The sequence below is a fragment of the Solanum lycopersicum genome, chromosome 2, assembly GCF_036512215.1.
Source record: "Solanum lycopersicum chromosome 2, SLM_r2.1".
Taxonomy (NCBI): Eukaryota; Viridiplantae; Streptophyta; class Magnoliopsida; order Solanales; family Solanaceae; genus Solanum; species Solanum lycopersicum.
Genome location: NC_090801.1, coordinates 63,564,118 through 63,707,180, shown reverse-complemented (window position 1 = coordinate 63,707,180; position 143,063 = coordinate 63,564,118). Strand labels below are relative to the sequence as shown.

Genomic DNA, 143,063 nt, shown 5'->3' with positions numbered 1-143,063 from the left:
TAACAAAATTAGAGGTTAGTCTCTCTCCAAGATCCAAAAATTAAAGTTGACAAACTAAAGTTATAGTCTAACATATACTATATGAAAATTCAAAAAAATATAGAGCATGTGGATCAAGGTAACTAAAAATAAATAAATAAAGTTACAATTATATTACCAATCTAAACATCACACCTAAAAAGTACTCTCGCTATGACTCTATTTCAATTTAATTAGGTGTTTTTTCTATTATGGAAATTTAAATAATATAATTTAATATTTAATAATAAAATAGTTTTCGTATCCGTTTTGTCAGAAAAAATAATTGTACTCTCAGTCATTTTTTTTATCATGATTCTAATTTTTAAAAAATAATTATTCAATAATAAAAAATATCACATAAATTAGGACGAACGAGAATTGATATAAGGTAGTGTAATACTAACTATACTAATTGTAATGTTGTTTAATTTAGGAAGGAAGAGGGTCAAATGATTCAACCCATAAGAGGTTAAAAAGTGCTGCCCCATTGGCCCCTTCTTTTGAAAAGTGTTCATTTTGCACATTCTCTACTTCCTCCCTCCTCACTCTTCTTCTCTGTGTCACTCTGTACAAAGTGAGGGGGCCTCTGCAATGGCCATTTTCACTCATCTTCTCTTTCTCCCCTTTATCATGCACTCCCTTTAACCTTCACTATAAACCAAGCCAAATCCTTTTTCTTCTTATTCTTCTTTCATGGCTGCTTATCTACTTCTGTTTCTTGTTTTTCTTTCCACATTATGCTCTGCTCAGAGAAACCCACAAACCCTTTCGGAAGTTCAAGCGCTTACGTCTTTTAAACTCAGTATTCGTGATCCACTTGGTGCACTCACCGACTGGGATTCATCTTCCTCTTTTGCTCCCTGTGATTGGCGCGGTGTTTTCTGCATCAATGGACGGGTCGGTGAACTTCGTCTACCTCATTTGCTACTTAGTGGACCACTCACTACACAAATTGGCAACCTGCGCATGCTGCGCAAGTTAAGCCTCCGGTCCAACTTCTTTAATGGCACTGTTCCAGCTTCATTATCCAAATGTACCCTTTTGCATTCTGTTTTTTTACAGGGTAATGCATTTTCCGGTAATCTTCCGCCGGAAATATTCAACCTTACTGATTTACAAATCTTTGAAGTTTCTGGAAATCAGCTGTCTGGTGAAATCCCCGGAGAGCTTCCTCAGAGTCTACGATACTTTGATCTTTCGTCTAACTTGTTTTCAGGAGACATTCCGAGTAAATTTTCTGACAGGTCTCAGTTACTTCTCATTAATCTTTCTTATAATCGCCTTTCCGGCGAAATTCCGGCGAGTCTCGGCCGGCTTCAGCAGCTTCAGTACCTTTGGCTTGCGTACAACAACTTGGTTGGAACTTTGCCCTCTGCAATTGCTAACTGTTCATCGTTGGTTCATTTGAGTGCTGAAGGAAATGCTATAGGGGGTCTTATTCCGTCGGCGATTGCTGCTTTACCGAAGCTTCAGGTGATATCTTTATCAAACAATAATCTCTCTGGTTCCTTACCAGCTTCATTGTTCTGCAATGTTTCCATTTATCCTCCCTCTCTTAGGGTTGTTCAGTTGGGTTTCAATGCATTCACGAATATAGTGAAGCAAGAGTCGTCTAAATGTTTTACTTCTTTGCAAATTTTGGATCTTCAACACAACCAAATACATGGTGAATTTCCTTTGATTTTGACGAACAATTCTGCATTGACATCGCTGGATGTGTCATGGAATTTGTTCACTGGAAAAATCCCAAGTGCCATCGGGAACTTGTGGAGATTGGAGGAACTGAGAATGACAAATAACTCATTTGAAGGTGCTCTTCCGTTTGAGATTACAAACTGCAGTGACTTGAAAGTTCTTGATCTTGAAGGGAATCGAATGTCGGGGGAACTTCCAATGTTTTTAGGTGATCTTAGAAGCTTGAAGACATTGTCACTGGGAAGAAATCAGTTTTCGGGTTCCATTCCTTCTAGTTTTAGAAATTTGAGTAATCTCGAAAATCTGAACTTGGCAGGAAATGGTCTCAACGGAAGCTTGCCCGAGGAGGTAATGGGTTTGAGCAATTTAAGTACACTGAATCTCAGTGAAAACAAGTTTTCTGGCAGTATGCCAGTTGATATTGGGAATCTTCAGCAGCTCTCGGTTCTGAATTTGAGTAGAAATGGCTTTTCAGGCACTATTCCTTCTAGCATTGGGACTTTGTATAAGCTAACGGTGGTTGATTTGAGTGGACAGAATTTCTCAGGTGAAATACCATTTGATCTTGCTGGTTTGCCTAATCTACAGTGTATAGCTTTGCAAGAAAACAAGTTGTCTGGTAATGTTCCTGAAGGTTTCAGTAGCTTATTAGGCATGCAATATTTGAATCTTTCTTCCAATTCCTTTTCTGGCCATATACCATCTACATTTGGGTTCTTGACTTCATTAGTTGTACTTTCTTTGTCTAACAACCGCATAAATGGTTCGATTCCTCCGGACTTGGGCAACTGCTCTGCTCTGGAGTATTTGAATCTTCACTCAAATTCATTGAGTGGCCAAATACCTGCTGATCTCGGACGTCTTTCCCACTTGAGTGTGCTAGATTTGGGTAGAAACAACTTAACTGGTGAAGTCCCGGTAGATATTTCCAATTGTTCATCCTTGACATCACTCGTGCTCGACTTGAACCATCTGTCAGGGAACATACCAGAGTCACTATCAAGGTTATCAAACCTAACTGTCCTTGACCTCTCTACTAACAACTTCACTGGAGAAATCCCAGCTAATCTTACCATGCTCTCTAGCTTGGTGAGTTTCAATGTGTCAAACAATAATTTGGGCGGCCAGATTCCGGAGATGTTGGGCTCCCGTTTTAACAACTCATTGGATTATGCTGACAACCAAGGTTTGTGTGGGGAGCCATTGGAAAGAAGATGTGAGACATCTGGTGATGGTGGGAATAAATTGATTATGTTCATTGCTGTGGCTGCCAGTGGAGCGCTTCTCCTTTTATCATGCTGCTGCTTATATACTTACAACTTCTTGAGGTGGCGCAGGAAGCTCAAAGAGAAAGCAGCTGGAGAAAAGAAGCATAGTCCTGCAAGGGCTAGTTCAAGGACCAGTGGTGGTCGTGGCAGTGGCGAGAATGGTGGACCCAAACTTGTTATGTTCAATAACAAAATCACACTTGCTGAAACAATTGAAGCAACTAGAGAATTTGACGAGGAACATGTGCTAAGTAGAACACATTATGGAGTGGTCTACAAGGCCTGTTACAATGATGGTATGGTGCTCTCAATTCGTAGACTTTCAAATGGATCACTAGGTGAGAACATGTTCAGAAAAGAGGCAGAATCACTTGGCAGGGTGAAGCACAGGAACCTCACAGTTCTACGTGGGTACTATGCTGGCCCACCTAACCTCAGACTACTTGTCCATGATTACATGCCTAACGGGAACCTTGCAACACTTCTCCAAGAAGCATCCCACCAAGATGGTCATGTCCTCAATTGGCCAATGCGCCACCTCATTGCACTTGGCATTGCTCGTGGCCTGGCTTTCCTTCACTCATCCTCCATGGTCCACGGAGATGTTAAGCCGCAGAATGTCCTATTTGATGCAGACTTTGAAGCCCATCTTTCAGAATTTGGCCTAAGCAAGCTTGTAGTAGCCAGACCAACCGAGCCCTCCACATCAACTTCAGTTGGTACACTAGGGTATATATCTCCAGAAGTAGCATTAACCGGAGAAACCACAAGAGAATCAGATGCTTATAGCTTTGGCATCGTGTTGCTTGAACTCCTAACAGGAAAAAGACCCTTAACGTTCACACAAGATGAGGACATAGTGAAATGGGTTAAGAGGCAATTGCAAAGAGGGCAAATTTCGGAACTATTAGAGCCAGGATTGCTGGAACTGGACCCTGAATCATCAGAATGGGAAGAGTTCTTGCTAGGAATTAAAGTAGGGTTGCTATGCACAGCACCTGACCCACTTGATCGCCCCACCATGGCGGACATTGTGTTCATGCTCGAAGGCTGTCGTGTGGGACCTGATATCGCATCTTCAGCTGATCCCACATGCCAACCTTCACCCGCCTGAATCCCCCCGAGCTTGTTACTTTTTATTATTAGCTCTGTATAAGTTATGAGAAGTAAATTTGCAGTGCAATGTAACGCAACAGTAGCTAGCTAGCAACTTAGTCCTTCAATTTCATGCATATTTTTGGTAAAAGAGAAACAATATTTCTGTTGTTTTATCCTATTATTATTATTATTCAAACACCTCACTCCCGGGATTTCTCTCTTTTGGCGTGGGGGACCAAAATGTAGTTCTTCTATCAATAAGTAAAAGAAAGCTAAAAAAGAAGTGTGTTTGTTGAGTTAATTGATTTGGACTGTTGTGCAAGTTGAATAAGATTATATGTGCCCACAACCAACAACAACAAAAAAAAAATCAGGAAATACCTGTCTGCTTCTATCACGTGATACTTAAAAGGTATATCTTGGGTTACTGAAAATGTAGCCGTTGAAAATACTACTACTATCTAATTTGCTCGGCCTATTTACTCCCACATGCAAGTGTGGAATCCATATCCCATCTGATCAATTGATTTTGGAACTTAATCAATAAATAAATTTCATTCAAATTCAATGATTTCTATAATTAAAACCGCTAGAATATCTTGTATATAGTAAATTTTCCATTTTATCTCCTTTTCTCCGAAAGTTTTCCATATAATATGGAGTATCAAAATTTAGGTTTTATAACTATTTTCCAAAAAAATAAGAACAGGTACTACTTCCAAGACTTACCTAAAAACGTGTGCATTCTATTTGACTCATTTTTCTCTCCAGTTGCATTAATGAAGTTTGAATACTACTACAACTTAGGTACTTGTTTTGTAATAATAATAAAGGAAGGAAGCTGACAAATAAATTCCTCAAACCTACCTACCATTTGGATGATGAGGGATTAAAAGGTTAGGGATCTGGGATTTTGTGGGGGATGATGGATCCTTTTGGCTATGGCCAGGCTGAAAGAGACTAAAGGAAGAAAATGATTGACATGGTGACCCACTAATCAATTCATTTCCAACATTTTGTGGGGTGTTTTGTTTTTACGTCTTTCGAGTGACATAGACAAGTTCATCATCTATTATATACGATATGAATTTGCGATGAAGGGGTCTAGTCTAGCTTCGCCATTTGAGTGAATAATTAGTAGGTAAATGTTTGATGTCCTTTACCCCCACAAGACTATGGTAGAGGTGGACATAAGAATGAATCATATTAAAATAAAGTAGCATGCTTGGCACGAGGTTGAGATCTGTGTTAATTATATTGTTATCACTAAATCAGCTGCAGTGACCGTTAAAGGCATCATCCTTTTTTTTTTTTAATTGTATTAATTTTCTGATACAGAAGAGAGCTACAGCACTAGCTTTTTCAATGCTACCTATTGCAATAATGTTTATAATTACATGTTTTAGCTGATTGATCCAAACTTGTCGAAATTCTGAATTTTAACATTGGGTTAAAAACTCAACCAGAGACAAAAAAGAATTTCCTTTTAAAAATCTGCTTAAGCTTTGATGAGCCAAGTTAGCTGATGCCTGTGGAAAGATAGATGAGGAAACTAAGGCACTCTATTATGTTGTTTACTGAAATGCAAGTAACAATTCACCCAAAATATTTCTAACAGGCCTTCTGAGAACATATCCCTGGTTTTCTTGGTTAAGTTCCATCAAAACAGCTATATGCAAAATTAACAAAATGAAGATGCCTCATGTCAATCATACATGTTGTGTCTGCCATTGCAAACATGCATCTTCACACTCACAAGTGAACCGAAATATAACTCATGCAATGCAGCAGATTTCATTAAATTATGAGCTCAACGTGTCGCAAAGATAATGTTAACACTGTGCTTAGCAGAGGTAGAGAAAACATGAAAGAGAATGTTTTCGAAGGAAGCAAAATAACATAAAAGCAATCCCAACTCGAGTTGTACAACGTCTATTCTAATGCTCTTCCCATTTTCCATCGCAGACCCACTTCACTGCATCAAAACTCTGTATGCAATATTTAAAGATTCTTTCACTTGCACAGCTCATTCTGCCATTCCTTTTATAGGTAAAAGTCAAATTCATACACAAGTAACGCAAAAAGGCATTGTGCTGCTCCGGCAGTTATAGCAATGATCAAGGTGGATTTCATATATTCAGGTGTACCATTACATTCCACCAATAATAATACAATCGTATCAGCATTCAAGCAACAAGATGCGACTCATTATTGGAAAATACAGTAAAGGTAAAATCGAGAGAACGTTCTCTTGGTCACACATACAGGGAAAAGGCAGCTCCCAAATCTACAAACACCGGGGGAACACACAATGTGTGAAGGAAAAGGAAAAGGAGAAGAAAAAGGAAAAGAGAAGATGCACCTAACGACTAGCATCGGTTATCAAGCTGCAAGCACAATGATGAAAAAGATTCCATCATAAACCTGAAAATACATTATTTTCATCTATTCTGCTCTAGATTGGCCAGCACGGGAAGAAAGGATGATGCCGACAATCAGTCCATACAAAGCCAACGCCTCAGCAAAAATAAGAATCAAGATCATACCAACAAAGAGTTTTGGTTGTTGTGCATTTGCTCTGTGCAAAATTAAAATAAGTTAGTTTATAAGACTTGGAGACATTAAATATTGCATATGAGAAAGCTTAAGAAAGATACAACTACTTTAAATCATCACTTCAGATCAAGTGATGACAGGTACGAGATCTAACAATCATATAAAAAGTCCTCCACGGCTAAGAACATTAATTATAGCAGCAATAGTGGAATTTACAAACAAAGAAGCATTTTGTTTTACAATGATACTAAACTGTTTAGAGTCGATGCTTTTCACCTTCCTAAACATTTCTGAATGACAATAATAGTTTGCTATGCCAAAACAGATTTCATGATGACAACATATTTATGTTGTAAACTAATTTCATGATAAGTGTCAGATATATACCTTGATTTCACATCAAAAAACAAGTACTAAAACTTTTATTTCCTGATAAAAATAGTATCTACTAATTCTAGAAAAAGTGGAAACAAAATCATTTGCAATTCCTTAATGGAAAGAGATCAGCCAGCATATGTGGGAAAATGGAGCGATATCTTACTAAAGGAACTGCTAACAGTAAATTAGGTTTTGTTATTCCGCTTAATATTTCATATGAAGGCAATAAAAGGGTCCTCCACTTCATATAAGTTAACGGCCTGCTTTTTGGTCTGCTACAATGTGATCTTAGAATCAATTTTATCTCAAATAGGCAGTACATTTATGCTAGTTGTAGGATTTCACACTTCAAAACATCCCAGTTATAGGGTTAATCCTTCTAATGTCACTGCCGCAGAAATTAGTATTAGGTTGCAAATTATAGATCAAATTTATTCAGTGAAGTCAAAACCACTTACCAAGAAAAGAAAAAAAAATCAGAGAACACAAAATTCTTTACTTGAAATGGAAGTTCCAACTAAATTCATTGGTGCAACAATGTGTAAAGTAGAACGATTATTATCGACTACATTCAGTATTTTTAATAGCACTTAGCAAAACCGACGTGACTTAGGAGGCTTTAAGCGAGACACGAGACGAAAGAAGGAGAAGGGAAGCGTTTACTTCTTAGAAGTAAAACACATGATTTATTCTACAAATAAAAAAAATTACCTAACATGTGAGGTCCTTACTTGAGAGATAATAGTAGAGTATGGCTATTCCATACGGATACAAAGTAAGCAAAAAAATTGATGCTTTCCGATTGCACCATCATGAAGTAAAAAGTTGACTCATAAATAGATACAGCTCTCGCACAACAAAGTCACTCTTTTTGAAATGCTAAAAAAATGTGTTTCTGTTCTTACAACAAAGTCACTAACTCAACAAGCACGGGGAAGAATCAGATATATTCAAAGTTCAGACCTTCCTATGAAAACCAACACTTTAAGAAGCAATCGCACAAAGAGAATCTAATGCAAAAGGTAGAGCGCCTTGACAAACATCCCTAAACAGAGTCAATTTACAACAGTCAAATAAGATGACATTCATGTAAGTTCAAAAATTCTTAGATGACATTGGAGGTAACAATTATTTCATTTAAGGAAAGATCCAAACCACTTCACGTCATTCAGGTAATATGTTATATATCAAAGAAGCAGGAGAATGAAAATATACCTAACACCAGCATCACCAACAATTCCAATAGCCATTCCAGCGGAAAGGCCAGCGAGACCACAAGCCAAACCGGAAGAAAGGTGGGCATATCCATCAAAAAGGTAATACGATTTGGTCTTGGGGTTAATCCCGGTACTGATAATGACTGCAATAATCAATCCATAAATACCTAACACACCAGCCATAACAACCGGCACAATTGACTTCATCACAAGCTCTGGCCTCATTACTCCCATGGACGCCACTCCCACACCGCTCTTCGCTGTTCCATAAGCAGCTCCCATACCTACAACGAATCCATTACTTCCAATTCATTGAATCGGAATAATATACGAATTTAGTTATGAAACTTACATGAGAAAACGAGCGCGGCAGCGGCGCCGAGGAAACCGAAGAAAGGCGCAGTTTCATCGCCACTGAAAGTTGACGCCATTGTTCACTCTCACACAGATTTCAGCGGTAACCGATCGGAATTTGGAAGAACAACTTTCTGATTGGCGAGAGAGAATTATTGTATTTGGATTGTCTGGTTCTTTGTAGTCGCTCTCGATCACACGTTCTAATTTCTCAATTCACTGGACACGTCGTGCTGGCAACTTCTTCGAAGCTTCCATATTATGGGCTTTATGTTCATGGGCCAGAACTATGAATTTGACTTTAATTGCTGAAATTTGGGCCTTGTTCTTCTGGGCTAAACTTCTTGTTTATAGCAGCTTGGGCTGTTAGTGGAATAAGCTTGTGAATAGTAGGCGAATTGTGAACAAAATACCGTTCTATATGTTATTTTTTGAAGAGAAAATTACGCAACTAAGCAAACTTATACTATTTAATTCTTCATCATAGCTATAGTTTGCTATAATTATCACTCTCCACTAATATTATACATTAATTACGTGGATTGACTTCGAGTTTGTATAATTAGTCACGTTTGTATATGTATAATTCGCTAGGATATTCAAATACATCTATATAATATACAATTATTTAACCTACATACATATACAATTCACCTCTCTTCCACTCTCTTCCCTCTGTCGCTCGCCTTTCTCCTCCCTCTCCCAATCTCGCAATATACAAATGCATATGTATAATATACAATTATATACATATACAATCCACCTCTCTACCACTCTATGCCCTCTCTTGTTCACCTCTCTCCTCCCTCTCCGAGACTCGCTCGCCTCTCTCCTCCCTCTTCCATTCTCTCTTTCCATATATACAAATACATATATATAATATATAATTATTTACCAATGTACATATACAATTCACCTTTCTCCCACTCTTTTCCCCCTCTCTCTCGCCTCTCTCCTCTCTCTCGCAATTTCGCTCGCCTCTCTCCTCCATATAATATGTAGTTAGAAATTGTAATTATCAAACTATAGCTATGGCGAGTAATTAATTGTTTTTAAGTAGCTATATGTGAGAGCTTCCCTTTTTTTTTAATAATTGAAACGTTTAAATTAGGAAAAAAAAAAACAAAAAACTAATCAGTTGGCAATGGGTACTGAAGACAGAGCGAATTAAAAGTGATAGAGAAAGAAAAGTGAACGTAAATAATCATTTAATTCGATAAAAGAATATGAAATTAACATAACATAACATTAAAGAAGATCGAAAGCTATCGTGAGGAAGACAAATGAATACTAATCTCTTTCCTAAAATTTATGTATACGCACTATCAGTATAATGACTTGCTTACATTATCAAGATATACATTCAATAGATATTTACAAACAAACTTTGTTATATATAATGTTGATGTGAATATTTAAAAATGAGACAGGTTATCCGCTATAACAAAGCAGTATATAATTATCATTCATTGGTGGTAAAATAATTAGTAGCAAGGAATGCATTGGTTGAAGAAACAATTGAAAACTAATCATCAACATAATTTGAATTTATACGCTCTTTTATATACGTGATTAAAACTATAATCGAGTGATAAACACTACATGGTTTAGTTTTAGTTTTTATCATTTTTGTAAATTATTATATACGTACATTACCACAATATATAGTTGGGCTTTTGAATAGAAAAGAGTTGAAGTTAGTGAATTAGACACTCGAGAGAATTTGCAACCTTTGCTTGACATGCAAAACAAGATTGCATTGCAGTAATTAATAAGTGGTGGATAAAAAAGGGATGCATATAATATCCCCACTTAATTATTTTTATCACTTTTCATCATTAATGTATTTATTACAAAAGCTCCACCCGCACGGCCAATATGAAAAGCTTCTATATTACTCACATTTTAATAACACCAAAGATTAATTGTAACAACCTGCACTTGAAGGTAATTGATGAATATTCTCATGCAACTTATATAACACAACATACAAAGTAGTTTAAAAATAATGCTAAGAATTTATAATAATAACAAGCTGAAATTATGAATTCTAAAGTTAAAAATAAATATTTTTAAATGATAATAACTAAGTTTGAAATTTAATTCATTAACATAAATATATTATTTAAATAAAGTCTACTGAATTCGATCGAATCAGTAGTCCTGTGATCAGTGACCTGTTTGACATAATAGTAGAAGTATACAGAAGAAGCATCACACCCACGTTCAACTGATATCATGAAGTGCTTCTCAAGCCATTTTGGGCTGATAAAATAAGGATATCTCAAAAGGACATTAATTCAGCATCGATAACAAATAATTTAATCATAAACTGCACAGTGGCATACACAAAAATATATGCATGTAGTATGTATCGGACAATCGGATCATTATATACACACAACATTAGGTCATGTTTTTTTTTTTTTTTTATAATCATGTACATATATAGACATTTAATTAAATTCCATGCAGATGACAATCTCGCCGTCTCCATCCCTATTGCCAAATTTTCAATTGGTTAAAAAATAAATTAGTTTTGGTGCAAGTAGAATATAAGAAGAAAAGTGAAATTGAACCAATAACAATAAATTTATAGTCATCGTTAAGATTTTTAATTTATAAACTCTGAATCGCAATACTATTTTTTATTTATTGGTTTAGAGTTTGAATCAAAGCTATAAATGGGCTCCGCCTCTAAAACGAGGAGTGACTATTACATTTTCTTTTAATTTAATAAAGTTGTTTTAGTTCCAACTTATTGTAACTAGAATTTCAATTATATAAAAAAATATAATTTCGTTGATATTAATTGAAGTTAGGTTTTCAAAAAATGGTCCATGAAAATGCCAGCCAAATCGTTCAAAAAAAAAATCATGGGTAATAATACTAAAGATAACTTATCTAGCAACCTATATATACTTGGCAAGTGTAAGTAAGTAAGATTAAGATAGAAAGCTAAGTAACCAAAAAAGAATCACAACTTTTGACAAAAAAAAAAAAAAGAAGAAGAGGAGAGAATAAAACATGGATTTGTTGAAGGTGCAAAAAGAGAAACGTATCTACAAACCAAAAAAACAATAAAGTAGTAATAGTAATAAAGAAAAAGAGAGAAACACATTTCTGTCTGATCAATGCAAGCAAAAGAAGAAAAAAAAATAGATGTAATTAGTCAATTGGGAAGTTGCTATCATTGAGAAACAATCATTTTTTGGTTTTGGTTTTTGGTTTTTTGGACCCCCCACTTAAATCTTGAAAGAAATTTTCATTAACACGGGGCAGTGTTCGAGCCATATAACCATACTGTAATCAACAATGCCATTTTATCATTATATTATGGTCAAATATATAAGCAGATCACTAAATTTGTTGAGGTTTTTTCCTCAGTTACTTCAATTACGTTATTTTTTTATTGAATCATTAAATCATTTATAATTTGTTCCTTTTAAACAAACACAGTTATTTAATGTGGAAGCAGATTTGTGAGGAGGATTGACAGAGGACACATTTGTTGTTTCAGAGCTCATTAGTCCAATTGATTGTGAAAATGTTTGAAAATAATTATGTTTTACTTAAGTCATTTGAACACATTAGAAAACAAATGAGACTAACACGGTTTGTCTCTATTCCTTCAATCAAAATCATTACAATTCGAACAAAATTAAAGGCATTTACAATATAAAACCCGATCAAAATCAATCAATGGTGTTTTTAAAGCAACAAATTATGGTTAGTTGAATAATTCAATAAGACAATGACGTATTTGAGGCATCTGAGAGAAAAAATCAACAAGTCAAAAATTTATTTATGTATTTGACCTTATATTATTTATGGGGATAACAAATAAATTTATGATTTGAACTTTATAAAATTTCAAATTAATTTAAATATAATTTATTGCATTTGATATAAATTATTTATATATAAGTATTACGTAGATTTTTAACACACTATCTAAATTAAAATTATTAAATTCAAGTGAATCCTTTAACGATGGAAGGAAGAAAAAAATAGCTCTGATGTGATCGTCAATGGTTTCTTTCAATTCTTTCTCATTCAAAATTGGCCCAATCACCAACACTTTGTGTCGGGACATTTCCCCTCAAAAAGAAAAAAATTAAAAATTACCATGTTTATTCTTTGAATATTTCTTTTTTATTAGTAATAAATCAAAAATATCACCCCACAAGTTTTCCAAATTGACAATATATATATTGTTCCATCAAAATAGGTAATATGGAACATTCCTTCTTGAAAGTGACAAGTGACAAAATCCAATTTTTTTAAAGGTTTTATCAAAATTTCCCTTTGTACTACTAGGTTGTACCTAGCTAGCTATATAATAATCACATTAGATTAGAATTAAAAAAAATAAAGGAAAAAGAAATAATTAAAATTTAAACAACCTCGATTTCTTTTTACAGAACAGGATTTACATCTTGTACTAAAGTTAATAGTATACCATTTCAACAATATCATACGTAAGGTAAAAAATTTTTTTATATGTTTTCTTCACTATTTGGCTATTTACCAAGGAAGTTTGGCTTGTGGTTTCTATATACAGTGATGATATACACATGACAACATCTATATGGTTATCAATCAATAAGTCACTAACAGTAACTTGGTAACTTTTAAATAATATTATGGTCCATTAATTAGGCACAGGATTTGTCCACTTTAATTTTTAACATGATGGTCAATCATCAACATCTCATTTCTAGAGGAGGCAAGTAACTCCAAAATATGAATTCAATATAGTACTATTTTATATCAAATTTAATCCTAGTGATGCTAAAAAGACTACTCTCTAACAATTACTACTAATTATAAGGTGGTAAAAAGTGCTTAACTATTTAATTATGAGTTTTATGGTAAGATGTTATAATCGCGAAAAGTGATATGTAACAATTCTTTTGTAAAATGACATATGTAGTATTGCTACCTAGAAAGAGTTATGTAATCATAATGCATATGCTCCCCCCTCCCCCCCTAACCCACCCACCCCAACAATGAAAAGAATCTTGTTTTTCACACATCTAAATATAATAATTTACAAGTATAGTGAAAAGGGAATGGTCGACCAACCTGAATTGTGGTACTGTGGTGGGACTATTCCATTCGTATTTTAATTAAAAGTTTTGAATTCGAGCCATGAGTATGAAGGTTGGGGCGCCATCCCTCGAACGAGATTTATAGTTTGCAATTCTGATTTAGAGCTTCAATGTAGACTCTGAACACCAAATAACAAACCAAAAAAAAGAAAGAGAAAAGGGAATGATCATGGAAATAATGGTGAAGTTTGTTAGGACCATTGATTTAGAGACAAATAGAGTTTTTAGGAGAGTGATTTTTCTTCTTCACCAACCACCATGTAACCATAAGTCAATAATTTCACTTAACTAAAGGGTAAGATGTTATGTTCTTAATTAGTACTACTTCATTAATTTATTAAATCCCATTATATTATCCAACGGGGTGGGAGTGGGGGTGGGGGGATTGTTTGGAGGAAAGTCAATGTCAAATGTATGTCTAAAATCTTGAGAGGACCCCTCTCAAGGATATTCCTTTTGCTCTTTACGCTAACCGGTATTTTTGCATTATAGTTACTTACTTTTTTATACAATTTTGTATTGTTATCGAACACATGTTTAAAAGAGAAATGTTAAATTATTTTATTTCATTTAAAAAGTTCAAAATTTTAGAAATAGTATTCTTTTAATTAATTAATTATATTAAAATAATTCAGATAAATTTAATTTTCTTTTCACGAGCCGAGTACGGTAATTTTCTATTTTTAAAAAGGTAATAACAAGATTTGAACCTTTGTTTACTTTGATAGTATTATATTAAATGTATGACCTTACACCTCGTCGAATAAAAAAATATGAAATTAGAGAAATTACATTTATTTACATAATTAACTATATTATAAAATAAAAAAAGAAAGAGAAATTTCAAGGTTCAATACATGTGAATAAATAATAATAAGAAGTCATTTGATGTGAAATATTAGATATAATATTCTCAAAATAAATATAAATATAAAATTATTTAATCATATATTCGATTAAAAATATTAAATTATTCTCAAATTAATTATTTCATCATTTTAACAATAATAATACGATAAGTGAACGAAGAAGAGGGACAAAAAGAATTGGGTTTTGAGGTTGTGGACCATGTAGTCGAATGGGGCGAATGATGAGGTCCGCCGAATGATGGGAGCTCACAGCCGACCGAACCCCTTTGACGTCAACAACCAATTAGTCTACATCACAATACTAGCCGCCCGATTACTTCTTTCTCCTCTACTATCCTAATTTCAAAAATTAATCGCTTATTTAAAAAAATATAATCACTAAATATATATTTATTAATTTTTAATATATAAATATATAAATTTTCTTATTTAACTTTTCTATTGATTTATCTGAATTCTTATATTAATTTTACAATAAATAATAAATATCAATCGATAATTTTATTTAAAAATCTTAAAGATTTAATTTATATTAATCAAATTCTGAATATATATATATATGTATATACATATATATGATTCTCAATAAAAGTAGAGGTGACAATATGTCTTTCTTTTTCAATCCGATCTTCAAAGTTTGATCGATTATATTCGGATCGCGCGCTATGAAATTTTATCGAATGTGATATCGTTAATCTTTGGTTAAGAGTAAAACAGTTTCAACATTGCACGACAAACCATATTTGTATAGAGGTGACATAATCATTCTTTACCTCAGACCTCTATAGCAACACCTAGCTAGCTAACGCCGCCGTCCTAATTAATGAAATTTGGTTAATTTTTAAAAGTGCGATTACTGATGTTTTAGCCACAAACTCTACGTTATTGGAAGCCAGTTCATATGATTTTTACCTCCTAATTGCTTCTGTACAAGTACCACAAAGCACCAACAATAGATAATAGTAGTATTAACAACCGGGAAAAAAGTATTTAATCTTTAATACTTTACTTGTTGACTTGTTACTTTCACTTTGGCCGACCATATATGTAGATTGATTGATAGATATTGCTTATCATCCTTTATCCTAACAGTAGCAATCTATTTTTATCTTTCTTTCATCAAAAAGCTCATGCTCTACTATTTAAAGATATTGATTTACAATTTCAAATCAGGCAGTATGTAAAATTATTATAATAAATAAAATTTTCTTTGTTTAAATTCATCACCGTATAACGGTGTTACATTTATTTTAATGAAAAAAATTACCCACTGTTAATATTAGCTACATAGCAAAAAATATAAGGCTTAGATAAGAACTATACAAGTCTAGCGTGATAAACAAAAATAGCTATAACATCTCAACCGAATCAAGTTTATACAAAATCATTTTTCCTTTGCTTATGTTTTAGGAATTCCATTTGGATGCGATCAAGTCCGTAAGGTACGATGACTATCAGAATTTTTGATCAAACTAAGTCATAATATAAAATAATTTATCAAAATAATATATTTTTCTAAAATTTTACAAAATTAGTATGAACGTATTTCACAGTAATATTTTAGCGTATATTTCGTTTTTAAAAAATTAATAGCGTTAGGTTGATATACGTAACTGTAAGTAACGCTTTACTTCTAAAAAGTCATTTTGAGTAACGTATATCAATCTAACGCCGTCAACTTTAAAAAAATAAAATATACTCTAAAACATTACTGTGAAATACGTATATACTAATTTTGCAAAATTTTTAAAAAAACATATTATTTTGATGAATTGCTTTATATTATGACCTAGTTTGGTCAAAACCTCAGGACTACCATCGATGGAATAATAAATAAAACTTAGTAGTAAAAGCTTATATTATTTCAAATCTAGAAAAGTGCTAAGGTTGATATATTATTTACTTCAACACTTTTTTTTGCGTTTCATTTGGTGTACCAGCTACGGTTGATATACTATTTACTTTTTAACACTTTTTCTAGCGTCTTATTTGGTAGGAATCCAAATTAGTTTAACAAAAAGTATAGAAACTAAAAGAAACAGTTGGTCTTTATCACACGAGTTTATCGATGGCAATGAGGTAGGGCGGATGCATGGTGGATTTAGGGCGGATGCACGGTGGATTTAGGGCTATGCGTCTGAGCAGGCGGATTGAAGTAAGTTATTTTTAAATCTAATGTGAGGCAGGGCGGATTTGCGAGTATACAAGTGATTTTATATTGATTTAAACTCAATTTTAAATTTTCTACATGTTATAAAAGTAAATAGATCATTATTTATTAAGATTATTTCTTTAAAGCTACTAAAATATTTAAGATTGTAAATGAAAATAATTCAATAAAAAATAATTTAAGTTTTTAAATATTTTTTAATTGACCTCTAAAAAATAAAATTTTAAGTTACTATCTTATTAAATTAATACAATGTAATGAGTTTTTTTATTTTTAATATCAAACTTAACTGAAAAAAGAAAATATTAAAAAATTATACAAACCAAATTCTTGCGAAGCAGGTGGAACCGGTTGAGAATTAAAAACATGTTATGCACGACGGACGAAATAAATTAAAATTTTTACAGATTAAGCTCAACCCGCCCCGCACCACTCATTGCCATCCCTACTCGAGTTTCCATCAAATTGTTCTAAGGAGCACCTTACTAAGAGTAGATTGAAAAAAAAGAAAAACAAGAAGTTTTTCAAACATCTCAAAGATATATTATCAGATTAATTATTTTTTGTATATGTATATAGACTGGAGTAGGGAGCTTGGTTATTTTCCTTGTATGTTCCTGGGAATCACCAAACAGTAAGCCTATATTAGCTATGCTGTTTAAGAAAGTCAAAAAGTTAATAAGCAGAGTAAATAGATTAAAAGTGGTCCACCAATATAATAAAAGAAAAGACTGAGTTGCTTGTAATTTTGGATTGTCAATCTCAAATCTGCTTTAACATATATATGGACGGTTAACGGCGATAATAACATATTCAACGTAATTTGTGAAAAAATTATTATATAAGTAGTTTTATACAATTTTTCATGTTTAAATAAAACATAATAAAATCACACGTGAGAAAGAAAATAATAGTAACACTATGTAACATGTGAATAATAATAACAGTGAGTAAATATCGCTCGACTATATCGATTTAATTGGTGTATAGTATAAATATTCTAATGTCAGTGCATTTATACAATGATACAATTATCTATTTTTGGAGTATTTATGTAAAGGGGTAATGGGCAGTGGAGTCCAACCTTTGAGTATATAAGTAAAGGGTGTTGCTGTGCATAATTTTTTTTTTTTTTTGAATATTATACACACATTATGATCCTATCGTATTCCTTTGTTTATCTTCTACGGAAAGCAGAACAACTTATACGCATTCTGACTAATGGGTGATAGCCACTTTGATTTTCTCCAAAAGCCTATTTCTCTGCTTTCCCTTTTTCCTTACAGTTCCTTCCTCAAAATACTTGTCCATTTTAATCATTTGGTGGAAAGAAAATGCCCCTTGATAGTGACACCAGCAGTCACGAGTTCAAATTTCGTTAAGAGTGTTCAAAATTTAATAATTAATTTATATATTTCGTATAATTTTTTGATAAAAAGTGTTTAATACGCCACACCACTCTTTGATCACCATTTTCATGAGAATATTTATGGAGCAATTCAGTGAACTCAACGCGGCTGCAAAAAGTCATAACACATTTCACTGACTATACCGTTTCTACGTACTTGAAGATTAATTGGTTGGTCGGTTAATTATTAATTGCATACCAAATTCTCCATCTCCTGAAAATGACCTCCCTTCTTTTATAATAAAAATTATGGTGCATGAATTAAAATGAATCGAATGATTTTTAACCAAGGGGTTTTGTGCCAACCAATTGCAATTATTATTAGAAAACATAAAATTAGATATACATTACATCGATAATCCTTAGCTATCACAAAAAGCTAATTATATTTTAAAATAATTTGTTGCTAAACGAAATTAGCATGATATTTTTACTTTTTTCAAAACTAATTGTATTCTTAAACAAGTTATACGCAGTTTTGTGACTATTTTCATTTGACAAAAAGACGAAGGATTATATATACTTTATTTTATTGACAATATAATGATCAAATATTACTCTATTGATTATAATCTCAAAATAATCGAACAAAATAAAGAGAAATTAAGGAGGTTTTTTTCTTCGTGGGAAGATAGGCAATGACGTCAACAATGGGGACAACTTTCAACCCATGCGCAATTAAGCGGTCCACCCCCTCCCTCTTCTCCTTCTCTTTTAATACTTGCTTTTATTTCAATCTGTGGAAACTTCACTTCTCTCTGTCTATAGCTCTCTCTTACAATATTCTTTCAGTTTTTTTCTGTGTCTTCTTCTCTACTTCCTTAACCCAATCATTACCTACTACCTTCGCACTGATCAAGCTAACAAAAATAAAAACACTGCAGGTATATATAAAAGCTTTTTACATATATATGCATTTCATGCAAATATTAAAATAGCGTCCGAATCAATTTCCGTATAAAAATTGAATCCCCCTATCTTGCATCATGATACTACTACATTTAGGATTGCACCATTTGTAACATGTTCATGTGTTGTGTGACTCTGTAAGTTTTGCTGTCACGATACATTGAGATTTTCGTTTCCACCAACGAAACAAATGAGTCAGAAAGGTGTCAAGTTCATTCTAGACAAACAGACAAGTGGTTCAGATTATTCCTTCTTTGGGATGATACGTTATTTTCTTCCTTCAAAGTTTTCACACACACTACCTATATAGCTAGTGGCTTTTTTTTTTCCCTTTCTTTACATACCCTTTTTTGGCAAGCTTGAATATATCCCATAATACCCACTATTCCCTTTGCCTCTTTACTTTTTTATTCTCCTTTCAAACCAAAGTGTGCCTAATATAAGTATTTATATCAAACGAAATAATAAATACTCCTTTCGTTTTGAAAAGAATAACCTAGTCTGACTTATAATGGAATTTAAAAAAGCAAGAAGACTTTTTGATTTTGTGATTCTAAAATTATGTCAAATGTATTAAAATGCCCTTTAATCTTGTAGCCTTAAACATGCCACGTGAAAAGTTAAAATTAAAATTTTGCCAAAAAAGAAAAAATGTCATTCTTTTCTGAACAAACTAAAAGAATAATGTCCTTTTTTTTAAACGAGGAGAGTACTTCGTATAAAAAGGAAATGAAAGAAGTACTGTTACATGTTTTTTTTTCTTCTAACGTAACAAAGAATTTAATTTTGACTTTTTTGTTTATCCTGTAATTGATGAGGACCATTTTGTAGGGTAAATGTGTTAATTATATTTTTATATATGTAGATTTCGTTTTTAATTTGATCCATCATTGAACTAGACAAGACAGCATGATTAGCTCAAACTTTCACTTGTCCCGTTTCCTTCAACTGTAATGAAACGTGAAATATACCAAGAGAAAAAAGAGTGACTCTTCATCTCTCTCGACAGCAAAGCTTCATCATTTCGTTTTCTTTTCTTTCCTTTTCCATCTCTTCTTCTATAACCCCACCATTAAATTAAAATCATATATCATCCTCACAAAATTACTTATTACACTAACACCAAAATTGTTTATATGGCGGTGGCTAGTACTATTACTATTTGTTTCATAGGTTATTATTATTTTGGTGTAATTATATAGATATGTTGAATGATCTTGTCTTTTGGTGCTGAATTTTATGCAGAGAAAGTTATAAATTAAATAAAAGAGTGATCAACAATGGATACAAACGAATCATGCGTTCCACCTGGATTTCGATTTCATCCAACAGATGAAGAACTTGTTGGATACTATCTTAGAAAAAAAATTGCATCACAAAAGATTGATCTTGATGTTATTAGAGATATTGATCTCTACAGAATTGAACCGTGGGATCTTCAAGGTATCTTCTTTTTTTTTTTTTTCATGTTAGATTGGCTTTTCACTTGAAGCTAGATCGATTTTGAAAGCAAGATATAGAGTTATATAACAGTTTAAACTTTTAGATAAATAAGTTCTCGTATACTACCTAAATAGTTAAAATGGAACTATGTTTTTGATTATGAACAGATAAATGCCGGATCGGATATGAAGAGCAGAATGAGTGGTATTTCTTCAGCCACAAAGATAAGAAGTATCCAACAGGGACCAGAACTAATAGGGCAACAATGGCTGGATTTTGGAAGGCAACAGGAAGAGACAAAGCTGTATACAATAAATCAAAACTTATAGGCATGAGAAAAACCCTTGTCTTCTATAAGGGTAGGGCACCTAATGGACAAAAATCTGATTGGATTATGCATGAATATCGTCTCGAATCTGAAGAAAATGGTCCTCCACAGGCAAGTTCTTCATCTAATATTCAATTTCAACTTCTCTTATTTTCAAGCTTACAAATACTCTACATATCTTTTGAACGACATATGTTCATGATCATAGAGTGAAAAGAATTTTATACTGACTATATATATATATATATATAACTTAAATTGTTTATTCATTAACCAAAAAGATCTCTTAATCAAGAAACAGCAAGAAGAATTAATCCTAAGTTGTTCTTCACATGCACACACTTTTATTTAGTAATCTAATGTAGAGCACATAGCAAAGATAATTTCCAACACCTTCAAAGTCAAAAGGCATAACTTTATGAAACAAATTACAAGTGTGCTTTCTTTATTAGTCCCTTTTTGTGAGGTCGTTGAGCTTTCACTCTTCCAAAAATATATATCTTCTTTACCTACAACCCTTTGACTAACTTCTTATATCTTTACCACACAATTGAGATGTAGACTCCACTAAAACAAAGAAAAAGGAAAAAAGAAGAAGAAGAAAGCTTTAGATATAAACTTTACGAACCTTCTTATAACCACCAAGTTAAAAGGAAATCACATAGATGAACTATCATATCAAATGCTAATTACTACTCCCTTCCTCCGTTTAAAAAAGAACGACTTAAAAAATAATTGTCTAACTTTACTTGTTCAGTTTGAAAAATCAAGAGATAACTAGGTATAATTAATAGGGATGAGGTGCAACATGGACAAGTTAAGATAGATGAAGTTAGTGTGCAAGTTATTAAATCGTATAATAATTAATTAATTTACTTTATTAAACTGTTGCAGGAAGAAGGATGGGTGGTTTGTAGAGCATTTAAGAAAAAAATTACAGGACAAACAAAGAGTAATAATATGGTTGAAGGATGGGAATCAAATTATTTCTATGATGAAGCAACAACTGCTACAATAAGCTCCATAGTGGATCCTCTTGAATACATCACAAGACAACCTCCAAATCTTTCAAATAATAATTTCAATAATCTACTATGCAAACAAGAAACATCAATGGATCAAGCAGCTGAAAACAATCTCAACTTTTCTTATACAAATTCAGATCAATTCATTCAGCTTCCACAGCTCGAAAGCCCTTCACTACCACTCCTAAAAAGGCCAATTAGCTCCATGTCTCTCGTCTCCGATAACAACAACAACAACAACAACAATAATCATGATGAAGATGGAAGCAAAAATGTAACGGCTGATTGGAGAGCACTTGACAAATTTGTTGCTTCTCAATTGAGTCATGAAGAGACAACGTTATACGAAGATGATCAGCATAATTGTTCCGATTTGGGAATGTTGCTATTGCTGAGTGATAGAGGAGAAGGACCTAAGCTGAATGAGATCTTGAGTTCGAGCTCTGAGGATAGTGATATTGGCATTTGTTTATTTGATAAATGAAGAAAATATGATCCATTTGAAACTATTACATATATATATATATATATATATTATGTAAGTAAAAGTTATTATTTGTGAAATTATTAATGAGTGAAGAGAATCCATCCATTGTACGTATTGGAGCTGATTATATATAGAATTGCGAGGATGTGGAAGGATATGAATTTATGAAGAAATTACTAGTAGCTAGGAATTAAGAAAGAACTAGTACAACTAATAAAAAAACTTAATACGTGCATGTGATATTTATGAATTTTGATCGTGTTTAACCATATATTTACTTGTTTTGTGTTGCATATTGGTATTCTACTTCTTTTTTTGTTTGCTTTTTTACATCATCGTGTCACATAAAAGATAATTATTTTGCAAAAAACTCTCATTTCCAACTTTCGTTTGATCCTCATTGGCCTGTTTTTCTTTTGCTGAGTTTTCAACCTCTTCAGTGTATTTATCACACCTTTCTAGTTTCGCAACTCAAGCTAGGTATCGTCAATCAATTGTATTGTATTAGGAGTAGAGCTAGAAGTCTGGATAATGGTTAGGTAATTAGGTTGCACGCAATAATTTTACTCAAATATCATTGTTTGTATGATGAAATTTCTCAAATATGTACAAACATCAAGTTTAGATTTTGATTATTAACAATTGAATCGTAGTTCTAAAATTTGAAACTCATAAAATTAAAATCATAGCTCTATCGCTCCGTATCTGATTTATATACCATATTGTAAATTTAGAATAAGTCCAAAGATTCCATCTTTGAAAAAGGAATTAGAGCACATAATAAAGTAGTATATATCGATCCTTGTTCTTTTTTTCTTGTTATTTGAGGAAACTATTTCATGCAAAAGAATGAAAAGAGAAAAGAATATTTGACAAGTTTATGAAGATGGTAGGACTATTGAAAATTGACCAATGGAGAAATGCTTTGTAATGGTTTAAAAGGGGATATTAGATTGATGATGAAAAAGAGAAAAGCATAATAATAAACATGGGATGTAGTAGAAAATATTAGCAAAGGCAAATATGAAGAAGAAAATATATGGTATAGTGGGCCAATGTGTTGGCTAGCATGCGTTGTATGCACCATCGCAATGGCTTCTATTTTGGCATGCTTTGTCTCTTCTCAAAAGTAACCATTTGGACAATAGTTGATTTGAAATACAAATACTATAAAATGCAGTAACCAAGTTCAAAGAAAAAAAAATTATGTACTTCTAATTTATGTTATAACGTTTGACTGCTTACGAAGTTCAAAAAGAAATTAAACTTTTAAAGTATATACTATTAAATGATAAAAATCATAAAATAATTATTTATCATTCCTTCTGATCGATCAAAAAGAAAAAAATTATCATATAAATTGAATTATTTTTTTGCGTTGGGCAAACTTTAAAAATTTGGCATTTACTAGTTTGATACCAATCAGTCTTCTTATCATGGAAATTGGTGTCCGACAATAAAGTTTAGAACAGAATTTTGTGTATGTAGAGATTTAACCAATTAGTTCAGGCCCTCAATTTCTTTCTTCTACTTTTTGTTTCGTTCTTTTTCTTTTTTTTTTTGTTTTGGAGGGGGAGAATTCAAACTCTCTCTCTATATAAAATGTTTCCTTTATTTAATCATATTGGCTTGATGATCATAAAAGTTACAAAAAATTCTTTTTTCCAGTTTCTCGAAACGTCACTTTAAAATATTATGTTTGTTATATTACTATTCATGAAAATATCAGACAAATAGTTAAGTTGTTTGACAATTAAATTCAACTAAAAACATCCACATAAAAAGCTAACTACGGTTAGAAATTGATTTATCCCACACAAATTAAATTCTTAATCAACTCTCCACGTCTTGTTGATCCGTTAGTTAGCTTCCTCTATATTTCAAGTAAATAATAATGAATGAATAAATAAACAAACAAATAAAATAAGAGTAACTACTAGTCTCAATCCAAATAAGTTAGATAGAACTTATATACTCCCTTCATTTCAAAAAGAATATCTCATTTTTTTTAATCTGTTTAAAAAAGAATGATCATTTTCCTTTTTTAGCAACATTTTAAGATCACAAGATTAAAGGATATTTTGGTATATTTAACATAACTTTAATTTAATACCACAAAGTAAAATTTATTTTTCTTCTTAAACTCTGTTTCAAGTCAAACTAGGCTATCGAGGAATCTCTCTCTATTCAAGTAGAGTAGTAACTAAAAGACAGAACATTCACCTTTCGTTTTTCCTTTTTGTTTCTTTTCAGACTGCTTTTAGTGTTTTTTAAATTTCTAATGGAAAAATCGTTTTGGCAAAAAAAAATTCTGCCAGAATGATAACTTTTTATATTTTTAAAAATATTTTTTATCCCTTTTAACTTAGTATATTTTAATTAAAAATAGAAACGAAAATTAATTTATTTTAAAATAAAAGAAAATATATTTTTTAAAAAAACTTACTAGCTAAATTCTGATCAAATTTTCAGGCCAATCAGTTTCACCCTTTTCTGATATCCTCATTAGAGTACAATTAATTTGAATTCAAACAATGTCAAACCCCCATTCAGAAAAGAACGCTCCCTATCAGAGATTTTTCATATTCAACATCGAATTCAAAATATCTGATTAAAGAAGGAACAAACTCATCCACTGCGCACATCTTTAATGATACTAATTTGAGAGTTACATTTCAGCTAGGTATACTTTTCTTGTACAAATTCTCACTTTGTGGGTTTTGTAGGGTGGGGTGGGGTAGGGGGTGGGGGTGAGGGAGGGGGGGGGGGGAGAGACCAGAAACAGTAACGTATGATAATGCCTCCTTCAACGGGGTACAAAAAGTTGTCACGCCACAGGTGGGATGGAGAGGTATGTTTTATGATATAGTACTAATGCTCCCTTAATTAATTAATTAATCAAATGCTTTTCTTTTTTTCACCTAGAAAACCCAATTGCAATCACGAGCTACCCTAATACTATATGACTAATTTTATTACTATATCTTTAAACTCCTATTACATATGTGGAACAATGGGTAAGAAAGCATGCCTTATTTAACAATTATATTTCGATACCTAAATTACTCAGACAGGTACCACTACTTTTTATCATTAATTATTTAGTAATCTCTCATTTTTTATGTGCATAATTATTTCACCATCTTCCACGCCATCCTCTACATACATACCTATCTTGCATCTCCAAAAAATGGTTAATAAACAATTGAGAATTTGTTTAACACATGTTGTGTGGTCCAAATAAAAAATGACTGATCACTAATGGTGACATAAGTTAGGCAATAATGCAAGCAATATTTTGACCTAAAACGGGAATTGCTTCAGTGGCGGAGTTACTATGCATTGCAATGTAAAAGCTATAATGACAATTAGTAATTGAGCCAGGATTTTCACTAAAGGGAACAACAACAAAAAAAAGAAGAGTAACAACACAAAGAAACCAAAGAAAAGCAACATACACAACAAAATAGTTTGATATAGGGAGTTTGGATAGCCCCTTTGTGCGCGCGCCCCTTTAGCTCCGACCCCTGATGGCATTCCTTAGCTATAACCATACATGTAGATAAAATTTTAAGTAGCAGCAAAGGAATAGTAATAAAATCAAAAACTTGAAGGGGAGAAAAGTCGAATAGCATGACAAATAGGGCATTAGAGTGCAAGGGTGATTGAAATGTACAGGTTCTAACGGGGTAAACAAGTATAGTGGCTATTCAATTAAAAGTTTAGCTCATTTAGCATTTTGAGTGCGTCATTAGCATAAATGAGTGCTCAGGATTAATGAACAAAGATCAAGAACCAGGAAAAGATGCAGCAAAATAATCCCATCTCAAGGAAAAGAACAGCCATCCAAACTCACCCTAAATCCATAGGGCCTACATATAATCAACTATTTCTGTATTTGTACAACTCAAACTTCATCACTGGAGGGCTGTAATGTTTCATAATTTTCAGTACAAAAACATGTCACACTACTATCAATATCAAAGGAAACATGCAGCAATCAATCTATGAATTGCAAATAAAACATGAAGGAAGTGGCACTTTGGAAAGTGACTGGGTACCAACCATACAAAGATGCAGGCATAGTGAGACTAATCAATGTAATCCCTTCAAGTGTACAATTACTGGAGAGGGGTTAACATTACAGCTTCAAACAAAACAAAACTCTATCAGGGAATACATGCCTGCAAAAATTTCCAAATTACTGAATCATCGCCTTCTGGCTCGAGCTCGCGTTGTGCAGGTTACCTCTCCTATGTGATTTGCGAGCTATTGCATAGGATCGGGGGTTTTACCCTATGCGCACCCAAAGGGTAGCGGCTGCAGGTTTCCCTTGTAATAAAAAAAATAGAAAAAGAATTGACACTTTTTCTTATTTAACAAATATTTAATAAAACTTTTAGCATTTTACGTATGTTGAATCCCAGTTACTTGGCAAAAAAGTCCACAAGAGTTCTCTTCTTTAAAAAAAATAATACATTTTAAAGAGCAGTTTTCAAACATTTGCAAAGTCTTCGCATATTTCTTCAACTTTGTTCCCTATCAAACTACATCACATTTATTGGGGCGGAGGGAGTAGTACTCAGCCACCAACAGCTTATTTGTAAAAAAAAAAGAGAACACTTCCATTCCAAAAATCTTAGAAACTTCACACCAAATTAGAATTAAATAGTTTAGGGAGTTGGTTGGAGTGTGGGGGTGTTTTTTCAGCATCGTTACAAGTCTTATCCCAATTATGGTCTGTCCCTAATTCACTAACCTTAACCATCAAGCTTCAGGTGAGCAACAAATAGATGGGGTTAGACCTCCATCCATATATGCAGTTGGACCACTAGTGTAGAGAGACCCCCCTTGCACTTGAGATGTTTGGCCAAGTCACCAGTAGCATGTAACTTCCACTAGTCCTCCGGAGTGCAGGAATAGAAAATAGAGAAGATCTCTTTAACGAGGCACCAAACTGTTAGTCCCGATTTATGTTAAATAAGAATACCTGCAGAGTACATCAGATTTTTCTCCACGGCTGAAAGAAGTACATCAATGGTAACAACAAACAAGATGAAAAGACAAAAAAATAATACACAAAATACAGAGAGAAACTAAAACACTCTGACAGCAACAACATAAATCCAACTTTTAAGCCCAAATAGATGATGTGACATTGTTAACAGACATGCTGAAAAGTAAATTACCATCACAAAAGGATTAATGAATGGTAAAATTCGTCTAGTTTTTATCCTAAAGAAAGACATTGATGATTATCGATGTTATTAGATTCCCAATAACCAAATTCATCTGTTATTCTAGTGATTTTTCATTTTTCTTTGTCATAGTACAGATTGATCTTTTCTTGTGATCTTGCAGCAAAGTTCCACACTTTCAAGTGTTTATTCTAAGAACTTTAATTTAGTAACAGTGAGCAACTACAGATAATATCTTCATTGTGTTCAGTTCAAGCAACTCAGATATTTCAACTAACACGAAAATATTATAAGTTCAGAAGACCTACAATCAAATGGAAGAAAGTTATGCCTACAATCTCATCAAAACCTTGCACATTTGGCTAAAAATTGATCCTGATAAAATAAGAAGATCCATATAGACAACAGAAATTAGTTGGGTCAATGCTTGATAATGTTTTTAAACTTACATTGGGCCCAACATTCATTAGGGGTCTTTATAATCATGTTACAAATCTCTATTAGTAGAAAATGTTGAGGACTTCTAATGCTAGAATCTAACTTATTGAACATTGGCATGCAACAGGTTCAGATGAAACGAAGTCCAAAGTGGGGATTCATATAATCAATACCAACCAGTTTGGGAGTTTGAGGTGTAGCCGTTGCTTATAAAGAAAAAGGGGAAACATCAAAGCAACTACGGAAACAAACCAGTCAAAGGCACAAGCGAATACCTTTCAAAAAGATCAACGGCACTAAAAGAAATCGAACATTCATATCAAAGCTAAAAACTGTACCACACATATGCACCACGTGCTTGATTCAGCTCCTGAGTTTTCAATATCAAGCATTATTTGATATATAAACATGAGAAAACTGAAGTCAACAATTTGATTTTTTCCCAGATGTATCAAGAATAGCATAGAACCCAACTCATCAAAGACAACCAGGATATCACCAAGGTTGCACTCTCAAACAGAACAAGTGAAGGCCTCTTTGTGACACTTGAATTGCATGAACCAATTAATGAGAAGCCTCAAGTCTACTAAAAGATGCAAATTGAAGAACTCCCTATTGCCATCAAACTTTAAAAATAGATCATAGGAAGCTGGATGACAATGGTGAATGCAATTAAGCAAATAAGTTAGAGAGGACTCACAGGCACGAACAAATAAGTTACCTTAAAGGGTTCCACAGACCAGGCACTAAAAGTCAGCCTGAGGATCAGAAGCTTAGTGCAACATTTGGAACTATTGGGTTTAATTTACTCCTTCTGACAGGTGAATGAGGAATCCATAACTATGATATCCAGATTCTTCCAGTGGTTGGTGCAGACTTCCTTACAGCCGCGTGAACCAACAGTGATTTCAAGATACAATATTAATCAGATCAAAAGCTAACAGCACAAACTCACAGCTCAAGTAATAAGCCAGCCACCTTAAAAACATTTTTTTTGCACATAACAAGTTCACGATTTCAGTTACACCAAGTATATTTGTGGCAAGATGAACACCAGCATACTTAATCTGACCTTGATCCCACAATAATCGCTCAGTATGATAATAGAACAGTGTGATCAAAATGAAATACATTTGGATTACATAAAGTGATTCATTATGGAAAAACTCAGCAGGAACTTCATTAATTTTTTCATCCATTTTATCGCCGAAAAGCATTGCCTTCTGAAGCTTCTGCTCTCTGTGAATAGTGTGTTCGGCGACGAACACTTTCCTCAATTGTGGAGCTTCCTCCCTTTCCAGCACCATAAACACTTCTTTGAGCAGCATCCAGAAAATTCCTACCACCAGACGAGCCAGCATGTACAGCTTCCTTAGCATCATTTTCATCTGCCTTCTTGAGTCTTTTCCATCTTTGCTCCTCATGGACCTCAGCATCTTTCTGCATCTCCCGTAGACGGGCAGCTCTCTCTTCTTCAGAGAGCCTAACAGGCTTGCGAGAGTTATGACGCGACTCGTGCCTTGAAGGATCAGATCTTGTCTGCTCACGAGAGTTACGATGGGATTCGTCCCTTGGTATATCAGATCTTGTCTGCTCATGAGAGTTACGATGGGATTCATGCCTTGGTATATCAGACCTTGTATGCTCACGAGAGTTACGATGGGATTCATGCCTTGGTATATCAGACCTTGTATGCTCACGAGAGTTACGATGGGATTCTTGCCTTGGCAGATCAGATCTTGCATGCCTCTCATGTTTTACAGCTTCATTATCATTCCTAATCTTAGTTTTTTCTTTGTAAAAATCATTGCCTCCTTGAGGATCTCGTACGATAGAAGCTTTCTGATCATTAATCTTCTTGTCCTTGCGAGACTCTCTCTTTCTCCTAGAATCATCTTCACTCAAGTATTCATCTGCATCAGAGGTTTGTCTAGGTGAATTCTTCAAATGCTTTGACTTCGAATGATGAGGCTTTGATTTCTTGTCTCGATGTTTATGTCTGCGTTCATCCTTCTCTTTCTCATCATGCATCTTATCCTTATTTTTCATTGTTTCAACAGATTTACGAATCATGGCCATCTGGACAGGGTTGTTCTTCACACGCGCAAGGGCTTCTTGCTCTCGCTGACGAATCATAAGCAAGGGATCAGAATGGAGTTTCCTCCAAGCATCATTGGAAGATTGTGACTTGTCCTCAAATAGAGCTCCTGGCACCGATGCTTGCGGTTTGGCAGAAGAACTGGAATCAGCAGCAGCTACAGCAGCTGTTACAGGTTCAGCCGGCTTGGACAAAGATTCAAACCCACTAGAACTTCCCTTTCCAACAGCTAATCCAGAATCATAAAGAAATTCCAGCCTCTCTTGCCTGGTAACCAAGCCAGCTTGTTCCTGGAGTTGGCGAAATTCACTGCGCTCACGCTCTTCCTGGATCTGCTTGCGGAGCTCCTCCAACTTCCTCTGTTCGGCGTCATGCTTCTGCTCTGCTTTCCATACATTTTCAATGTTTCGAAGACTCCCCGTGTGCCATCCCTTCTTATTCAGAAACTTCAGAGCCATCAAAAATCCACAAAACTTACACTGATTCCAACTCCCAAATAAGACACACTATCAGAGAACGGAAATTACTCTCTTGCTTACCCTTAATACCTACAAATAAAAGCAACCAAATGGGAGAGTAAGCCAGGAATGAAATTGAGTACAAACAAATTCCGATACCAACTTGTCTAAATCAACTAAAGAGGCAATCTGGAAGCTAAATAATAGTTTGGATTTCCGAGATAGATAGATAAGAGATTCGTCTTAAATTCTTAGTTGTTAGTTGAAGCACATCAGAAATCGAAATTGTTAACTTGAATAATTAAAAGGATTTGACAAATATTTAGATCTATGAATTCCCCAAAGTGCTGAAACTCCACAACCCCAAATGAAAAAACTCCACCTTTTAGCCTCTGATTTAGCTTTCTGTACTAAAAATCCGCTGAAAGTTCATTGGTAATACTTCAAGGGCAGATTAGTACCGTATCCACAAACCCACCCTTGAAGCAATTACAACATCGAAAGCATATAAGAACGCAAAATCAGTTGAATTTTTTTTAAAAAAAAAAACTGCAGAAAACGAATTGAAGGAATTCTATACAAACAAAGCATTAGAAACAATTCAAACCTAAATAACTTCGCCAATTAACACATGGAGTCTATTTGAATTAGGGTTCTGGAGGACATCTATAATAGGAGACCGAAAGACGCAAAGGGAGGTCAGTAAACTTACCGGTCGATTACGGCCGATAAAGAGATTCGTACGTCGCCGGTGGAGAGTATAATAGTCTACCGAATCAACCCGTTGGATATTTCCTTTTCCTAAACTATTTATTAAGAACTACTGTATTATTACTCCCTCCGTCAATTTATTATTAATTAAAATAATTTCTCAAATTATTTTTCGGGTTATTATAGCAAAATAGTATTACTTATATTTCTTTTATTTTTTAAGTATAATAAAAAAATTAGTAAAAAACAAACAAATAAATAATATGAAGCGGAGAGGATATTTATTATTATGTTAGATTACATATTAAGACTGTTGAATGTCTTGAATCGGACCCGTTACAAACATATAGACGCTATGACAAACCCTATTTCGTAATTCTGTTTTTGCCTCTCCATAATAAAACTGCTCCCTCTCTTCCCGTGGACGTAGCCAATTTATTGGTGAACCACGTAAATCTGTTGTCTTGTTTTTCGCGTTTATATATTTTCTCGTATTATCTCAAATTCCGCACAACAAAGACAAACTATTTCTTTAAAAAAAAATGGCCAAAGTTATATGCAGCTACTCAAATTTGTCCCGATTATTCATTTAGACACCTCATCATTCTGAATTTGAACCATTTGAACATTTTTTCGAGAATAAACAAAAAATAGAGGATGTGTGAAATACACTCGCGCTGACATGTCAATTTGACCAATTAAATAATGACATGTGTTATTTTTTAATCCAAAAAATTATTTAAACATTATATTATAAAGTAAAAAAAAATAAAAAATTATTTTAAAGTAAAAAAAAAGAAAAAAAAAGAGTAAAACTTAAACACCCACTGCCTTCAACGGGAAGAAAACATACATTTCCTCTAACTCCATTAATGGCGATCCTCCCCTCCCTGTACAGTTCCATCTTTAACCCGACAATTTTTTTTTCATCAGTTTTTTTATTAATTATAACTTTTTACTTCATCTTGTTTTTTAAGTAGAGAAAGATGGAGAAAAAAATCTCTCCAAAAAATTTATAAATGAAACAAAATGCTAAGAATTTTGAAACCATTAGAATGGTGGGTGAAGAAGATAACCACTGATACTAAGAATTTTGAAATCATTAGAATGGTGGGGGAAGAAGATAATCACTGGTGTATGTGTATGGGGGTTGGGGTGGGGTTGATAGAAATAGGGAAGAAGAACAACTGTTCTTCTTTTTTTTTGTTAATCTTTTTAAAAAAAATTAACTTAGGGGTATAAATTAAGAAAAAAAAATAAAAATATTATTTTTAATAAATTAACGTGCTTAAGGAAAGTGAATTACACGTTTTTTGTCATGTCAGCATTTTGTGTCTAATAGGAATGACTTTTGAACAAATAAAGGTTCAATTGACACAAGAATTAGTTGAGGTGTCTAAATGAATTATGCGGACAACTTTGAGTGCTCGAGATGACTTAGACAAAAAAAAAAAAATTTTACATAACCATTTAGATGTGCATAACAGGACTCTTCATATATTGAGCAAGACAATTAACTCCCTTGCATTCAAATCATCAACCAAAATATTTTGTAATTATTTCAAAAAGAAAAAATGATCCAAAACTATTAAAGCAGTTTGGACATAATTTCAACTTTGCCTGTGAAATTTAATTTGCTCAACTGATATTTTTAATTATAAAAAATATGAAAATTCTAAATTTTGTAAAAACCGTCGAAACTACCCCCAAGGTGATATAAATGACTAGGGGTGGCATAAATTCTGGTAAAGTGAATTGAATCGAAAATTTTTTATTCTTCCGTGTTATGATTTGGTATCGATTTTCTTTTTTCGAAACTTTGATTTTTCAATTTAGAGTTCGGTGTAAGGATCCCGAAACTATGGTGCACCGAAGAATCGAAGTTTTCTTTACTAAATTTAAAAATATTTAAATTATACACTTTTGAATTTTGACTCAAAATATTTAATTTTGACTCAAAATATTTATATGACCTATATTGACTCAAAATATTTACATGACCTATTTAAATTTTCAATTTTTAAATAACAACAAATATAATATCAATAAAGTATTGTGAGTCTTTATATTTTGGTTGTACGAAAGTTTCATCGTGACATTGTTCTTGCTAGGCTGCTTGCTCTCTTCTTTATTCATTCAACATTTTCTTCTTTATTCATTCAGCATTCTAGTATGCAAGAAAGTTTTTAGGCTTTAGCAAAATGACAACCATCTATGCTAAGAAACGGAAACAAATGCTTTGACATCTTTGCCAAAAAAATCATCTGTGCCCACTTTATTTTTTTAAATACATGATAAAACTCTTAACACTTTATCATATTTCCTCTTAATTTTTATTCACATATTTAAAAACACCGAACTAAACCGAACCGATCTAGTTTGGCATAAGTTATGGTGCACACTTTTCTAAAATCGAATACCGAAAAACCAAACCGAAATTTGATTAAACCGAACGCCCAGCCCCGACCTATTTTATGCGTTAAAAGTATACACATTATTATTTTATTTTAATTATAAAATTGAGATGCAGAAAAAAGAAATGTTTTTTTAAAAAGAAAAGAAACAAAAAAAGAAGTCTTATTATTAGAAATTCAGAAGTAGCTCAACTGTAAACATTCCATGGATATACTGGCTCCTCTCTGAAAAGAAGATAACAATTTAGATCAAACTTTGCAGGATTTGGGAACAAGCAATCCTCTTAAGATAATGTTCCATGTTTCCTGTTTAGTAGAAAATTCAATCCCATCTTCAAACCTGGTCCCGAGCAAAGCATCTGGTAGCAGAGGAGACTGGACAAAAAGATAGCAGGCCAGAACCATAATTTTCCGTCTGTTTATCGGAATCCATAAGATGATCATCTTCCTCTAGAATGTCCTCAAGTAAATGAAGATTTTTCTGAAATTTTTTGACTTCTGCTATACCTTGGTTCTACCTGGAGAGGTTTAGATTTCCATGCCTCTAGGAGACCTTTGACAAGCTGTCGGTTGCAAATACATTATTCAGAGACACATGAGCAAGGATTCCATGAGAAATGCTAGAGTTAAATGAAGGAGTAAAATATGAAAGCTAGTTAGCATCGATGGACTAAACTGTTGAAACAAATCCATAACACTGTTAGATTAATGCACAAAATACAAGGAACCTGTACAATTATTTTCTTATGAAACACGTGCAAGAGAATCTTGTTAGCTAGTGGAGTATTTCATATAACATGAATGATGGGCATAAATAATTTTCCAAATTAAGTTGGAAGCTATTAAAGCTTCAAGGTCTTACAGTTCAAAAAGAGAGAACCTCTAGCATTGGCTTGTTACTGATGGTATTAAGAACAAAAAAGCTCTTCCCTTATAAGTTACTTTAATCAACCAAATTAGAACATAAAATGGATCTCAAGAGACAATACACACAAATGACACTTGAAATTCATGAAACCTCAAAAATGCTTCTGGCTTTCAACACGATGGAGCACAGAATTGATCTAAACTGTTATTGATAATACCTCAGAATGGAAGAAGTGATTGTCATGCTTTGTTTTCCACATTTAGACAGGCATATATCCTTCAGAGGGACAAATATGAATATTGAAGAGAATAAGCTATGAAGTGTAGTAAAAGGTTTAAGAATGTAGGTAACCAACCAACTAATCTTGTATTAACAATTAGAATCAGTACAACAAAACCTTTCCCTTCTTAGACTGATTTGCAAACAGTATACATGTACTTAAATTTTTGAATATATAACATGACAGAGACAAGTATTGGAGAATGTTACCGCAACAAGTGTGACAGATCTTGGCTGCTTGTGGATCAGATTTAAGTTCCTGCTTTAACCAAAAACATACAACTCCATGTACAGTGTTAGGGTTAACTTTAGTGAATGTTGCAAAGTTTATGCAATGAAACTTCTGGTAAATGGCAATTTTATCAAGTTCCACAGACTAGTATAACAAGGACACAGTGCAAAGTCAGAAGAAACACCATGAATTGGAATTTTAATTCCAAAATCTCATAGACCCACCTGAGGTGCCATGCCAACCAACAGTTTTTCAGCTCGAGAGAAAACGAGTTTTATTGAACTTCCATAGAAGACAACCTCAACATCCTCATGGTTAATAAAACAAAGCAGAGAGAAAAATAAGAGTAAGAAAAGAGGAAGATCATGTATAATTTCACGAATAGGGTGGTTTGGGGAGGGGTGAAAGGAAACTGAACTTTGCCAAGCCAGAACATGAATCAACTCAAAAGCTTTGAAATCTTTTATGGCTGCAAGCATCAGTTAGCCTGCCTAACGAGACAGAGAAGATGCACCACGAAATGGAACTTTCTCCTAAATCTCATATACCCACCTGAAGTGTCATACCGAGCAACAGTTTTTCTGCTCAAGAGAGAACATGCTAAATTGGTTTTTTTGAGTCGTACAAGAGATAGTAATAAGAACAAGCAAAGTAAATGGTTGTGTAGTTTCACCAAAGGAAAGAATTACAACAAAAAAATTTGAACTTCGCGACACCCAAACACGATTAGCTCAAAAGCTTTGAAACCCAGCATGGCTACAAACATCAGTTTGCCTATGAGACAGAGAAGAAAGACCAAAAAATGGAACTTCTCCAAAAATCTCATAGACCCACCTGAAATTTCGTGCCAAGCAACAGTCTTCAGCTATGAAAACCTCCAAATCTTCATTGTGTTTAAAACGGAGCAAAGTGAGTAGTAAAAATATCAAAAGACGGAGTATATGTGTATCATCACGAAAAGGGTAGTTCAGTGAGGGTGGGAAAGAAACTGAACTTTGTCAAGTCAAAACACGAATCAACTCAATAGCTTACAAACCTGTCATGGCTGCGAGCATTCAGATAGTCTTGTGAGACTGAAAAAACACCAGGAAATGAACTGAACTTTGTGAAGCCAAAACGTGATTAGCTCAACAGCATTGAAACCTTTGTGGCTAAAGCATCAGTTAGTCGTATGAGATGGAGAAGAAACACCATGAAATGGAAATTTAATTCCAAGATTTCATGGATCCACCTGAGGTGCCGTCCCAATAACAGTTTAATCAGCTCGAAACAAAACAAGGTTTTTTGAACTTCCATAAAAGACAAACCTCCACATCCTCATGGTTTACAAACGGTGCAGAGTGAAAGAAATGAAGCAAATTGACCGAATTATGCACCAGGAAAATTCAGGTTTATTCAGGTCAGGAACAAATGACAGGAATAGTTAACCTTCTTTCGACACCCCATCGCGTGTACCTGTGCTCTCCCCTTGAGCTTGTAATTTGCTATTCCAGATGTTAATAAGTTCCCTTTTCATACTTAGCCTAAAGAGATAAACATCAAGTTAGTACCTAACCCTCCCAAGAAATTTAATAACATTATCTTTCATCAGAGAATACACCGTTATCACAACTTGGGGCGGAAGATTGATCATACTGCTGTGGAAGCTCCCAGCAGATAGCTTCTGCAGAATGATGCAGTCTCCTTATTGCTCTAGTTTCAGCACAATGAACAGAACATTAATTAGTTCACACATTTTCTGTCATCATTGATTATTAACATAAACAATAACTCTAGGACATATTACCTGCCATGAGTGGCACAACATGAACAATCTTAATACTGTTATTTACTGCTGCCTTTCTTGAAGACTCACTCATGGCAAAGAACTTATTCTTGCCTTGTTAAAATGGGAAGCTGAATGATTTCTTCTACTCTTTGTCTTCCTAATAAGATCAACCGTTTTACCTCTATTTCCAGCATAGAACTTATTCTTGCGAGTCCCCATCAACCCTAGAGGAGAGCATAGCTCATGATACAAAATAATTCTTAAGATTCTTTTCAAATCTCTTCTCCATCAATTTGGGCCTGTATACCTTCACAGTGTAAACATAGGACCTTAGATGTATCCAGAGAGCTTGAATGAACCATCACTTGCATTCAATTTGTTAAGGGAACTCAGATGAATCCCTAACCCACTGACCAATAGCGGCAACAAAGAAGTAGAAGCACATGTGCAAAGCAGGTCATCCAGTGCATACAAATTTAAAAAATCTAAGAAACCAGCCTGGAAATATCCTTAAATTAATTGGTGTTTAAAAAATGGACCTTTCAATAACAACAATTTTTAAGGAGACATTGGGATGCACAAGGGCGATTTCCAGCAGAGACTCTTTCAGAGAATGCAAGACCCTCTTTGGGCTTTCAGATTATACATGTAAACCAAAAGATCAATCAGGACAGAGAACTTAAGAAACTAAGTATGTAAATAATATTTTTTACTTGTTTGAATTTGAGGAAAATTACAAGTACTTGGAATGCATTTTCTTCCTTCGAACTAGTTGTTTGTAAAGCATCAGGAACAATGACTGCAAAAAGAAAAATTCCTAGGGAGTTCCTTATTAGCAAACAACAGTCAACTCATCTATCACTATCAGGTAGTCTTATCACTAGCAGGTAGTCTTATACAGATTACTTGTTGTACAGACATTTTGTCAACAATCATCAATTCCAAGGTACAAACTCTTGCCGTCCTATAAACAATGGCAAGAACAAAAACCAGGTTAGTAGTTTTATACTCATCCTTATGGATACTACCATATAAAACTCAAAAGAATGGGATCTTTAAAACCTTACGATATTCATTTGGCCTCCTGTGAGTTTAGTAACAATTTCTAACAAAGAAACGTCTGAAATAGAGCTCAGAGCCCTCCTTTTAAGCAGAAGCTTGCTGGGAAAGCATGTATATCACCTGAATGGCTGTATTTTGATGTCGATGGTGTAAAGTAAGCATTCAGAGCCATAGATAAAATGCCTAGACAAAAAGGAAACACAACAGAAGATGCAAGAAACAGACACATATATTGTCTATTTGTCTCCATAAATTGGCGCTAAAGTACTTAAGTAACAATACGTAATCAACTCAGCTTTAGCTAGAAGAAATAATCAAAATATCTCTGCTTACAGTAGTGAGCAACATAATATATTTCACCTCTTTCTCTCTCTCCATAGGATGTTTCTCGGCATACCAATGAGTTTTTGGGATGCGTACATAGTTCCATTTTTTTAGCTGAGCGATAATTCAATAAGTTCCAAACTCCAAGTTGAAATGACCCTTCAATGAGTTCTTAGACAATCAAACAAATGACAGGAATTGGTTACCTTCTTTTGACTCCTCATCGTGTGTTAGTCTCATTGTCGATGATAGGGTTCCAACTTGAGACATGTTCCGAGATGCGAGCGGAAACCTTTTGTTTTAACATTTCCAAAAAGTCCACCTATTTGTTCATTTACGGGGCTCAACACGAAAGTCAACATCAACGTGAACGTCTAATCAACATCACCGTGAACATCAACTTGAACATCAACGTCAGCGTCAACGTGAAGGTGAACGTCAACGTAAAATGTAAACGTCAGCGTGAACGTGAATATGAACATCAACGTCAACGTTAACGTTGACATCAACATCAACATCAACGTCAACGTTAATGTGAACGTCAACATAAACGTGAACATGAACGTGAACGTAAATGTCAATGTGAACGTCAACGTCAACATCAATGTGAACGTTAACGTTAAGGTGAACATGAACGTGAATGTCAACGTAAACGTCAAGGTAATCGTAAATGTCAATGTTAGCGTCAATGTCAACGTAAACGTCATTGTTAACATAAATGTGAACATCAACGTCAATCTGAATGTCAACGTAAACATAAACATAAATATCAACATCAACATAAATGTCAACGTAAACGTCAATGTAAGTCAACATCAACGTCAATGTAAACGTCAACGTACACATAAATGTAAACGTGAACGTGAACATCAACGTCAACGTGACTGTGAACGTTAACGTGAACGTGAACATCAACATCAATGTGAACAACGTCTACATGAATGTGAACGTGAATGTGAACATGAACATCAACGTCTACGTAAAGGTCAACGTCAAAATCAACGTTTACGTAAAGGTCAACGTCAACATCAACGTTTACATATGCAGCACTACAGAGAAACAAAAAGAGAAGAAGAGAAGAGAATTAAGCTGTAGCAACAGTCGCAACAGTCGACCAAGGAGGGAAAATAATTGGAAAGATATGCATAAGTATATTTACAGAATTTTTTTTAAAAAAAATTTTTAAAAAAACTAATTAGCGCTTAACTCATTTAATAAGCGAGCCTTTTTTTGCTTTTATAAAAAGCGCATTTCTCGCTTTTGAGACAGAAGCGCACACTTCTCCATTATTACCTAGCTTCAAGGCATTAAAACACAATCATGTCGCGACGCTTTGTTTCTCGCTTAAAGCGAGCGCTTCAACACTTTTAACAGAACTGGATACTAGAATGTAGTGTCATACTAAGAGGAGAAAGGTATATCAATTTTCATATAAAGCATATGCCCTCGCGAACAAAGGAACATACGAATTCATTGAAGAGATTCACCGAGCACTGCCTTTTGTGCAACTAGTTTAGGCGATTAAAATTGCATTAAAGCACAACTTGCCATATCCTCAGCAGCCCATCTCTATTTATCCTCAAACTACATCAACAAGATCAGAAAACATATAATTCCCCATTCTCTTACTTGACAATTTCAACTTTTAGGAAACAATCTAAATAAAAAAGTCCAGACCATGTTCATTTCAAAGAAGATAAAAAGTTAAGACCATGTAAAAGAAAATGACCACTGAGGGTGTATACGGAAGACTGTCCAATTGAGTGTCTTCATTCAAAATAATACAAATCACAACTATAATTAAACTACTTATTTTTTAGGGGTTATGCAAATGCCTTCAACAAGAAAAACTCCACATCTTTCCATTCAATGGATTCATAATTCAATTATAATAAAACCAATAACACTAGACTATCTATCATGACTTCATAATTCAATTCTATAAAAGGTTCACCTGTAATTATCAAAAAATAAACATAAAAATAGAAGGTTCACCTGTATGCGGCGACCACTTTCATCTTTGCCAGTGAAAGAAAGGCCAGCATCTTCAAATAGTTGCGCCATTTCAAGATTCACCAACATAGCACAGGAAAAGTTTTTAGCATGCATCCCTACGTAAAGATATCGCATCTTATGTTCAACATATAATTATTAAAACAGTCCTCCTAGATGTGTTATAGTTACACCATAGTTCCAAATTAATAAAAAAGAAGTGTTGAACCTCACACCTACAACGGTGCCTTTCATCTACAAAGCTCTTGTTGCCAAATCTGAAAAAAGATATAGTTTATCCACTCGGTAATATCAATAGGAGAAGCCCTCTAGAATGGCTTCAAATCAACATCCACCCCTATAAACAGATGACTCCGTCAGACGTCACAAGAGTACATAAGAATAAGTAGAGGTACTGAGTGTAGAAAAGATGACTTATCACATCTCTTTATCCACCAAGTTTGTAGTTTTATACCTATCCTAATGGATGCTACGAACTAAAACTCAAAAGAGTTTTACCTGAAAAACTTACAATATCCATTTGGTTCCGCATGAGTTTTAGAAACAATTTCCAACAAAGAAACGTCAGTAACAGAGCCTCTCCTTTTAAGACAAAACTTGCTCGGTAAGTATGCAATTCATCTTAATGGCTGTATCTTGAATTTTGATGTAGCTGGTGTAAAGCAAGCATACATAACCATAGTTAAAATTGACAAACAAAAAGGAAGCATAAACAAGAGATGAAAGAAACAGACACATAATAGGTCAAATGCCAATAGCAACAGATATCTAGTGGAAACTGGACTAAAGTTCAAACTAGGAGTATAGAACTTATAGAATAAAAAACATTAAAAGCAGTCCTATAAGGAAGTAAATCTCATGGGGAAAAAAATCAGAGTTGTGTGTAAGAATATTCATTTGGAAAGAAAATTATGAGATACTAGAATGGAGCATCATGCTAAAAAGGAGAAAAAATAGTATCAATCTTCATATATAAAGCATAGGCTCTCACCATCAGAAGCAGCAAAGCAAGTAACATAAGAATTCAATGAAAAGCCTCCCTGATCACTGCCTATTTTGCAAAAGAAATTATGTATAGCAGTATCAATACCAAAAAAAAAAAAGACAATGTTGGTTCAACATTTTGCAGAAAGATCACCAAATTTTTTTCCCATCAGATCCTTCAAAAGAAGTTACAACTTCAGATGATGAAGTATAATAAATTGGGAAAAACTTTCTGCACATCAAATGCATTAGATCAATGCCAAAGAACTAATATTTACCATTGTCATCCACCTTAACATAGCAGGTCCCAATTCATATAGCAAAATATACTTAGTGGAAACTGGGTTAAGTTCAAACTAGGAGTACTCTACTTATAAGAATAACAAACATAACAAGCATATGCACTTGTAATCAAAAGTAGCAAACCAAGGAACATAAGAATTCATTGAAAAGCCTTTCCGATCACTGCCTTTTCTGCAACTACTCTAAGTGATTAAAATTGCACTAAAGAATGAGTTGACATATTCTCAGCAGCCCACCTCTATTGATCCTCGAAGCATAAACAAAATCAGAACACACAACCCCCCCCCCCCCCTATTCTCTTACTTGACACAATTTTCAACTTTTAAGGAACAATCAAAATCAAAAAGTCTAGATCATGTTCATTTCTAAGAAGATAATAAAAGCCTAGACCATGTAGAAGAAAATGACCACTAAGGGTGTATACGAAGGCCTGCCCCATCAAGTGTCTTCGTTCAAAATACTACAAATCACAATTTCTTATAATTAAACTACTTGTTTTTTAGAGTTGTGCGAGTGTGGCCTTCAACAAGAAAAACTCCACATCTTTCCACTCAATGGATTCATAATAATAAAACAAATAACATTACTACGAATTTCTATCATGACTTCATAATTCAATTAAATACAAGGTTCACCTCCATGCAGCGACCACTTTCATCTTTGCCAGTGAAAGAAAGACAAGCATCTACAAATTGCTGCACCATATCAAGATTCACCTACATAGCACAGGATAGGTTTTTAGAATGCATCCATTACTAAAGATATCACACCTTATGGTCCACATATAATTATTAAACCAGTCCACCTAGATGTGCAATAATTACACCACAGTTCCAAATTTAACAAAAGAAAACTGTTGAACCTCATATCTATGACGGTGCCTCTCATCTATAAAGCTCCGATCGCCAAATCTGAGAAACGATATAGTTTAACCACATGGTAATATCAATAGGAGAAGCCCTCCAGAATGGCTTCAGATCAAGATACAACCAATGCAGTGAGGTTGGAGGAAAGGAAGTACTAGTTTTGCAGATTTAGAATCTTTGACTTGGAAATGCGTTCTTCTTGATCCAAGACGCATGGTACACCTGTATGCGCTTTTGAACCCTGTGAACTTGGTCAATAGATTAATATAGCTGCTACAAAAATGAGACCTCAAACACATGAAGATCATGAGGGAAATTCATGATGAAGGGGGAGTATCAGAACTTAACTCCCGACAGAAAAATTACCCAAAGATTGTGAGTGTTGGGATCAAACTCTGTACTGTTTGCATCTTGCAACCCAAGAATGGATCTAGCATACTCGATAACAGCGATTTGCCTGCCTCGATGTGTGCCCAGGTAAGGAATCCTGTTTCCACAGGCATATTTTGGCTGCAAGAATTTTATCCTCCACACCTCTATCACCAAATCCTCCACGAACTAATACAGTCTCCACCCCTATTAACAGTCATCTAGGTCAGACGTCACAAGAGTACATAAGATTAAGTAGCGGTACTAAGTGTAGAAAAGATGACTTATCACATCTCTTTATCCATCAATTTGGGATTGTATACCTTCACTGTAACATCAGGACCTGAGATGTATCCTTAGAGCTTAAATGAACCATCGCTTGCATTCACAATTTGAACCCACTGAACAATAGCAGCAACAGAGAAGGAGAAGCACGTGTGCAAAGTAGGTCATCCTCACTGCACACAAACTTATAAAATCTAAGAAACAAGACAGGAAATACCCTTAAGTTAGCAGGTATAACAAAGATAGACCTTCAATATCAACAATTTTGAAGGAGACACTGGGATGCACGAGGGCAGTTCTTAGGAAAGACTCTTGCAGAGAATGCAAGACCCTATTTAGACTTCCAAGACTATATATGCAAACCAAAAGATCAGTTAGGCCAGAGTACAACTTTAAAAGTATAAAGTATACAAATCAATATATTTTATTTGTTTCAATTGTGAGAAAACTAGAAGTACTTGGAGTGCATTTGCTTCCTTCGAACCGGTTGGTTGTAAAATACATGACGAACAATGACTCCAAAGAGAAAAATCCCAAAGAAAATTACCTTATTAGCAAACAATTGTAGACTCTTGTATCAAGTAGGCTGCTTATACAGAATACCTGTTGTACCAACATTTTGTCTACAATCATCAATTTCAAGGTACAAAGTACAAACACTTGCCATCCTGTAAACAATGGCAAGAAAAAAGGCCAAGTTAGTAGTTTTACACCTATCCTAATGCATGCTATGAACTAAAACTCTAAAGAACTTTACCTGAAAAAACTTACGATATCCATTTGGCTTCCCGCAAGTATAGTAACTATTTCCATTAAAGAAACGTCGGAAATAGATCCAAGAGCCTCTCCTTCAAAGCCAAAACTTGCTTGGAAAGTATGCAATTCATCTTAATGGCTGTATTTTGATGTAGCTGGTGTAAAGCAAGCATACGAAACCATAGTTAAAATAGCCAGACAAAAAGGAAGCATAAACAGAAGATGAAAGAACCAGGCACATAGCAGGTCCCAATGCCAATAGCAACAGACATCTGGTGACAGTGGTTCCAAGTTCAAAGTACGAGTACAGAGCTTTTAGAAAAACAAACATAAGAAGAACAGTCGAGTAAATCTCATGGAAAAAGGGAATAAGAGTTGTGATATTTGGATATTCTTTGGGGAAAAATTATGTTACTAGAATGGAGCATCATCCTAAAGAAGAGAAACAATAGTATCAATTTTCATATAAAGCATATGCCCTCGTCACCAAAAGAAGTTAACAAAGGAACATAAAGAATTCATCGAAGTGCTCATCGGTCACTGCCTTTTATGCAAGCAATCCTAAGTCACTTAACTATGATGTTCTCAGCAGCCCACAAAACATTAACAAAATCAGAAAATATGAACCATGTAATTCCCTCTTCTCTTAAATGACACATTTTTGCATTTTTAAGAAACAATCGAAGTCAGAAAGTCTAGATCATGCAAATGGAAGTGGCCAGTATGGACCTTTATGGAAGTCTGTCCAATCAAGTGCCTTCATTCAAATTACTACAAATCAATAACAAACATTAAAAGCAATCCTATTAGGAAGTAAATCTCATGGAAAAAAGAAATCAGAGTTGTGTGTAAGAGTATTTATTTGGAAAGAAAATTATAATACTAGAATGGTCATCATACTAAAAAGGAGAAAAAATCATATCAATTTTCATATAAAGCATAGGCTGCCACCATCAGAAGCAGCAAGAATGTAACATAAAAGTTAAATGATAAGTCTAACTGATCACTGCCTATTTTGCAAGCAACACACAAATTTGCAGGTGCAACTAGCGTAAAAGATTATAACTGCATGGAAGTCCCACCTCCCATCGTTACTCACTTAACTATGATTTTCCCAACAGCCCACCTCTGCTAATCCTCAAAACATTAACAAAATCGTAAAATTTCCATTCTCTTACCTGGCATGATTTTCCAATTCTGTAGACCGAAGTAGAGGAAAATGGCTACCTTTATTCAAATACTTCGAATCAAAACTTCTAAAATCTTGTACAGTGGGCCTTCAAGAACAATTCCACAACTTCACTTTCAATACCTTTGAAAGTTGAAAGGGTAAAATAGTACACCTTGTTTTAAAAAAATCCTTGTGAAATCATTCAAGAAAACCCCCAACAGAAATAAAGCAAATTCTTGAATTTTTTTTTTAAAATAATAAAGATTTCTTGAAGTTCCTTTTCATATTCTTGAAAACTACCATCTTTGATTTCCTTACATATGCATCTAATAATACCAAAGTAACTTCAAAAATTCCAAGAAAATCTTACAATGCCATCGAGTTGATTTTCCAAGAACTCCAAGAAAATCTTACAATGCCATCGAGTTGATTTTCCAAGAACTCCGAGAAAATCTTACAATACCATCGATTTCGGCAAAGCAGTAATATTACTCGAAGGCGGGAAATTGATTCGGTTTTTGGGGTTCCCATTCGGTTGCGTACTCCGCTACCGGCGTATGAAGTTCCGGTAGCGGTGATGGTGGTGAGTTGTTCGTACAGTGGGATCTATTTTATAGCATAGGCACAAAACAAAACGCGTTCATGCAAACTATATTATTTTACATAATTTCTATATTAGTACTTACTTATTTTACTAAAAAGTCTATTCCATTGAGTATAAAAATAACCCAAAAAAAAAAAATTCATAATAAACAGTTTGTTATCATATTTAACAACAAAAAAATAACTCCTACTTGCCGGAGCATAGTACCTTAGTATTACAATATTTAAATGTTAATATATATATTTTTTAATTATCTCAAATACACCACAAAATAGATACATAAGACCAAATCAAATAATTGTAAAATAAATTATCACAGACATTATAACAAAATGCTCAAAAAGATGTCTTGATACATGAAATACACATTAAAGGTTTGAAGCTCAAAAAAATCATGAGAAATTTGCATAGTCACATTGAAGGAGGATGAGAAAAAGCATCAAATGGAAAGTTAAGGCTTCAAATAAATGAGAGACTAAAATCTCCATAACTTTAATTGTTTCATACCATTACTAATCTTAAATTAACCCAAAAAAAAAATATTCATAATATACAGTAGAGTTTATATGATGACCACCCTGCTCAACTTAATTATTTGACCACCCAAGAATATCTCTGCATTTAAGATCCTGCACAATAAAATTAAATTAACACCAAACATTAGAAAGTAAAAAAAATAAAAAAATAGAAACTCAGGGGTGGTATAACTCAAACATGCATAAAATAAATCTCAAGAGAAATCATTTAAATATATGAATTGAACAAACTGTTGGACAAGAGCTCAGGCTTGAATGATGAAAATGGTCCCTCCATGCTACTTGAGAAGGAGAGTGTATCAACTTGATCAACTACAGAAGAAACCTGCTATAGATCATCAAATAGACTTAACAGAAATTATGTCTAAGCAAATTAATAAAATTACAAAATAAGGACAACTATATATAATATACTAAGAAAAGGGGCTTTTGAGTCCCAAAACACCTGCCCATTTTACCCGATGTGTCATTCCATGGAATGGCAAAAAACATGGGAAGAGGGGAATTCATAGAATCACTTGTTTCTATAGAGGGAGGCCATTCATGTCGCCAATATCTCGTTCCAGGACCACATTCAAGTTCCATGTTGACAATTAATGAGAGGCCTCAGCTCCCTTTGTCACTTCAATTAGTGATCCATCAGGTGGCAGCGTAGACAAGGGAGCAACGGTCTGCAAACTTCTCACCTTTAGAGCTGTCATATAGCAGCTTGGGATGAATCTGGAGGAGCTTGCGTAATCAGAAGCACTTCCCACAGAATATTCTGTTAAGATCGAATCTCTCTTCAGACAGTGCACTTTCCAGTCAGTTTCTTTGGCTGCCGGGAAGGAAGTTCAAGTGTCGCTTTGTATCTCTGGGGTTGCACCTCTTTTACCTGATCTCATAATTCACAGGTATAATCTGAAAAGAGGGTCAGGGAATGCGATAACAATAGATGAAGAGGATACTTCACAAGTAAATTCTTATTTAGGTTTTCCTGAAGTAACTAACGAGAAAAGAAGGTGATAAAACTACACGATGGCATAACATTGAAATGCATTGCACCATCTGATGCATAAGTAATTCTATCTTTCACTAACTAACCAACCTTCCACAATTTGTTTCCTCCCCCTCTCCTAGGGAGGCAGATTGGGGGCTACAGCATACAGGGATGGGAATGTGGAGTGAACAAAGCCACAAGTACAAATAACAAACAATGAATCCTAAGTGATGATGCACAAGAATGTCGGGCACAATTTCTCTCACCGGGAATTACTTCCAGTCCACAGATTCGAAACAATATCCTCAATAAAGAGAAAGATGGCCCCAGTCCTACAAGTAACATTAAGAATCAACTAGTTGCCATAAGCTTCTCTTCAACATTCATATTACTTATCTAATACTTGTCTCTGTCATATTAAAGCTCAACTTCTTCTTTTTTTCTGAATAACATAATTGTCTCGTTAAATAGATGGCTTACATTGACCTACAAATCCTTCTCAAAAAAAAAAAATTGACCTACAAATTTGAGACTGCTGAGATTATAAGCAACCTCTCTGCCTTGATCCCACTTAAATATCAAGCTCATTGTCAATGATAGGGTTCAAACTTGGGACATGTTCCCTGTACAATCCCATTTTGAGTCCTCATCACTGACCAAAGCCTTGGGGCTAGTACAACCCAAAATTGATACCTATAGGATAAATATACATCCCACGACAAATATTCTTCTAGTGGTGCAGTGACAAAAACAACACAAACTTATTAACAAGAATTACCGATGTATGCAATAAATTTCTATTTGGAGTTTCAAGAAATCATAGAGAAGCAACAAACAACCATATAATTTTTTAAAAATACTACTTGGTAAAAAATCAAAAACTCAATATGAAGCTGGATGTCACCATCTCCTAAAGATAAGCAAGGCTCCAAAAAGTTTGATGTAACGAATATCTAGATATATGAAAAATTGACGAAAATTTTGAGAACTGCAAAATCCATTTAAAGGGAAATAGAAATGATTGGGTAAGCAAAAACCAGGAGACTAAGTTCAAACAGGACAAAACGTCAGTCTTAGAAACCGCAAAAACATTATAATAAAAAATACAGCACTCAAATCGAGAAACAAATATGTATGACATGTCCCTTTTAACATTAGCCTGTATGTTTCAGCAACCAAAAGAAGCCAGAAACATGGTTTGGCAATGTTCTCCCATAACAAATGGGAGATTATTTTGTTCTTCAGGAACAGCTGTGATGCAAGGGCCTTGCTTGTTAGGGGGTCCTTTTTAATACTTTAAAATTCTATACGATTAGTAATAATTAATGATGTTTAGCCAGTTTTCACCTATTTATTTAACTCACATTAAAGTTTAAAAAATGAATAGGCGTTTTTAAAAAAAAAATTGACAGAAAACAATCCAAACCAATTCTCAATAACTCACTCGTTCCCAACCCCAAAACAACTAAACAATAAATGCCATAAAAAATCTCACCTTAAATTCCACAGTGGAGGTCATTGAAGGCTCCAAAAGTCAAATCATATAAAGATATTTGACGGTTTAGGTTTAACAATAACAGTGGATATATCTGAGATCTACTTCGCTGCACAATGTCAGAAGCACTGTCAAAACTCATTATTATGATATTAAGTACTAATACATGTATAGGTCCTCTGGAAACAAATCTTACATTGAGATCTGCACCACAAAGGTCAAGAAACAAAAACATCATTAAAAAAAACACCCGATATAGTAAATGTTAACCAAAGACCAGTTCTCCGTTTTCTTTGGTCAGGAAAATAAACTGAAATAAATGGATGCAGAAATATTGAAGGACCTGCAAGTTAAGCAGTGGTTGTTAGGGAAACGAAGTGTAGAAATTTAACTTATCAGTCCAACATTTTGCAAAAAGACGAACATATCTTTCTCCATCAGCACCAGTACATCTCGTGAGACACTGGATCCTTTCTTTGAAAGTACAACTTTAGGTGATGAAGTAAAATAATAAATTGAGCAGATCTTTCTGCACATCAAAATGCATTAGATCAATGTCAAAGAAACTAATACATTTTTTTAAGTAAAGGTAACTGAAAGTGAAAATAAAAGAAACTATTATACTTACAATTGTCATCGGTCATCCATCTTAACGTAGCAGGTCCTAATGCCTATAGCATCAGATACCTGGTGCAAACTAGGCTAAAGTTCAAACTAGAAAGACACAACAACTTAGAAGAATAACAAACATAAAAGAACAGTTCTATAAGGAAGTACATCTCATGGAAAAAAATAAGAACTGTGATGTAAGATTATTCATTAAAAAAATATTATGATACTATAATGGAGCATCATACTAACAAGAACAACAACATACCCAGTGAAATCCCACAAGTGGAGTTTGAGGAGGGGAAAGAGGTTGTTTCCGAAAGATTCTCTGCTCAAGTTCAGCAGATCAAGGTACAAAGATGGAGACCGCGAAAAAAAAAATAGCAGATAAAAGGACACAGTGCAAAGTTAAAAGAAACACCATGAAATGGAAAATTATTCCAAAATCTCACAGACCCGCCTGAGGTGCCATGCCAAGCAATAATTTCAGTTCGAGAAAATACGAGTTTTATTTAATTTCAACAGAAGACAAAACCTCAACATCTTATGGTTTATAGAATAGAGCAGAGAGAGTAATAAGAATAAGAAAAGAGTGTGTTCATGTGAAATTTCATGAAAAAGGTGGTTTAGTGAGGGGGTAAAGGAAACTACACTTTGCAAAGCTCCAAATTTTCATGCCAACTGATATCGAAAAGCTCCAAATTTTCATTGTGTATGAAATAGAGCAGAGCGAGTACTAAGAATAACAAAAGAGGGAGCGCATGTGTAATATCACGAAAAAGGTGGTTCGGTGAGGGCTGGGAAAGAAACTAAACTTTAAAAAGTCAAAATTAAACACGAAAGAGCTCAAAAGTTTAGAAACCTGTCATGGCAGCAAGCATTAGTTAGTCTTGTCTGATAGAGAAAAACACCATCAAATGGAACTTTCTCCAAATTCTCAGACGAACATGAGATGTCATGTCAAGCAACAGTTTTCCAGATCAAGAGAGAACATGTTAGATTGTCATTTTGGAGTTATACCGGAGAGAGAACTAAAAAAAGAAAAATGGAAGGTCATGTAGAATTTCACCAAAAGGTTGGTTTGGTGAGGAAAAAAATTGAACTTCGTGAAGCCAAAACACAATTAGCTAAAAAGCATTGAAATCTAACGTGCCTACAAGCATCGGTTAGCCGTATGAGATGGAGAAGAAACACCATGAAATGAAATTAAATTCCAGAATCTTGTAGACCTACTTGAGGTGCTGGGCAAGCAATAGTCTAATCAGGCTCAAGAGAAAAACAAGTTCTGTTTGGAATTTCCACGGAAGACAAAATCTCCACATCCTAATGGTTTATAAATGGAGATGAAATAGTAATAGACTAAGAAAAGAGGAAGGTCATGAGTATTTCCGCCAAGAGGTTGGTTTGGGGCGGAGAAGGAAATTGAACTTTGCCAGGACAAAAGACAAATCAACTGAAAACCATTGAAATATTTCATGGCTGCAAGCATAAGTTAGTCTTATAAGACAGAGAAAGTTTCTCCTAAATCTCATATACCCACTTGAGGTGCCATGCCAAGAACCAGTTTTCATCTCAAGAGAAAACATGTTTGATTGCAATTTTAAGTTATACTGGAGAGAATACTAAAAACAAAAAAAATAGAAGTTCATGTGTACCTGTTGATGAGTGAGAAGTGTTGCTCCAACTTTAGGAGTCATTTCTGGCTGCAGAGGACAAAAGAACCGAGGCTGCAAGAGTAGCAACAACTTAGATGTACAACACCACAATAGAAGCGCTTCACAGATTTTATAGACCACAAGGTGCCTTTCATATTATTTATGACAGAAAGCAAATGCCAGAGAGTTATTAGTGAGATCTAATTCCATATATATTCAGAAACACTTCCAGAATTTTACTCGCAGCAAGTGGCGTGTTTGAAATATTAAGAAGTCCTGGGGGGGGGGGAGGGGGGGGGGGGAGGCTGTAGGCTGTGACTGCTTTAGGAAATTCAAGCATAATGTGGACTGTGAAGTGCCTCCTGTAGTTTAAAAAGGAGTGGGAGAAAAGGGTTCTTTTGATCAAAATCATGGCCTGATGGCTTTGCTAACAAAGGATATGTGGAAGGTGAGATAGTGGAGATTGGACAAGTGATAGAGTGGCAGATATTGATAAAAGGTGGAGGTAGTGGAAGATTTGGAAGCTGGTTTTTTAAGGTGCAAACAGCCTTGAGTGGTTCCACAGAGAAAAAGAAACATCTGGGGCAGTATATTCCACTCTACTTCCAGTGCCAATCATCAATGATGTGTTGGGGGAAACTGTTGTGACTTCGGAAATGGGGTAACTGCAGTTTCTGTAAATTTTCGTTTGAATAATCAACCCCTGCTCTTTCCCCAGGAAATGTACTTGAAAAATGGGAATAAGAAGGTTGGTCAACAGTCCATTGGTTAAATATGGTGATATGAAAGGCCTCGTGTTGTCGATGACACCAGATCCCTGTGGCGGAAACACCAACTGAAGAACCACATTTCTGACCTGCAAATTCACCCATGAAGTATAAAAATGTTATTGATATACAAAGTAGATTTCCTGGTTATCCAACGATAAGGTAAACAAGTTAGGATACCTTTATTGCCTAACTGGTTGTCCTCAAACCTCAAAACTCCTCCTGGATTTTATCTTTACAAGTCTCCAATCCGCAAATGGATTGAAAGTTTTCACCACCGGGTCGTGTGTTATCTTCCTTTGGAGTTGCTGTTCTACTTCCTTTCCGAGTGATACCGAATGCAGATTTTCCAAAACCTAAGCTCTTGAGTAAAGGTGTTGTACTTTCTTTACCTATTTGCAAATTTGATCTAAGATTGTACATTAGGATATCCAGAAATATGAAGTAGGAACAAAATAGTACTTAGTAATAACAAAACAAAAGCTCAACATGGATTTCAGCTCAATATAGAGCATATAGTAATGCACACTGAATGGTATATAATTTTATATCAATAGGATCATCTAGATTGCAGAAGAAAATGTTCCCCAAAAATGTTGAATAATCTGCTCCAATACATGAGAAAATGGACAAAAAAGTGAACTTTTGCTCCACGACATGGGTACTGCTGGTTGTCCAAAGGAATAGGAATTACAAATCTTTGGGTGCCAAAGTGTGCGCTTCTTAAAACACCAAATGAAGGAGCTTTTAGAGATCCAAATACGGAGGAGTCTGAGACATTATCATCCCTGGACCACAACAAAGGTTCATTGGCCGTGTATTAACATCATATTTCTTTTCTAATGTTTGTTAAGTGGATGAGCCCAGAGATATGTTTGTTTGACCAGATTAGCATACATTCCTGCATTAAAGGCATCCGGTCCTGCAGTTAGAAAAGCAGACTGAATTCATTTTTTAATCACTAATTAAAGAAACTATACGAGTAGCTGGCACAAGATTGGTTCCAAAAATAGTAAGGAATAAAATTACGAATCATGAGAAATCCCAATGAGATATTGCAGTTAGAAAACATTTTGTAGAAGAGTACAGCTCAATGTGCATAGCTACTTCCACAAGGAGAAGATTTAGCTTTCCGACTAATTCTGAAGAAGCTGCTCTAGAAAAGTAAATGTGATATCTCTCGTTTCATGAACATGGCAGGATTAAGTGGAGCATCTATATATTCCACTCCTCACCAGGACCACAGGCTAAAAATAAATCATGGGAGCAACATATTCAAGAGAGTCTGTAGATTATTCCAATACAATAGCTTAAGTGGTCTTTCTTCTGAGGTGTATTAGGAGGAAATAGACCAAAGACCTTGTATAATCAACTTAATTTAAGGACGATATGCACATATATAAGTAGCAATAACATATTTGAAAAAACAGAATCTGAATCCACTTAAAAAGAACAAATATGTTGACAATAGGTTTTCTAGTTTTCAGTTAAGTCACTAGGACTTAGAAAGATTGCATCAACCTAAAGTCAAGGATATTTTTTTTTCTAAGGGCAGTTTAATAAGAATATTACTAGTATTGCAGAATTATGAGTCCACTATTATCCATCCACCTGGTCATTTATGGTAGTCTATGTACTTCCTTCGTTTTAATTTATTCGTCTTACTTTCCTTTTTAGTCCATTTCAAAAAGAATGTTCCTTTCCTATTTTGGCAGCTCTATAATTCCAACTTTTTACATGGCATGATTAAGACCAAATATAAAGGATATTTTTTGTTACATTCTACATATCTTTAGTCAAGACTAGAACTACAAGCATCAATGGCTGGCACAAGATTGGGCTTATCATAATGCATCTCTTCAAGCTCTAACTTGGGCTTATCACCATCTCCATCTCCGTCATGCATCTCTACATCTTTAACAGAAAAGGGAATTATGCAATTAAATAGAAAAATTGGTTAGTTTGGTTCTTATTTCCTGGAACTAGTAAAATAGCTAGCCAACTTGTATATCCTTAGATACTCTCAAAAACATAACAAATCCATGAAGTTAATCGGTTTAAATTTGAACTATTAGAGATTCCAGGCTTTGAGCTTAAGATAATGGGATCTTAATAAAGCAGGCATAAAATGATACTAGATATTAAGTAATCTACTAAAACATTTCATGTGACATTCCTATTCATTAACTATGATAATTGAATTATGCATAGTAGAATCCCGCTGAACCAATCAACAAAGAAAGGCATGCATGCGTACGTTCATAAAAAAAGAAAGCTTACTGTTCCATAGATGAATCAGCCCCCAGTGGAAATTCTTTAGCGGTAGGACAACAAACCCAGTCCCTTGTATTTTCCTTGAAATGATGATGACTTCTGTCCTTAGTACGCCAGAAGCGTTTTCTTCATCCATGAAAAAGGGGAACTACATAAACAAATACTGTAAGTCCTGTTAAATTTTTCCACTGTCTTATTTGGATTAAGCTTTTGGTCCATCATCCAAAGCATCCCACAAACTACTATACAAGTCTCACATAAATCCAACTCTCACCTTTGGTATATCACTTGTAGGTTCGTATTTCGGTGGCAACATATATTGACTTAGTGATGAATGTTGAATTATCAACGAGGAGTTTCGTGTGACCATAGCAGGGTTGTTAGGAACCTGCAACCAACGGCAGTAGAAAAAATTTCATAATAGCCTACAACTTTTGTTTTCACGTTAAAAAGAAACAGTATGAGTTTAACAATAAAAGAGAAGCTATGATACTTTGTTTGTTTGGAACTTGGACAACTATATTGATGTTTATATCTTATTGAAGAAATACTGAAACTTGATGCAGTAACACCAAACAAACATAAAGACAGGACAGCAACTAGACGCAGTTATATCACCTTGACGAAAGCATCAACAATTACAACATAATAAAGGTAATAAATAAAATTGTCTTTCAAGGTGCATAACATTTATAGCAATAGTAATGAGGCATCCCGGAACATCATGTAACTTCATATATGCCACTCCTCACCTGGACCACACATGAGAAAGAAAGTTGTACTTAATCCATTTGGCAGAGAACTTATGGAAATAACATCTTCAGAGAGTGTTCGTAGATCATTTCAGTTCAATAGCTTAGTCTTTCTTCTGAATGTATTTGGACATAAACCAAAGAATTTGTTTAATCAAATTAATTAGAGGAAGATATGTACATATCTAGGTAGCAATAACATTTAAGTGGCTAGGACTTCGAAAGATGGCACCAAAGCTATAAAACTTCTATCATTAGAAGTCTAAGGATAGTTTTTCTTTTCCAAGAGCAGTCTAATAAGAATATTATTAGCATTGCAGAATAATACGTCCACAGAATATTTGTCTTACTTTCCTTTTAAGTCTATTTAAAAAAGAATGTCTTTTTCCTATGCTGGCAATTCTATAATTGCAACTCTCACATGGCCATGATTAAGACCAAAGATTGACATTTTGATACATTCTAGTCAAAACCACAAGATTCAAAATTCTTCCAAGAACTAGACAATAAACATGGAAATTGTTGAAAGTAAGAAGTAATCTCAATATATATATAGTTAGACCAACATGAAAGTAAAAAGTGTTCTCAACAAATTGGTACCAAATATCAATATCGTTGTCAAGAATCATGATACGAAGAAAGGACATGAACAATTTATCAACTAATTAGAACCAACATGCAAACCCACCAAAAAAGCATTAAACAGAATAAAAGAAAAAAGAACATGCCCAAATTCAGATATCAAGATCCAAGAATGCAATGAAGTGGAAAGATTAAAACTTGTGTTGCCAATATAATAATCATGATATGTAGAGAGCACATAAACTATTTATCAACTAACAAGAAACAAGAAAAAGGGAATAGAAAGCAACATTCCCCGATTCAGTTGTCAAGAGATCCCAAATTCAGTCATCAGTATTCGCAAGAAAGTGAGAACAAATTCATTGGAGTGAGAGCACATCAACTAATTACCAAGAAAAAAAAAAGGAACATGCGCATATTGAAGAATTCATAAAGGTGGAGAAATAAGAATCAGAATTTATTGTACTCATCAATAAAAATAAGAGGTATTTATAATCTCAGATCAGATAGCGTGTTGCTTACTCTTTAAGCCAATAGATTTCCTAAACCAAATTTAAATTAGAAAAACGCGTTTTTTTGCCCTCCCCATTTTTTCCTTTAATTTATTTATAATTTAAAGAAGTCATCCACTGCGAGCGTTTTTTTAGTTAAACTCATAATTTAATAAAGTAGCTTTTTTATTACTCAATTATTTTGGTAAATAACTTTTATGATACAGTAAGATTTGAGTAAAACACGTTTAATATCCAATTTATTCAAATATATACATATAATTTTGATTCCTTTAAAATAATATTTTACTTAAATTCTGTTTAAAATTATACCTTCATAACAATTACAAATGTATCTAATTAAATTTATGATTCACAAATAAAAAATTAAGAAATGACCATTTCAATTAATTATATATATAAAAAGTCAAGAAAGATCTAATAAAAATTATAGGTATAAATATTTCAATCTATGGCTACATCCAATGAGGAAGAAGACGCTTGTATAGCAGTACAATATCAAAGAGTTCATAGCACGGAAGAGATGGATATCAAAACATTTCTTCAACAGTTCAAAAATTAGAGAGAAGAATCTTCTGATTCAGACAAACTAAAGGGAAAGGATATTCAAAAGGCACAATACATCATATATTTGCGCTTAAATTTGGCTTCAAATTAATTAAGTTTAAAAAAATTAATAAATGAGTTTTTATATTTTTTTAAAAAAAATTCGTCAAATTGGGAGTGTCATGAGCAGTTTTACGTTGGTTTGAAGCTGCACCAAGAGTCCTTCACGCGCCCATATTTCGTGACAACATGAGTGGTGTTAAAATTAGTCAAAATGTTATATTTATTATGCATTTAGATAGTTTCATGGGGGTAATAGGACACTTCCAAAGTTAAGGTGTCTTTATGCAAATACGAGACAACTTGAGTGGCGACTTTAAGACTTTTCTCTAATCTATTTCACATAATTTAGAAGCAATTTTGACCCTTTTAATGTTAATTTTGTCTAAAATCTATATTATATCTTTATATATAAAAATTAATTTATTTCTTATAACTTAATAACATAAAATTTAAATTAATATCCATAAAAATAAGTGAAATAATTTAAGTTATGAAACGGTATTCTGACAAAAAATTATTTTACCAATAGTATTACTTTTATATGTTATAAAAAATACATTATTTATTACCTTCGTACTATAAAATAATCGAGTAAACTAAATAAATAGGAGTTCACTTATATTTGTATTAACTGATTTTTTTTCCATTCCAACTATAAAAGAAATACTGATGCATATTCCAAAAAAAATTACACTGATACGTATTTTCAAAATAAAATACACTGATTTCCAAAAAAAATACATTGACGCGTATTTCCAAAAATAAAATTGCACTGACCGTATTTCCAAATAAAATATATGACGCGTCATTTGAAACACCGTCATATACGTCGCATCACTGAGTACTACTACCATCGGATTACTGCTACCGTTGATGGCTCGTTGCCAGATCAAGATTCCGATCAACTCGAAACACCTAAATCAATTTTTCTTTTCTTTGTATTTCAGGTAAAATTGTGTTTGATGTTCAGTAGGAAGCATTGGGTGTTTATTGAAGTTTGCTCATTTTTTAATTTTGTTTCTTAGGCCAAGTGCGTAGAGACGGGTGAATCTGTTGCAATAAAGGTGGTGTTACAGGAAAAACATGTGTGTATGCTTGATCATCCTAATGTTGTTCACCTGTTTCTATGCTTACTAGTGAGTAGAATGAGGTTTACCTTAACCTTGTTTTGGAGTATGGTGTACCGAGTTTCAAAGCACTACAGCCGAGTAAACCATCATATATGTACAATTGTAAACATACCAGGTAAGCATTTGGGTGATTAGCTTAATTTCTTTTCGTAATTATCGTTGTGCAGCTATGTCGGGAGACTGCCAAAGTTCTCCAACAGGTTGATAAAAAGTTTATTCTGATTGTGGCGAGCACACCAGCTTATCAGGTCTATTTTGTGCTTTTACATAGTCCAATATGGTCTTTCTCTGGTTGTCATGAATTTCCTGAAACACTGTTGCCAATGACAAACAGTTGACGCTGATATTTACGTTTTTACATTCACGCTAGCGTTGATGTTGACATTTACGTTTATGTTAGCGTTCATGCTGACGTTGACGTTGATATTCGCGTTAACGTTAACGTTTACGTTTACTTTCGCACTAATGTTGACGTTCATATTGACATTGACGTCGCCGTTGACGATCACGGTGACGTTGATATTTACGTTGGCGCTGAAGTTGATGTTGACGTTAACGTTCACGTAGACGTTCATATTAGCGTTCACATAGATGTTAAAGTTCTGGTTGACGTTCAGGTTAATGTTGATATTGATGTTCATGTTGACGTTGACGTTTATGATGATGTTTATGTTGATGTTTACGTTGACGTTGACGATCGCATTCATGTTGATGTATACGTTGAATTTTACGTTTACGTTGAGGTTGACGTTCACATTGATTTGACATTCACGCACAGAGTCACGTTGATGTTCACGTTCACATTTATGTTGACGAACACGTTTACATTTACGCTCATGTTGACGTTGACATTCACACTTACGTTTACGTTCAAGCTGATGTTGACGTTTACGTTCACATTAATGTTCAAGTTCACGTTGACGTTAACATTCACAATGATGTAGACATTAACGTTAGCATTCACGTTGACTTTGACGTTGACGCTGACGTTCACGTTGACGTTTTCGATTATGTTAACATTGATGTCGAAGATAACAGTCACGTTCATACTGACTTACACGTTGAAGTTCATGTTCACGTTGATGTTCATGTATACGTTCACATTGACGTTCTCATTCACGTTTATATTGATGTTCACGCTGATGTTGACGTTCACATATACATTTACTTTCACGTTGATGTTGACATTTACGTTTCATTGACGTTCAAGTTCACATTGACGTTGACATCAGGTGATGTAGACGTTAACGTTTAGTATTCACGTTGACGTTGACGTTGTCAATTACGTTAACATTGACGTTCATATTGACGTTGACGTTCATATTGACATTGATGTTGACCTTCACATTGACATTGACGCTGAGGTTAACGTTAATGTTGACGATCACGCTGACATTGATGTTTACGTTGACGCTGACGTTAACGTTCAAGTTGATGTTAACATATACGTTCATGTTCACATTGGCGTTCACTTAAACATTGACGTTGACGTTCACATTGACATTGATGTGTCTATTCACATTGGCATTGATGTGTCTGTTCACATTAACGATCACGTTACATTTATGTATACGTTGAAGTTTACATTTACGTTTAGGTTGACGTTGACTTTCACGTTGATGTTGACGTTCATATTGACATTGATTAGTCGTTCACAATCACCTTGACATTGACGTTGAGTTTCACGTTGACAATCACGCTAATGTTGATGTCTACGTTCACATTGACGTTGATGTTCACGTTGACGTAGACGTGTACGTCAACGTTCATGTTGAAGTTGAAGTTGACGTTGACATTCACGCTAGTGCCGATGTTGACGTTTACATTTACGTTAGCGTTCATGTTGACATTGACGCTAACATTCACGTTGATGTTTACATTTAAACGTTGAAGTTGTCGTTTACGTTTACTTTCACGCTGAGATTGATGTTTACATTGAATTGACGTTGATGTTAATATTAACATTGACGTTGACGTTCAAGTTGACATTGACGCTAATGTTGACGTTAACGTTCAAGTTGACGATGTTGACGTTCACATTGACGATGTTGACGCTGAGTTTACGTTAATGTTGATGTTTACGTTGACATTGACATTTATGTTTACCTAGACGTTTACGTTGACAATTACGTTCACATTGACGTAGACGTTGAACTTCACGTTTACATTGAGGTTGACATTGACGTTCATGTAGACATTGACGTTGATTAGTCGTTCATGTTGATGTTGACGTTCATGGTCACATTGATGTTTACGTTGAGTTTTACGTTTACGTTCACATTCACGTTAGCTCTAACGTTGACATTCATGTTTATGTTAGTGTTCATGCTAATGTTAACATTCACGTTCACATTCACGTTGACGTTAACATAGACGTTGACGCTCATGTTGCCGTTCAAATTAACGTTGACGTTAACATTTACATTAATGTTTATGTTGACGTTTACGTTTACATTGAGACGATCACATCACGTTGATGTACACGTTGAAGTTTACATTTATGTTGACGTTTATGGAAACAATTTTCTTTTAAATGGGTTAAAACCATTACTCAAACCATATTTGAACAAATTCATATTTAATCATATTCTATTTGCGTGAATTGTAATTCAAACTATTTTTACTCAATTCATATTCGATCCTTATCACCCATACTCTTTAACCAAGTATGTCACTATCAAAGATTCCACAAACAATCCTAGCCAAAACATTCATTAGACAACTTTCTTCACTAAAGAAAAGTCATCGTAAAAAATCACAAGACATTGTAACTTTGAACATACGAAACCACTAAAGCAAAAGAATATGAACTACATTAGGAATTGCAAACAAGAAACATCAACAATTCAAAAAAGATCTTGAAATACAACACTAAAATCCATCAAAAAAGAGATAGAGGACCAATTTGTAGACTTAAAAATTCGACAAAACCAAATATTCCCACGAGACCACTTTGAGGTCACCTTTTATATCTAAATTTTATTTTTTACCTTGAATTATGTGGATGATTTGTAGTTATCATTGTGATTTATAAGAACGTTTTAACTATCGATTATTGAAAATGAAATCTTTTAACTACAAACTATAATTTTATTTTACCTCTTCTACAAAATTATTGCATCTTACAAAATACACATGTATACGCACAGTATGAAAGTAAATTAATGTAAAATAGATTCAAAGTCATTTTGTTTCACATATGAAATGTTATGAAGGCTAGGATGTCCATCACTTATAAATATGTACGATTGATGAATATGTGAATAACAATATGAATAGTTAGGATATAAACATAGTCCAACAACTTCTTCTTTTTTTTCCTTGGAACAACCTCCAGAAAATTTTGCAATTGATACTCTACTGGTCTATCGAGTAAACTCGTTCATGTACAATAATAGCTCACAAATTACATTAGCAATACCCAAAAAGGCATCAAGCTACAAGTTGCAAAGTTTAAAAGTGTATAGAACAAGGACAGAGATTTGTTGCTCATTCTTGTATTCAACAAGGGGTCGTTTAGTTTAGTGTATTAGAAAAAATAATACAAACATTAACTTTGTGTATTACAAATACTTTGTTTTCTACTCTTTTCCAACCTGCATTATAAGGTTGTACCCCGTTGAATACAACATCTCATTGTTTTGGCCCAGAAAATCCATATGTGATTCTCAAGTGTCTTTTGACTATAGACTAATAATATAATATCAACACAAATCATTCATCTCACAATTCCATAATCGTTCAAGCATCTACATGACAGAGAAACAAGCTTCTTAACAGTATACACTTTTATAATGGAAGAAAAGTGAATTTCTCAAGGTCCAAATACCACAGTTGGCTACTGATGTGGATGGTTATAATGATATTTACTCACACAATAAAAATCTCTCTTTGAAGTGAAGAGAGAAACTTGTTTCCTTTGATTAAAAAGAACAAGACAAAGCAAATTGTTCACATCACAAACACATCAAACACAAACTGAAGGTGACTACAAATTGGAGGCAAATGTGTAAAAAAACTTGCGAAATCGAACATCTTATCAGCTAGAATTATATTTCTAGATTCTTATGGTCAATTCTTATGATAGGGACTAGGGACTATCTATGCAGATACTAAGATTATAACGTGACGGGTTGATGGCAAGTTGTCTTAAAATGCTAATCTATGCAAGGAGACAAACCATTGTAATTGTTAATGCTAATCTATGCAAGGAGACAAACCATTGTAATTGTTTATCCAGTACGCAGGGGAAATATTCTCCACCTGACTGCTACCATGAAAAACTTTTGCTCCACATCCAACTGTATCAGCTGTTTTGGCAGTTCAACCAAGACAACCTCTACAGGCTTCATGCCTAGCATGCTTCCATGAACCTGTGCACAATATTCCAGGATATGATTTGAGAGAATAGTTGTGGCATGCACACAGGATCATCTGAGTGCCATGTCGCAAAAAGATCACAAGGATCACGAAATCTATGAAAAGATGACGATTTTTAAATGGACAAGTTGCTTTGAAATCAGAGGCCCATGTTTAATGAGGAACTGTTTGGGAATGTGATGTGTTTGAGCATAAAAATACATTTGGTCATAAAGGTTTGAGTGGAAAAGCACTTTGATAAGTCGAAACACAATTTTGTGGATATTACTGTTTCTTATGCAGCCAGTTCAACAAACGTTATACTGTTTATGAGGAAGTTTATGCTGAGATTTATATTTGCTAATGAGTCCAACCAAACTATCCCTAAAATAATTATGCGGAAAGTTATGCTAAGATTTATATTTGCTAAACCAAATGATCCCTAAGAGAAACAATCGTTTTAAGTAAATGCGCAATAAGGAAATTCCAAGAAACCAAGAGTGGCCGACTATGCAAAGTACAGAATAGACCCGATCAATTATAGCACGTGTTGTGCTTGCCACAATCGGAATAAACTTCTTATCAACCTGTTGGGAGAACTTTGGCAATGCAAGACGACATCAGAAAGGACATGGAGTATAATATCCTGATTCTTAAGACTCTCTATTCAAGTACCCTTCTGCATCTCATAATGGAAAAGGTAAAAACCCGTCATCTTAAAAAAATAGAGAAGAAGTCACAAGAATATCCGACATATAGCTATGATACTCAACTATAACTTCTGGACGGAAGTCCATCTATTTTATCCCAGAATATAAGAACCTTAGATTTTTTGTTGGAATGTCAATTTTATTACAAGATCAGAACAAAAGGACGGAATTTGAAAGAGACTATGTGGACTAGGAGACTTAGAAAGACACGTTGTAATCTCTAATACTTACATGATTAATAATGAACGCAGTCCAAGATAAAATCTTGAAAAGTGGGTGAAAGAAATTCAGCTAATTAACTGAAACATGCACTAGGGAAAATTCAGCTCTTATTTAGGTCAGGAACAAAAGGCAAGAATGGTTTACCTTCTTTTGACTCTCTATCGTGTGTACTTGTGCACTCCCCATCAGCTTGTAATTTGCTACTCAAGATGTTAACAAGTTCCCTTTTCAGAAGAAAGAAACTTCAGGTCGTGTGAGTTGTTACTGACATATTTGATTGAAACCTAACACTTCCAAGAAATTTGATAACATTATATTTCGTCAGAGAATACACCACCACCACAACTTGGGGTGGAAGATTGATTACATTGATGAGGTGACTGCTGTGGAAGCTCCCAGCAGATAGCTTCTGCAGAATGATGCAGTCCCCTTACTGCTCTAGTTTCTGCACAATCGAACAGAACATTAATTAGCAGCACACGTTTTCTGTCATCATTGATTATTAACACAAATAAGCACTCAAGGACAAATTACCTGGCATGAGTGGCACATTATGAACAGTCTTAATACTGTTATTTCCTGCTGCCTTCCTTGAAGACACATTCATGGCAAATAATTTATTCTTGCTTTGGTAAAAGGGAGAGCTGAATGATTTCTTCTACTTTTTGTCTTCAACATAAGCTCATCCGTTTTACTAGATTTCAGCATCAATCTATTTATGCGAGACCACATAAGGACCTGAGATGTATAGAGCTTGAATAAACCACCCCTTTTCATTCAATTTTGTGCTGTAAAGCCAAACAAGTTTACCCTACTAAAAGTAAAACCACAATAAAAGAACATCTGTAAAAAGATACTAATGAACACAAACTGTTAAACAGCCTATCAGCTGAGTAATGTATGCAATCCTACAGTAGCATCAGTTACGAAAAAATAATGTCAGTTCAACATTCTGCAAAAAAAGATTACCATATCTTTTTGCCATAAAACCCTGTCCATCTCGTAAAACAGATGATCCTTAAAAAGAAGGTACAACGTCAGATGATCCTTCAAAAGAAAATACAACTTCAAATGATCCTTCAAAAGAAAGTACAACTTCAGATGATCCTTCAAAAGAAAGTAAAACTTCTGATGATTCCTCAAAAGAAAGTATATTTTCAGATGATCCTTCAAAAGAAAGTAAAACTTCAGAGATCCTTCAAAAGAAAGTAAAACATCAGATGCTCCTTCAAAAGAAAGTTTAACTTCAGATGATCATTCAAAAGAAATTACAACTTCAGATGATCCTTCAAAAGAAAGATAAACTTCAGATGATCCATCAAAAGAAAATACAACTTCAAAGGGTGAAGTAATATAATAAATTGAACAGAACTTACTCCACATCAAAGTGCATTAGATCAATGTCAAAGAAACTAACACTTACCATTGTCATTCACCTTAATATAGCATTTCCCAATTCCAAGAGCACCAAATACCTGGTTGAAACTAGGTTAAATTCAATCTAGGAGTGCACTACATATGAGAATAACAAACATAAAAAGAACAGTCCTATAAGGAAGTAAATCTCATGGAAAAAAGAAATGGAATATTGATAAAGGAATATTCATCTGGGATAAAAAATTATGATGCTAGAATGGAACATCATACTAAGAGGAGAAAAGGTCTATCGATTTTCATATAAAGCATATGCCCTCGTCATCAGGAGTAGGTAATGAAGGAACATAAGAATTCATTGAAGAGCCTCACTGCTCATTTGCCATATTCTCAACAGCACATCAATTGACCCTAAAAAACATTAACAAAATCAGAAAACATATAACAAGTCTAGACCATGTAACGAAAAATGGCCACTGAGGGCATTTACGGAAGTCTGTCCAATCGAGTGTTTTCATCCTAAATACTACAAATCACAACTTCTTACGATTCAACTACTTAAATTTTTTTTAGAGGTTGTGCTAGTGGGGCCTTCAAGAACAAAAGATGGAGGTACACTACGAATGAAATGCATTAGAACTGCAAATCAGAAGGGTGTGGGTTCAATATATCCCACATAATCATGGAAAAGATATTGCCCCTTATGCATAGTAAAGGTGTAAATTTACCCTTTTACCTTTTTTCTTTAGCAAATTGAGGCTCAGATGTGCTATGTAAGGCCAAAGAGAAGTCAACCACGCCATGGCTGCAATACACGATTACATGTGTGAGATATGATTCTCAATTACAGGCCATAGCGGGTTGCCCCGCCAAGATACGGGTTGAGTAATGTCTCAATGCCCAAAGTCAGTTAGCCCAGAAATCATCACTGCCTCTTCAATAATTTTCATGGTCATGTTGTAGTGTAGTTGTGTGTACTGCCTTAAGAGCATACGCGTAAGGGTGAAAAAATGCAAAGAAACCTAGAAACTGAAGTGTACTCTCTCTGTCTTTTTCTTTTTTTAGGGATGTTGTTTTGTTATGAAAAAATGGAGAATCATAGGTGAAGCATACAGAGAACGGAAACCACCCTTGATAGAAATCCCATACTCTCTGCCGCCTCATTCTTGCCTTTTAAGCCTAACGTAAAAAAGGGAATTCACAAGACTTCAAGCGTCTTTTCGCCAATTCTTTCTCCTAAGGCTCAGATATGTTATAAAACCAGGAAAAAGGAGACAAAGCAACCACAATGGCTGCAGACCTCGGTTGCAAAACGGAGATGCCTCAACGGGTTGCCTCGCAGGGTAGCTCCAATGCCTGACCCAACTCTGTACAGTCGAGAAGTTGTCCAACAAGAGCGTACAACTTCAGGTGATCCTTTATAAAAGAAGGTGCAGCTTCAGGTGATCTTTCAAAAGAAGGTTCAACTTCAGATGATCCTTTAAAAGAAAGTAAACATCTGATGACCCTTCAAAAGAAAGTAAACATCAGATGATCCTTCAAAAGAAAGTAGACGTCAGGTGATCCTTCAAAAGAAAGTAAACATAAGATGATCTTTCAAAAGAAAGTACAATTTCAGATAACGAAGTAATACACAATAAAGTATACAGAACTTACTGCACATCAAAGTGCATTAGATCAATGTCAAAGAAAGTAATACTTACCATTGCCGTCCACCTTACCATTGCAGATCTCAATGCCTATAGCACCACATACCTGGTGGACATGAAGGTCCTGATGCCGATAGCAACACATACCTGGTGGAAACAAATCTTGAAAAGGTAAAAACAAATTCTTTAGCATCCTTAACACGCATTCCTCAAAAGCCGATTAAATCAGGAAATGTGAAAGTAGAAACTACATTGCCAAAAGGCAAAACGAGTAGAAAAACCTGAACAAGCTGATCCTCATCCAGTGAAGATAAACTCACTAAAACATGAAACCTCTCCACATATTCATATGCAGTGAGATCAACACTTTCTACCTAGATACAAAAAACAATGTCAAATCCAATTTACAATGCATTTGGTTTCTATAATTTCACGAGAACAAAGAGTCGTTAGATCTACAAAATAGTGATCCGGAAAGAAAACTATGCACAAGTCACAGGGATCTCCTCACAGATTCCAGTAGTGATGATGATTGATGTGACTACAGCATCAGTTAGACCGCCAATTTTCATGTTGGTTCGAACTGGTGCTCCAAATCCAATTGAAAAATCTTATCGTCTGGGAGTAAAGGAATGATAAGTTGAACCATAATATATCACTTAACCTAAATATGTTCCATGAAATTAATTTTGTTTGACAGATTCTCTAAACCAACAAAAGCACCACCAAAGGAAATTTTCAGTGTCCATATGCAAATTAGTATATGGAAAATATAAAGAGCAATCAGCATCTTAAAAGAACAGTGATGAGCTATTGAGCAGGTATGTTTCAGCTCGTTAGACTTTCACATCAAGTTCGTAGATGATTGCTGCAAGGCATATAAACAAGAATTTGACTCGACTCCCCCATCAAACAAGGTTACACAAAACAACTTGAACTATGCAATTGCCAAACTTGTTTGGTCTCAAACCAAGTAAAGCATCAACAAGGAAAGCAAAATATTTGGCAAACCTATGGTGATTATGCGATAGGATCTCTAATATGAAAAAGATTACATTCATTTTAGTAAGGGTCAATAATAAGCATCTCTAGTCCCAAGCCAGGAACAGCAGAAGAAACAACAAATGGAAAAGGTTAAACCATTTAACAAGGAAAATGAAATATAATAAATGCTACAGAGGTCTTAAAGACTCACCTCGATTCCCAACTCCAAAACAACTACATAATAAATGCCAGCACAAAATCTCACATTAAATTCCACAGAGGCTTTTAAAGGCTCCAAAATCAAAGCATATAAAGATCTTGAGAAGTTTAGGCTATACAAAAACAGTGGATCTTGAATGTATAATATGACAGAGACAAGTATTAGAGAATGTTATACATGGATGTTGACTGCTTGGGAATCAGATTTAAAGAATGTTGCAAAATTTAGTGCAATGGAATTTCTGGTAAATGGCAAGTTCCATAGACTCGTTGTGTGATGAAAATCTAAACAAAGATCGTAACTTACCTGATAAATGATCTTGAAGCTTGAATTTGGTCTGCTGAGTAGTAATTGGCAACAAATTTCAAAAAAGACTCACAAATTCAATGTTACCTAATATCAAAATAAACGTACCAATTCTTGCTCTGGATCAAGATAGGTTGCTGACCTCATTCTTTCAGACAGGACCTGATAATCCAATAAGTAACAGACTCCAAGTTGAAATGACTCTCCAATGAGTTTTTAGACAATCATTACCTACCCACACAGTTCTTCCAGACGAACTCGCTCATCTGCCCTGATAGGTTGTTGGCCTCATTTTTCCAGACAGGACCTGATAATTCTCAGCAGACACTCAGAGAATGCAAGACCCTCTTTGGGCTTCCAGATTACAAATGCAAAACAAAAGATCAATCAGATCAGAATACAGCTTGAACTTTACCTTCAAAACCTTATGATATCCATTTGGCCTCCCATGAGTTTTGGTAACAATTCCACCAAAGAAACATCAGAAATAGAGCTCAGTCACGGTATTGGGACGGGTACTACTCTACGTATCCGAAACTACCGGTATTGGTCCGTCCCGGTTCCGATACGGTTCCGGGTTGTGGTTCTCGCTTCCATGCCAGTTCCGGTTAGTCCCGGTCCGGTAGTCCCAGTCCAGGTCCCGGTCCCGTTGCCACACTTAAGTAGAACTCGGAGCCTCTCCTTTTAGGCCAAAGCTTGCTGGTAAAGCATGCATATCATCAGAGAAGAACCATTAAACCCCAAATGAGACAAGTACTGTTATACAAAGCGATGGAGGATAGTCGGCACCTGATTCCACTACACCTATTGGCAAAAGTAACAACAAAGGTAAAGGTGTAGCCATTCAAGAATATGATAGTGATGACGACTACCGGCTCTTATACGATGATTGATTGTAATACATTCTCACCCATCAAACAAAGCAGCAGTTTCATACTCATGCTCAAGTTTTACATGTTAATCAGCTGTACTCTCATTTTTGTCATGTTCTTCTACATTATCCTCTAAAACATTTCTGCAATTCAGGGACCATGCAATTAACATCTATTACATTTTCTCCGTTCCTTTTGATAGATCGCAGAGCTTCACTTGGGAGAAAGTTTAATTTGTAGCTGAAACCCTTGCTCTCTTGAAATGTTTATTGTTAGTGTTTAATGAGGTGAATTCAAGATTTAAAACTTTAAGAATTCAACTTCTAAGGTACTAAGTAATGAATTTTTACATGTAAATCGATATTCCGTGTGGGGTACATTGGATTCAGGTAAACTAGACGTTGTAACTCTAAATACATCAGGTCAGGAATGCTTGGGTAAGTAAAAAATCAGAAGAGTAAGTTCAAGTTGGGAGAATTGTCAGTCTTAGAAGCAGCAAAGACATTGTAATAAGAAATACAACACTCCACTCAGTAAAACAAATATGTACGACATGTCATTGTTAACATTGACCTGTTTAGTTTTGCAACCAAAAGAAGCTAGAAACGTGGTTTTGCATTGTTGTCAGATAACAAACGGAATATTATTTTGTTCTCTGGGAACTGCTGTGACACAAGGGCATTGCTCGTCGGGGGGGCCTCTTTAATACTTCGAACTCCAATACGATTAGTAAAAGATAATGATGCTTAGGCAGTTCTAACTTCACCTACATTAGAGTTTCAAAAAATGATCAGGTGTTTTGATATATTTTTTACAGAAAACAACCCAAACCAAGTTTTACAAAACAATCTCTAAATCCAAACTCAATTCTACAACAATAAATCCAAAGACTCCCACTCGTTTCCCAACCCCAAAAAATTAAATAATAACTGCCAACAAAAAACTCACCTTAAATTCCATAGAGTTCATTGACAGCTCCAGTGTCAAATCATATAAAGATCGTGAGCAGTTTAGGTTAAAAAAACAGTGGATATATTTGAGATTGACTTCGCTGCTCATAGTCAGAAGCACTGCCAAAAGTCATTGCTATCTTATTAAGTAATTTATGTAGCTGGAATAACAAAGATGGACCTTTCAATATCAACAAAATTGCAGGAGACATTGGGATGCACAAGGGCGATTCTTAGTAGGGACTCTTTCAGAGAATGTAAGACACCCCCTTAGGGCTTCCAGATTATATATGCAAACTAAAAGATCAATAAGAACAGAGTACAGCGTTAGAAGTGAAGTGTGTAAATCAATATTTTTTATTCGTTTGAATTGTGAGAGAACTAGAAGTATTTGGAGTGCATTTGCTTCCTTCGAACTGGCTGGTTGTAAAATACATCAGGAACAACAAATGCAAAAAGTAAAATCCCAACAAATTTCCTTACTAGCAAACAACAGTCAACTCTTGTCCCAGGTAGCCTCATACAGCCTCATACAGAAATACCTGTTGTACCAACATCTTGTCTACAATTATCAATTCCAAAGTGCAAATACTTGCCCTGTAAACAATGGGAAGAACAAAGAACAAGTTAGTAGTTTAGTACCTATTCTAACGGATACTACCAACTAAAACTCAAAAGAACTTCACCGTCAAAATCTTCCCATGAGTTTTTGTAACAATTTTCAACAAGGAAACGTCAGAAGTAGAACTCAGAGCATCTCCTTTAAGGCCAAAGCTTGCTGGGAAAGCATGCATATCATCTGAATGGCAGTATTTTGATGTCGCTGGTATTAAGCAAGCATACCAAACCATAGTTAAAATGGTCAGACGAAAAGGAAGCATAATAAATAAGAGAACATCTTTAAGTAATGCATGCAATCCTATAGACTACAACAACCACTCCAAGTTATGAACATCTAATTTAACTTTTAGATCTACAAAAGAAATTATGTACAGAAGCATCAATACCATAGAAAAGATGGTGTCAACCCAGCATTTTGCACAAAGATTACCATATCTTTCTCCCATCAGCACCAGCCATTTTGTGGGAGACCAGATGCTTCAAAAAAAAAAAAAAATCAGCTGATGAAATAAAATAAAAAATTAAGCAGAACCTTCTGCACACCAAAATGCATCGGGTCTAGGAGTACACGATTTCCATGAAATTTTACACCCATTTTTCTGCATTTTATATAATGCTTTTCCGTTTCTGTTTTTGGGCATTCAACAGGGCATGGACATCTTCAGAAAGGCATTGAAACAACAAGTTATTTCAGGCCTAAAATAGCCTTGAAAATGACCCACCACCAGTCCTATGATGATGAATTTTTGGTCAATAACCTTCTTGACTCTCCAATGACTTTGCTGAAGACAAAATTGAGCAACTAGACGAACACCCAACTGGATTTAGCACCCCAAACTCATCCTCTGTTTCAACCTAGACGAAAATGGAGGCTGAAAATAAAAAGTCCCATCGGTCACTGCCTTTTGTGCAAGCCACAGACAAATTCACAGGTGCAATCAGTCTAATTGATTAAAACTGCATGAAGGCACGACTTGCCACCGTTAGTCACTTGACTATGACGTTCTCAGCAGACTTTTACTGATTCTCAAATGAAAACAATAACAAACAATCAAAGTCAAAAAGTCTAGACCATGTAAAGGAAGATGGTCAGTGAAGGCGTTTACAAAGTCTGTCTGTCTTATAATTAAACTACTTAATTCAAAGTACTAGTAATCACAACTTCTTATAATTAGAGTTGTCCGAGTGGGTTCAAGAACAACTCCACGTCAATGACTTTGTTGCACCAGCATAGAGCTGTTGAAACACTCCTAAACAACCCTTGTGAAAACATAATGACATTGAACTACAAATAGCCTCACGCATTCGCTTAATGTCCCAAGAAAAGTAAAAACAGATTCTTGAACAAACTTAACACTCACGGCTAGAATAATAACATAATTTTTTTAAAAAATAGAAAAGATTTCTTCAAGATCCTAAAATATGGTTAAAGAATACCAATGTAGTAATTTTAAAAAAAGACGAGTTCTTGATTTTTCTAAAATAAAGAATTCCAATATAACTTCAAAAAGACGACAATTTCTTGGTTTTTTCTCTAAGAAGGAATGTATGCAAGAACTCAAAGATAATCTGGATAATTAAGTTCTCGAATTTTCCTTGTTTCTTTTTTTAATCGAGAGTGATACCGGAATCATCGGGGATTCTAAGATTTGGGGTTTAGGATTTTGATCGGAATCGTCACTGGGACAGCAATCCAGTGGAGAATTCTTGATCTTGATCGGCCATCGACAGCATGCGTGATTTCCAATAAACTCATGTTGTCGGATGGAAAAATACCAGATCGGAAAATTGATCTTGATCGGAAAATTGATCTTGATCGGCCATCGTCACCGGAGAGCAGTGACACGGAGTAGTCAATGTTACGCTTGTGAGTCGTAAAATTAGCGGCTACCTTTATTTATAGTTTTCAGAAACGCGGAAAAAAAAGTACGCGAAAAAAAAAACTACGTATAGATTATAGTTAATGCAAATTACAAAATATATTATTTTTAATTTTAATAATAATAATAATAATAATATATGGAGCCTTTTTTGCTTTTTAGTTGTTTTATATAAAATTTCAGGATTGTTTAATAATTTAACTTAAGTTAAAAATATAAGTTTTATTATTTTTTTGAAAAAAGGACAAAATTAAATCAATTAAAATTCTTATCGACTTCTAAAATTTTTGATTTTTTTTAAGTGTATCTAATTAAGCATTATTTTATCAAATAATATTAATTTTTAGTCATTTCTAATAATAGATTTATTAACTATTATTTAGATTTAGAAAGTAATTAAAAAAAGCTCTATTTAAAAATATTTTAGATTTAAAAAGTAACTAAAAAAAACTCAAAAATATTTTAGATTCAGCAAGTAACTAAAAAAACTCAATTTTAAAATATTTTAGATTTAAAAAGAAACTAAAAAAAGCTCTATTTCAAAATAATTAAAATGTCATAAAGGACAAATTAGGAGTACACTACTTGTAAGAACTCCAAAATAATAGCAGGTCTCAAGCAACAGATACTTATACGAACAACAAACACAAGAACAGCCCTGTAAGGAAGCAGCAAATAAAAGAACATAAGAATTCGTTGAAGAGCCTTACTGGTCAATGCTTTTTGGTCAAGCAACACACAAATTCACAGGTGCAATTAGTCTAAACAATTAAAAGTGTGCGATGTTCTCAAGCAACCCACCTCTACTAATCCTCAAAACATTTACAAAATCAAAAAAGATGAACCAAATAATTCACTATTTCTTAGGTGGCACACTTTTCCATTTTTAAGAAACAATCAAAGTCAAACAGTCTTAGACCATGTTAAGGTAAATAGCGTATGAAGTTCTACTGTACCAGTAGCGTAATTTGTAAACAGAAGAGGTAGCGTCATGATTAGCCCAAAAGCTTTGACACCTAGAATGGCTGCGAGCAACGGTCCGTCATGGCTGTAAGCTTTAGTAAGCCTTAAGAGACGGAGAAGATGCACCATGAATTGAAACTTTCTCCTAAGTCTCATATGGCATGCCAATCAACAGTTTTCAACTCAAGAGAGAACATGCTAAATTGCTTTTTTTTAAGTTATACAAGAGAGTAATATAAGAACAAGAAAAGTACAAGGTTGTGTAGTTCAACAGTTTTCAACTCAAGAGAGAACATGTTTGATTGAACATAGATAGATGAAAACCTCCAAATCCTCATTGTGTATTAAACAAAGCGGGAGTGAGTAAAATAACAAGAAAAGAGGAAGTGCATGTGTAATATCACGAAAAGGGTGGTTTGGTGAGAGATGAGAAAGAAACTCAACTCAAAACACGAATCAGCTCAAAAGCTTAGAAACATGTCATGGCTGCAAGCATTAGTTAGCTTCGAGAGGTAGAAAAAACACTAATAAATGGTACTTCTTCAAAAATATCACATACCCACATGAGATGCCATGCCAAGCAACAGCTATTCAGCTCAATAGAGAACAGGTTTATTGCCCTTTTGAGTTATACCAGAAAGAGTACTAAAAATATGGAAAATGGAAGGTCATGTAATTTCACCAAATGGGTGGTTTGGTGAGTGAAAAAAATTGAGTTGTGCAAAGCCAAATCACGATGAGCTCAGAAGCATTGAAATCTGTCGTGGCTACAAGCATCAATTAGCCGTGTTAAATGGAGAAGAAACACAATGAAATAAAAATTTAACATCAAAATCTCATAGACCCACCGGAGGAGGTAGCTCCAAAGAAAACAAGAACATATTGTGTACAATCATCAAATTCCAAGGTACAAACACTTGCCGTCCTGTAAACAATGGCAAGAACAAAGACTAGGTTAGTTGTTTGAAAGCTATCTTAATGAATAATACCAATTAAAACTCAAAGAACTTTAACCTTCAAAATCTTACCATGTCCGTTTGGCCTCCAATGAGTATTAGTAACAATTTCAAACAAAGAAACGTCAAAAATAGATAGCAGAGCATCTCATTAGAATGTTTGAACAAAAAAGCTCTTCCCTTATAAGTTACCATTCATAATTCACTGGCTATAATCAACCCAAATAAAACATAAATGGACCTTAAGAGACAATACACAAGAATGACACTTCAAAGGGTTAAACCCTCAAAAATCCTTCTTGGTTTCAACAAGATGGAACACAGAACTGATATAAACAGTGTTATTGACACCTCAAAATGGAATAACCAGCCTGAGAAGAAGTGTTTGTCATGTTTTTTTCGCATTTAGACATACATATATCCATCAGTGGGAGGAATATAAACGTTGAAGCTATAAAAGATGCATAACAATGCAAAACATCAAAAATAGGATCTGGGCTTACAAGAGGTGGCCGCAAACACCCCTCAATAATCCAACATTTCATTTAAATGCCTCGTTCTTGAGCTGGTACTTATCAAAAGATGGAGACACATTACGAATGAAAAGCATCAAAATTGCTAATCAGAAGGACGTGCGTGATTTCAATATCTCCCACATTAATCATGGAAATAATATTTCCCCTTGTGCATATAAAGAGGTAATTTTGACCCTTTTCCCTTCTGTTTAGCAAATTGAGGCTCAGATTTGTGTTATGGCAAGGCCAAAGAGAAGCATACCACGACATGGCAGCAATGCACGATTGCATGTGTGATTTATGCGTCTCAATTACAGGCCATACCAGGTTTCCCCACAATGATACGGGTTGAGTAACCTCAATGCCCGAATTTAGTTAGCCCAAAAATCATCACTGCCACTTCAATAATTTTCATAGTCAAGCTGTTGTAGTATAGTTGTGTGTATTGCCTTATGAGCATACATCTAAGAATGCAAAAATGCAAAGAAACCCAGAAACTCAAGTGTATTCTCTGTGTCCTCTTTCTTTTTTAAGGGCTGTTGATTTGTTTTAAAAAATGTAGAATCATAGGAAAAGTTTAGGGAGAAGGAAACCACCCTTGATAGAAATCCCATACTCTTTGCTGCCTCATTCTTGCCTTTTTAGGCTAACCTAACAGAAGGAAATTCACAAGACTTCAAGTGTCTTTCAGTTAATTCTTTCTCCTAAGGCTCAGATTTAACCAGGCAAAAGGAGACAAAACAACCACAATGGCTGCAGACCTCAGCTGCAAAACGGAGATGCCTTAACGGGTTGCCTCCCCAAGATAAGGGTAGCTCCAATGCCAGACCCAACCCTATACAACTTCATTTGTCATCATCACAGCCTTATCCTATAAATAAAAGCTAACATTGGTGGATCCTTACCCTGTCCTCTGTGGGGACTCGAGAAGTTGTCCGACAAGAAAGTACAACTTCAGATGATCCTTCAAAAGAAAGTGCAGCTTCAGATTATCCATCAAAAGAAAGTAAACATCAGATGATTATTCAAAAGAAAGTGCAACTTGAGATGACCCTTCAAAAGAAAGTACAACTTCAGATGATCCTTCAAAAGGAACTACAACTTCAGCTGATGAAGTAATATATAATAATATTGAACAAAACTTACTGCACAAGTAATGCTTACCATTGCCATCCACCTTACCGTAGCAGGTCTCGGGTGCCTATAGCAACACATACCTGGTGGAAACTAGGTTAAGCTCCAAATAGCCTGAGGCATTCGCTTAATTATCCCAATCTCACTAAAAAGGTAAAAACAAATTCTTGAACATCCTTAACACACATTGCAAGAATAACAACATAATTTTTTAAACAAAAAGATTTCTTGAATTTCCTTTATGTGTGCAATGCCAGTATATTCTTAAAAACTACGATTTCTTTGATTTCCTTATAATTCGCCAACAAGTTCTTGAAATTTTTTAATCAAGCATTCATGCAAGAACTTTTTTTTGCGTACCACGAAAAGAGAAAAGTCAACACTAGGAATAAGAAAAGAGGGATTGCATGTGCAATATCATGAAGGGTGGTTCGGTGAGGGGTGGAAAAGAAACTCAACACAATACACAAATCAGCCTTAAAGCTTAGAAACCTATCACGACTGCAAGCATCAGTTAGCCATGTAAGACAGAGATTAAAAAAAAACCATGAATGGAACTTTCTCCAAAATCTCAGAAATCCTCATGAGATGACATGCCAAGCAAAAATTTTACAGCTGAATAGAGAACATGTTTGATTTGCCATTTTAAGTTATACAGGAGATAGTACTAAAAATAAGAAAAATGGAAGGTCATATGTAATTTCACTAAACCTGGCCGCTGCTCACTCTTTGATTCAATCAGTTCGAGAGAAAACAAGTTTTATTGAACTTCCATATCCTCATGGTTCATAAACTGAGCAGAAAGAGTACTAAAAGAATAACAAAAGTGGAAAGTCGTGTAATTTCACCAAAAGGGTGGCTTGGGGAAGGGGGAAAGAAAATTAGTCTTTGCCAAGCCAAAACACGAATCAACTCAAAAGCTTTGAGATCTGTCATGGCTGCAAGCACTAGTTAGCTTTATGAGACAAAGAAGATGCACATAATGAAATGGAACTTACTCCTAAATCTTATTCCTCTGTTTCTTTTCCGCTTTGTCCATTTCAGAGTTATTGTTCCATTACAAAATGAAAACGAAGGCAACAAGAATAAAGAAAAATATCTTAAATAGCTTCATATTCTAATTCCATGTTCTCTCTTTTTCATATGTGGGGTGGGTGGAGGCGAGAGAGAATCATGATAGCTCCAAATTCACAAATTAAAAAATAACTTACACCACAAGCCTTGTTTATTCACTGATGGGCGTACTATTGATGATCCATCTGTATCAGCAAGCTGTGGGTTGCAAATACATTCTTCAGAGAACTTGGCACGGCATTTAAACAAGAACTTGAGCAAATACTTCATGAGAAAGATCGGAGTTAGATGAAAGATTAAAATATGAGAGCTAGTTAGTGTCAATGGACTAACCTGTTGAATAAATTCTAACAGATCCACAACAGTTAGATTAAACGCACAAAATACACAAAACCTGTATGACCAGAAAAACAAACCTTTTCTTGTTAATGATGGTACTAGAACAAAAAAGCTCTTCCCTTATAAGTTACTGCAATAATCAACCCAATTAAAACATAAAATGGACTTCAAGAGAAAATGCACACAAATGACACTTGAAAGCCTTAAACCCTCAAAAACCCTTCTGGCTTTCAACATGATGGAGCACAGAACTGATATAAACTGTTATTGTCAACTCAGAAAGGAATAACCAGCCTGAGAAGAAGTGATTGTAGTGATTTGTTTTCCACATTTAGACAGGCATAGATCCTTCAGAAGATGGAATATGAAGGTTGAGAGAACAAGGTATAAAGTGTAGTAAAAGGTTTGAAAATGTAGGTGAGAAACTAATCCTACATTAACAACTACAATCAGTACTTATATAGCTCTCCCTTCAAAGACTGATTTGCAAATGGTTTACATGTACTTAACTTATTGAATGTATAATATGACAGCAGAGAATGTTACCGCAATAAGTGAGACAGATGTTGGCTGCCACTGGATTAGATTTAAATTCCTGCTTTAACCAAAACATATAACTCCATGCTCGGAGTAAGGTTTAACTTTAATGAACATTGAGAAATTTAGTGCAACGGAATTTCTGGTAAATGTCAAGTTCCATAGACCGGTTTGTGAAATGAAAAACAAACAAAGATCGTAGCTTACCTGGTAAATGATCCTGAAGCTTGAGAATGATTATTGTCGATCCCCCAATACCAATTTAGAATTTGATCAGCATAGTTGAGTAGTAATTGCTAACCAATTTCAGGCATGAACTGCAAAAGAGTGGTCAAAGACTCAAAAATCAAAATCAATGTTACCTGTCATAAAGAGTTTTTAAACTTCCCCACCAGACTCCAAACCAATGTTACCTACTATCAAAATGAAGATTCCAATTCTTGCTCAGAATGAAGATAGGTTCTTGTCCTGATTTTTAAAGTAGGACCTGATAATTCAATAAAGTACAGACTCCAAGTCGAAATGAATTTTTACAATCATTGCCTTCTCACGTAATTCTTCCAAACGAATTCTCTCATTTCAGCATGCTGAAGAAAATGACAATGACTGTAATGCTCAACGAAGATAAATGCAAGAATCAAACAAAAAAAATCATAATCCTTGACTATGTAAAAAGGGACGCACATTTATTTCGACATCGACCTAAGTTTCTACACAGAAATATACTTTCACCAAAACATCACAAAGTGAAGAAGCATGATAAAGCACTCTATATCAGACTTTTTTTCTTCAGTAATGTCATAAAATTGCAATATAAGAGAGGAAGATATTACTTGTTGAAGATTAGTTATGTTCTAATAATAACGTAAAACCTGCTATTTGGTAAATAAAAATGTGGATTATTACACGATGAAAAATAAATGAGTAATTCTTTCTCCTTAGGCTCACAAAAAGGAGAATCAAAGGTTTCTCGAATTTCATTTAATTCGTATCATGCCAGTACATTCTTGAAAACTATTGTTTCTTTGAATTCCTTAAAAACATAATTTTCTTAAGAAGAATGCAGGCAAGAACTCAAGTGTACTCTCTCACTCTCTTTCTTTTTTAAGGGCTGTGTTGGTTTGTTTTAAAAATGGAGAATCATAGGCAAAACATAGAGAAAAGGGAAACCAACCAACCTTGATAAGAAATACCATAGTTCCTGCTGCCTCATTCTTGCCTTTATAGGCTGACCTAACAGTAGGGAATTCACAAGACTTCAAGCGTCATTAGGCCAATTCTTTCTCCTAAGGCTCAAATTCGTTATAAAACTAGCCTAAAGAAGACAAAGCAACCGCCATGGCTGCAGACCTCAGTTGCAAAATGGAGATGCCTTACAGGGTTGCCTCGCCAAGATAAGGGTAGCTCCAATGCCCGACCCAAGTATTGGCCGCATAAGTTACCCTTAAAGCTTATAAATCTGTCATGGCTGCAAACATTAGTTACCCTTGTGGGACAGAGAAAAAATACCATGAAACAGAATTTTCTCCAAAATCTCACAGACCCACATGAGATGCCATGCCAGGTAATAGTTTTTCAGCTCAAGCGAGAACGTGCTTGATTGCCAGTTTTAGTTATACCGGAGAGGGTATTAAAAAGATAAAAATGGAAGGTGATGTGTAGTTTCACCAAAAGGGTTGTTTAATGAGGAATAAAAAATGAACTTCATGAAGCAAAAACACAATAAGCTCAAAAGCATTGAAATCCGTCAAGGCTTCAAGCATTAGTTAGCCGAATAAGCTGGTGAAGAAACACCATGAAATAGAAATTTAATTCTAAAATCTCATAGTTCCATCTGAGGTGCAGCGCCAAGCAATAGTTCAATCAGTTCGAGAGAAAATAAGTTTTATTGAACTTCCACAGAAGGCAAAACTTCCACAACCTCATAGTTTATAAACGGAGCAGAGAGAGTAATAAGAATAAGAAAAGAGGAAGGTCTATACAACCTCATCTGTCATTATGACAGCCTTATCCTATAATTAAAAGCTAGCATTGGTAGATAGACCTTACCCTGATCCTTTGTGGGGGACTCAAGAAGTTGTCCAACAAGAAAGTATAACTCCAGGCGATCCTTCAAAAGAAGGTACAAATTCAGATGATTCTTCAAAGAAGGTACAACTTCAGATGATCCTTCAAAAGAAAGTGCAACTTCAGATGATCCTTCAAAAGAAAGTTAACATCATATTATCCTTAAAAAGAAAGTAAAATGTCAGATGATGAAGTAATATATAATAAATTGACCAGAAACTGCACATCAAAGTGCATTAGATCAATGTTAAAGAAAGTAATACTTACCATTGTCATCCACCTTACCACAGTCCATAGCAGGTCCCAATTCCTCATTCTCTTACAAGTCACAATTTCAACTTCTAAGAAACAATAAAAAAATCAAGACCATGTAAAGGAAAATGACCACTGAGTGCATCGACGAAAGTATGTCCAATTGAGTGTCTACATCCAAAGTACTAAAAATCACTACTTTTCTTACAATTAAACTACATAATTTTTTTGCAGTTGTGCTAAAAGCATTAAAACTGCAAACGAGAAGGGTGTGGTTTCAATATCTCCCACATTTATCATGGAAAAGATATTGCAACTTATGCATAGTAAAGGTGTAACTTTGACCCTTTCCATTTTTTTTCTTCGGCAAATTGAGGCTCAGATTTGTGTTATGATAAGGCCAAAGAGAATCCAACCACGCCATGGCTACATGGTTGCATGTGTGAGTTATGCTTCTCAATTACAAGCCATACCGGGTTGCCACGCCAAGATACGGGGTTGGGTAATCTCACTGCCCTAATTTAGTTAACCCAGAAATCATCACTGCCTCTTTAATGATTTTCATAGCCATGTTCTTTTAGTATAGTTGTGTATGGCCCATATGAGCATACGTCCAAGGGTGCAATAATGCAAAGAAACCGAGAAACTCAAGTGCACTCTCTCTGTCTCTCTTTTTTTAAAGGGCTATTGGTTTGTTTTAAAAAATGGAGAATCATAGGCGAAGCATAGAGAGAGGGGCAACCAACCTTGATAGAAGTACCATGCTCTCTGCTGCCTCATTCTTGCCTTTTTAGGCTAACCTAACGAAAGGGAATTCACAAGAGTTCAAGCGTCATTCGGCCGATTCTTTCTAAGGCTCAGATTAAACCAGGATAAAAGGATACACAGCAACCCCCATGCCAGCAAACCTCGGTTTCCCAACGGAGATGCCTTGTCGGGTTACCTCGCCAAGATAAGGGTAGACCTTAGGCTCAAGAAAATCACAGTCCAGAACCTAAATGACTTCCAAAAATTAATAACTGAATAAAGACAACACTTAGCTAAAAGCTCAACAGCACTGAGCTAAAAGCTTACATCATTCAAGTTGATTGCTTGTATTGCTTGCAAAGAGCATTTTTGGGTTCTGTGAGAGCAAAATAAGGATCCACAATTAAAAGGAAAAAAATGAAGTAAGAAACAATATGAACTGTGAAAAGCAAAAGAGAACATAAACTTCAAATATTGTCTTTCATCTTCAAGCGACCTACATATTTTTTTACCTTTTCCTGGTGGTCCAAAAATCATATACAAATAAGTTGACAGTATGAGAATGGAGAAATAACACCATGAAATGGAAATTTGATTCCAAAATCTCATAGACCCACCTGAGGTGACGTGACAAGCAACAGTTTCATCAACTCAAGAGAAAAAAAGTTTAACTGAACTTCAAGGGAAGACAAAACCTCCACATCCTCATGGTATACAAACTTAGAAGAAAGAGTAGTAAGAATAAGAAAAGAGGAAAGTCATGTGCAGTTTCACAAAAAGGGTGGTCTGGGGAGGGGTGAAAGGAAAATGAACTTTGCCAAGCCAAAACACGAATCAACTGAAAAGCTTTGAAATCTGTCATGGTTGCAAGCAACAGTTAGCTTTATGAGACAGAGAAGATGAATCATTAAATGTAACTTTCTCCTAAATCTCATATACCCACCTGAGGTGTCATGCCAAGCATCAAATTTTAGCTCAAAAGAGAACATGTTAAACAAGAGAGAGTACTAAGAACAAGAAAAGTAGAAGGTCTGGCACCTACACCAAAAGGTTGATTTGCCGACAAAAAGATTGAACTTTTAGACGTCCAAACACGATTAGCTCAAAAGCTTTGAAACCCAACATGGCTGCCAGCATAAGTTTGTCTATGAGACACCGAAGAAAGAACAAAAAATGGAATTTATCCCAAAATCTCACAGACCACTGGAAGTGTTGTGCCAAGCAACAGTTCTTTAGCGCGACAAGCAACATGTTTTATTGAATGCAATGGATGAAAACTTCCAAATCTCACTGTGTATAAAGCAGAGCAGAGTGAGTACTAAGAATAAGAAAAGAGGGAGTGCAAGTGGTTAGGTGATGGGTGGGAAAGAAACATGAATCAGCTCAAAAGCATAGAAACCTGTCATGGCTGCAAAACATTAGTTAACCTTGTGAAACAGAGGAAAGTACAAAAGGATATGAAACTTTTCCCATAATCACACAAACCCACATGGATGCCAAGCCAAGCAGTAATTCGGCTCCACAGAGAACAAGTTTGAGTGCCATTTTGAGTTATACGGGGAGAGAATTAAAATATGAAAAATGGAAAGTCATGCATAATATAACCAAAAGGGAGGTTTGTGAGAGAAAAAAATTGAACATGCGAAGCCAAAACACAGTTAGAATAAAAACATTGAAATCTGTCTTGGCTACAAGCATTGGCTAGTCAAGTGAGATGAAGAATAAACACCATGAAATAGAAATTTAATTCCAAAATCTCATAGACCCACCTGAGGTGTCGTACCTACTACCAAGCATCAATTTAATCACCTTGAGAGAAAACAAGTTCTATTGAAATTCCACAAAAGAAAAAAATCTCCACTTCCTCATGGTTTATTAACAGAGGAGAAAGAGTTATAAGAATAACAAAAAGAGGAGGTCATGTGTAATTTCACGGAAAGGGTGATTTGGGGGAGGGGAAAGGAAACTGAACTTTGCCAAGCGGAAAAACGAATCAACTCAACAACATTGAAATCTGTCTTGGCTGCAATAGTCAGTAAGCCATATGAGACGGAGAAGATGCACCATGAAATGGAAATTACTCCTAAATCTCATATACCCACCTGAGGTGCCATGCCAAGCAACAGTTTTTCTGCTCAAGAGAGAACTTGTTAAATTGCTTTTTTTGAATTTTACATGACTGAGTAATAAGAACTAGAAAAGCAAAAGGTCATGTAGTTTCACCAAAAGGATGATATAGTGACAAAACAATTGAACTTTGCAACGCCCGGACATGATTATCTCAGAAGCTTCGAAACCCAGCATGGCAGCAAACACCAGTTTGCCTAGGAGACAGAGAAGAAAGACCAATAAGTAGAACATTTCCCAAAATCTCATAGACCCGCCTGAAGTGCCGTGCCAAGCAAAAGTTCTTTAGTTTGACATGAGACATGTTTGATTCATCGATGGATGAAAACCTCCAAATCCTCATTGTAGAGTGAGTACAAAGAACAAGAGAAGAGAAAGTGCATGTGTAATATCACAAAGAGGGTGGTACGATGAGGGATGGGTAAGAAACTCAACCCAAAACACGAATCAGCTCAAAAGCTTAGAAACATGTCATGGCTGCAAGCATTAGTTACCCTTGAGAGACAGAGAAAAAACACCAAGACATGGTATTTCTTCCAAAATCTCAGAGACCCACATGTGATCCATGCCAAGAAACAGTTTTTCAGCTCAACAGAGAACAGGTTTGATTGCCCTTTTGAGTTATACTGGAAAGAGCACTAAAAATAAGAAAAATGGAAGGTCGTGTGTGATTTCACCAAAATGGTGGTTTGGTGAAAGAAACAGAACTGAACTCTACAAAGACAAAACACGATGAGCTCAGAAGAATTGAAATTTGTCGTGGCTACAAGCATCAATCAGTCGTGTGAGATGGAGAAGACCATGAGATGGAAATTTAATTCCAATCTCATAGACCCACCTGAAGAGCAAGAAGAATTATTGAACTTCCACAAAAGACAAAACCTCCATATAATTAAAAAAAGAGGAAGGTCATGTTTGTTTTCACGAAAAGGGTAGTTTGGGGAGGGTGGGAAGGAAACTGAAATTTTCTAAGACGAAACACGAACCAACTCAAAAGCTTTGGAATCTGTACGTGGCTGCAAGCATCATGATACAGAGAAGATGCACCAGAAATGGAACTTTCTCCTAAATCTCATATACCCACCTGCGGTTTCATGCCAAGCAACAGCTATAGAGAGATTTAAATTGCCTTGATTGAGTTATACAAGAGAGAGTAATAAGAACAAGAAAGAAGATGGTCGTGTAGTTTCACAAAAAGGATTATTTAGCGACAAAAATATTGAACTTGCAACAACCAAACATGATTAGCTCAAAAGCTTTGACACCCAGAATGACTGCAAGCATCGGTCTGTCATGGCTGCAAGCATCCATAAGCCTTATGAGACAGAGAAAATGCACCATAAAATGTAACTTTCTCCTAAATCTCATATACCCACCTGAGCTGCCATGCCAATCAACAGTTTTTCAGCTCAAAGAGAACATAAATTGCTTTTTTTGAGTTATACAAGAGAGAGTAATAAAAGAACAAGAAAAGTAGAAGATCGTGTAGTTTCACAAAAGGGTGATTTACCAACAAAAAAAATTGAACTTTGCGACTCCCAAACATGATTAGCTCAGAAGCGTTGAAACCCAGCATGGCTGCAAGCATCAGTTTGCCTATGAGACAGAAAAGAAAGACCAAAAAATGAAATTTCTCGAAAAATCTCATAGACCCAAAAGATGAATTGCCGGGCCAAACCAACAATTCTTTAGCTGGACAAGTAACTTGTTTGATGAACATCGACATATGAAAACCTCTAAATCTTTATTGTGTATAAAACCGAGTAGAGTGAGCACAAAGAATAACAAAAGAGGGAGTGCACGAGTAATATCATGAAAAGGGTAGTTTAGTGAGGAGTGGGAAAGGAACTGATACCACCTTAACATAGCAGGTCCCAATGCCTATAGCAACAGATACCTGGTGGAGGGTGAAAAGTGGAAACTGGGTTAAAGTTCAAACTAGGAGTACATTACTTATAAGAACAAACACAAGAACGGCCCTATAAGGAAGCAGCAAACAAAGGAACATAAGAATGAAGAGCCTCACTGGTCAATGCTTTTTGTGCAAGCAACACACAAATTCACAGGTGCAATTAGTCTAAACAATTAAAAATGTGTGATGTTCTCAGCAGCCCACCTCTGCAAATCCTCAAACATTTACAAAATCAAAAAAGATGAACCAAATTCACTATTTCTTAGGTGGCACACTTCTCCATTTTTAAGAAACAATCAAAGTCAAACAGTCTTAGACCTTGTAAAGGAAAATAGTTTATGAAGTTCTACAAGGAGTGTCAGTAGCGTATGAAGTTATATACTGCACCAGTCGCGTAATTTGTAATCAGAAGAGGTAGCGAGTGAAGATGGCGGTGTCATTTTATAGCTTTCAAAATGAAAACTTTTTTTAAATACACGCCGAAAAAAATAATTCAGAATACGCACAGAAGTCTCACCAGTCACTGCCTTTTGTGTAATGCCTTTTGTGTAAGCCACAGACAAATTCACAGGTGCAATGATTAGAACTGCATGAAGGCACGACTTGCCACCGTTAGTCACTTAACTATGATGTTCTCAGCAGACTTATACTGATTCTCAAATTAAAACAATAACAAAATCAGAAACAATCAAAGTCGAAAAGTCTAGATCATGTAAAGGAAGATGGTCGGTGAGAGCGTTTACAGTGTCTGTCTGTCTAATAATTAAACTACTTAATTCAAAATACTACTAATCACAACTTCTTATAATTAGAGTTGTGCGAGTGGGTTCAAGAACAACTCCACGTCAATGACTTTGTGGCACCAGCATAGCGCTGTTGAAACACTCCTAAACAACCCTTGTGAAAACATAATGACATTGAACTCCAAATAGCCTCAGGCATTCGCTTAATGTCTCTAAAAAAGTAAAAACAGATTCTTGAACAAACTTAACACACACGGCTAGAATAATGACATAATAATTTTTTTTTAAAAAAAAAGATTTCTTGAAGATCCTAAAATATGGTTAAAGAATACCAATAATTTTAAAAAAAGACGAGTTCTTGATTTTTCTAAAATAAAGAATTCCAATTTAACTTCAAAAAGACGACAATTTCTTGGTTTTTTTTTCAAACAAGGAATGTATGCAAGAATTAAAAGATAATCTGGATAATTAAGTTCTCGAATTTTCCTTGTTTCTTTGTTTAATCGAGAGAAGGATACCGGAATCATTGGGGATTCTAAGATTTGGGGTTTAGGGTTTTGATCGGAATCGTCACTGGGACAGCAATCCAGTGGAGAATTCTCGATCTTGATCGGCCATCGACAGCATGCGTGAATTCCAATAAACTCAAGTTGTCGGATGGAAGAATACCAAGATCGGAAAATTGATCTTGATCGGCCGTCGTTACCGGAGAGCAGTGACACGGAGTCGTCTATGTTACGCTTGTGAATTAGCGGCTACCTTTATTTATAGTTTTCAGAAACGCGGAAAAAGTACGCGAGATAATGCAAATTACAAAATATATTATTTTTAGTTTTAATAATAATAATAAACAAATTTGCTATTTCTCAATCCAAAAATTAACTTTTGAGTTAGTAATTTAAATGTTTTTTTCTTTTTTGTAATTTAAATGTTGATTTTGATTTGCATGTGCATAAATTTCACAATTTCTGAAAATTAGCAAAATTTATTCCATGCTTATATATTCTTAACAGATAAGTAAATTTCAGTTCACATATGGTATCAAAATATCTAAGACACTATATTAATTATCATACATATCAATATTTTGTTGATCAATAATTATTTATGATTATATGCTATTAAAAAATTTTAAATGCACATAATTTTATAAAAAACTATTAATTTAAAAAATATCAATAATAATTTTAACGATAATTATTTAATATAAGTATTTACAACTAATAATTTAATCAGTTTAATTATAAATAATATTTTTAAGAAAAACTTAAAATTACGAGCCTTTTGAATACAACATAAAATAAACTTAAAGAGTCTTTTGAATAAGACATAAAATAAACTTAGAAATTAAGTTATACATTTTATAAAGTTTTGAGATAAACTTTTGGGATATGAAATTAAAGTAATTTTTTTTTGTACATTTCATAAATAAGAGTTGAATTTAAATTAAATATTTTAAAATTGGAATTTTGAATTTTATGATCAAAGTAATCAGAGTAATTTCTCTAATAGTCATTCATGTTTGAGAAATTTTCTAGAAATATCACTTGTGTTTGTTTTAGAATTATAATATCACTCAACTTTACCTATTTTTCTCAAATTATACGACACAAAAAATACATTATCTTTCTCCTATTATGATGTCATGTCACATTTTTTATTATTATTAAAAGAATATGCTTTAAACCTATTTAAACGTTAGGTTGCAATATGTTTTTTTTAAATATTGTAATCTATTTATATTTTTTGAAAATGTTTTGTTTTTTGGATATATAAAGATAAATTTTAAAAATTAATGAAAAAAAGTAACTCATTTTTACAACTATCTACTAATTAGTTGTTTTAACTATTTTTTAAAAATAAGTTTTTTAATTTTTTTAAGATAATTATTATTTTTTATTATAAGTTTTTTTATTAATTAATTTTTTTATGGTGCACTTTTTCTTCTCCTTTATAAATAGTTATTTCCATATTTCATTTTGTTGGAGCAGTTTCTAAAATCACCAAAAATGTGATAAATATAAATAAATATTACAGTCACTGTTGTTCAATTTCATTTTTTGCATTTAAAATTGAAACTAGAGGCATTTAAAAATCATTAATTTTTTGTCGTTATAGTTTTTTAATACAAAAGAGTTTTTATTTTCTATTTAAAATAGTTATGTTAAAATTCTTGTTCTTTTAATTGTATTTTTAGAGCATATTTAACATGTTTTTTCAAAAATTAAAATTCTTGAATATTTGTGATTCTGACATTTGACACTTTTTATTTCTCCTATTATATATAAGATAGATTTAAAAAAATTAACAAAAATAGCTGAATTTCTCCTGTTCTTTAAAAAAATTAGAAAAATATTAATAATAAATAAAAAATATTACATGACATTTTAATAAAAGAAAAATAATATATTTTTTTGTGTCTAAATATATTTTGAAAAAAAAATAGATAAAATTAGATGATTAATATTCTTAGGTAATATTCTAAGTAATTTTTCAAACATAGATATTACTCGATGAATCACAGGTAGATTCTTACCAAGAATACAAATTACAGAATGCGAGAGTTATCTATATTTATTTAATAATAATTTCATTTAAAAATTTTATAGACATCATAAATCAATTATGAAACTTGAAAAATATATTTCTTCAATGGAATTGTTCGTGTAATGCTCACACAAAATCTTGAATTTGTGATACAGGCAATTGACTATCGTCGACCAATCAATGATTATACAATGCCATTAATGATCATTAGAAAAGTAACTCGGCAAATTTGAAAGAAAAAAGATGATTATTGACAGAACAACGCCTTAATTTGCAGAGATACAGAGCCTTCATTAACCAAACTTCAGCAAACCCGACCTACACTACCGAACTAGATGACTGAAAGTAAAAGCTAAGCTTCATTTTTCCTATTCACAGAGCTACAAGCAGCAAACCATTATTCCTCTTATATACAGTCTGTATTATCCCACCGCCATGCTTAAACTGCAATTTTCTTGGCCCTTTTAGCAGCAGGAGACTTGATAGACTTTGGTTGCTTTGCCTTCGCCGGAGTAGACTTCCTTGTCCTCTTGGCTCCAACCTTCTTCGGTTTTGGCGTCGCTTTTGCTTTCTTCGGCACCTCTGTTTTCTTCGCTGCAGTTGAAGTGGCCCTGGTGCTTCTAGGTTTCTTCTTAGAATCGGCCTTGGGGAGCTTTTTGGTAGACGTTTTTGTTGTAGTCTCCTTCTTTCCAGCCTCAGATAGTTTGTATGAAGCCTTGATTTTGATTAGCTTCCCCTTTGCTGCAGAATTCTTCAATTGAAGACCTAGAATTTTCCTGAAATTTGCTGGTAATTCATCCTTATGTTTGTCTTCCATGTATTTAGCAACTGCATACGGACTCGATCCACCTTTCTCGTTCAGAGACAACAGAGCCTCCTTAATCATCTGCAGGAATTCCATACCAAAAAACTTAATCAAGTTGAAATTTGCAAGTTATATGATCTATACACGATGAACATCGGCAAAATAATAATGAAAAGCACAGCTTTATCTATCGATGAATTGATAAAAAATACCTGAAAATAAGGAGGATGAGTAACAGCCTTGGCAGATTTAGGCTTCTTCTCTTTGGGAGCCCTAGGTTTCTTCTCCTTAACAGCCTTCTCTGTCGCCGAAGCCTGCTCCTTAACCTTGGAAGCCTCTGTTGGTCGCTGCACAACGGCGGGGTTCTCAACTTCTCCGATTGCCGTCATCTTCTCAATTCTCAAAAATATCTCAATAACCGTTTCTCTGATCATTCTGTAATGCAACTTACGCAATTTATAATAAGAGTAACGATCCTGGTTTCACAATTCTCTGCATTTTGATTGGTCAATTTAAGGTGACACGGATCGAAGTTTTCTGAAGAATTAATTAGATGCTCACACGTGGATGTTATTTAGACGTTGATTTAGTTGTGTATTTTGATTAAGAGCTGTTATTCTTATCTAGACTAGTATAGAAGAGAAATACTGTGAGCTGTTTTTCTTTACTTCATTATTATTGTGTGTGTATTAGGGGATGTGTTTTCTATTTAAACTTTGGGGATTGAAATTTTAATCATAAAGTTTGAATCTTGTCATGGAACATTTTTGGGGATTGAGGTTAAGAAAATGCTGAATCTAATGTGGCTGGAAATAGGAAAAATGAAGGTCATTTGCATGTATTTTGAAGTCATTAGAGAAATAGAGTAATCATTTGTTTTTCTTTTGCTGATTTATTTTTAACTTTATGCTCTCTCCTTAATAAATAATTACGACTCTTTTTATTTAATAATTTTTAGTTTAAATGTCTTGTATTGTCTAAATATATATATATCTATATCATGTAGTATATTGTATTGATATGGTTTTTTAAACGCACAATTTTTTAAAGAAAAATTGTATATAATGACAAATTAGTAAATCAAATTAATTGTTATAATTATTCTTTGATTTAATTGTGTCTCGTAGCAAATTGTTTGTCAGTCACCTCTCTCCCTCAAACTCTCACTCGCCACTCACCTCACTCGCTCGCTTCCTCTCACTTTTATACAAACACAAGTGTATTAAATCTATTTATATTTGTATAAAGAAGAGGAAATTGTATAAATACATATATTTTTGTTTCCCTCTCTCCCCTCTTTCAGATCTCGCTCGCCACTCTCCCTAATCTCACTCACCACCCTCGCCTTTCTCGCTTGTACAAGCAGAAGCGAAATGTATAAATTGTGTTTCTGTTTGTATAAAGCGATAGAAAATTGTATATACAAATGCAAATACATATATTTTCGTCCTATGCCTATTTTCTTTTGCCTTTCTCTTTTTCTCGTTTTATGCAAATTCAAATGTATATAATTTATCTCTTTCTCGTTTTATACAATTTGATTTAATTGTATATTCCCCCCGCCCAAGTCTCTTTTGCATTTCTCTCTTTCTCATTTTATACAAATTCAAATTATATATAATTATTCTATACATTTATAATTATATAATTCGTTGTATACACTTCGTTTTTATACAATTCTCTGTTTAAGTCTCTTTCTCTTTCTCGTTTTATACACTTCATTTTATACATTTCGCTTCAATTGTATATGTATATCGAATTATACATTTATATGTTTGATATGGAGTGCAATTATACAAACTTTGCTATAACATACAAATTTGAATTTTATGTTTGCTATTTGTAAAAGTTGTCTATTTTTAAAATAAGCTTTCAATTAAATAAAATTGCAAATATATAAATTGATAACTGGATAAGTTTGCAATCAAGCAACAATTTAAACAGACTCACGAGCAGAACCGGAGCCGGATTTTCAATAAGAGAATTCAATATTTGTAGAAATAGACATATGAAGTAATGGAAGGGAGTTCGACGTTTATTATATACATATAAAATTATTTTCACCATATAAATATAATCTAATTTTTCCCCAAAAAATATTTGGATGAACCCCTTTATACAAGGTGGCTCCGCCTTACTCACGAGTCATAGTAATTATTTTTTCTTCCTCTATAAATATAAAGTCAATTCAATTTACTTATATATCAATTTAAAAAAATAATTAAACAGTCTCTCTTCCTTTTGATATTACAATAATAATTTCAGGAGATATGTTATATTTATAAACCTTCAAGGGGGTGTGGTTATAAATACACCATTTACAAATGTTCATTTATATTCATAAATCTGTTAAAAGAGCTTGCAATCAAATTCCTGAAAAGCCATGTAATAACTTATTTTATTCTATAAATAAGAAAATAATACAAATAATTTACAGTAGTTTGAAAATAAATAAATCAACTTTTATCTCCTAATTTGTTTAGATAAAAAATTAAAAATAGTTAACATGATTGACATATATAATAAAACTCTGTAACTATAATTTTAATAATGACGCTCTATAGTTATAGTTATGCTTGTTATGGAGGTTGCGTTTTGTATATATCTATTCATTTGTATATTTTTTTGTATATATTGCTTGTGAATATACAATTAAGGTATGTATATACAAATTATGTATTTGTAAATTTAGAAAAAGTTCATAACTCCGTCTGTATACTTGCTTCTCAATATACAAACAAAGTAATTTATTATGACTTTTTCATAAATCGTATACAAATAGTCAGGATAACCTATATAAAAAATATGAATTTATACTATCAAGAACCAAATTATAGAAATTATAAATTTATACAAATCAAGCAAATAATAAAAATTGAGGAAACTATATTCACAAATTATAATACCTAATACAGGTTAAATATTCGTTATTCTGTATAGTTTTTCCATTTATTATTTATCAATATATGTCTCCTGTTATCTTGATTGTATTAATTTTGTTAGTATTTCATAACAAAAAAAAAAATTTAATCGATTCACTTACTTTGATACCGATGAAGTGACGAGCTTTATGTCATTTAAATAATTACTTTCAATTCATTAAAAAAAATATTATTAAGACGCTGTAGTGACAAATTATTGCAGCAGATTTACATAATATTTATCCCCATTTGTAGAATTTCATAATTTCTGATTGTACACATACTTATATAAAATGCTCAACTACAATATCCACATCATAATTCCCCCAGTCAGAGAGCTAGTCAACTTATCTCAAAATAAACGGTAAAAATTTATCAAATAATTCGATATAATAAATAAAATTGCTTATTTTTTAACTAATGCTAATAATTTTTATTTTGATTTTTTTTTTAATTGAAAGCATTAATCTCTAAATTAATCTTATTTAAAATAAATTTAAATTAATCAAAATTCAATATAAATATAATGCACAAATAAAAACTCCCACGCGCACTCCACCCAACCCCAAGAAAAGGAAAAAGAGAATAACAAGGGTACAATAGATAATAAAAAATACTTAAGTGGGTAAAATGTCGCAAACAATTTACTTTAGGCACCATTCCGTAATTCCCGTATAAATGTTGGGATTGACGCAAGCTCATATTGGAACATGATCGGTAATGCCTGCAAGGCTGCAACGAGTCAAATACCCAAAACGCCGTAGTCTGGTCATCCCAAAATAACAAACGACACCGTTTAGGGTACCAAATTCTGAGATTAGACAGTGCATAAGCATCTTCTCTGAATCTATCAGCTCGACAAATCGGAAAAAAGAAGAAAAAAAAAAAAGAAAAAGAAAAAAGAAAACAAAGAGGAACAGATAAAAAAAAAAGACAACAAAAAGAGGCTTTTGGCATCGAATCTCTCACCTCTGCATCGGTTCTAATCAATTTTCTCGCTTAGCTCTTCTCCCCTCTCCCTCTAGTAAGCTTCCTTCCAATGGCGTTCTCAATTTCATGTTTTCGTTGTTTGATCTCTTCTATTTTGCTACTTCATTTCGCTAATCCGAACTGCATATTTGTGTTTTCTTTTACTTATTCGCTTATGACTTGTAAAAACCCCAGCTTTCGATCTTATTGTGTGTATAACATTTGATCTATGTTGTTTTAGCTTGTGTGCATCCCTAAGAAGTGACTTGTAGAAAGTGTTCTTTTTCTCAAAATGTAGATTTAAGAGGTCAAATTCGATTAGATTTACACTTTGTACATATCAATATATGATGAACTTTCTAGGTTCGAAATGATCTAATTGCTTTCACTGCTTGTTGAACCTTAGTGTATGCTAGATGTTGCTTGAGGAGAATGATGTAATAAATGAAAATGAAGCGCACATAGTTAAATTTGATAAAATGAGGAATGATATGCAATAAGAAGATGCTTAAGTAAGTATAGAGACAAGTTCTATAGAACGCTAAGAACAATAATGTTATACGAAAGTAAATATTGGGCAGTAAGGCTATCACGACTGTCACAAAATTGTAAGATGGATGTGTAAATATGAGGTATTGGACAAGTTCCATATTGTGAGGGTGCAAGTGTTAGACGTGGAAGATGTAATAAGAGAAGGTCGCCTAAGATGATTTGACCATGTTCAACTTAAACCTTCACGGATACATTGGAAGGTGTGATAAGTGATGAGTTAGACCTAAAATTAATTGACGAGGTGTGGTAAGTGACGAGGGAGACCTATAATGTGTCAGATTCAATGTGTATTAAGCTAAGGACAGAACACAATTGAAAGAAAGGGGATTCATATAGGTAATCCTGATCAGGTGGGATAAAGGCTTACTTATTGGTGTCATTCTTACCTTACTTTTAGATTAAAGGGATTCATATAAAGAATATTGTGTTTATAAGCAAGGTTGTAGTGGAATGATTTAGTGCCTAATAAACTGGAGGTGGTCATAAAGTATTCAACATGTATCATATGATGGAACTTTGGGAGTGAGTGATAGAACATAGACTTTCACAAGGTGTTAGAAAACCAATTTGGGTTTATGCTTTGTACAGCTACATCATATGCTGTATATTTGCTAAGAAGAATGATGAAAATTTATTTGGAGAGGAAGAATGATCTTTCACCTGATGTTTGTTTATCCAGAAATAGAGTATGTAATTAAAATTTCAAGCAAGTCTTTGCTCAATGTGTTGGTGGGCATTGGCGAATTTAAGGATTCTTACCAGATGTAAATAACATAGGAGGATATATAGGAATTTTTTGCAACTTACTGCAATTAGTTTACGATTGATTATTACTAATGTTGGTTATAGAGGATAATGTAGCCTAACTCAACTTTGTTGAATGAAGCATAATTGCTTATTCCCTAAGTTGCTCGGACTCTTCACTTTCGGTGCCGCACATGTGTCGACACGATGTGGGTGTGGAATTCTTACCCGATTTGGTCAGCCTGTTTTGGGTATTTTGACCAAATTCGAGGGAGAAATTTTGGACAAATTCAATGATTTGTGTAATCAAACAAAAACTAATGTGAAATTGAAGAAAATGGAATACCCTATATATATAAGTTTCCATTTTCACTCCCTTACCTTTTATCTCCTTCAAGGATTCTCCTCAAGTTTTCCATATTATATCTCATATTTATGCTTTATAACTCTATTTTTAGATATTTGAATGGAACTTAACTGAATCCCGACACCCGTATCCATATCCCCGAATTTTAGAATTTGGATTATAGAGGATCCGACCTCTAGATCTGCACCTGTATCGTACACCCGCACCAGAGTTCGAGCAACTTAACTTATTACTATATCTACAACTTGTGACTTTATATTATTAATAATCCGTGAGTGATATGGTCATACTAGAAAACCATACTAGTCCCGTTTGTCCTTTTTACATAGTTAGAGTTGTAAAAAGAGAGAAAACTACCTTTGGTTTGGGGAAACTTGTCTTTGCTTCCTTTGCATAAAATTCAATAAACTTGTGTCGATCTCATAATTTGTGGGGGTCAAATATATATATACTATGTATCCATTCTACTCCATTCAAGTCTATTTCATTCAGATAATATATGATTTACCCTCGGCAGTTTGTTGAACCTTGTCACGGGTAAAAGCTTGGTATTTATGTGGACAAGAGTAGAGAGGCGGACCCATCATATACCGAGTTTCAATTTGTGCACCATTTTAACTTCACTGCCCTCATGGATTTCTTGGTTGTAAAAATATTGATTTGCTTTTTTAAGAAAAATTATCAGTTCTAAAAATTTCAACTTTTAATACACTACTAACGAACTTAATCTCAATTTGAATCAATCTTTTGTTTTCATTTTTGTTCTATCCCTAGCTAAGTTGCCTGTAGAGTTGGGAGTTGGAGTTTGTCGGTACTTCCTTACGAATTCAGAGATGGTAAAAGAAAGGAACTTCTATTTGTGTGGAAACCTGTGTTTGCTTCCTTTATCTTGGCATATGGACGGACTTAATCATGAGAAATATTAGATAGAATAGATGGAGATAAGATAAAGTCCCTGTCTCCGGGAAAGCTTGAATGAAAACAATAAGTATTTAGGGTCTGTGACTGATAATCATTCATCTAGCACTTTGATTGCTTTGAGATCATTAGATCATGCTTTTAGATCACTACATAAAGTATTTTCTTCTGTGTTTCTGCAGAAACGGCCACATTCAAGATGGGTTTTTAGCATCTGCTTTCCCCCCTTAATGATGGTATGATGATGTACTTATATCTTTGCTTTTGCATTTTTCTGTATCAGAAGTATCTTGTTCAGTAAAGGTGGCTTGCTTTCACTAGAAATAGAAAAATTTGCAAGTTCTTTTGCTTAAGGAACTATAAATTCTAATTATTTTAGCAGTGATCGTCAGTTATGCATTTGAAAACTTAGACTGGGTTTCATTTACTGCACATTAATGAGACCTGACGGAAACTATTCTGTATAAGCACCAAAAAGATAACTTGTAGAATTTACTCATGGATAATCGTTACGTCAATTAACTGGCAACTAAATTAATTTTTCTGAACAAGCTACTGCATTAATCATTAATTGATTTGATTTTGTATGTGCTTAATAATTCTCTTTTTTAATAAAGGACCACAATAACTTTACTATAAAGACTTACATGGCCATCATGGCTGAGAGGGATGCTGCCATCCGTGAACGGAATATGGCACTAGAGGAGAGAAAGAGAGCTTTTGCAGAGCGAGACATGGCAATGCTTCAGAGAGATGCAGCACTTGCAGAGCGTAATGCTTTGATTCAAGAGAGGAACGATGCCATTGCTGCTCTTCGATTGCAGGACAGCTCTACAAATGACAACAATATGGTTCCAGATTCACCAGGAAATGGAACTGAAAGTGGTGCAAAGCACATTTATAACCAACAGCAAATGTATAGAACCACAGCTGATGCTGCTCATGGTTCAACGGAAGATCCCGCAGCTGGCTACTTGAAAGACACAGATACTTCTGAAGCAAAGATTCCTAAAAAGGTCAAGCGACCTAAAGAGAGCAGACACAATAAGCAAGCTAAGATTCCAAGAGTGGGTAAAATTAGCACAGACAGTTTAAGCATGCAGGTCATAGCCACAACATCAGATGATTGGGTAAATCTGCAAGAGATGGATAGTGACAAGGAAGGAGATACACAGCTCACATCATGGAAAGATAATTTGGGGTTGAAAATCAATTTTGATGACTCTGCTATGCCAGTGCCTGTTTGCTCCTGTACTGGGACTCCACAGCCATGCTATAAATGGGGTCATGGTGGGTGGCAGTCAGCTTGCTGCACAACTACCATATCTATGTATCCATTACCTCAAATATCAAACAAACGCTATTCCCGTGTGGGTGGAAGAAAGATGAGTGGTGGTGCCTTCAGTAAATTGCTTAATCGTCTTGCTGCTCAAGGTTATGACCTGTCTATTCCACTTGACCTGAAGGATCATTGGGCTAAACATGGCACAAACCGCTACAGCACATTGAAATAGCTTCTGTGTGCATGTTGGATTGGGACCTCACAATATAGAGAAGGCATTGTCGGAAAATGTGTGTTGTGGATGAAAGAAAGTGTACTTTAATACTGTGCAGGAGATATACCACTAATAGCTATTCATTCACATTTTTTGAGCTCTGTCTCTGTCTCAGAGTTCCAATTCATCTTTATCAGAACGGCCACATATCATGTACTGTACTTTTGCTTTCTTCAATGTACGTTTAATGAATATGGTGATTTGGGTGTCACATAGCTTTGGCTAGACAGCGTAAATAGCAATTTGTGTATATCATTTGTTTCCTCACATTACCATAGCAAACTTCATTTATTGCTTCATCTACAGAAAAAAAAATAATGTGGTAGAAAAGGGGCAGTAAATAAAATAGATATTATTACTTGTGGTTCAGCTTAAGCAATTATTGCTGTTTGGCTCGGGAAATAAAATTTTAAAAAAATCATTTGGCGTAGTAAGTAATGTCTTCACATATAAATGACCAAAAATAAAATAAAAATTGATTTTTATTTAAAAAAAAAAAAGAAGAAAGTTATTAGAGGACTTATATAATACTGCATCTCAGGCCCATTTATGAACAGCCTCTCGACACACAGCAGCTTCCGAGAAAACGACAGGTTACAGGGGAAGCTTTAACCGTTACAAAATTCGTTCTTCCTCCGGCGAAAAGATTTTACTCTTACTACTAGGAGAAGTCCATCCCAGTCTATTCATCGGGCTTTAGCACGCAAGTCGCTTCTGTACCCGTTCAATGGGTGCTTCCGAATCAGTTCTCTCCGGCTCACAAGTAATTCTTCTTCTGCTTCATTTTCTATGAATTTCAGTTTTAATTGTTCGCCTTTTTGTCTTTCATAATTTTGAATTTTCTCATGAATGAAGGGGCCAATCGATGAGATCACCACAGTTTCTGAGCGTGTAGAAGGCGTTGATCCTATTTTGGATAGGCTAAAATCTCTCAAAATTGTAAGTTTCACTTTTCGCTAACTTCGGTGTATTGCTTTTGAATAGCTATTAATCCATTACTTATTGCGTGAAATTTGAATGACAAGGCTTCTCCAATACTGAAATCGCCACCAGCTGAGAGTAGCTTGACTGACATTCTGGTGAGGAAAGCATCCTCCACTTCAAATAAAGGTAATTTTTCAATATGATAGCAGTTTCCAATACCTTCTGGAAATGGCGTATGCTGTATTGAACATTTTTGAACTTAGGATTGTGTGTTAACCTTGAAAAAATCTTTTTTAAACTTGTTTCAAGTAATTTATTGTCTAGACATACATAAATATCAATTTAGGTTAACTGGTTTTTTTTGCTCCTTAGGAGGAAACGTTTTGAGGATTCAATTCTAGATCAGACCTTGTTATTTTCATAAGCAATAGGTGCATATAAAACAATTATTATAAAAATTAGAATAGATTCTTCGTCAAGGATTCAAACTTGGGGAAAATGCTGCAGCATACAGGCGCTGAACCAACAAGCCGTGGAGCTACTTGCGTTAAGTAGTGTCACTTATAAAATTCTAAAAGTATTTTAAATTCTTCAGATAATATACATATATATTATTATTAAAAAATTTGACGAAGGGTGTAGGATCTACACCCCTTGTCTTAAGGTGCATCCGCCCCACCCTCCTGGACAGGTTTGTAGGGAATATGAGAGAAAATTAAAGAGATGATATCACTTGCAAGTTTTGAGAATACGCGTGCCTTTTAATATTTGAAACGTGGTGATGCAAGCGGACTGTGGTGCTGTTACTTGGACATAGAAAGTACTTTCGAGTTCTTCAAATGGACAGTGAATCAAGAATATATCAAGCTTTTTCAAAAAAGGAAAAAGGAAGTAGAGAGAGTCAGTAACAGTTCATCCTACAAATTACATTGAGCATAGATCCAAGCTGATGGATTCTTTCAGGCTTGTAACGTCTCTAAGTTTATGCCTTATTGCTTCTTCAAAGTTTCACGGTGTGACTACTAAGTTCAATACCACAACAATCCACATCTTTGAATATATCCTCTATTGGCATATATCGAGTTAAGTTACTCTTTGTTTAATGTAACATTAAGTAACTTGGTTAGACATTTTAACCTTTTACAAACTTGTGTTGGGATACTATTTGGACCACATGCTTCTCTATTCGTTTTATTCTTTATGGCATCCTTTACTTCAGAATACAGAATTTATGTGCTTCAGCTTCTAAGTCTTATGCTTCTGTAGTTTCGTTTCATATCCAGGTCCACAATGTATGTTCAGTATCTTCCTAGAACTTAGTGTCATTTTCTTTGTTTATTAACATAGCAATATCATGTTAATTTTCTCTTTTCCCACACTATCCTAATGAGTTAATAATCATGTCGCCAATTCTCTTCAAGGGTGGTTTGCAAACTTCTTTACCCTCATCGTTCCAGGAAGATGTTGGAGCTCTTTCCTATCTAACTTCACATCTGGGTGCCAATGTATGGGGTGAATACCTTAGTCACGTCATCCGTGATGTGAGAACCCTTGGTTATGCTCTCTCATTCCCTGGATGCAACATGGTGGAACTTCTTGGTTAAATTAAAGTTGCACCCCTGCGTCGATGTAGCATGTTCCAAGAAGACCATGACCAATATAGTTAATATGAGGATTCATTATAAATTTAACTATTTTTTAAATGGCCATCGACTATTGCAATGTTCTCCTTTCTACAGGATTGGATTGATTGTGCTCAGTGAGCATAGGTGGAGTTATGATGAATCCTAATGATAACCATTTCCCTAGAGTTTCAAACCTACACTAATGAACCGTGATTTCTTGTGCAAATATTTAAGAAGTGCTTGAAACTTGAACTAGCCTCCATTCACCATGATAGTTGGTTTGTTTTAATTAAACTGAAGAAAACTAAACCAAAAAATGGGTTGTGGCTCAATTAGGAATTAAAAAGAAACTGAGAACATTGATGATCTGATCCGAGAGATGAAAATGCTAAGCAGCTTAGAGCTCAGTTGGCTGCTGCTTCCGAATCTTTTCTTCTGAGAAACCTGTATTACTTCTCAATTTGACTGCTACAGGGGCCGCTTAACAAAGTTGATGGCCTAAACAAGAATTTTGTAGAAGGCCTTATGGTTTTTTCAGATGTTGTTCATATATATTTTTTAAGTCTATTTTTCTAAAGTTTTTTAGATGCAAAGTTGTTAACATTTCTCCAAATCAGTTTGTTCTAAAAAAAGTTCAAGTGATGATATCGCTAATCAATATTTGACTGTGGATGAATGAGTAACACCTACGACAACAACTGCTAATTCTCGTAGGCTGAGAAGTAAATGAGTAATCCGCTTGGGGAAGGGGGGTCGCGTCTGATTAGCTAGTTGGCGAAGCAATAGCTTACCAAGGCGATGAGCAGCCACACTGAAACTGAGATGCGGGCCCAACCTCCCACGGGAAGTAGCAGTGGGGATCTCTCTATTGACATCTTAGAGTGTCCATTCCTTGCAAGCAACATAAGCCCAAGCCCCTTTTTCGTTCTCTTCAGACAAGCAACTTTTCTTCTTTTGCCCTCTCTTGCCGTAGAGTACCCAATGATTGTTTAAAATAGAACAGAGATAAAGGATCCCAGAACAAGTAAACACCTTTAGTTGTCTTAATAACTGGATCAGATTGAAGAATCTGATTTTAAACGAGGCTAACAAAATAGGAGGGAAAACCACTCAATAAATGAAATTGCTGAAGGATTTTCCTTGAATTTTTTGAAAGTTATCCAACTTGGTTTCTTTCTATATAGTGTAAATAACTAAATATATGACACCTGGGCCTAACTCAACCCCAAAAGCTAGCTCATGAGGGGAGGAGAGGTTTGTTTGTCCAAGTCCATATAAAGAGACTAATTTCTCCTCCATCTATCGATGTGGGACTCTTAACACTCCCCGCACGCCCAGACCTTAACTAGAGCATGAACACTTATAAATGGGGGCCCAACATCGATGAACAACAAATTGAGATAGGTCTGGCGTTGATACCAAATATGACACCTAAGCTTAGCTCAACTCCAAAAGCTAGCTCATGAGGAGAGGTTTGTCCAAGTCCATATAAGGCGACCAATTTCCCATTCCTCTATCGATGTGGGACTTCTTACCTTATAGAATAGAAAACTATTGACACATCTGATGGAAACGAAATCGGTCAATAGTAAGATAGTCACACTACTTCATTTTTTAAAAATAATAAATCAAAAAAAATGAAAGTCAAATACTCTTCTTCACATTCTACATAAAATACACTTTTTCTTCGAGAATGTTTGGAATCCCACTCATAATACTTTCATTTAGTTTCTAGATATGTAAATTTTATTTGAATAAATTGAAGATTCTATATCCAAATTTATATTGAACATTAATTAGTTTGATCCTCATACTCCGAATAAAGCCACATAAATAAAATCACGGGGAGTAAATTTTTTTATTTTTTTTAAATAGCTACAAAACCTACTATATATAAAGAAAAGAAGGGGAGGGGGGGGGGGCTTGAGTTGGCGAAGTGACCTAATCATACAAACTGTAGCCTACCAACATCAGATGGCGCACCAGAATCCCGTACTGGAAGTCCTTGAAGGGGACATGGGTAGGAGCTTCAAAGATGGTAAGTGGAGATCTACTAGCTTCCCTCTTAATCTCAAATATAACCAATGAATTACAACTGAAGCTTCACTTGAATCGTAATTGCCCAAAAATGGAGTATTCTTTAGATCCGATCTAGGGCGAAACTTTTGAGATTGTGAATGAGATTATATACATGTATGTTTTGATTGAATTAGCTCCAAGAATAAAATACAGTAAATTTTGGAGATCGTGAATGAGATTAGATATTCATATGTTCTGATCAAACTAGCTCCTTTTTAATGAGTCTAATCCGCCTTTATACAATTCTGAATGACTCAAGTTGTTTGTAGTATGTAAAAGCCACACAACTAATCATTATAATCACACCCACAAGGGTGAGTACGTTTAACTTATCAGAAGAAAAACAGATACCAAAAATGCTTTTAATGAAATAATTTAAAAACATTCATTGCAGCAGTTATAGCATTGACCAGCATTTTCTCTGATCTCTGTTGGGATATATGTAGCATTTGTTAAACAATTGTCATCAAGAATAAGTAGGGGGATTTTTTTCTCTTATCCTGCTGGGTAAAATATTGATACTGCTTTCTTTTGTTATTGTAGGCTGCGTAGATCCAAAAGTTCTACTTGAGCTCTTCTCTGTATATCGTCAGTGGCAAGAGGAGAAGGCCCAGAAGATCTGTAAAAGACAGGTTTGCTCAATCATTAGCATGTTCTTCTGGTCACCTAATGCTTCAGTAGCCATTTTCCAGTGTGGTAGTGGTTCCATCCATAGAAAGTGTGGATCTAGAACAGGCTAAAATGTATGTTTGTATATGTTTGAGTTAGACTGTATGTAATTACACAAACCATTCTATTCTAAATGCATTCACTAGTCTCAAAACATGGTCGCTTGTGAGTCATTTCTTATTAACACACACACCCTCACACACAGAGGGGTGGGAGAAAGGAAATTATGAGTATCCTTTGAGTCAAAGCTGTGGTCTGAATTTGTATGGAATTCTTGCAAGTAAATTAAGGTCAAATTGTTCAGATAACTACTGTTAGCCGTTTTTTGCCAGCAATGAGGTGGATTATCGCCCCAATCCCTCCCAAAGGAAGTAGAACATAGTCATTTTGTTCACCATAGAAGTTGCATACAGGCTCAAAGTTGTTTAGTAGTTATTTGATCCTTATTATGTTTACTATGTAGAAGTGGCTGACTAGATTGATTTGGGTTCTCTAAAACTTGATCCCAATTTAATGTGTAAAGGAGCAGCTGCCTCAAAAAAAAATCTATCTGATGACTAGATATTCCCCAACTTTTCAGGCATATATATTTTCTGAAGTTAGTTGCTAAAATTAAATGCCCTCTAGATCAGTGGTAGACAATATCCTTTTGAATCAACAATTGCACATCAATCATCACCACACTGACCTTTCGAAGGGTGGGAAAAGATTTTACAAGGTTTATTTTTGTGTTTGATTGTAGCTACACCATTATTTCTCCCATCATACGTTGGTCGAGAATTGTCTTGCCACATCCCATAGTATGGCTTGTACTATGCAGATGGTTGTATACCATTTATAAAGTATGCTTCCCTGTGACTAGAGTTTAAAGTTAATAGTCAATTAGGTGGTGGTTTTTTCGACACTAGGATTTTGAAGCTCTGTTCAGTACATTAAGTACTATGTTCAAGGTGTTAGCGTACCTATGCTAGCATGTTGAAGCTCTTCATCATGTTTACAAGCTTGTGTTGTTTGTTGTGGTTTTTCTTCATGTAAAAAGAAGAGCTCATATATCTTTTTAAAAGTAGATTTCTTGGATAATTGCTGCAGGAAGAAATAGAAAACAAAATAGAAGTTGCAGATGCATTGGCTGTTAAGCTTCTTCAACGCTTCAATTACTCTGTTTCCGCAATGAAAACAACCTCACAGCATCTGTCAGAAGGTATTATAATAGCCAATCTCGGAAAGCAGAAGAGTAAAAAAATGTCTGTCGAGATAACTAGGGCTACTGTAGTGTGGAGCTTCAGAACAAAGTTAAATGTTTGTCCTTGTGATATCTGATTCCCATTATTCAAAAATGTAGCACGCTAATGCTGTTTTTTTTTGACTCAATGTTTGAATTGCACGCAGTACATGGTTTGCAGGTTGAACTTGGAGTGTTGAAAGGCAGGTTGACAGAGGTAATCAGTAATTGTGATGCATTGTGCAAGAGGATTGATGCAGAGGGACCAGAATCGCTGCGATCATCTATCAAACCATTTACAATAGCTTCCTCGGACACAGAAAGCAACAGCAGCAGCATGCATACTCTGCAAGGTAAAGCAGATGAAAAGCAATAGTGCCGAGGCCTCTCTTTGGAGCTTATAAAATGTCTCTATACCCCCGGGTGTACATTACTTGTTTGAGAATTAACGACCCATACTTGTATCTAGTCCTACTGACTGGTAGTTCAAGGCTTCAAGCACACTTAGAAATTGATTGCACAGGAAACATAGTCGGGAAATTAATTTCATAGCAAGCATGTGGATCGATTTCTCAGCAGTATTGACTGTTCATTTAATTGTACTTGAAATGTTAAGATTGACTGTGGTGATGCTATGTTTTCCCCCTCTAAATTATGATAGATTTCCTTCCTATGGATATTCAGGAGCTGTTTGTGGATTTGAGAATTTAATTGGAGGGCGAAAGAAGTTTAAATTGAGTAGTATGCTGATCTAGTTTTGAGCTGTTGTTTCTCAACTTGATTATGAGAAATCGCTGATGTATATATGTATGTTCGTGAAGAAATTGTGGGTATTTGGAATCTAATAGGTATTTAGATAAATATCATATGAGGTGGCGGTGGGGAGGTAGGGATGAGAGCTAAGGGGAGTGAGGGTGAAGATGAGTTTTATAAGAGGGTAGAGAGGATAAGATCAATGTGAATTAGGGAATGTCTCTAGTAGAGTTTGTTTTCCCTAAACTTTCATTAGGTGAGAAGTTGGATTTTTAGAAAAAACATTTTACGAATTGAAGTTAAAAAAATAATAATTGGAAGGCATTTCGATAGTGATATTGAAAAATCACCATCGAATGTGACTCAACTGCTAGTCTGCTACACAAGTTACTGCACTTAAAATGTTGTATTTCCTCGATCTAAACGAGACGAGGTTGAAAGGAGGAAATTTGTGAAAACGTAATTCTTTACTATTTGAATCGAAGAAATTCTTATATATTATTTTCATCTCATATAGATAAAAATTCCAAAAATAGTTTTTATAAAAATTTAAAAAATATTTGTAAAGCACTATCCTAATTACAGTAAATAATAAGGATGATTTTATGTTTGAACATGAAAGTTTATAGAGGTTGCATCAAACCTCAACTATCCTTCACTAATTAATTTCGATAGCATTAAACAATTGAGATTCACTTTTAAGAAGTAATAGTAGGAGACATACGAGTAGAGTTAATTAGCCTCACTTGTAGTTAAATACTCCGAACTTGTATTTCGTCTAGACATCTTAACTTGATTTAAGTTAATTTTATAAATGATATTTCACAAATCTTATGTGTGAATTGCACTCACCAATAGCATTACAAAGTAACAAATAAAAAATGGATAACATGTACTACATGTTAAACTCATTGATACATTCGGTTTAGAAAATATTGGTTACTAATAATAAGTTTCAAACAATAAATAACAAGAGGACTAAATGACGAAAAAATGAAGATATATATAGTCTAAAACTTCGGAGTTACGGTAGGAAATATAATATAGTGATATACTATTAGAATTCACGTGCCTTTTGAGTAATGTTAGAGCCAAAAAAGTATTATGGTTGAATTCGAAACTATTTCTGAATGAATATTTATTATTTATCATATCAAAGACATAACTTTTATAAGGGGATGGATTATGGCCATGCTTTTGAGGTTAACCATTAGAGCAATGGAACGAGAAAAAGATGATAAAATGATCGTATTTAAAAAATTAACATCGTAAAATATCTCTAAAAACCTTTAACTTCTTGTTTCTAATTTTCTTAATAAGAGAAAAATACAAAGTAAGGAAAAAGATTAGCAATTCCATCACAACATTTTTTTTTATTACATTGATTGAACTTTTCATCTTAGCTGGACAATACATTTTTTTTTTAGAAAAAGACAATAAGATAAAATTTAACATATAGTTTGCACACAAAACCAAAATGTGTAAAATTTGGTGAAAAGCATACCACGTGATCAAGGCTGTTGTTGGGCATCAATGTATCCAGCATCAACAAGAACTTTCTCTCTTTTAGCCAACTCTACATCTTCATCCACCATCATCTTCACCAGTTGCTCAAATCCCACTTTTGGTTTCCAACCCAACACTTTTTTCGCTTTACTTGCATCTCCTTTCAGATTGTCAACTTCCGTTGGCCGGAAATATCTCTTGTCAATCTCCACATGTTCCTTCCAGTTCAATCCAACGTACCCAAATGCTACTTCTAGAAACTCCTCTACAGTATGTGAATCCTCCGTTGCCACAACGTAGTCGTCTGGTTTCTCTTGCTGCAGCATCATCCACATTGCTTCTACATAGTCTCCAGCAAAGCCCCAGTCCCTTGACGCCTGTAAATTACCCAAAAAAACCTTGCTCTGTAGCCCGATTTTTATCCTCCCTACAGCCCGGGTAATCTTCCTCGTCACGAAATTCTCACCCCGACGTGGAGACTCGTGGTTGAAGAGAATCCCATTGCACGCGAATATCCCGTACGCTTCCCGGTAATTCACCGTGTACCAATGCGCCGAGCATTTGGAAACGGCGTAAGGTGATCTCGGATGAAACGGAGTAGTTTCCGATTGCGGTGGCGGCGTAGATCCGAACATCTCCGATGATCCGGCTTGGTAATACTTGACGTGAGACCTTCCGGTAGCGGAGATGTGAGAACGAAGCGCCTCAAGGAGGCGGAGTGCACCGGTAGCCACTACGTCGGCGGTGTAATCAGGGATCTCAAAAGAAACGGCTACATGAGATTGAGCAGCTAGGTTGTAAATCTCATCAGGGAGGATAATATCTAGCCAACGTCGGAGAGAACTAGCGTCGGAGAGATCAGCATAGTGAAGCTTCATTTTGGCTCTGCAGGTGTTATGAGGATCGATATAAATGTGATTGATGCGCTGGGTATTGAAACTGGAGGATCTACGAATAAGGCCATGAACTTGATAGTTTTTGCTAATGAGTAATTCAGTGAGATAGGAACCATCTTGGCCTGTGATGCCAGTGATGAGTGCAATTTTGGATCTGCCATTTTTGTTGCCGGTGCTGCCATTTTCAGCTGCCATTTTTGTTGCCAATTGAGACAAGTGGAAGAATTTGTTTGATTATAATGAGAGGCAAATACAATTCCAAAATATCGCACTATATATAACACCTCTGCCGGAGAAACAAAGAAGACTATAAAAAATTAGTATTCATAAAAATGAAAAGTTCTTTATTTTCTTTTGCAATTGTGTGTGGACCGACACTAACGAATTGGATTGAAAATTATGAGCTCTTATATATTAAATATTTTTTTCTTTATATTTATGATTTATTTTAAATATTAATTGATATTTTATCATTTAAAACTTTTTTGATTAAAAAATAAATTATTTTATCGTATAAAATTAAAATAACATTATAGTTTTGAGACATAATTGTGGTTTTTTATACTGGTATAAGAAGTGTAATTTAAATGTTTAATATATTTTGAAAATTTTACGTTTCTTTATTAGAGGTGGTTGAATGAAGAGTAGAAAAAATTAGAACACGTGGTCAGTGTTCTAAAAGAAAAAAATGAGAAGTCCTTTCTTTTCCTTTTTTTATGAATATAAAATGACCTCCTTCCGGACAATCTATGTTCTATCATCTATTTTTTATTTATTTATTCAGTACAAAGAAAAATAAAAGTTTTAATATTTTTTTTAACAAATTGTATATAACGGTAAATTAATAAATCAAATTAATTGTGTTATGTAACATACTGTTTGTCAATCATCTCTCTCCCTCAAACTCTCACTCGCCACTCTCCTCTCTCGCTCCATCTCTTGCTCGCTCACTTTTATACAAATACAAGTATATAAAATTTGTTTTTATTTGTATAAAGCGAGAGAAAATTGTATAAATACATGTATTTTTGTTCCTCTCTCTCCCCTCTCCCAGATCTCGCTCGCTCCTCTCCCAGATCTCCCTCGCCTCTCTCGCTTATACAAACAGAAAAGAAATGTATAAATTGTGTTTCTATTTGTATAAAGCAAGAGAAAATTGTATATACACATGCAAATACATATATTTTCGTCCTACACACTTATAATTATATAATAAAAATACTCTCATCCCCAGTTTCTTTTGTCTTTCTCTCTTTCTCGTTTTATGCAAATACAAGTTGTATATAATTTCTCTCTTTATCATTTTATACAATTCGATTCAATTGTATATTCACTGCCTAAGTCTCTTTGCCTTTCTCTCTTTCGCGTTTTATACAAATTCAAATTATATATAATCGTTTTATACACTTATAATTATACAATTCGTTTCATACAATTCTCTGCCCAAGTGTCTTTCTCTTTCTCGTTTTATACAATTCGCTTCAATTGTATATGTATAGCGAATTATACATTATATATTTGCTATGGAGTACAATTATGCAAACTTTGCTATAACATACAAATATAAATTTTATGTTTTCTAAATGTGAAAGTTGCCTTTTTTATATTGGATTATTTATTCTTGTTTTAGTGTTTTTTTTTTTTAAAAAAAAATTCAACAGTTAAATTGATAATAATCAATAACTCAATATATAAATAATTCTATAATGATTTAACTTGTGAACAAAAATATAAATATGAAAAATAAAAGGACGAGGACGTAATGAGGTGTAGGCGGTAAATATGAAAAGGCGTGTAACGATCTTTCCAGCAGCAGCCAAATACAAATATGCAACGGCGCAACGTCTTCGACTCTCTTATTTTTTCCACTCCCCAAACAACGATTTTTAGGGTTTTCATTCCAATCGCTGTTCCTCCCGACTTCTACTCTCCATCTTCTTTTTTTTTCAATATTCAAATATTGACTCGCATTATTAAGTTGATAATCTGAAGGCGATTGTGAGTGTTGTTGAGTAAATCAAGTATCTGATAAAGTGATTTTCTTATGGATTTGAAGAAAGCAAAAATGGTTTCTTGGGCTTCTGGACCTAATCTTTGTCAGGTATACATTACTCATTGAGTCTGTTTACTCTCTTTGGTGCTCAAATTTTGAGGTTGATTTTAAATTTTTTTATATGCGACTATGAATTAATTTCACTGTTTATTCTATACATAGATATAGATTTGTGTCTGTTGCAGAATATCACAACGATGAATTTTCTTGCAGAATCCTACTCCATTACCTTTTTAAAAAAATGGTTTACTGTTCTTATGAGTTCTATGATTTTGTTTGTTAGATTAGATTGGGGAAAGAAGATGCTAACTAGTTTCGCTGCTACCTGTATTATGATGTTCTGTTATGAATGAGTGGCTGGGATTTCGGAAAATCTGGGAAGGGAAAGTTATGGATTTTGATAGTACTAAAAGATTTGGACAAATAGATTAAGATCAGATAAATTCTAAAACCTAGCGGGAATCAGTTAATGACCTTGAGATTTTTCAAATCACTCTCAAATCAATCATGAAACATTTTCAAGGCCATTAACTGATTCCATTTTCAACTTTATAACAATGCATGAATCATTTCATAAGAATAATAAATCAAAAATAGAATAAATGTGTTTCCATGTATACACTACCATTATTATGACCCAAGACAACTTGTTATAACAAGTTATGTTATTTCTGAACCAAGAAATCTCACTTAACAATTTCCATTTTTCTTCACGAATCCTTGATTTTCTGCCCTTTGTCATCACACTTGTACTGCTTTTTATTCTGATAAGAAGGTACATGTGTGAATTTATGATAAGAAATGAGATCAACACTGGGAGAGGAGCAGGTTTATTTAAGTGATGTGTTTGTGCCATTTCTGCCAAGAGATTCTTTAGAGTGGGATGTTAATAGATTAAAAGAAAGATGCAGCTTGATGCAGATCATATAAAATATTCATTAAAAAAGCCCAACTTAGAATCATACTAATCCCAACCCACAAGGTAGTCCTTTGACAAGAACTTTCATCAATTTTATTCTTGGTCTTATATTGTCTTATATTTTGTAGAATGTAGAGATATCAACAACGTTCCTAATAACTGGTAATGATAGGAGGAGAGTAAGTGACATGATAAATGTTACTGACAGTAACATGTTCCTTGCTTAAAAGTGCATCTTCTTGCATAGGTGTTTTTTCTTATCATGTTTGACATATAAGTTACAATTGCAAGATCTGTAAACATAGTGAACATGAAGGAAAATGATGAGTTTATACTCTACGATTTTCAGCCTATCCCTTAGCTTGAATACTGTCATCTCCATTTAAGCTCCAAAAAATTGTCAATTTAAGTAGATTGCCCCAACCCTCTTGCTGGTTTTCCATTGTTTTGTGCTTATAATTTTTCTGTCAATTCATCACATCTAAAGGATTGCTGAAAGATGTTTATGTTTGTTGTCTAATGTCCATAGACTCTGCATGCTTCTAACTGTTAATTACACTTTTAAATCCATCTTACTCATGCTGAGTCAAAAAAAGAAAACAAATTGGGATGAATATTTAGTCACCTTTCTCCCTTTGGATAGAAGATGACCCCGCTGATTTGGTACCTCTTCGCAAGATGCACCCAAATGTTTGAGTTGTTAATTGAAAATTGTTCCTAACTTTTTGAAGGTAGAGAAAACATGAAGAAGTGATGTGGTGGTGTTATTTTCGAAGGAGATATTTAAGTTTAGTATTAAGGACATGTCAATTTGACATGCTTTCAGTTTTACTTATCAAGAACATTAATTGCTTTAGTTTTTTCCAGTTTCTCCTTAACAAGTTCGCATATTTTACCATTCAACATTATCAGGTAAAACATTATCAAGAAGAGGATTTCCCATCAAAAGTCAGTAGGGGATCTCAACATCTTCTTCAGCTGCTACAAGGGCGGCTTTCTTACAATTTTTTGGCTAAATGGAAATGCCCTCCCAAGGTAATCTAAGTTTTAGATGAAAGGAGGTGTCTTTATATGCATAGTTTCTGCACACATTATTGTAATATCCAAGTTAATGTTGTTATTTGTAGTTTAACTTGAATGAGAAATGGCGTGTGGTTGCGGGTGAAGAAAGTAAAGAAGCAGGAGATCAGGAGCATAGAGAAAAGACAGTGCTTGAGGTGGTTTTTCCTTCTCAGTCTGCAATTCCTCCGAAGTAAGTAATTTTGGACTATCTCTTTGGTTTATAGCTTCTTTATGTCAATTTACTTGGGTTGTAATCCATTGTTTTGGTTATTGTCGTACAGTCCTTGCACCTCATCGGATCTGGACCAAAATTATGATGATATCCGAACTCCAGCAATCCGAATCATTCCTATTGAAGAAGAAGCAGATGTACAAGTTCCATCCCGAACCATCAGCAGCAAATCGCCAGATGCATGTCTACTTAACAGTTCCTCAACATCTGTCAGTATAGTTACATCTCAAAAGCTACCTGCTAATGAAAAATCACTTCCCCAGTCTTTATCAACCCTCCAAAATCCCAGGAAACCTTCAAACAACTCTCCTCTTTCTGCAAAATGGCCTTCTAACGTTCAATCTACTCTTCCATATCTTTCAAGATGTCGAAATCTGAAGGGATCTGAGCAAAACAAAATTTCTCCTAAACCACCAGTTGTTCCCCAGTTTCAGCCGACATTTAAAAATATCAGCACTCAAGACCAGACTGAAATTTATCCAGACCAACGAGCTAATCAAAGCTATGGGCCCAAAGATCAAAGAATATGTGAAAAACAGAATATTCCCCAGCACAAGTTTGAAGTTTCTGGAATGCCACCTGCTAAGCACAACCCTGTCACCCAACACATTCTTGGTTCTGAGGGTGATTTGACAGTTGTTATCGCCACAGCTGTAGCTGCTCTTGCAAAAAGTCAAGAACATGATAATCTGATCGATACCAACTTATTAGTTGGGCTTCTCCTTAACCCAAAAGAAATACCAAAGCTGGTGAATGAACGTGGACTGGCTACCAATGCCAAAACTAGTGCTGCAACAATTGATTCTCTTGTTGCTGTCATGTCTAGACCAGTGGATCTACCGGTTCCCTTGCCTAGGACAAAACCCGATCAGGTAATTATCAAGCCCATTAATGAATACCAAGCTCCCCATGCAGGACCTGGACCAATTTTGGGGCCAAGGCCAATGGCAAAATCTGTGCCCTTGACGATGACTAAGCCTGAAACATCTGTGAATAGTAATTTGGTTAATGAACAAAGGCCCCCTCCTCATGTGGGAACTGCAAACATTAGAGAGAGTAAGTCACTAGCTCACTCCACTTCAGACCTAAATCTGGAAAAGATTAAGAAATTGATCAACAAATATGGAACACCTGACAATGTAGGAGGAAAGCCCTGGGTTAAATCTGAGTTGGTTCCTTCTTCTTGTTCCAAATATGATGTGGTTTTACCCAATGTTGGACATTCATACCCTTTCTCCTCGATGACCAGTCCTACCCCTCTTCACAAGGATATCAATTACTGCAAGTCCCTAATCAAGCAACATGGAGAAATTTGTGAGTCTGCAGTTGATGAGCGTTTGCAAAATACCAATCCTCGTGGTAATTATACACGGGTGCCAGGTTTGTTGATGAACAAAAAACAGATTCAGTGCAGTTCAACGCGTTGTGTTTTCTTTAATAAACCTAGAGGATGTCGTAATGGTTCCTCTTGTCCCTTCCTGCATGATATATCCGGACAAAAGAGGTCTGGGGGGATTTTGGAAGCTCGGGATTTAAAGAGAATGTCGTAAGTGAGGACCTTACTAGTAGGACATGACTCGAGAGGTATTTTTTTTTCTTTTTATACAGAAAACTAGTGAAATGTACAGCTGTTAGAACAAAAGCTCTTTAAAACTTGGATTAAAATTTTAGAATCTGAAAAACATGAATCCAGTATGAAGTTGGATGGAGCAGTTTTTGCCTTGACAATAATTCCCTTTCGACAGGTTTTGCTGAAGTCGTTTTTTAGCTCTCCTTGCAATTACAATCTAGTATACTGACCCCTTCCCTCACTTTAAAAATGAAAAATGAAAAAGTGATGGTACGTTTGATATCAATAGTGGATTTTAGATAATTTTATTTAATACTATAATATAGTGGGAATTGATAAGGTAATGAGGCATTTGACAGACTGAAGTTCATCAAAATTCTTTAAAAGGTCGTGAAAATTGTACTAAATCGAACAACAATAATAATGGGAAACAGAATTTTTTTATCAAAGTAGGCCATTATTAAAGTCAATTTACCAAGATAATATGTTTTTTTGAATTTTTACAAAACTAATATTAATGTAGTTCTTAGTAACGTTTTAGGTAACATTTTATTCAAAAAAATTCAATAATAAAAAGACAAAAATCTGACAAAGTAAACAGACACAAAACGTTATTGTCAGTAATGTTTTATAATTCGTTATTTTGAGACACGTTTTATGCTAAAACGTGACTCACAGTAACGTTTATCCGAAAAAACGTTATTGTGAGTCACATTTTAACTGTAAAACGTGCCTCAAAGTAACGAAATATAAAACGTTACTGGCAATATCGTTTTATGTCTTGAATAAAATATTACCTAAAACGTTACTGAGAACTACGTTTATACTAATTTTGTGAACTTTTTAAAAAATATATTATTTTGATAAATTGATCTTAATAATGACTTACTTTGGTCAAAACTTTTGGGAAAGAGGGAATATTTCTTGGCCCCACCACCTCTTTAATAGGAAAGAGGAAATTAAGAGAAAATGGCCAAAAGCCCCCCTAAACTATTATCGAATTCTCAACTACACATTTATTCTTTACGGGGTCCTATCACCCCCTGAACCTTTTAAAAGTAAAATATCTAGCCCGCTATAAACTCACACCCAGATTTGTATTAGGCAGTGGTCTACACGCGCTGCCACGTAATATTTACTCTTTTTTGTAAAAAAATAATTATTCTTTTATATTTTTATTTTTTTTGCTTTATATTTTCATCTTCTCCTTTTCTCTTTCTTTTCCATTCCTCCATTTCTTTTCTTTGAAGCTTTTCTAGATTTGACGACTATCGCATCTTCAACCTTCATCATAATTTTAAACACTAGGAAATCTTGTTCTAAAAAACTCTATCACTGATATTGTTTCTTCTTCCGCTATTATAACAATTGATGTTTACAATAATTTCAAGAAGTGGGTTTTATTCATCAAAGGATTCAAAATTCGTGTTCGTATCTCTCTACAACGTTGAGCATTGAGTCTAATTCATCAATACAACGCTTATTCGAGTTTTTATATGACATTTTTGATAAATTTTGAGAGAATTCAAAATTCAAATTAGGGACCTAATTAAGGAATTAAAGCAGATTATGAATCCCAAATTCAAGATTTGAAGTAGAAATGAACATTATTCAAGATTTTAAGTAGAAATGAATATTAACAACTAAATCCTACTTACTTTTGAGAGGAAATCGTGATTTTTTTACAAAAGGAACAAGGATTAATGGTGTGGAAGAAGAAATAATGAATTTTTTAAATGTGGGAAAATGACTAGTGGAGAAGAATTTTTTCGTCAAATTTCTGCTTCTGATGCGCCTAGAGGCAGTGACAACACCTCCCATGACAGCTCACCACTTAGGTGTATAGAAAATAAAGTAATATAAAGTTTAGGTGGATAATAGGGCACCCATGAAGTTAGAGTGTATCGTTGAGATTTCGCGTATAAAATGGGGGGTTTCAGACCATTTTCTCAAAAATAAATGAACTGATGATTGGTGGGCGCACTTTTCTAAAAATTCTGAATTAACTTAGTTCATGACCAGAGTTTGTATTGGCAAATGCTTTAACTTAAATTACAGTTGAGAGGAAATAGATAGACTAACAGTGCATTTTTAGTCGAATGAAGCAAAAGATTTAATTGAAACTTCATCGGGAGAAAAAGGGATTCATTAAGGTAAGAAACAGAGAGATCAGCCTTGGGGGAGGAACTTGATCGAAAAAGAAAAAGGGATTCATAACTAATAAGTAATACTTGGATTGACAATTCAAACGGAATTTAATTGGAAAAAGAAAAAGGGATTCATAACTATTGATACTTGAGTTGACAATCAAACGAGAAGAAAGATAAATTCATCATCGCTTTCAAATGACAGCTAGCACAAATTCATTTTTGAAAAACATTTTGTGGTTTGATTTATGAAAGAAAAACGTTTTTGATAAATATTATTATTTTTACTTGAATAAAAAATAATTTTTGATTTTTTTTAAGGGAATGGGGGTGGTAGGGAGGTCGAGGACAGAAGTGAAAAAAATGTGAAGTTGAATATATTTTTTAAAGACAAATTAATTCTTTTGGCGGGTGGGGGGCTTGTCGTGTGTGTATTGGGGGGTGGGGTGGAGTCAAGGATAGGGTTGAAAAAAAATGAAATTTTGAAGTTTGAAAATATTTTTTAAACCAATTTCAAAAATTTTATTGCTGTGTGTGTGGGTGTCGAGGATAGGGGTGAAAAAAATAAAATTTTGAAATGATTTTTTTTTTTTTTTAAAAACAAACTTAATTTTTTTAAAGGTATTTTTGTTTTTACATAGACTTATCCTATGATATTATGTTAATGTGTTACTAATACCTCCATCCCATTTGGAGGTATTAGTAATACATCCTATAAAATCATGTAGGAGGATTAGTTATACACAGGTCAAAATTCCTATCAAACATAGTACTCCTTCTGTCCTTATTTACTTGTCTACATTTTCTCTTTTAGATGTTTATTTGTCCATTTTGACAAATTAAGAAAGGACAAACTTTTTTTCTATTATATACCCTCATTTAAATTTTTTAAAAATTTTTAAGTTTTAATTCATCCTTCTTGAAACCGTATTTAATATTATATTTTATTATTATGTTAATGTGTGTACCTTTTCTAAAATAGATAACAAAATAGGAACTAGGAATTACTAAATAATATCTTATATAATATGTGGATTATTTCATCTAATGCAGCCTCCCAAAAGATCACTAAGAGTATTATTGAGTAAAAAAGTTTTAACAAAATTTATTACCTTATCGAAATCTGCACTAAAAATAATTGAGTAAAATAAATTTATTTTTTACGCGTGTATTTAGAAAATTATCCAGGTAATCTATTTACAAACTATATTCTAAATTACTATTTTTTTTCCGCGTATTTATAAAAAGTGACACTGCCTATCTTCACACGCTACCTCTTCTGATTACAAATTACGCTATATAACTTCATACGCTACTGACGCGCATTGTACAACTTTATTCGCTACCGGCACATACAACATACGCTACCGGCGCATAGCGGATTGCTGCTCTTAACTGTCACATTGACGATTGACGATCCAAACCCTATACAAGAATGGGAGGTAATGCTCTTGAAATTCTTGCATGCGTAATACGTTGTAATTTTTGAATGCTTTTTAAAGAAAAAATCAAGAACTTTGAAGTTAAGGAGCTTGATGGAATGCGTGGGAGTTGCTGGGTTTTTGAGGGGTCTTGTGAATTTAAGGAGGCACAAAGGTTCTTGAGGAGTTGGTTTTCAACAGCACCTCAAGGCTGGTGCGACCAAGGTGCACTAATTTACCCTTTCTAAATTTCAATGTTCTTTATGATTTTACAAAGATGTGTAGTTGTTCTTGAAGGCCCCACTTCTGTTAGCGCCCTTCGTGGCCATTTTCCTTTACATGGTCTAAGACTTTGATTGTTTCTTCAAAAAGGAAAAGTGTGCCACCTAAGAAATAGGGAATTATTTGGTTCATCTTTTTTTATTTGTAAATGTTTTGAGGATCAGTAGAGGTGAGCTGCTGAGAACTTTTAATTGTTTAGACTAATTGCACCTGTGAATTTGTGTGTTGCTTGCACAAAAGGTATTGACCAGTGAGGCACTTCAACGAATTGTCATGTTCCTTTGTTTGCTGCTTCCTTATAGGGCTGTTCTTGTGTTTGTTGTTCTTATAGGTATCTGTTGCTATAGGCATTGGGACCTGCTTTGTTAAGGTGGTATCAGTTCCTTTCCCACCCCTTACTAAACCACCCTTTTCATGATATTACTCATGCACTCCCTCTTTTGTTATTCTTTATACTCACTCTACTCGGTTTTATACACAATGAAGATTTAGAGGTTTTCATCTGTCGATGTTCAATCAAACATGTTGCTTGTCCAGTTAAAGAACTGTTAATTTGGCATGGCACCTCATGTTTTGGGTCTATGAGATTTCTCGAGAAATTTTATTTTTTGGTCTTTCTTTTCTGTCTCATAGGCATACTGATGCTTGCAGCCATGCGGGGTGTCAAAGCTTTTGAGCTATCATGTTTGGGCGTCGCAAAGTTAAACTTTTTTTGTTGGTAAATCACCCTTTTGTGAAACTACACGACCTTCTACTTTTCTTTTTCTTTTATTACTCTATCTTATATAACTCAAAAAAAGCAATTTAGCATGATCTTTTTGAGCTGAAAAACTGTTGATTGGCATGTCAGCTCAGGTGGGTATATGAGATTTAGCAGAAAGTTCCATTTCATGGTGCATTTTCTCTGTCTCATAAGGCTTACTGATGCTTGCAGCCATGACAGACCGATGCTCGCAGTCATTCTGGGTGTCAAAGCTTTTGAGCTAATCATGTTTGGTTGTTGCAAGTTCAATATTTTTGTCGCTAAATCATCCTTTTTGTGAAACTACACGACCATCTTCTTTCTTGTTCTTATTACTCTCTCTTGTATAACTCAAACAAGACAATTTAAATCTCTCTTGAGCTGAAATACTGTTGCTTGGCATGGCACCTCAGGTGGGTATATGAGAATTAGGAGAAAGTTCCATTTCATGGTGCATCTTCTCAGTATCATAAGGCTAACTGATGCTTGCAGCCACGGACAGATTCCAAAGCTTTTGAGTTGGTTCATTTTTCGTCTTAGAAAAATTCAGTTTCCTTCCCACCCTCCCCAAACCACCCTTTTCGTGAAATTAAACATGACGTTCCTCTTTTTTTTTTTTTAATTACTCTCACTGCTCTGTTTATTAAACCATGAGGATGTGGAGGTTTTGTCTTTTGTGGAGGTTCAATAATTCTTCTTGCTCTTCAGGTGGGTCTATGAGATTGGAATTAAATTTCCATCTCATGGTGTTTCTTCTCCATCTCACACGACTGATTGATGCTTGTAGCCACGACAAATTTCAATTCTTCTGAGCTTATCATGTTTTGGCTTTGTAGAGTTCAATTTTGTTTCTTTCACCAAACCACCATTTTGGTGAAATCACACACGACCTTCCATTTTTCTTATTTTTAGTGCTATTTCCAGTATAACTCAAAAGGGCAATCAAACCTGTTCTCTCTTGAGCTGAAAAACTGTTTTTTGGCATGGCATCTCATGTGGGTCTCTGAGATTTTTGAAGAAGTACCATTTCTTGGTGGTTTTTCTCTGTCTCTTAAGGGTTGCAGCCATGACATGTTTCTAAGCTTTTGAGCTGATTTGTGTTTTGGGTTGAGTTTCTTACCCATCCCTCATCGTACCACCCTCTTTGTGATATTACACATGCACTTTCTCTTCTCTTGTTCTTTGTACTCACTCTGCTCCGTTTTATATACAATGAGGATTTGGAGGTTTTCATCCATCGAGGAATCAAAAATGTCTCATGTCAAACTAAAGAACTTTTGCTTGGCACGGCACTTCAGGCGGGTCAATGAGATTTTGGGAAATGTTCCACTTATTGGTCTTTCTTCTCTGTCTCCTAGGCAAACTGGTGTTTGCTGCCATGCTGGGTTTCGAAGCTTTTGAGATAATCATGTCCGGGCGTTGCAAAGTTCAATTGTTTTGTCACTATATCATCCTTTTGGTGAAACTACATGACCTTTTGCTTTTCTAGTTCTTATTACTCACTCATGTAAAATTCAAAAGAAGCAATTTAACAAGTTCTCTCTTGAGCAGAAAAACTGTTGCTTGGCATGACACCTCAGGTGGGTATATGAGATTTAGGAGTAAGTTCCATTTCATGGTGCATCTTCTCCGTCTCATAAGGCTTACTGATGCTTGCAGCCAAGACAGATTTCAATGTTTTTGAGTTGATTTGTTTTTCGGCTTGGCACTTCCTCAAATCACCCTTTCCGTGAAATTAGACATGACCTCCTTTTTTTGTTATTCTTATAACTCTTTCTCCTCTGTTAATAAACCATGAGGAAGTGGAGGTTTTTTTCTTTTGTGGAATTTCAATCGAACTTGTTTTCTCTCAAGGTGATTAAACTGTTGCATGGTAGTAGCTACGACACCTCAGGTGGGTTTATGAGATTTTGGAATTAAATTTCTATTTCATGGTGTTTATTCTTCATTTAACTTGACTAGCCAATGCTTGTAGCCACGACAGATTTCAATGTTTTTGTTCTAACCGTGTTTTGGCTTCGCATGTTCAGTTTTTTTCTCTCACCAACCTCCCTTCTGGTTATATTATGCATGACCTTCCATTTATTTTAGTACTCTCCCCGTATTACTCAAAATGGCAATCATTCAAACATGTTCTCTCTTGAGCTGAATAACTGTTGCTTGGTTGGCATCTCATGTGGGTTTGCGTGATTATGGGGAAAGTTCCATATCATTTTGTACTTTTCTCTGTCTCACAAGGTTAACTAATGCTTGCAGCCATGACAGGTTTCTAAACTTTTGAGCTGATTCATGTTTCTTTCCCACCCATCACCTAACCACTTGCACTCCCTCTTTTCTTATTCTTAGTACTCACTCTGCTCTGCTATATACACAATGAGATTTGGAGGTTTTCATCCATTGTATACAATCAAACATGTTGCTTGTCGAGCTAAAGAACTGTTGCTTGGCACAACACTTCCAGTGGGTCTGTGAGATTTTGGGATAAATTCCATTTTTTGTTCTTTCTTCGGTGTCTCATAGACAAACTGATGCTGGCAGCCATGTTGGGTTTCAAAGCTTTTGAGCTAATCGTGTTTGGACGTCTCAAAGTTCAATCTTTTTGTCGGCAAATCAACCTTTTGGTGTAGCCGCACGACCTTCTACTTTTCTTGTTCGTATTACTCTCTCTTGTATAACATGTTCTCTTTTTTTGGCTAAAATTTGATGCTTGGCATGACACCTCAGGTGGGTATATGAGATTTAGGAGAAAGTTTCATTTCATGGTGCATCTTCTCTGTCTCATGAAGCTAACTGTTGCTTTGCAAGTTCAACTATGAAAGATTTCAAAGATTTTCAGTTGATTCGTGTTTTGGCTTGGCAAAGTTCAGTTTCCTTTCACCTCACCCCAAACCACCCTTTTTGTGAAAGTGCACATGACTTTCCTCTTTTCTTATTCTTACTCTTTCTGCTCAGTTTGAATACCATGAGGATATGGAGATTTTGTCTTCCCTGGAAGTTCAATTGAACTTGTTTTCTCTCGAGCTGATGAAACTGTTGCTTGGCACGGCACCTCAGGTGGGTCTATGAGATCTTGGAATTAAATTTTTATTTCATGGTGTTGCTTCTCCATCTCATACTGTTAACTTATTTGTTTATGATTTTTGGACTACCAGGAAAAGGAAAAAAAATATGTAGGTCGCTTGAAGATGAAACTGAATATTTGAAGTTTATGTTCTCTTTGCTTTTCACATTTCATATTGTTTCTTACTTCATTTTTTTCCTTTTAATTGTGGATCCTTATTTTTGCTCTCACAGAACCCAAAAATGCTCTCTGCAAGCAATACAAGCAATCAACTTGAATAATGTAAGCTTTTAGCTCAGTGCTGTCTTTATTCAGTTATAAATTCTTGGAAGTCATTTAGATTCTGGACTGTGATTTTCTTGAGCCTGAGATCTACCATTATCTTGGCAAGGCAACCCGGTAAGGCATCTCCGTTGGGAAACCGAGGTCTGCTTTCATGGGGGTTGCTTTGTCTCCTTTTTGCCTTAGAAAGAATCGGCCAAATGACGCTTGAAGTTTTGTGAATTCCCTTTTGTTAGTTTAGCCTAAAAAGGCAAGAATGAGGCAGAGCATGGTATTTCTATCAAGGTTGGTTGCCCCTCTCTCTCTATGCTTCGCCTACGATTCTCCATTTTAAAACAAACCAATAGCCCTTAAGAAAAGAGAGAGATAGAGAGAGTTCTTTCGTTTCGACCCTCATCTATGAGATGAGGAATCCCTCATAGCTAGATTCATCAGTAGCTTAGAAACTAGGAACTGGATGAGGGGAAGTCAATCTAATCTCGGCCTAAGAGTGCACTTGAGTTTCTGGGTTTCTTTGCATTTTTGCACCCTTGGACGTATGCTCATATGGAGACACACAACTATACTACAACAACATGACTATGAAAATTATTAAAGAGGCAGTGATGATTTCTGGGTTAACTAAATTCGGGCAATGAGATTACCCAACCCGTATCTTGGTGAGGCAATCCGGTGTGTCCTGTAATTGAGACGCATAACCCACACATGCAATCATGTATTGCAGCCATGGCGTGGTTGGCTTCTCTTTGGTCTTATCATAACACAAATCTGAGCCTCAATTTGCTAAAGAAAGAAAAGGGTAAAGGGTCAAATTTACACCTTTACTATGCATAAGTTGCAATATCTTTTCCATGATTAATGTGGGAGATATTGAACCCACACCCTTCTGATTTGCTGTTTTAATGCTTTTCATTCGTAGTGTATCTCCATATTTTGTTCTTGAAGGCCCCACTAGCACAACTGCAAAAAAAAATTATGTAGTTTAATCGTAAGAAAAGTTGTGATTTGTAGTACTTTGGATGTAGACACTCAATTAGACATACTTCCGTAAATACCATCAGTGGTCATTTTCCTTTACATGGTCTTGATTTTTTTATTGCTTCTTAAAAGTTGAAATTGTGACTTGTAAGAGAATGGGGAATTGGGACCTGCTGTAGTAAGGTGGGTGATAATGGTAAGTATTACTTTCTTTGACATTGATCTAATGCACTTTGATGTGCAGTTTCTTTCTTTTGAAGGATCATCTGATGTTAACTTTCTTTTGAAGGATCATCTGACGTTGCACTTTCTTTTGAAGGATCATCTGAAGTTGTACCTTCTTTTGAAGAATCATCTGAAGTTGTACCTTCTTTTGAAGGATCACCTGGAGTTATACTTTCTTGTTGGACAACTTCTTGAGTCCCCCCCACTAAGGATCGGGGTAAGGTCTATCTACCAATGCTCGCTTTTAATTATAGAATAAGGCTGTGATGATGACATTTGAGGTTGTATAAATCTTCCTCTTTTCTTATTCTTATTACTCTCTCTGCTCTGTTTATAAACTACGAGGATGTGGAAGTTTTGCCTTTTGTGGAAGTTCAATAAAACTTGTTTTCTCTCGAGCTGATTGAACTGTTGCTTGGCACTGCATCTCAGATAGAACTACGAGATTTTAGAATTAAATTTCTATTTCACGGTGTTTCTTCACCATCTCATTCGGCTAACTAATGCTTGAAGCCTAGACGGATTTCAATGCTTTGGAGCTTATTGTATTTTTGCTTCATGAAGTTCATTTTTTCTCATTAAACCACCCTTTTGGTGAAACTACACATCACCTTTCAGTTTTATCTTTTTAGTACCCTCTCCGGTATAACTAAAACTGCAATCAAACAATTTCTCGCTTGAGCTGAAAAACTATTACTTGGCATGGCATCTCATGTGGGTGTGTGAGATTTTGGAGAAAGTTCCGTTTCATGGTATTTTTCCTCTGTCCCACAAGGGCAACTAATGCTTGCAGCCGTTCCAGGTTTATAAGCTTTAAGGGTAACTTATGCGGCCAATACTTGGGTCGGGCATTGGAGCTACCCTTATCTTTGCAAGGCAACCCTGTAAGGCATCTCCATTTTGCAACTGAGATCTGCAGCCATGCCGGTTGCTTTGTCTTCTTTTGGCTAGTTTTATAACGAATTTGAGCCTTAGGAGAAAGAATTGGCCTAATGACGCTTGAAGTCTTGTGAATTCCCTTGTGTTAGGTCAGCCTATAAAGGCAAGAATGAGGCAGCAGGGACTATGGTATTTCTTATCAAGGTTGGTTGCCCTTTTCTCTATGTTTTGCCTGTGATTCTCCATTTTTGAAAAAAAAAACTAACAGCCCTTAAAAAAAAAGAGAGTGAGAGAGTACACTTGAGTTCTTGCCTGCATTCTTCTTAAGAAAATTATGTTTTTAAGGAATTCAAAGAAACAATAGTTTTCAAGAATGTATTGGCATGGTACGAATTAAATGAAATTTGAGAAACCTTTGATTCTCCTTTTTGTGAGCATAAGGAGAAAGAATTACTCATTTATTTTTCATCGTGTAATAATCCACATTTTATTTACCAAATAGCAGTTTTTACGTTATTATTAGAACATAACTAATACTTCAACAAGTAATGTCTTCCTCTCTTATATTGCAATTTTGTGACAGTACTGTAGAAAAAAAGACTGATATATAGAGTGCTTTATCATGATTCTTCACTTTGTGATGGTCTGGTGAAAGTATATTTTTGTGTAGAAACTTAGGTGCATATCAAAATAAATGTACGTCCCTTTTTACATAGTCAAGGATTATGATTTTTTTGTTTGATTCTTGCATTTATCTTCGTTGAGCATTATAGTCATTGTGATTTTCTTCAGCATGCTGAAGATGAGCGAATTCGTTTGGAAGAATTACGTGAGATGGCAATGATTGTCTAAAAATTCATTGAAATGTAATTTCGACTTGTCGAGTCTGTACTTTATTTTAGTATCAGGTCCTCTCTTGAAAAATCAGGACAAGAACTATCTTGATTCTGAGCAAGAATTGGTATCTTCATTTTGATAGTAGGTAACATTGGTTTGGAGTCTGGTGGGGAAGAATTTAAACTCTTTATGATAGGTACATTGATTTTGATTTTTGAGTCTTTGACCACTCTTTTGCAGTTCATGCCTGAAATAGCAATTGCTACTCAACTATACTGATCAAATTATAAATTGGGGTTGGGGGATCTGCAATAATCATTCTCAAGCTTCAAGATCATTTACCAGGTAAGCTACGATCTTTGTTTATATTTTCATTTCACAAACCAGTCTATGGAACTTGCCATTTACCAGAAATTCCATTGCACTAAATTTTTCAATGTTCATTAAAGTTAAACCTTACTCCGAGCATGAAGTTACATGTTTTGGTTAAAGCTGGAACTTAAATCTAATCCAGAGGCAGCTAATATCTGTCATGCTTTTTGCGGTAACATTCTCTGCTGTCATATTATACATTCAAAAAGTTAAGTACATGTAAGCCATTTGCAAATCAGTCTTTGAAGGGAAAGGCATATAAGTACTGATAGTAGTTGTTAATGTAGGATTAGTTGCTCACCTACATTTCTCAAACCTTTTACTACACTTTATAGCTTGTTCTCTTCAACCTTCATATTCCTCCTCCTGAAGGATCTATGCCTGTCTAAATGTGGAAAACAAATCGCGACAATCACTTCTTCTCAGGCTAGTTATTCCTTTCTGAGGTGACAATAACAGTTTATATCAGTTCTGTGCTCCATCATGTTGAAAGCCAGAAGGGTTTTTGAGGGTTTAAGGCTTTCAAGTGTCATTTGAGTGCATTTTCTCTTGAAGTCCATTTTATGTTTTAATTGGGTTTATTATTGCAGTAACTTATAAGGAAAGAGCTTTTTTGTTCTAGTACCATCATTAACAAGAGAAGGATTGTTTTTTTGGTAGTACAGGTTCTGTGAATTTTGTGTGTTAATCTAACTGCTGTGGATCTGTTAGAATTTGTTTAACAGGTTAGTCCATCGACACTAACTAGCTCTCATAATTTAATCCTTCGTCTAACTCCAATATTTCTCATGGAATATTTGCTCAAGTTCTCTGAAGAATGTATTTGCAACCCACAGCTTGCTGATACAGATGGATCATCAATAGTGCCCCTATTAGTGAATAAACAAGGCTTGCGGTGTAAGTTATTATTTAATTTGTGAATTTGGAGCTATCATGATGCTCTCTCGCCTCCAACCACCCCCACATATGAAAACGAGAGAACAGGGAACTACAATCTGAAGTTATTTAAGATATTTTTCTTTATTCTTGTTGCCTTCATTTTCATTTTATAATGGAACAATAGCTCTGATATGGACAAAGTGGAACAGATACGAGGAATGAGAATTGTGCATCTTCTCTGTCTCATAGAGCTAACTAATGCTTGCAGCCATGTCAGATTTCAAAGCTTTTGAGTTGATTCGTGTTTTGGCTTGGTAGAGACCAATTTCCTTTCCCCCTAACCCAAACCACCTTTTCGTGAAATTACATGACTTTCCACTTTTGTTATTCTTTTTCTACTCTTTCTGCTTAGTTTATGAACCATGAGTATATGGAAGTCTTGTCTTCCATGGAAGTTCAATAAAACTTGTTTCTCTCGAACTGAATGAATCACTGATCAAAGAGCTGTAAAATTGTTGTTTGGCATGGTATCTCATGTGGATTTCTGAGATTTTGGAGAAAGTTCCATTTCATGGTGTTTTGATCTTTGTTTCACATGACTAACTAATGCTTGCAGTCGTGATAGGTTTCTAAGCTTTAGAGCTGATTCGTGCATTGTGTTGAGCCACCCCTTACCGAACCACCCTTTGTGATTGCACATCCACTCCCTCTTTTCTTATTCCTAGTGTTGACTTTTCACTTTTCGTGGTATTCACAAATACATATTTTAAGGAAATGAAGAATTCTTGCATGAATGCTTGATAAAAAATTCAAGAACTTGTTGGCGAATTATAAGGAAATCACAGAAATCGTAGTTTTCAAGAATATATTGGCATTGCACATATAAAGGAAACTTAAGAAATCTTTTTTCTTAAAAAAATTATGTTGTTATTCTTGCAATGTGTGTTAATGATGTTCAAAAATTTGTTTTTACCTTTTTAGTGTGATTGGGAGCATTAAGCGAATGCCTCCGGCTATTTGGAGCTTAACCCAGTTTCCACCAGGTATGTGTTGCTATAGGCATTGGGACCTGCTATGGTAAGGTGGATGGCAATGGTAAGCATTACTCGTGCAGTAAGTTTTGTTCAATTTATTATATATTACTTCATTATCTGAAGTTGTGATTTCTTCCGAAGGATCATCTCAAGTTGCACTTTCTTTTGAAGAATCATCTGATTCTGAAGTTGTACTTTCTTTTGAAGGATCATCTCAAGTTGCACTTTCTTTTGAAGAATCATCTGATGTTTATTTCTTTTGATAGATCATCTGAAGCTGAACTTTCTTTTGAAGGATCACCTGAAGTTGTACTTTCTTGTTGGGCAACTTCTCGAGTCCCCACAAAGGACAGGGTAAGGATCCACCAATGTTAGCTTTTAATTATAGGATAAGGCTGTGATGATGACAAATGAAGTTGTATAGGGTTGGGTCTGGCATTGGAGCTACCCTTATCTTGGGGAGGCAACCCGTTAAGGCATCTCCGTTTTGCAGCTGAGGTCTGCAGCCATTGTGGTTGTTTTGTCTCCTTTTGCCTGGTTAAATCTGAGCCTTAGGAGAAAGAATTAACTGAAAGACACTTGAAGTCTTGTGAATTTCCTTCTGTTAGGTTAGCCTAAAAAGGCAAGAATGAGGCAGCAGAGAGCATGGATTTCTATCAAGGGTGGTTTCCTTCTCTTTAAACTTTTCCTATGAGTACATTTTGTAAAACAAATCAACAGCTCTAAAAAAAGAAAGAGAAACTGAGAATACACTTGAGTTTCTGGGTTTCTTTGCATTTTTGCATTCTTAGACGTATGCTCATAAGGCAATACACACAACTATGCTACAACAGCTTGACTCTGAAAATTATTAAAGAGGCAGTGATGATTTTTGGGCTAACTAAATTTGGGCATTGAGATTACTCAACCCGTATCATTGCGGGGAAACCTGGTATGGCCTGTAATTGAGACGCATAAATCACACATGCAATCGTGTATTCCAGCCATGGCGTGGTATGCTTCTCTTTGGCCTTACATAACACAAATCTGAGCCTCAATTTGCTAAAGAGAAGGGAAAAGGGTCAAAGTTACCTCTTTTTATGCACAAGGGGAAATATCATTTCCATGATTAATGTGGGAGATATTGAACCCACGCACGTCGTTCTGATTGGCAATTTTGATGCTTTTAATTCGTAATGTGTCGTCATCTTTTGATAAAAACCAGCTCAAGAATGAGGCATTCGAACGAAATGTTGAATTATTGAGGGGTGGTTGCCTCCCTCCTCTTGTAAACCCTAATTCTATTTTTGAAGTTTTGCATTTCTATGCATCTTTTATAGCTTCAAAGTTTAGATTCCTCCCACTGATGGATATATGTCTGTCTAAATGTGGAAAAAAACATGACAATCACTTCTTTTCAGGCTGGTTAGTCCATTTTTAGGTTTCAATAACACTGTTAATATCAGTTCTGTGTTCCATCTTGTTGAAACCAAGAAGGATTTTTGAGGGTTTAACCCTTTGAAGTGTCATTGTTGTGTATTGTCTCTTAAGGTCCATTTTATGTTTTATTTGGGTTGATTATAGCCAGTGAATTATGAATTGTAACTTTAAGGGAAGATCTTTTTTGTTCAAACATTCAAATGAGAGGCTCTGATATCTATTTTTGACGTTTCTTTGTTGGAAATTGTTACTAATACTCATTGGAGGCCAAACGGACATTGTAAGGATTTGAAGGTTAAATTTCTTTGAGTTTTAGTTGTTAGTATTCATTAAGATAGCTTTCAAACAAATCCCCTAGTCTTTGTTCTTGCCATTGTTTACAGGATGACAAGTGTTTGTACCTTGGAATTTGATGATTGTACACAATATATTGGCACACCAGGTAATTCTGTATAAGGATACCTGACGTGCTGGTTTTGTCTTCTGAGGTATCCGGTGCTTCTGAGCTCATCATGATTTGGCTTTGCACAGCTCAATTTTTTTCACTCACCAAACCACCCTTTTGGTGAAATTACACGACTTTCCATTTTCCATATTTTTAGTACTCTTTCCGGTGTAACTCAAAAGGGCAATCAAACATGTTTTCTCTTGAGCTGAATAGTTGTTGCTTGGCATGTCATCTCATGTGGGTATGTGATTGAAGAAGTACCATTTATTGGTGTTTTTTCTATCTCTAAAAGCTAACTAATGCTTGCAGCCATGACATGTTTCTATGCTTTTGAGCTGATTCATGTTTTGAGATGAGTTTCTTTCCCATCTCTCACCGGACCACCCTTTTCGTGATATTACACATGCACTTCCTCTTTTCTTGTTATTATTACTCACTCTACTTTGTTTAATACACAATGAGGATTTGGAGGTTTTCATCTATTGATGTTCAATCAAACATGTCTCATGTCGAACTAAGAAACTGTTGCTTGGCACGGCACTTCAGGCGGGTCTGTGAGATTTGGGAAATGTTCCTTTTTTTGGATTGCATGCATTACTCAACTAATAGGCTGTTTGACGGTTTTGTTCATTAATATCTTACTAATATCTTTTTTATAGATGTTCTTTATTTATTATTTTGTGGTTTTACTTGTAGTTGGGAGAACTGGTATGACTGTACACAACACAAAACATTAATGCTTACATTTTATTTTGGTTTTATTGCAAGATGTTTATGTATATGGCATTCCTGGTACTTCATTTCCTATAAAATACTTCCTTTACCTGTACCGTGTCTAAGAAAAATAGGGAAGGGCTGGAGGGGTGTACACACACTCACATACATACAAAGAGAGATGAAATATAGTTTTTGTTGCTCACTAATGTATGTAGAGATGTTTTGATCACTTCTCCTTGTTGAAGTATAGTTGGGACATACATTTTGGTGCGTAGGTACTTCTAGCCCAGCTTATGGAGAGAGTATATGTGCCTGTTTCTTTCATCTTCTGTTATATTTCCTTTTTGTGTGGCCATTTTATCTTATGGTTTTGAATGCTTGCTTTACACCCGTGACGTTGAAAATACACCATTCAGATGATATGCATGCTTTCCCAGCAAGCTTTGATTGGAAAGGAGAGGCTCTAAGCTCTTAGATTTCTTACATTTCTTTATTGGAAATTGGTAGTTAAACTCACAGGAGGCCAAATGGATATTGTAAGGTTTTAAAGGTACAATTGTTTTGAGTTGTAGTTTGCAGTATCCATTAGGACATGTATGAAACTACTAACTTGGCCTTTGTTCTTGCCATTCTTTACAAGATGGCAGCAAGTGTTTATACCTTGATTATTGTAGACAAAATAATTGTACAACAGGTAATCTGCATATAAGACTACCTGATACATGAGTTGTCTGTTGTTTACTGATACAGGAAATTTCTAGGGATTTCTCTTTGCAGTCATTGTTCGTGATGCTATTACAACCAACCAGTTCGAAGGAAGCAAATGTACTCGAAGTACTTCTAGTTTCTGACAAACAAATATAAAATATTGAATTACAAACATTACTTTCTAAAGCTGTACTATGTCTTGATTGATCTTTTTGTTTGCATATATAATCTGAAAGGCCAAAGAGGGTGTTGCATTCTATGAAAGAGTCTCTGCTAAAGAAACACCTCTGTGCTTTCCAATGTCTCCTTCAAAATTTCCATTTTTGTTATTTTTAGTACTCTTTCCGGTATAACTCAAATTGGCGATCAAACATGTTCTCTGTTGAGCTGACAAACTTGTGCTTGTTATGACATCTCATGTTGGTCATACTTTGGAGAAAGTTTCATTTTATGGTGTTTATTCTCAGTATCAGAAGGTTGTGGCTAAATGATGCTTACAGCCATGAAAGCTTCTATGCTTTTGAGCTGATTCATGTTTTGATCTGACAATGTTCAGTTCCTTTCCCACCCCTCATTGAATCACCCTTTTCGTGATATTGCACATGCACTCCCTCTTTTGTTGTTCTCAGTACTCACTCTGCTCCGTTTTATGTACATTGAAGATTTTTGGAGGTTTTCATCTGTCGATGTTCAATCAAACATATTGCCTGTCCGGATATAGAATTGTTGCTTGGCGCGACACTTCAAGTGGGTCTATGAGATATTTTGAGAAGTTCCATTTTTTGGTCTTTCTTCTCTGTCTCATAGGCAAACTGATGCTTGCAGCCATGTTGGATTTCAAAAATTTTGAGCTAATCATGTTTGGGCATCGCAAATTCAATTCATTTGTCGCTAAATCACCCTTTTTGTTGAACTACACAACCTTCTACTTTTCTTGTTCTTATAGCATGTTCTCTCTTGAGCTGAAAACTGTTGATTGGCATGGCAGCTCAGGTGGCTATATGAGATTTAGGAGAAAGTTTCATTTCATGGTGCATCTTCTCTGTCTCTTAAGGCTTACTGAGCCATGACAGGCCGATGCTTGCAGCCATTCTAGGTGTCAAAGCTTTTGAGCTAATCATGTTTGTGTGTTGCAAAGTTCAATATTTTTGTCGCTAAATCATCCTTTTTTTTAAACTACACAACCATCTTCTTTCTTGTTCTTATTACTCTATTGTATTACTCAATCAAGAGAATTTAATATCTCTCTTGAGCTGAAATACTGTTGCGTGGCATTGCACCTCATGTGGGTCATAAGATTTTGGGAGAAAGTTCCATTTCATGGTGCATCTTCATTGTACCATAAGGCTATAACTGATGCTTGCAGCCATGAAAGATTTTAAAGCATTTGAGTTGGTTTTTGTTTTGGCTTAGCAAAATTCAGTTTCCTCCCCCGCTCCCCCAAACCACTCTTTTCGTGAAATCACACATGACCTTCCTCTTTTTTTTAAAAATTATTCTCTTTGCTCCGTTTATAAACCTTGAGGATGTGGAGGTTGTCTTCCGTGGAATTTCAATAATTCTTGTTTTCTCTCGTGCTCATTAAATGATGCTCGACACCACTCCTCAGGTGGGTCTATGAGATTTTGGAATTAAATTTCCATTTCATGGTGTTTCTTCACTATCTCACACGGCGAATTGATGCTTGTTGCCATGACGGATTTGAATGCTTATGAGCTAATTGTGTTTTGGTTCGGGAAGTTCATTTTTTTCTCTTACCAAATCACCCTTTTGGTGGAATTGCTCACGTCCTTCCATTTTTCTAATTTTTAGTACTCTTTCTGGTATAACTCAAAAGGGCAATCAAACCTGTTCTCTCTTGAGCTGAAAAACTATTGCTTGGCATGGCATCACATTGGGATTTGTGAGACTTTTGAAGAAGTATTATTTCTTGGTGTTTTTTCTCTGTCTCAAGGTTTACTAATGCTTCCAGCCATGACATGTTTCTATGCTTTTGAGTTGAGTTTATTTCCCATCCCTCACCGCAAAACCCTTCTTATTGCACATGCACTTCCTCTTTTTTTGTTCTTAGTACTCAGTCTGCTCCATTATGTACACAATGAGGATTTGGAGGTGTTCATCCATAAATGTTCAATCAAACATGTCTCATGACGAAGTAAAGAACTGTTGCTTGGCACAACACTTCGAGCGGGTCTATGAGATTTTGGGAAATGTTCCATTTTTTGGTCTTTCGTCTCTGTCTCATAGGCAAACTGGTGCTTGCAGCCAAGCTGGGTTTCGAAGTATTTGATCTATTCATGTTTGGACGTTGCAAAGTTCAATTTTTTTTGTCGGTAAATCACCCTTTTGGAGAAATTACACGATCTTCTACTTTTCTTGTTCTTATATTACTGATCTCTTGTGTAACTCAAAAAAGCAATTTAGCATGTTCTCTTTAGAGCTGTAAATCTGTTGATTGGTGGCAGCTCAGGTAGGTAGACCAGATTTAGGATAAGGTTCCATTTCATGGTGCATCTTCTCTGTCTCTTGAGGCTGTCTGATATTTAGGAGAAAGAGAGCTGTAGCAGCATATTTTAGAACCCACCACCTCAAATACACCGATCGCCTGTATTCCTCCCAGAGCCTTCACAGGATCAACTCTTAAGATGCCCAATTCTAGCCTTCTTTTTAAGAAAAGATTTAGAACTTGGTATCAAGAAAGAAACCTAAACACATTTTTCCCTGTTCTTATCTGCTGGAAAATTCTTGCAAGCCTTCTTTAGAAAAAATCAAGAATTTTTCAGGAACTTGGTATCAAGAACTTTGCTTTTTGAAGTTACATTGGTATTCAAAAGTACATATTTTCAGGAAATCAAGAATTTTTGCATATATGCTCTTTAAAAAAATTCTTGAATTTGTTGGCATATTTTAAGGAAATAGTAGTTTTCAAGAATATATTGGTATTGCACATACAAGAAATCCTTTTTGAAAATATTATGTTGTTATTCTTGCAATGTGTGTTAAGGATGTTCAAGATTTTGTTTTTACCTTTTTAGTGAGATTGGTGCTATGGTATGGTGGATGTCAATGGCAAGTGTTAGTTTTTTCGACATTGATATAATGCACTTTGATGTGCAGTAAGTTCTGTTCAATTTATTATATATTATCATCTGCTATATTTTCTTCATGGTCTCCTTCTTTGTACCTGAATTTGTCGTACTTGTGTCGAGGGTCTTTCGAAATCAACCTCTTTTGCTACACGAGGAAGTTGAAAGGTTTGCGTACATACTCCCTCCTAGACGCCTACTTGTGGAATTTCACGGGGTATGTTGTTGTTGTTAGTATGATTCTAGTCTTAATTTTTTTTTCTAAATGAATTGTTTTTGTATCACACTTCTCTTTTTTTTCATGAGATTTAGAACCTGTTTGTTTGACTTAGTTTAGGTGCTTTTAAGCCTAAATAGCTTTTAATCCAACATAGCAATGAGCTTTGATAATGCTTCTGACATTGAGAAGCGAAGTAATCTCAGATATATTCACTGTTTTTGTTTAATCTAAAATGCCTAAGATTTTTATATGATTTGACTTTGGAGCCTCCAAAGACTTCTGTGGGATTTAAGGTTAGAATTTTTGTTGGCATTTAATATTTAGTTGTTTTGGTGTTGGGAGACTTCTGACATTGGATTTGTTTTTGTAGAAATGAGTTTGTGAGAATTGGTTCTGATTGTTTTATGTAAAGAAATATTTGAAAACACCTATTCAATTTTTGATACTTTAATGTGGGTCTAATAAATAGGTTAAAACTGGCTAAACATCATTTTTTATTACTAATTGTATATCATTTTGAAGTATTAAAAAGGACCTCCTGACAGAAAGCCCTTTGTGTCACAGCTGTTCACGAAGAACAAAATAATCTCTCATTTGTTATGGGAGAACCATGAAAATCACGTTTCTTGCTTCTATTGGTTGCAAAACAACAGGCTGTTAACAAGGGCGTGCACATATTTGTTTCTTGATTGTTGTGTTGTATTTCTTATTATAACGTGTTTTTCTGCTTTCTACATAATTCTTCCAGTTTGAATGAGCCTGATATTTAAGTGGGATCAAGGTAGTATTCTCAGGAGTTTCAAACTTGCAGGTCAATCTGAGTCATTTAATTAAGAAGTAATTTTTTTTGTTATGCAGAATAAAATGGAGCCCTAATATGGTAGAGACAAGTATTAGAGAAGCACGGGTCCTCAATCCTGCCACAAGGAATATGAATGTTGAAGAGAATAAGCTTATGGTGGCTATTTGATTTTTAATGTTACTTGTAAGATTGGGGCCCCATAAGGTACTATCGAGAATATCTGGACTAGATGTGATTCTCGGTGAGAGCAATTGTACACGACATTCTTATGCAACATCACATTGATGTACTGTATTTGATGTTATTTGTACATTTGGCATTGATCACTTCACATTTCCTTCCCTGTATGCTGTAGCCCCCCGCCTGCCTCCCTAAAGGGGGGGGGGTGTGACAAATTGTGGAAGTTTGGTTAGTGGAAGAGAGTTAAGAGTTACTTATGCATCACATGGTGCAAAGCATTTCAGTGTTATGCCATCGTGTAGTTATATCACATTCTTTTCTCTTTAGTTACTTTTGGAAAACCTAGATAAGAATTTAGTTGTTGAACTATCCTCCTCATCTATTGCTATCCCATTTTGTTATCCTCTTTTCAGATATACCTGTGAATTATGAGATCAGGAAAAAGAGGTGCAGGCCCAGAGTTGCAAAGCGAAACTGAACTTCCTTTCCCGCAGACAAAGAAACTGACTGGATAGTGCACTGTCAGGAGAGAGATTTGATCTTCACAGAATATTATGTGGGGAAGTGCTTCTGAAAAGCATGATCCCAAGTCCAAATTCCCCTTGTCAGATCAAAAGTTCAAGTCGGTCAATCGATAGCTCTCTTGCTCATTGCAGAGTCTGTCTGAATTGGATATCCAGAAGCTCTGTATAACCCCTTTCATCTATACAGAGGATAATTTCCTGGATAAGAAATTCGTTGCTTCAGATAGATCCAAACAGTAATTGCTTACAGATCAAGCTTCATTTATGCGATCAGGGAGAGGTTGCTGTATTAGAGAAGGAAACCATTTATGCGAAGACCTATGCACAGAAGTCTGACCCCTGATGGATCATCCTTTGATAGTGATGAAGATACTACGTTTGAAAAATGTAAGTACAGAAATAAACAAAATCGCCTTGAAGATGATTAAGAGTGTTGAATTTGAAGTAGCTGATGATGTTAACCATGTCTTGAATCACATGTCTCCTGGATTGTTAGAAACTTGTCCAACTCAGATCAAGGTATTGCACGGGGACTGGGAGGCATAATAGTTGTGACACATGCAAGTTGACCTGAACATCACCCTCGGAATTTTTATTTTTTATTTTTCTGCAGAGAGAGAGAAGGCAGGTTTGGTTGATTTGCATCATAATTTCAGATTCCTGCTGCTCTGTTTTGGTAGAATCAGCTTGTTCAGGTTTTTCTAATCTTTTTGCCGTTTGGTGATGTAGTTTCTACTTTCACGTTTTTCTGATTTAATCGGCTTTTGAGGTACTCTAACTGTGCTTAGGAGGTTGATGACCAACTTACAAAAAATTTATAATGTATTCTCATAGTATTTGTTGATGAAGTCCTAATTAAATTCGTCCAACGAATGGGAATTACACCCCGATTATTAAATGTTGTTTTGATCTATTCGATTCGATGGGGAACTTTAGGAGTTCTTCATTTTGCTTTTAAGTGCTATATTGTGGACTCTTTGTTGACATTAAGAAGGGAAGAGCATAAACTCAACATGTTTTGTTAAACGGTAGCCTCTTCCAATATTTGCCTTTTCTCTTTTTCTTTGATCCTTTTCTCGATGTTGACAGTAGTAAAATCATCTTTCTCCCTCAAGAATTGGAGCTTGAGGTGCTGCTACCACATTCCAACAATTACATATCAAACTTCTTCTGAATCTTTGCATTCATAATCTAGATCAGAAGTACTCTTGAGTCTTAAACTTGTTGCTTATAATTCAAATATCTGATTTCAATAGTAAGTTTAATACATGGATATAGAAGCCAACCAACTGAAGAAAATTAAACGTGTGTGGCTGTGCTTGTTTGTAAAACATCACCTACAGTAGTATCTGATGGATGTTTACCTGAGGGGCTTTGCAGCTTTGTGGGGTTCTTTGAGGGATTCAGGGATGCACAATTTCACTCCTATGTCATCTGTTCATTCCAATTGCCAAAAACTCTTGTAAATATACTTACAAATTTAAATTCTGTAGTTCCTTGACTTCAAATATGTTCTCTTTGAAGCATTATTCGAGATCAATAATCTCATTTGTTGAGTATCTGTATTTCTTCTTCAGATTGTAAGTGTACCTGAAGAGCACGGAAACATCCACGTGGCAATACTATTTACGTATACTGAATCTATTTAGTGCCTATTTAATCTGCATTATCTTTTTAAAAATTGCTGGCTTACAATTTTGTGGGAAAAATACTTAACACTTGTTACTTTGATGGTAATATAGTTTAGTGCTTTTTAGAATCAATTGGACTTAGTTGGGAGTGGAAAACAAATCTCTACGAGGAAAGAATGTTTGACCGAGGAAAGAATGTTTGACCAAGGAAAATCATATGTTAGGCACTGACCTATTCAACAACAAGAAACAGAACGTCTTCAGCTAGACTACACTTGTGTTGGGAGGGGGAGGTCAAGTGATGATCTCACTGCATGTGGGCTCATATCTGAATTTTTGAGGTGGTTTTCAGTTTTAGTGAGTTTATCTTTACTGATGAGTATCATCTTGTTCAGGTTTGTCTACTGTTTTTGCCTTTTTGCGTTGTAGTTTCTAGTTTCTCATTTAGATGATTTAATCGGCTGTTTTGGAACTCCAACTGTGCTTAGGAGGTTGATTACCAGCCTTAAAATAGTCATATCATGATGAATCCTCATAGTATTTGTTGAGATGATGTCCTAAAGAAATTGTCCCAACAAGAGTGAAATACACCTGACTTTTAAATGTGGTTTCGAACAATGATTGGATGGGGAACTTTAGGAGTTTGTTTGTTTCGCTTTAGGTGCTATCGTGGACTCTTAGCTGCTGACATTAAGAAAGGAAGTAAACTCACTATGTTCTGTTAAAGGTATCCTCTTCCCATATTTGCCTTATCTTTCTTTGATCCTTTTTTTCTTGTTGACATCAGTAAAATCATCTTTACCCCTCTAGATTTGGAGCTTGAGGTGCTGCTGCAGCATGCTAACAATTACATTAAACTTTTTCAAATAAATCTCCGTATTTGCAAATTCTTTGCACTTATAGTTTAAATCGAAAGTACTCTTGAACTTATAGCTTATTTTTCAAATATCTCATTTAAGTACCTTGACCCAGTAAAATGCTATAATTTTACAATGGTAGGTTTATACATGGATAGAGAAGCCAACAAAATTATGAAAATTAAGAGTGTGACGCTGTGTGTTTGAAAAACGTCATTAGTCATTACACCTGTTGTGAGAAGTCTTTTGAGGTTCAACTTGCATGCATTTGAGAAATTATTTGTTTATGAATTTTCGACTACCAGGAGAAGAAAAAAAATATGATGCTTGAAGATGAAAGAGAATATTTGAAGTTGATGTCCTCTTTTTTTTTTCACATTTCATATTGTTTCTTACTTCGTTTTTTTCCTTTTAATTGTGGATCCTTGTTTTTGCCCTCACAGAACGTAAAAATGCTCTTTGCAAGAAATACAAGCAATCAACTTGAATAATGTAATCTTTTAGCTTAGTGCTATTTAGCTTTAACGTACGATATTTCATTCCTCTGCTAAAGGAAGTTTATGTCTTTATCCACAACACATTCACAGGAAAAAAGGGAAAGAGAAGAAGTAGAAGCAGCTCTTGATAAAAGAAAATGATACTTCATTCTGATACACTATCAAAATCAGTCAATTTACTGCTAAACAATTTGTTTTGATGTTACAGGTCAACTTACAGTTCACCGAGAATGCACTTCCAGTTGTTGTTGAGGAAGGCATTGCCAAAAGCAGTGGTGCACGATGCTCAAGATCTATACTAGAAAGTATTGTGACTGAAGCCATGTTTGAGGTATTGCATGGCACCACAACTTTTTGTGTTTGGCGTTATTTCTGGAAGAGCTTGGAAAAATATTTCACCCATTTTACTCTTATCACATTGAGGCTACTAAAGGGAGGAGATATGTCACCATTTATTTGAGAGTTTGAACTACCTGCATTTCAGTGTTACTTTCAAAATTTTACTTGAGCACCCCATGAGTGTTGAAATAGCCATCTTTTGAAGAACTTAGCCTAAAATGAAACTAAACATGACTTTTACCTGCCTTTCGAAATGTGCCTAAATATTGGTTTCAAAGGCTCGTATTCATTGCCAAGCATGGTTTCTCTTTTAGGTCAAGTGATTCAATATGATTCAACTTATCATTCCTTTATTCCGAGACGGCAAAATCCTTTAATTGGATTCTGAGCACCCGTTTGAACTAACATGAGAGTTGGTGGTCTAACTGATGTTGTAGTTACTTCATCACTATTGGAATCTTTGAGGAAATCCCTGTGACTTGAGCTTAGTTTTCTTTTCCGGATCACAAATATTTAGTGATTTCATGACTCTTTGTTCTCGTGAAATTCTAAAAACCAAATGCATTGAAAGCATTTGTTTCACATTGCTTTCTGTTTCTAGGTAGAAAGTGATGATCTCACTGCCTATGGACTTATACCTGAATTTGTGGCACGGCTTCCAGTTTTAGTGAGTTGTATTCCATCGATAAGAATCAGCTTGTGCAGGTTTCTCTACTCTTTTCACCTTTTGGCGATGTAGTTTCTAGTTTCATGTTTTCCTGGTTTAATTGGCTATTTGGTAACTCCAACTGTGCTTGGGAGGTCGATAGTATTATTTTATTTTTCCTAAAATATATGAAGATTAATAATCATTATGTTCCTATGCAGAAATTTTTTCGGTGATGTAGGTTTCTTTTTTACTATTAAATCCTTGTTGGCAAGACACTTGTGAAAGTTATTATACTGTGAATTGAAACTTTGCGAATTTGCACATGATTAGTGATTGTTATTATTTAAAAATGATAATGTTGTAAATTATTAATATTAGTATATTTGTTATCATTATTTTCTTTTCCATCTGCAGCCAATTAAACTGCAACTGTTTCCTTCTGCTGGTAGAAACTAGGGATAATATAATCTTTGGAGGTCCCCAAAAATGGTGAATTTGACTCTTACAAACATACTCTGCGAAGGTAAACATCTCATGGCATGGGTATTTTTCTCTTGTATCCATCTCTTACACATTTATTTGCAGTAACTAATTCCTATTTCTCCATCCAAATGTGCAGTTTGACTCCATTTTTGCTGATGACAGGCAGGGACAAAAACTACATATATTTAGCAACTTCTGATTTGCTAAATGAGTTAAGCAAAGAGGGTTTTAAACTAAATGTTTCTGGATTGGCTGTGAAATGGTATGATCTTTTCTCATTTGTTGTTTCTTATGCTCGTGTTGTTCCTGTCTTTGGACTAGGAGCTTCTTATTTGACCCCTACTAAAATGGTTGTAATCTTTTTCATATTATAAACAAGGTTTGTGAGCAGCAAATTCAAGAGATGGACTAATAGGCTTTGTGATAAATTCTTCTTAATGGAAAAGATTAGCATTGTGATATTGCTGGCATAGCTTTGAAGACTTTCATATCTGAAGTTCCTTCATCATCTATTGCTCGAAACGTCCTCGTCTCTGTAACACCTTGGACTTCGAGAAAGGTCTAGAAAGGACAAGCGGGTAAGTCCATGAACCCAAAATGGACCATGGATCCTTAGTAGGTCCCCTAGACGGACCGTTTAGGGGTCCACCGCCCGTTAAGGTCATCGTGAGACCATCCTGGATTGTCCCTAGGCAGTACAAGTCACCCAGACAGTGAGGTTGCACCCCAAGGTCACTGTGAAGGACCACGAACGCCTAGACGGTCCATGGAGCTTTACACGGACCGTGAAGTCGTCCGTGAAAGGGGCTTATCAGATTTTTAGTTTTGGGTTAACTTCAGTCGATCATATCTTTCAGCACAAAATTAATTAGGTTGCCCATGACCTATCAAATAAAATGTCTCTGAGTCATTTTTCCAACGTCACCAAGTTCGCCTAATTCTGAGCCCGGAGTAAAAAGTAATGTCCGTGTTAGTGAGGCCCTGTCGGGCAGGTGATCATCACAACCCACTAGATGGGCCATGATGCTCTGACGGCCCGTGAAGCCTCTCGTGGGAGGCACTTGGTCAGGTTTAAGACTTGGCTGTATCGGTCTTTTCCCCTATGCATTTGGTACTTAAACTACATCGTTTGGTACATGTAATACATCTTTTTACTTCATCTAAGCCTAGTAACCTAGTCAGAAACTATCTAAAATCTTCATTGTCTTAAAATCATCTAACTTGGAAAAAAAGAAGAGAAAGAAGCGACAGTTTTCTCTCTAGAACAAGCAGAGCTCTCCTTCAATTTCAGCCCCGAATCCATAGGATTTCTCCATAGTTTCTTCACCAGGTATGTGGCTATTCTGTAAGGAAACTGGATAGGGAAAAAAAGGGATTTATTAGGCTTTGGATTGTTTAATCAAACGAGAAAGAAATAGATCAGCCTTGTGGGAACTAGATCAGAAAAGAAAAAAGGAGTAAACACGGTATAGGACTTGGGTTGACAATAAATAGTGATGTCATGGTGTCTTTAGGAAAAGAAAGAAACATTTACATTATAAATCCTCTTAAAATAAGCGAACGATAATTCATGTATGATGTGTAAACGGCGAAGTCGACCAGCTATCTGATCCTGAGTCCTGACACAGCGCCATAGCACACACGATAAATAGGAGCACTTGTAAATTCCCTAACACAAAGGACAATAAGCAAACTAAGTGGTAAACCGGTTTGACAGAATTCAATTCAACTTTTCCACTAGAAAAATCAATTCCACTTGAGATCCAAAAACTATTGCATTTTCAAGCATGTCTTATCGTCTCTCATCTGCTGGTATCTAGAAACTTTCTTTCTTCACCATCATCTTAAGGTGACTTTTAAATGTCCCAATTCTTAACAAGTTTGCATATTTCACCATTCAACACAAGTCCAAAAACAAAGGATAATAAGAAAACGAACTGATATTTGTACAATTCCTCCACCATCCCCACCCAGCCCACCCTACCCTTTCAAAAAAGGAGTTATCTCTTGTATATCATGTGAATTAGAGATTCCATATATTGTAATGGTATGGTGCTGTTTGCTTTGATATGCTCGGCCTCTTTATTCCTTTTCTCTGCTGCAACAGGAGATAGATGATGGTCATTGCATATATGGACACGACATTCTGCAATCATAATAGAACGTGAAGGTTCCTCTGAGGAGATTAATCAAATCTTTGGTTAAGAAAGTAAAGTTTATTCATGAAAATGCTCACACCAGAGAATCTGTAGAGGTTGTCTTGGTTGATGAAGCTGTCGGAATAGCTGATACAGCTGGATGTGGAGCAAAAGTTCTTCATGGTAGTAGTTGGCTGGAGAAATGTCTAGTGGTTGCTGGTGAAGAAAGTAAAGAAGCCAGCAGGAGGATAGGAAAAGGAGGGTGATTTAGGCGGTTTTCCCTAATCGGTCTGCAATTCCTCCAAAGAAAGTATTTTCTGATTATTTTCGTTGTCATAATTTTACTTGGTTTTAATCTATTATTTTTCTTATTTAACAATCCTTACAACTCGTCTGACCTGGAACAAGGTTATGATGATAGCCAAACTCCAGTAGTCAGAAAATTTCCTATAGAAGAAGAATCCGCACATGATTTGACAGCTTCTGTAGCCACAACTGTAGCTGTTCTTGCAAAAAGTCAAGAGCGGGGTAGTCTGATTGATGTCAACTTATTGGTTAGGCTTCTCCTCAGCTCAGGAGAAATACCAAAGCTGATGAATGAATGTGGCATGGCTACCAATACTGCAATTGTTGCTTCTCTCAATGCTGCCATGTCTAGGCCAGTGGATCTACTTGTTCCCTTGCCCAGGACAAAACCAGATGAGGTAATTAACAAGCCCATTAATGGATGCCAAGCTCCCCATGCAGGATTTGGACAAAGTTTTGAGCCAAAGCCATTGGCAAAATCTGTGCCCTTGACAATGACTAAGCATGAAACATCTGTGATTAGTGATTTGGTTAATGAACAAGGGACCCCTCAGTAGAAACTGCAAACATTAGAGAGAGTAAGTCAATAGCCTATTCCACTTCAGACCTTGATCTAGAAAATATTAAGAAACTGATTAGCAAACATAGAGTACCTAACAATGAAGGAGGAAAACCCTTGGTTATTTCTGAGTTGGTTTCCAGATATGGTCCTACCAGCTGCAGCCTAAGTTATCTCTTTCACCAAATGTTGGCCATACATTTTCGATGACTAGTCACAAGGATATCAACAATTACTGCAATTCTCTGATCAAGCAACGTGGAGAAAAAACTTATCAAGCAACGTGGATACAACATCCATCCAACAGATTAGTTTTTCTCCACGTTGCTTGATCAGAGAATTGCAATAATTTTTGATATCCTTGTGACTAGTCATCGAAGATGTATGGCCAACATTTGGTGAAAGAGACAACTTAGGCTGATAGGCTTATATCTGGAAACCAACTCAGAAATACCAAGGGTTTTCCTCCTCCATTGTCAGGTACTCCATATTTGCTAATCAGTTTCTTAATATTTTCCAGATCAAGGTCTGAAATAGAATAGGCTATTGACTTACTCTCTCGATTTGCAGTTTCTACCTGAGGAGGGGTCCTTGTTCATTAACCAAATCACTTATCACAGATGTTTCAGGCTTAGTCATTGTCAAAGGAACATATTTTATCATTGGCTTTGGCCCAAAACTTTGTCAAGATCGTGCATGGGCAGCTTGGCATTCATTAATGGGCTTGTTAATTACCTTATCCGGTTTTGTCCAGGGCCAGTAGATCAATTGGCCTAGACATGGCAGCATAGAGAGAAACAACAGTTGCAGCATTGGTAGCCATGCCACATTCATTCATCAGCTTTGATATTTCTTTTGGGTTGAGGAGAAGCCTAACCAATAAGTTGACACCAATTAGACTACCACGCTCTTGACTTTATGCAAGAGCAGCTACAGCTGTGGCTACAGAAACTGTCAAATCATGTGTGGATTCTTTTTCTAGAGGAATTGTTCTGTCTACTGAAGTTTGACTATCATCATAACCTTGTTCCAGGTCAGACACGTTGTAAGGACTGTTAAATAAGAAAAATAACAGATTGAAACCAAGTAAAATAAAGACAACGAAAGCTACAACATAAAAAGTAATCCAAAAATTACTTAATTTGAAGGAATTGCAGACCGATTAGGGAAAATCGCTTGAATCACCCTCTTTTTCCTATCGTCCTATTGGCTTCTTTACCAGCAACCACTAGCCATTTCTCATTTAAGTGGAATTACAAATAACAACAACAAATTTGCTTGGTCATCATACTTGAAGGCAACGACCGATAGGGTTTGGGTTTTCGTGAACACTTTAAGTACACATGGCTAAGCCGACGGATGTAGGGTATTTTTTTTTTTGGAAAAATGATATACGCTAAACCACCTGCTAAATAGAAAAAGCAGCAACCAAAAAGCACGGATCTAGGGTATTGGGTAAGGGAATTTGGGGACATTTTAAGCATGAATAGCCAAATCAGTGGATCTAGGTATTGAGTAAGGGTTTTCAGGATTAATTTAAGCATGAATGACCTAGTTGGTGGATCTAGGGTATTGGGTAAGGGTTTCCATGAACAATTTAAGCATGAATGGCCAAGTCAGCGAATCTAGGCTATTGGTTATGATTTTCAGGGCTAAGCCTGCGGATGTAGGTTGTCCATCCGCTGCTATCGGGATGCACAAAAGGTAAAATCCTACTGTGCCGAGCTTATGTTATTACTCACAAATTACAGACGAAAAAATCACAGACAACACACAAGGTACCACTCCGCCGCTCTTTAGTAACAACTCACAAATCACACAAACGACACACAAGGTAAAACCTCGCTCCGCCTCTCTTATGTAATAACTCACAGTTCACACGGAGGAGTTGACTTGTACCAAGCAAGGTGAGGTTAGGGTTTTGCGTAAGATTTTTGCTCAAACTTTACATTTATGGTTTTGAGTAAGATTTTTGCTCAAACCTTCCATTTTTTTTATATAGAAGTGCCAAGTTGAGGACAACCAAGGGTAAATTTGTCATTTCATAAATATTCTACAATGTTTGTTTTTTTAAAAAAAAGTGGTAATAGATTTATAATAAGAATACAATCAAATATCTTTTTTTCAATGTCATCTGTATCCTAATGATGTGACATTCAATTTAGACAGAAATCTTCTATAGATTTCTTGTTTGTAGTGTGATATTTTTATTAAACCAAAAATATCTATTAAACATTAGTAATTTTAATATTATTTAAGGGTGAAATAATAATTGTATAATTAATGATGAAAATTTAGAAGAACTCATACATGTCTGTACTTTTAAAATCGACATATAAAGTTTTTTTTATAATTGTTTTAAAATGAAGAGATTCTATTAATTAGCTTTTTACAAACAATATAAGTGCTAAGCTTGTCTTGACATGTTTTTGAAAGGAAAATTTGAACTTATTTAAAATAAAATGTGTTTGAATAGTTAATATTTTATCCTAAAAATACTTTAAAGAATTATTGTGTA

The 143,063-nt window shown here is 34.9% G+C and overlaps 12 protein-coding genes and 1 long non-coding RNA gene across 115 annotated transcripts; 7 read left to right on the top strand and 6 right to left on the bottom strand.

Moving 5' to 3' along the window:
- The first annotated feature begins 510 nt into the window (after positions 1-510).
- LOC101252647 (probable LRR receptor-like serine/threonine-protein kinase At4g36180) lies at positions 511-4,278 on the top strand. The gene has a single exon (XM_004232420.5). It carries the CDS (start codon positions 715-717, stop codon positions 4,096-4,098), a length of 3,384 nt encoding a protein of 1,127 aa, XP_004232468.2. The 5' UTR covers positions 511-714; the 3' UTR covers positions 4,099-4,278.
- A 1,909-nt stretch (positions 4,279-6,187) lies between these two features.
- Positions 6,188-8,968, bottom strand: LOC101252945 (V-type proton ATPase subunit c2). The gene is made up of 3 exons (XM_004232421.4): positions 8,586-8,968; positions 8,232-8,517; positions 6,188-6,660 (listed from the first exon to the last, which is right to left on the bottom strand). The coding sequence occupies exons 1-3, from the start codon at positions 8,662-8,664 to the stop codon at positions 6,528-6,530; spliced, it is 498 nt and encodes a 165-aa protein (XP_004232469.1). The 5' UTR covers positions 8,665-8,968; the 3' UTR covers positions 6,188-6,527.
- A 9,453-nt stretch (positions 8,969-18,421) lies between these two features.
- LOC101253645 (NAC domain-containing protein 37-like) lies at positions 18,422-22,633 on the top strand. Of its 3 annotated transcripts, none has more exons than XM_010318107.3 (4): positions 18,422-19,032; positions 20,303-20,500; positions 20,668-20,939; positions 21,723-22,633. In XM_010318107.3, the coding sequence occupies exons 2-4, from the start codon at positions 20,338-20,340 to the stop codon at positions 22,335-22,337; spliced, it is 1,050 nt and encodes a 349-aa protein (XP_010316409.1). In that variant the 5' UTR covers positions 18,422-19,032; positions 20,303-20,337; the 3' UTR covers positions 22,338-22,633. The 3 variants fall into 3 exon arrangements, with proteins under 3 accessions (XP_010316409.1, XP_069149952.1, XP_069149951.1); XM_069293851.1 differs by having other exon boundaries at positions 20,668-20,943; positions 21,727-22,633; XM_069293850.1 differs by lacking the exon at positions 18,422-19,032 and adding an exon at positions 19,069-19,194.
- Positions 22,634-28,955: 6,322 nt separating this feature from the next.
- LOC101253956 (uncharacterized) lies at positions 28,956-31,791 on the bottom strand. The gene is made up of 2 exons (XM_004232425.5): positions 31,245-31,791; positions 28,956-30,622 (listed from the first exon to the last, which is right to left on the bottom strand). Exon 2 carries the CDS (start codon positions 30,530-30,532, stop codon positions 29,177-29,179), a length of 1,356 nt encoding a protein of 451 aa, XP_004232473.2. The 5' UTR covers positions 30,533-30,622; positions 31,245-31,791; the 3' UTR covers positions 28,956-29,176.
- A 1,594-nt stretch (positions 31,792-33,385) lies between these two features.
- On the bottom strand, positions 33,386-55,841 carry LOC104645749 (uncharacterized). Of its 50 annotated transcripts, XR_011214905.1 has the most exons (18): positions 54,131-55,840; positions 53,863-54,004; positions 51,763-52,504; positions 50,816-51,671; positions 49,180-49,238; positions 48,976-49,080; positions 48,748-48,894; positions 48,552-48,660; positions 46,309-46,977; positions 43,768-46,170; positions 43,259-43,678; positions 43,049-43,183; positions 42,512-42,932; positions 42,353-42,401; positions 42,126-42,206; positions 40,419-40,855; positions 36,823-40,301; positions 33,386-36,728 (listed from the first exon to the last, which is right to left on the bottom strand). XR_011214905.1 is itself a non-coding variant. In XM_010318109.4 (4 exons), the coding sequence occupies exons 1-4, from the start codon at positions 55,605-55,607 to the stop codon at positions 53,375-53,377; spliced, it is 405 nt and encodes a 134-aa protein (XP_010316411.1). In that variant the 5' UTR covers positions 55,608-55,812; the 3' UTR covers positions 53,119-53,374. The 50 variants fall into 50 exon arrangements, 1 of the variants encoding a protein (XP_010316411.1); XR_011214898.1 differs by having other exon boundaries at positions 43,768-47,388; positions 49,180-51,671; positions 54,131-55,839; XR_011214902.1 differs by having other exon boundaries at positions 43,768-49,080; positions 53,863-54,019; positions 54,131-54,244; positions 55,481-55,840.
- A 2,065-nt stretch (positions 55,842-57,906) lies between these two features.
- LOC138342189 (uncharacterized) lies at positions 57,907-59,325 on the top strand. Its single transcript, XM_069294402.1, has 5 exons — positions 57,907-57,951; positions 58,059-58,154; positions 58,220-58,591; positions 58,683-58,965; positions 59,090-59,325. Exons 1-5 carry the CDS (start codon positions 57,907-57,909, stop codon positions 59,323-59,325), a joined length of 1,032 nt encoding a protein of 343 aa, XP_069150503.1.
- A 1,458-nt stretch (positions 59,326-60,783) lies between these two features.
- On the bottom strand, positions 60,784-71,557 carry LOC104645751 (uncharacterized). Of its 3 annotated transcripts, none has more exons than XR_003245496.2 (7): positions 70,095-71,557; positions 69,774-69,910; positions 67,681-69,684; positions 63,702-67,572; positions 63,267-63,470; positions 62,877-63,177; positions 60,784-61,814 (listed from the first exon to the last, which is right to left on the bottom strand). It is a non-coding gene; the product is annotated as an uncharacterized lncRNA (long non-coding RNA). The 3 variants fall into 3 exon arrangements; XR_011214858.1 differs by having other exon boundaries at positions 63,702-68,903; positions 69,086-69,684; XR_003245495.2 differs by having other exon boundaries at positions 63,702-69,684.
- Positions 71,558-87,729: 16,172 nt separating this feature from the next.
- LOC544142 (H1 histone-like protein) lies at positions 87,730-88,734 on the bottom strand. Its single transcript, NM_001247460.2, has 2 exons — positions 88,519-88,734; positions 87,730-88,387 (listed from the first exon to the last, which is right to left on the bottom strand). The coding sequence occupies exons 1-2, from the start codon at positions 88,693-88,695 to the stop codon at positions 87,941-87,943; spliced, it is 624 nt and encodes a 207-aa protein (NP_001234389.1). The 5' UTR covers positions 88,696-88,734; the 3' UTR covers positions 87,730-87,940.
- A 3,460-nt stretch (positions 88,735-92,194) lies between these two features.
- BBR/BPC2 (GAGA-binding transcriptional activator) lies at positions 92,195-96,513 on the top strand. Its single transcript, NM_001279314.1, has 3 exons — positions 92,195-92,251; positions 94,960-95,013; positions 95,395-96,513. The coding sequence occupies exons 2-3, from the start codon at positions 95,008-95,010 to the stop codon at positions 96,289-96,291; spliced, it is 903 nt and encodes a 300-aa protein (NP_001266243.1). The 5' UTR covers positions 92,195-92,251; positions 94,960-95,007; the 3' UTR covers positions 96,292-96,513.
- Positions 96,514-96,867: 354 nt separating this feature from the next.
- LOC101255052 (uncharacterized) lies at positions 96,868-103,529 on the top strand. The gene is made up of 6 exons (XM_004232428.5): positions 96,868-97,096; positions 97,189-97,272; positions 97,359-97,443; positions 101,505-101,593; positions 102,720-102,831; positions 103,020-103,529. Exons 1-6 carry the CDS (start codon positions 97,061-97,063, stop codon positions 103,226-103,228), a joined length of 615 nt encoding a protein of 204 aa, XP_004232476.1. The 5' UTR covers positions 96,868-97,060; the 3' UTR covers positions 103,229-103,529.
- A 1,327-nt stretch (positions 103,530-104,856) lies between these two features.
- Positions 104,857-106,432, bottom strand: LOC101255354 (GDP-mannose 4,6 dehydratase 1). Its single transcript, XM_004232429.5, has one exon. It carries the CDS (start codon positions 106,200-106,202, stop codon positions 105,117-105,119), a length of 1,086 nt encoding a protein of 361 aa, XP_004232477.1. The 5' UTR covers positions 106,203-106,432; the 3' UTR covers positions 104,857-105,116.
- Positions 106,433-107,768: 1,336 nt separating this feature from the next.
- Positions 107,769-111,982, top strand: LOC104645753 (zinc finger CCCH domain-containing protein 45). The gene is made up of 4 exons (XM_010318112.4): positions 107,769-108,108; positions 109,892-110,014; positions 110,107-110,231; positions 110,323-111,982. The coding sequence occupies exons 1-4, from the start codon at positions 108,052-108,054 to the stop codon at positions 111,821-111,823; spliced, it is 1,806 nt and encodes a 601-aa protein (XP_010316414.1). The 5' UTR covers positions 107,769-108,051; the 3' UTR covers positions 111,824-111,982.
- A 3,047-nt stretch (positions 111,983-115,029) lies between these two features.
- On the top strand, positions 115,030-142,674 carry LOC104645757 (uncharacterized). Of its 50 annotated transcripts, none has more exons than XR_011214852.1 (13): positions 115,030-115,636; positions 119,388-119,489; positions 119,730-119,778; positions 121,076-121,198; positions 121,784-121,865; positions 122,010-122,064; positions 122,938-131,577; positions 132,439-136,402; positions 137,012-137,115; positions 137,474-137,582; positions 137,679-137,804; positions 137,922-138,120; positions 139,650-142,674. XR_011214852.1 is itself a non-coding variant. In XM_069293845.1 (13 exons), the coding sequence occupies exons 8-10, from the start codon at positions 136,271-136,273 to the stop codon at positions 137,550-137,552; spliced, it is 315 nt and encodes a 104-aa protein (XP_069149946.1). In that variant the 5' UTR covers positions 115,210-115,432; positions 115,514-115,636; positions 119,388-119,489; positions 119,730-119,778; positions 121,076-121,198; positions 122,938-123,042; positions 124,930-125,336; positions 132,439-136,270; the 3' UTR covers positions 137,553-137,582; positions 137,679-137,804; positions 137,922-138,120; positions 139,650-142,674. The 50 variants fall into 50 exon arrangements, 6 of the variants coding, with proteins under 6 accessions (XP_069149949.1, XP_069149947.1, XP_069149948.1 ...); XR_011214856.1 differs by having other exon boundaries at positions 121,784-122,064; positions 122,938-123,042; positions 124,930-131,577; XM_069293845.1 differs by lacking the exons at positions 121,784-121,865; positions 122,010-122,064 and having other exon boundaries at positions 115,210-115,432; positions 115,514-115,636; positions 122,938-123,042; positions 124,930-125,336.
- The last annotated feature ends 389 nt before the right edge of the window (positions 142,675-143,063 follow it).

Bases quoted from the DNA above. Each gene is read 5' to 3' on its own strand.
- LOC101252647 (XM_004232420.5), top strand. From the start codon at position 715: ATGGCTGCTTATCTACTTCTGTTTCTTGTTTTTCTTTCCACATTATGC.
- LOC101252945 (XM_004232421.4), bottom strand. From the start codon at position 8,664: ATGGCGTCAACTTTCAGTGGCGATGAAACTGCGCCTTTCTTCGGTTTC. The intron at 8,518-8,585 runs GTAAGTTTCATA...GATTCGTTGTAG, and splicing joins TGCCGCGCTCGTTTTCTCAT to GTATGGGAGCTGCTTATGGA. The intron at 6,661-8,231 runs GTATATTTTCAT...AATTTTGCACAG, and splicing joins GTTGGTGATGCTGGTGTTAG to AGCAAATGCACAACAACCAA.
- LOC101253645 (XM_010318107.3), top strand. From the start codon at position 20,338: ATGGATACAAACGAATCATGCGTTCCACCTGGATTTCGATTTCATCCA. The intron at 20,501-20,667 runs GTATCTTCTTTT...GATTATGAACAG, and splicing joins TGAACCGTGGGATCTTCAAG to ATAAATGCCGGATCGGATAT. The intron at 20,940-21,722 runs GCAAGTTCTTCA...AAACTGTTGCAG, and splicing joins AAGAAAATGGTCCTCCACAG to GAAGAAGGATGGGTGGTTTG.
- LOC101253956 (XM_004232425.5), bottom strand. From the start codon at position 30,532: ATGGCTCTGAAGTTTCTGAATAAGAAGGGATGGCACACGGGGAGTCTT.
- LOC104645749 (XM_010318109.4), bottom strand. From the start codon at position 55,607: ATGCGCATGTTCCTTTTTTTTTTCTTG. The intron at 54,005-54,130 runs GTGAGAGTTGGA...TTGTTTATGTAG, and splicing joins CTACAAGTGATATACCAAAG to TTCCCCTTTTTCATGGATGA. The intron at 53,497-53,862 runs GTAAGCTTTCTT...TTTCTGTTAAAG, and splicing joins GCTGATTCATCTATGGAACA to ATGTAGAGATGCATGACGGA.
- LOC138342189 (XM_069294402.1), top strand. From the start codon at position 57,907: ATGTTGACGTTCATATTGACATTGACGTCGCCGTTGACGATCACG. The intron at 58,592-58,682 runs GTTCACATATAC...CAGGTGATGTAG, and splicing joins ATGTTCACGCTGATGTTGAC to ACGTTAACGTTTAGTATTCA. The intron at 58,966-59,089 runs GCATTGATGTGT...GACATTGATTAG, and splicing joins TGATGTGTCTATTCACATTG to TCGTTCACAATCACCTTGAC.
- LOC544142 (NM_001247460.2), bottom strand. From the start codon at position 88,695: ATGACGGCAATCGGAGAAGTTGAGAACCCCGCCGTTGTGCAGCGACCA. The intron at 88,388-88,518 runs GTATTTTTTATC...GAATTCCTGCAG, and splicing joins CTCATCCTCCTTATTTTCAG to ATGATTAAGGAGGCTCTGTT.
- LOC101255052 (XM_004232428.5), top strand. From the start codon at position 97,061: ATGGGTGCTTCCGAATCAGTTCTCTCCGGCTCACAA. The intron at 97,097-97,188 runs GTAATTCTTCTT...TCATGAATGAAG, and splicing joins CAGTTCTCTCCGGCTCACAA to GGGCCAATCGATGAGATCAC. The intron at 97,273-97,358 runs GTAAGTTTCACT...TTGAATGACAAG, and splicing joins GGCTAAAATCTCTCAAAATT to GCTTCTCCAATACTGAAATC.
- LOC101255354 (XM_004232429.5), bottom strand. From the start codon at position 106,202: ATGGCAGCTGAAAATGGCAGCACCGGCAACAAAAATGGCAGATCCAAA.
- LOC104645753 (XM_010318112.4), top strand. From the start codon at position 108,052: ATGGATTTGAAGAAAGCAAAAATGGTTTCTTGGGCTTCTGGACCTAAT. The intron at 108,109-109,891 runs GTATACATTACT...CAACATTATCAG, and splicing joins CTGGACCTAATCTTTGTCAG to GTAAAACATTATCAAGAAGA. The intron at 110,232-110,322 runs GTAAGTAATTTT...ATTGTCGTACAG, and splicing joins CAGTCTGCAATTCCTCCGAA to TCCTTGCACCTCATCGGATC.
- LOC104645757 (XM_069293842.1), top strand. From the start codon at position 136,271: ATGTTACAGGTCAACTTACAGTTCACCGAGAATGCACTTCCAGTTGTT. The intron at 136,403-137,011 runs GTATTGCATGGC...TTCTGTTTCTAG, and splicing joins TGACTGAAGCCATGTTTGAG to GTAGAAAGTGATGATCTCAC. The intron at 137,116-137,473 runs GTTTCTCTACTC...TTCCATCTGCAG, and splicing joins ATAAGAATCAGCTTGTGCAG to CCAATTAAACTGCAACTGTT.